At 38.4% G+C, this 144,179-nt stretch overlaps 2 protein-coding genes across 2 annotated transcripts; both read right to left on the bottom strand.

The window, feature by feature from the left end:
• Positions 1 to 13,420: 13,420 nt before the first annotated feature.
• LOC127526948 (trace amine-associated receptor 13c-like) lies at positions 13,421 to 101,239 on the bottom strand. The gene is made up of 2 exons (XM_051924189.1): positions 100,809 to 101,239; positions 13,421 to 14,248 (listed from the first exon to the last, which is right to left on the bottom strand). Exons 1-2 carry the CDS (start codon positions 101,119 to 101,121, stop codon positions 13,551 to 13,553), a joined length of 1,011 nt encoding a protein of 336 aa, XP_051780149.1. The 5' UTR covers positions 101,122 to 101,239; the 3' UTR covers positions 13,421 to 13,550.
• LOC127526947 (trace amine-associated receptor 13c-like) lies at positions 25,042 to 42,897 on the bottom strand. Its single transcript, XM_051924188.1, has 2 exons — positions 42,476 to 42,897; positions 25,042 to 26,283 (listed from the first exon to the last, which is right to left on the bottom strand). Exons 1-2 carry the CDS (start codon positions 42,786 to 42,788, stop codon positions 25,586 to 25,588), a joined length of 1,011 nt encoding a protein of 336 aa, XP_051780148.1. The 5' UTR covers positions 42,789 to 42,897; the 3' UTR covers positions 25,042 to 25,585.
• Positions 101,240 to 144,179: the final 42,940 nt, after the last annotated feature.

Genomic DNA, 144,179 nt, shown 5'->3' on the forward strand with positions numbered 1-144,179 from the left:
CTTTCCAAGGATATCATCCAAATGATTTGAAGCCTAAAACAGATCATTTTCAGTCTGTCACATTTTTCTATTAAGTGTTTTATTAAATCAAACCGTGCATGATGAACACACAGATGTAATTGGAAAAAAGCTAGCTGGAGAACTGCTGGCTGCTTTGTCTTTTACATCTTATTGCTAATAAGGAGCAATTAAAACACTGAATGCAAAAGTTTAAGATTGAAATAAGCAATTAAGGTTGGAGAACCTTAACAAGCGAGACCACTAAAATGAAGCATTAAAATGTCACTTAAGCAATATGTGCTTCATCAGCAATAATTGAGTTCTCGTTAAGGAACTGGGTTGGAACAAAAACCTGCACATACTGTGGCACTCCAGGACCGACGTTGCCTACCCCTGGCTTAAGCCATTTTACATTCTTGAGTTGTTCTTTTAAGAAACAAACTTAACCAAAATTGTCAATAAAAAACAAAGTCAGGTTATGCATTTTTCAGATGGCATGCTTACGCTTAACTAACCTGCTAATTCAATAATTCTCTGAAATATTAGTGTTTGCATATAACCTATGCACATCCTCACGTATACTTGAAATCAAATCAAGCAACATGTCACTTTTCTAAAAGTTGTAAGATTTTTACTTTCTCGTATAGAGATAGCACTTCTTAGCCTAAGAGGGATTGCTTTGACCACTTAATTTGACTTTGGCAGTCATATTTTTACAGAAACAAAGAGTGGACATGTAACCCCCTCTTTTACACAGTCCTTCAATTCCCTGCATCTTCTGCAGTAAGAGATGAGTGCAGTTATGTGTAAACTCTACATCATGTAACTATGTCTTATGTGGTCAAATAAAGTCAACCACTGATCACTGGTTCAAAAGCCCTTTAAACATTATTACCCATTTAAAGCTGCAATTAGACTCAAGGAGCTTAAAGGCAGAGTTGCCAGAATCAGCAGTGAGTAACAAATCATTTTACATTTCCTCCGCATCTATAGTGCTACTGCTTAAAACATCAAATAATTCCTTAACTGCTTTTCATTAAAGCACAAACAAATATAAAGCAACAAACAACACTTTTAGAAACATGGGTTAAGAGAACAAGAAAGGGTTTATCTCACCTAATAATCAAACAAAAACAAAATCAGAGGCATGTGGCAAACCATTTTGCATCTACAGTGCAACTACTTCCAGCATGAGAGTCAATCTCCCAATGCTTGAACATTAAATTAACCAGCCACACACACAATAAACGTATTGCATAATACGCTCAGATAACAAGTGCTGGACTGAAACTGAGGATCAGCGAAATACCACGAGGCTGCAGTAGTGTATGCCTACACATTTTATTCATGTGGATTTTGCGTGATACATGTTTTGCAAATTCATGTTTTGCTTTCTGAAACTTTCTGTAATTTGTTTTTTAATATTTTCAATATATGGTTAATTGCATCCATGGATACAGAGGGCTGACTCTGCATGATTTTTTAGGAGAAGTAGTTTAAATGGATTCAGTATTAAATTTCACAAAGTAACCATATCTATATATATAAAAATGGAATGGGTGGGTCGTCGGGTGGGTCTTTTTTTCATTCCGTCGTTTTTTCGACGTTTTGAAAATGTAGAATGATTATTTGATTTTTTTGTTTTTATTTGATCGTGTCTATGTAGCCGCCGTCGTAATAAAGTATCGCTAAAATCGTCATTTATCGTAATTTATTTTTGACGTATAACGTCGCCGTCGTCGAGGTCAGTGATACCAGTGCAAAAAATCTGCTTACGGTTGAAAGACACGCCCTACTCACTGGACAGTTAAAAACACCAATCAAACTAACGATGACATCAAGTATTACCCAATCAAAAAGTAGGAAAGGAGGCATCTTCATAAAATGCGTGTGGGATGATTTGCATGAGACGCTGCTTTAAAAAAAAAAATGATAAAAAAAATACGGGATAAATCCCGTCCAGTATTGATTCAAAACGGGACGCGCAATTTCATTCTCAAACGCGGCACGATTCCGTATTTTAAAGGACGGGTGGCAACCCTACAGTGCCAGGTAACCACCCATACAATCACATTGTGATTCAGACTAGGAATGCAATGAATGTAATTACCCCGATCTACATACAAGGCGAAAGTCTTGCAACATTCAAAGATGATGGTTTGGGATAAGTACACCATACAACATAAAAGAGCTTATGAAGCCTTGAACCGAAAAAAGCAACATCTCAGAGATCGTAAAAAAAAAAATAGGAGCTAATGTCGTTTTATTCGCTGTAGATTTTAGTCAAACATTACCAGTTATTTCACGAGGGAGACCAGCACATCAACTCAACAAGTGTTTAAAATCCATGCTTCTCCCACGCTCGGTTATATGTCGCGTGTTCTCGGGTAGGTGCACCAAAAAATTTATACATTTAAGCATGTAATGGGCAAATAAAAAATGAGGTATACCCGAAGGCACTGCAGTAGTACTTAATGTAACTTTACTTCTTAAATGTTAATGTTTTACTGTTTAATAATTTATACGCTTCTTATATGTTGTTCAAATTCTTTTATCAAAATACCACTGACAGCGCAATGCACGATAACATCGAGTGAATACACCATACGCATCCACCCACGGCTGCCCTGCTGTGCGCAGATAGGACTTGATTGTACAATAAAATAAAATAAAGATAAAAAGACTAAAACAATCATCACCCATAAAGCGGATAGTAGACGTGACGTACTATATGTGTACCACATTTCAAGTGTATAGGTGCAACGGTTTGCGAGCTACAGGTCATTTAAAATCCTGGACAGACACACAAATTGCCACGGTAGCAAATTACAGAAGAAGATTTTACTGTTTAATAATTTATATTTATATGAAATGAGCTGTATATACCCGGCGTTGCCCGGGGCAGAAGTAACGTAATCGGTCAAACACTTACATATATACCAAAGTAAACCTAATCGGTCAAACAGTTACATATATAAAAAAACCGAACCTAATCGGACAAACAGCTTCATATATACAGAAGCGAACCTAATCGGACAAACAGCTAATCTATATACATAAGCAAACCTAATTGGTCAAACAGTTACATAAATACAAAAGCAAACCTAATCGATGAAACAGCTTCATATATACAGAAGCGAACCTAATTGGTCAAACAGTTATGCATGTGCAGAATAATTTTACAAAGATTATGCGTGTTAACAATCATTAAAAAGAAAAGATTGAGGAACTCTTCTTCTATATGTGATGAAGCTGGATGAAGCTGACTTGACGAAGACGTAGGTGGCATAGATTGGTTTTTCTAAAACAGAAGAAAAAAATGAGTATCTATTATTATTTTAAATTACAATGAAAATGAGAACCTTGATTAGAGATAGATTATCCGTATTAAAATATGTGCATGAATAAACTTTTGCTAACTCTCTAGCAAAAGTTTATTCATACAAATTGGCATGGGATGGCTTTGTGAAAAAGTAAAAATTAGATAAAAATAAATTGAGAATGCGTACTTCGATTTGACTGAGATTATCTGTAATGATGAAAAAAAAGTTTAGTATGTTTTTTTTTCCATACGGGAAGGATGTAAAACCTTACATAGGCACCCTTCAGCCCGTACTGAAGGGTAGTGTCAGATTCTTACTGACTAAAAAACACCCTTTTTATTCCACAGCTACCCCCAAAAACCACTATTAGGCATTACTTTGGGGGTGGCAGTAGTTTAGTTATGAAACAGCTGGGTCCTGAAAAAAATCTGTCTTATTAGTGGCTTCATCACATATAGAAGAACAGTTCCTCAATCTTTTCTTTTTAATGATTGTTAACACGCATAATGTTTGTAAAATCATTCTGCACATGCATAACTGTTTGACCAATTAGGTTCACTTCTGTATATATGAAGCTGTTTGATCGATTAGGTTTGCTTTTGTATTTATGTAACTGTTTGACCAATTAGGTTTGCTTATGTATATAGATTAGCTGTTTGTCCGATTAGGTTCGCTTCTGTATATATGAAGCTGTTTGTCCGATTAGGTTCGGTTTTTTTATATATGTAACTGTTTGACCGATTAGGTTTACTTTGGTATATATGTAAGTGTTTGACCGATTACGTTACTTCTGCCCCGGGCAACGCCAGGTATATACAGCTCGTTGTTGAATACTTCTCTAGTAACGTACATTGAGCGGAATCCGAAATATTTACTTTCGTATTCTGAATACGTAACACTGGTAATTTGGATTCCAGTACAGCCCAACAGTTGGAATTATGTCACACTCCTACTTCCATATGCCATAGCCACTTTCCTTGCTCTTCAGCACCCAACAACTTCCAGAATAAAACGTTAAGCTACAATATTGCTCTTGTTGTGATTTCTTCATCAAACTTGTGTTTTTTTTCCTTGTAATTATATTTTGTTTGCATATGTCCATTATGTGCTTTTCTAAATGGTTTATCCTTTTTTTGTTTACTTCTGGCCCTTGCCAGTGTGTCACATTAGATATTTTGCATCTGTGGTTGCTAAAGAGAGCAGTCCTAGAGGTTGTGTAAATTACATCATTGGTGCAATGGACTACATGCGTTATTTTTTGGGTATAATGAGCTCTCTTTTAGTTTTCTAGTTGCTATCCCTTGCTAATCCTATAATTATGGGGTGCATTTCAATGTAAATCTTTAAATAAACTCGAATCATGAAAATGAGTAACCCTGGTATGAGGAGTAATGATAAAGAATTGAGACACCTTAAAGTGGGAGTGAAGATGTTTAAAACAAATGTAATTTGAGGTACAAATTTTGTTGCAGCAGACAGTGATTGAAATAATAAGGCCTCAAGTTCATCCTGTTGCCCACAATTGTAGAGATGTTAGCATCAGCCCAAAGGAACCCTCACTTCCACTCACTATATATCATGTGAGGGATCAAAATAATTGTTATGGTTTTCTTAATCACATCATAATTATGCTTCAGCCTCAAACATATCTCTCAGACAGAGCATAAATAGCATGCATAATGACCCTACTAACTGATAAACCTTTACAATCGGCCTTAGTGATGTTTGATATGAAACACACAAGCTGTTATTCAACTGATTTACTGATGAAAGAATTCCACAAGGTTTTAAATGTGCTGGTATACTCAGAAGTTGTTCAGTCATTTTAACATTCAGAATTTTGTCTGCGGAAGTAAGTTGAAATGAGGCTTTGTTGATTTTGTATTTAAAACAGGATCAACTCTGAAAATAAAAGATAAAATGGATACTCAAAGTGTTCATCACACCCTTTATGAAGTTATTGGAATGGTTTAAATAACAGACATGAAGGGGAATGCTTTTGCATTAATTTCAATCTCAAACTGGAAATCTTGAACTCCCATCTCATATCACGGTTACTGGACTGGGTATTTGTGGTCAAGCTCTTTTTAACAATTTGTTGTATGTTCCAGGTTGAATACAAGGGTATGATTTGATGGGATTGATTGATGCAGGTGCTGCAGAAAACTTTATCTGCTCTGGCGTACTGAAATCACTACAATTACCTCACATGCCTTTAAAATTTAAACTATCAGATACTCTCTATTGAAGGCAAGCACAATGTGTTGGTACAATAGAATTTATTACTCCACCCATTGAACTGATCACCAGATCATAAAAAAACCACTCACATTTGCATTATTCAATCTACTAAACAACACAACATGACTGGTCTAGAGAAAATTTAGATACATGGAGTTCGTTTAGTAAAAATAAGTGTATTCGTCCAGTTTCTCCTTCTGTTTTATACCATCATACATGTTAAACTTTCCCTGCCAGAGTATCTTGAATACACTGACATCTGTAATAAACAAGAAACCATAATTGTTTTGCTATCTGATACTCCTTTACCTAAAGGAAAGTTGTATGCATTATCTGTGTGCAGAAACTGAAGCAATAAAATTATGTACAAAGGAAATTTTGGAAATGGATTCATTAGACCATCTAACAGACCAATTGATAAAAAATGCCTGTGCCCTATGGATTGGCTAATACCTTGACATCATTTTCATTATTTATAAGCAATATCTTTAAGGACATATTGGAACATTACATCCTTGAGTACACTGATTTGCATTATGTTGCGTCTTTGTGGACCTGGAGAAAGAATATGACAGGGTGCCTCGAGAGGAGCTGTGGTATTATATGAGGAAGTCGGGAGTGGCAGAGAAGTATGTAAGAGTTGTACAGGATATGTACGAGGGAAGGTGTGACAGTGGTGAGGTCTGCGGTAGAAGTGACGGATGCATTCAAGTTGGAGGTGGGATTACATCAGGGATCGGCTCTGAGCCCTTTGTTATTTGCAGTGGTGATGGACAGGTTGACAGACGAGATTAGACAGGAGTCCCCATGGACTATGATGTTTGCTGATGACATTGTGATCTGTAGCGATAGTAGGGAGCAGGTTGAGGAGACAATGGAAAGGTGGAGATATGCTCTAGAGAGGAGAGGAGTGAAGGCTAGTAGGAACAAGACAGAATACGTGTGGTGTAAATGAGAGGAAGGTCAGTGGAATGGTGAGGATGCAGGGAGTAGAGCTGGCGAAGGTGGATGAGTTTAAATACTTGGGATCAACAATACAGAGTAATGGGGATTGTGGAAGAGAGGTGAAAAAGAGAGTGCAGGCAGGGTGGAATGGATGGAGAAGAGTGTCAGGAGTAATTTGTGAACAGCAAGAGTGAAAGGGAAGGTCTACAGTATGGTAGTGAGACCAGCTATGTTATATGGGTTGGAGAAGGGTGGCACTGACCAGAAAGCAGGAGACAGAGCTGGAGGTAAGAAGAGTTAAAGATGCTAAGATTTGCACTGGGTGTGACGAGGATGGATAGGATTAGAAATGAGTACATCAGAGGGTCAGCTCAAGTTGGACAGTTAGGAGACAAAGTCAGAGAGGCGAGATTGCTTTGGTTTGGACATGTACAGAGGAGAGATGCTGGGTATATTGGGAGAAGGATGCTAAGGATAGAGCTGCCAGGGAAGATGAAAAGGTTTATGGATGTGGTGAGAGAAACATGCAGGTGATGGGTGTAACAGAGCAAGATGCAGAGGACAGAAAGATATGGAAAAAGATGATCCACTGTGGCAACCCCTAACGGAAGCAGCCAAAAGAAGAAGGTACTTGAGTACACTGATGATATTTTGATCTTTTTCCAAAGACCTTGAAATGCACGTGTGACATTTGAAAGAAGTTCCACAGCACCTTTATTTTTAATAAATTAGAGAAAATTGAACACTATAAGGATCCAGTTTGTTTCTTGGTTGCAAAATCACTCATTCCAGGTTATCAATGAATCAGTCAGTCATTCTCCAACCCGCTATATCCTAACACAGGGTCTGCAGGGGTCTGCTGGAGCCAATCCCAGCCAGCACAGGGTGCAAGGCAGGAACAAATCCCCGGACAGGGCGCCAACCCACTACCGTACACACACACACACACACCAAGCACACACACTAGGGACAATTTAGGATCGCCAATGCACCTAACCTGCATGTCTTTGGACTGTGGGAGGAAACCGGAGCACCCAGAGAAAACCCATGCAGACACAGGGAGATCATACAAACTCCACACAGGGAGGACCCGGGAAGCGAACCCGGGTCTCCTTACTGCGAGGCAGCAGCATTACCACTGCGTCACTGTGCCGCCTATCAATGAATCGATTCAATGCAATTGCTCTGTCAATAAAAAAAAATAAATTTTTATACATAGGTTTATGGGTAATGCAACTAATTGCGCTAATATATAGGCAAACATTCAATTTAACTTGATTAACTAGCAAATGGCTCTTATGGGTAATGCTATTTACAATAAAACTCAGAGATCTGGACAACTCTAATGATATCCAGTGGTTTTGAAAATAAATAGAGATCAAATTGTGTGAATTTGTAACTAAAGATGATTCAGGAGTGGTAACAAATTTTTTGTGGGATTTTACATGGGGTGCTTTAACTATTCAGCCACCTTGGGTGCAGCTCCTGAAAGTATCTAATACATGTTTCTTTTCATGGCATTTTGTATGTAAAAACATATATTACATAAATATCCATCCATTATCTAACCTGCTATATCCTAACTACAGGTTCACAGGGGTCTGCTGGAGCCAATCCCAGCCAATACAAGGCACAAACCATGGGCGGGGTGCCAGCCCACCACAGGGCACACCCACACACCACACCAAGCACACGCTAGGGACAGTTTAGAATTGCCAATGCACCTAACCTGCATGTCTTTGGGAGGAAACCCATGCAGACATTGGGAGAACATGCAAACTCCACGCAGGGAGGACCCGGGAAGCGAACCCGGGTCTCCTAACTGCGAGGCAGCAGCGCTACCCACTGCGCCACCGTGCCGCCCTTTATTACATAAATAATAATAGCTAAAAGCATAAAGAAGTACTTAGCAAAGGAAGATTAATTAGAATTTATGTGTGAAATCACTTAACTCTTTATTAATTGCTTCAGCAGCACTTGAAAGGTCTTATATTATACAGCTTATTTATTCCATATACAGTACAATATGTTATTTCTATGCCTATTTCTATCTTCTTCACTTACCTGATGTCATGGATTTTAATCATTGTTTGGAATTATTTAAAATGTAATTATTAAATAATAAATAAACAAATAAATAATTTAACACTGAATATATTCAGGGTTCTGCTGTAACATCTTCTTGGCTATATTATTAAAATGTCCTTATATTGCTAAATTGCAACAATAAAGATCTTAGAATAGAGGACCAGAATGAGAGAAAATGGAAGTATACTACTACATAGCACATCCACAGTAATAAGTATGATTTTAGTCACAAACCGACAGCTTCCAACACAAACATTGCTATATAAAAAGCTACATTCTAAATACAAAAATCAAGGTAGCGTAACAGATTGAAATCCAACTGATTGCAGCAAATACCCAGGCTGTTGTAACTGTTATTTTTGTGAAAAAAAGTAGTTGGTAAGAAACAAACTAAGGTTTGCAAGTGAAATAGTAGTAATAGTTGTGTAACTAAATGACACTGCCATACATGTATGAACTCCCATGTCCCAGCATTTATCCATTGTTTGAATCAAAGTAACAGGCATAATGAAAAGTCCAATAAGAAAGTTTGCAACAGCCATTGAGAGTGTCAACACATTTGTTGGTGTGTGCAGCTGCTTATAGTGAAGAGTGTCCATGTATCATAACCCACCAGCAGCCAGAGATTACATGGGCTGATGCTCCATCTTGGAGCCCAACACAAACCACAATAAGAAACTCTTGGTTGTGGATCACTTGGCCAACTGTGAAAACTAACATGAATGTTAGGACTCATTGATCATTGATGCTTAGAATGCATCTGGTGGCCCCTGCTCCCTTCCAGGGCCACACCTGAGGGTTGCCTTCCAGTCAATCGCTCCATGTCCCTCTTGGGTCACATGGCAAAGCTGGGATGTTTGCAGGGACCCAGGCCCCTTTTCCCACTACACTCAGACCTGAGACACACCTTGGGGCGATGTTCTCCCTGGGCAGAGAGGGACAGTCAGTGGTCACCAGAGCATCAGACTGGGCCCCATCTCTGCCTGCTCCTGAATTGGAACATCAACCCTCCTGACAGGGTGGCTGGTGCCTGGCACCCACCCATGAAGACATGACTCTGTACAGTCTGGGCCACTTGCTCAACTGACAGGTGGCCCACCCAGTCCACTTGAGGGGGTTTAGCACCTCCCATCCAAATCAGACCTTAGCTCAGACATGACAGCTCACTGAATTTAACACTAGAATCCCTGGAGCCTATGAAAAAATTTGTAATGCCAGGCCACCTTCAATTCCTTTGGACCTCTTCATCAGTGTCTTTGTTTTGCAGATATGTCAATCAGCACAGGCAGCAAGCAGCTTGCTATCCCATTTCCCACCGAAGCAGCTGATGTTCTCCCAGCTCAACACTTTCACAAACTGTATAACAAAACAAGTGCACTTTTATTCAAGAATTTAACCAAGGAAAAGGAAATCATTCAATTTACATGTTGTTGTTAGAGTAAAAACCCAAACCCAAATGTTAAATAACAGAAAACCAATGTGTCGGCTTGGCTGGTGCAGAAGTAAGAACTTCTGCCTTGTAAACAAGAGCTTACAGGTTCGAGCCACGTTCTCCCCATTTTGAACAGTGAACTGCTATTATTACTATTATATAATAAAAACATACATTTGGTTTGAGTCTGTAACACCCAGTGTAACTTTTTGCTACCTGTAAAAGTTAACATTTTTTTTTATTCAGTTTTTTTCTCTCAATCACATTGACATGGTACAGCGAACTTGCTTCTCCCTCTCTAAGTTGATGGCGTTTAGCTCCATTGTTTTCACAAGAGCAGCAATGACCACAGTTGCTGCTGTGGTTGATGAATGGTCAGAACTATTTGTTGTATCGGCAATCAAAGATACGATGCCCCGTGACCGCTTTCAGAGTATCATGCTGCATTTGCGCTTTGACAACAAAGATACCCATGCAGAACATAAGAAAAATGACACATTTGCTGCAATCTCAGACATCTGGCAACATTTTGTTGAGAACTGTGTTTTGAGTTACAACCCAGGGCAACATATTACTGTTGATGAGCATCTGTTTCCAACCAAGGTCCGTTTCCCTTTCTTGCAATACATCTCAACCAAGCCTGACAAATTTTGGATTGCGGCAGATTTGGAGACGAAGTACATTTGCAATGCCACTCCTTATTTAGGAAAAAATCCTAGTCATCTCATGGGAGAAAGACACCTCTCCATCAGCATCTTTTGTTTTGTAAATGTGTTGATCAGCACAAGCAGTAAGCAGCCTACTATCCCATCCCCCACACCGCTGCAGAAAGGGCAAAAAGTTCTCCCAGCTCAAGTCTTGTTTATCTGTGTGTGAGGTGTCTGGAGTTGTATAGGATAAATAATAAGGTATATCTTTATTTGGAATACATGCATTTCATGTGTGTTCCATGTCTACAAAGATCTGGGTATGTGTAGGATGAAAGGAAATGCAAGGCAAGAAATGCTGAACACATACCTAAAGCTGAAACTTTTTCTATGTTATTCTAATAATGACATGAACTGTATAATGTGTGAAGATTTTAGTCTAAATATCAAATAAACATGTGCACTTTTATTCAAGAATATAACCAAAGTCAGTCAGTCATTCTCCAACCCACTATATCCTAACCCAGGGTCACGGGGGTCTGCTGGAGCCAATCCCAGCCAGCACAGGGCGCAAGGCAGGAACAAATCCCAGGCAGGACACCAACCCACTACAAGACACACATACACACACCAAGCACACACCCTAGGGACAATTTAGGATCGCCAATGAACCTAATCTGCATGTCTTTGCACTGTGGGAGGAAACCGGAGCACCCGGAGGAAACCCAATCAGACATGGGGAGAACCTGGGTCTCCTTACTGTGAGGCAGAAATGCTACCATTGCGCCACCGTGCCACCGTTGTCAATGAGATACAAACCTAAGCTCAAATGTCAATCGACAGAAAGCTAATATGTATTCTTGGATGGTGCAGAGGTAATAGAAAACAAATGAGGCCAAAAAGTTGTAAGAGATGAAAGGAGTTTAGGAGATGATAAGGAGAGTTCTTGGTGCTCATCACACTATATTTTAGGAGGTAAACAAGTGGGAAAGCTTTCCTGTCATATAGTTTAAGGCCAGAACCTGTTTAATCAGGCATAGTTGAACACACTGGGTTTGTCTTTTATTTGTTACTTTTGTTTTGTTTTGTTTGGAGCCCATTAAACAAATGCTCAAAAGCACAGTGACATTTGGATGAATAGATCAATAAGTTTTTCAACTGCCACACTGCCTTAGTTCTGTTCTTATTTTATAATTCACTTTGTTTTCCCTTCTGTCCTTTTCTTCTTTTATGATAACTACGTTTAAGTAAATGTACTTTCCTGGAACATTAGGGCCTTAAATCCAGGTCACCAATGGGTGTGCATGTTTGAACTTTTGTATCTTCACTAAGTGAATGTGGCATTAATTCAGGAATTTCACCATTAGGCCTCCAATGTGCCACGCTGCACTAATATTATCATGTGGCGTCCTCGGGTCTTACCAAAAAGTGTTTGGTCCTCCTTCTTGTAAAATGCAATCTTCAAATTTTAGATTTGAATGCAGGAGGCAGATTATATAGAGCAGGTGTGTTTATTCGCAAGCTGAGGTTGGTGGTTGTAAATTATTGTTTGTCTCTGCATATGGAATCATCCCCCTTGGCCCCTCATTTTTTTCTAATCTAGTTGGTTTCCTACTGAAATATTCAGACTGCAAACTTGTGTTTGGCACAAATGCTAATGCTGTGATGAATCTGGTTCTAGATAAATATGTAAACTGGCATCTGATTTTTGTTTATTATATTTTTTCATGGTTCTTTATCCCTGAGCCAGAGAATCTGTCATTTATTGCCCTGGAATAGTTTACAATTGCATATTGACTATATTTTTATTTCACATTCTCTTGACTCCTTGGACTTTAAGTTATCCTTGTCCAGGTCTGCCTTATCTGACCATAAATTTTATTTGTTGAAGCTGGTGCCCCAAGCTCCTAGGTGGAAATTTAATTCATTCCTTTTGAATAATTAGCGTTTTGTAAACAGTTTGCAGCAAAACGTGATGCATTTTCAAGTTAAATGTGGGTACTGTAGACAGGTATGTTGTCATTTGGGAAGCCACAAAAGATTTAATTCATAAAATTCCCACTTTTAATGTATGTATGAAATCAGTTTACTTAGCTCTTTATTTATTGATTTAGCACAATGTTTACCAAACTTTTCTATACCCTGAACATCTAAAAATGTTTGGTTTGTGTTCACACCCCCTAGTAAAGTATAAAGTAATATCACATTTGAGGATGAAGAAGTAATTTTTGAACCACAAACTGAACCACATACAGTACTACGGGTGAAAAAAATTAATTAAAAAAATTACCTTTTAAGTCAGAGCATAAAACTGAAATATTAAATTGAGCAATTCACCTTTATAAATCTCAATAATCTTGTAAAGGTGTCCCCTGTGAAGCTTAGACTCTTGATTGATGATCCTGGGGTTGGAGTATCCAGCAATGCATCAGGCATCAAAGGGTTTGGAGGGGGATTTGATTTCTGTTATCATTTTATTTACATTTTTGAATATGGGTCTTAATCCTGGCTTAAATTATTTAAAAAGCAATAGTTCAACACTGAGAATATGTATTTATGTTTCTCCAGTGACCTGTTTTTAGTAAAATGCACACATATTCTTCTTTTTTTTTCTGTAGTTCATCTAATTTGCTGCGTCTCTCAAGATTTACAGCTTATGAATGTTAAACTTCTTTAGTTATTACACACCCCATCACTTCAGTCACTATCAGCTGAGTGCAGGTCACTCCATTTTTTTCTTAAGCTTAAATTACAAGGCATGAAGTTGTATTGCTCTGTCCATCCTATCTTTTTGAGCAGCCCTTATAGTTCCAGTTAGGATATACTGTAAACATCGAACAAAGATGAGGGCAAAATATAGGGGCTTTAATTGTTTTATGAAAGTAAATTTAATAAGGAAGAATCTGGCTTGAATATTTTACATGTTATAATAAGTTTAAATCCTTTTCTAAACCAAGGGTAAAACAGCCCATAAATGAGCGGGTTCAAAGCAAAGTTGAACAAAACAAAAAATTCAGCTATATACAAAGCAAACTCAGACACGTTGATGACTATTAATAAAAACTGCAAAATGTAAAACTGACTGATCAATACAAAAAATGTGCCAATTACAATTCCTACTGTGATTGTAGCTTTATTTTCTCTTTCTGTAAATCCTTTGTGCTTCTTCTTTTGCCCAGTGTGAGCTTCATCTCTTATATTTCGTAATGCTTTTACATGCCGAATTGCAACAAACAAGATCTTAGAATAAAGGACCAGCATGACAGAAAATGGAAGCATACCATTAAACAGCATATCTACGATATAAAGTATGATAAAATAAATAGTTACATACAAACAGAATCCTCCACAAATTTTTTCGTAACTAAACAGATAAGTAAACTGTATATAAAAAATCAAAGCAGTGTAAGAAATTGCACAAATCCAACTGATTGCAGCAAATACCCAGGCTTTTCTAACTGTTATTTTTGTGGAATAATGTAGTGGGTAACAAACAGCATAATATCTGTCTATAGAAAGAAAAATAAGATGTGTAACAGAAATTGTAATAATAGTTGCGTAACAAAATAAACCTGCCATACACGTTTGAACTCCCAAGTCCCAGCATTTATCCATTCGAATCAGTCTAACAGGCATCACAAATACTGCAATAAGAAAGTCTGCAACAGCCATCGAGAGTGTCAACACATTTGTTGGTGTGTGCAGTTGCTTGAAATGCGCAATGGAAATGATCACCACCATGTTTCCAAATGTTGCTAAAATTATTCCAGTCATAAAGATGATGTAGAGAATGATACTGGCAGCAAGCGACGGATTCTGTATAGAACATGTTGTATTTTGTGGATGAGGACAATAAGCTTCTTCTGCTTCTTTTAATCCCATTTTGGTGGATAGGGAAAAAGTTAATGTTTATTGATTTGTCCAAATTTCATTCATTCAGGAAGTGCTGACACAGATGGCGTTAAGAAGTATTGAAACATAGAGCAAACTTGCCCTGTACTTAAACAGGAATGTTATGATCATAGGATTTTTATTTTATCACCTTTAATTTATACTCTATAGAACAAGGTGTTAGCACTTTCTGTTTACTTTAGAAATCATAAACATGCATCTTTATCTGTCCCTTTGGTATTTTTTTACAGCATTTTGATGCTTTACCCTGATTGTACTTTGGTACAGCCCTTGTGGAATAACAGCTATTCCTTGTCTGATGCGAGATCCCAAGGTAGACTTTTGCACTTAATGTGTTGACATATCTTTGCTGCAGCTCTTCTTTATACTGAAATGATTTATAACATTCAGTTAAGGTCACCTGAATGCATGGCTACTGGACTCCAGGTCTTTTTTAGAGACAGTCTCCGGGGAGTTCAGTGTGCAGGTGCCTATGCCATTCCTGAAGTGAAATCACAAACTGTCTGAAAAATATTTTACTGTCTTTATTAAAAAGATGAGCTGTGCCTTGTAGTAGTGTAAGCTGCTAATGGGAAAATAATGTGAAGAATGTGAACAAATTTGACTACACTGTTAACAAATATTATTAATTGAACGTTTTCCTTGCACTTTGAATATACATAATGTTTTTATAATAGTAATCAGTGACAGTAGTGAGCCTGTTTATTGATTTTTTTTTTCTCAGCTTTTGAAAGTATTTATATGGCCACTGTGAAGTCACTGACAACAGTGAAGCAATGCAACAGAACAGAAACACACCTCACATAGATAGCAAAAGGAAGAAAAATGTCCACAACCCTTTATCTACTGAGTGGGAACTCCTTCTCCATACCAAGTCACAATTCACTCAGCCCCCGATATCTGAACTATACTTCACGCGATGCAACGCATGCTCCAGCGGACGCTACTGCTATGCAAGCGTTTTACTGTTAATACTTGCGCCCGTAATTTATGTAACTCTGGAAGAATCCACCAGGTGGTAGTGCGAGATATTATCACTGTGAGAACAGGTTCAGCTTCACTGTGTTGTGAATTGCCTGAAACACCCATTAAATTCCTTTGACACCTTTCTGCAATATCCCTGAAAAGGATGTTTAATGATTAAATCCATCAATCCAGGGATGTGCCCATTCCAGCTAGCATTGGGCACAAGGCAGAAACAATCCCTGGACGGGACATCAACTAATCGCAAGGTGAATAAAAGCACACACAAACACTGGCGTTATTTTAGTGTCACCAAATCTGTATATCTTTGGAAGGAAACCGGAGCACACTGTGGAAACCCAGCGGGAAAACATGTAACCTCCAGGCAGGGAACACCAGCAATGTGACTCCCTGTGAGGCAGACCGTGCCATCACAACATGTGTAATTTTTATCAGTATTCGTTATTTAAATTAAGTTAACGACTTATCTGTAAAATGTAACATACATACTTTAATGCGTTTCATCGTGAAAGTGATATCAAGTGTAAATCTAAGGATTCTAAATGTGCAGAGAGCTGGAATATCATAAATGTAATGTGTGGTGAATGCTGCTGTCAGGTCAGGTGTAAGCCCCAGAAGCACTTAGCTATTAACAACTGGGTTGGTTTTAAGATGATGATTACGACGGTCTACTTTAATGATAAAGTAAAACAACAAGGTTAAAGTGGACATTTTGAGATTAAAGCCGAAACATCCACTTTACCCACAAAATACACCTTTTCCTTAATTTTTTTCTCTGTGGCTCAAATATGCTACCGTACATTCTGATACTGTTGTTAAGGTGCAAAAAAACAAAAAAGACGGCACAGTAGATGGTATGTGAGACCTTTAAAATGTATCGTGTCATTACAATGGGGTATATACGACGCTTGAATATAAAAGCACCACAAATGCATTTGTATGTCGGCATTTTGCTTCACCACATTGAACCATTTATCAAACATCAAAGCATGCACATCGATCCCAGAGGATCTGCATAGCTGCTTTCTGTCACATGTAGATAGTAAACAGAGACTCTGACGTCACATTCTGATTTTTATCACACTGCGCCCCCCGACTTTTTGCTGGTACTGCAACTCGCGCATGCATCGTGTTAATTTCTGAGAACGTGCTCAAAGGATGCGTCAAATGAATGCTGGGAACGCGTGGCAGCCATGATGTGAGCGAGTACATGTTTTGAGCGTGAAGTATAAACGAGCCCTAAGGTTATTCTGTCCACTGCTTCTCCTTAGCAGACATAAAAGCAGGTGCTGTAGCACTTAATGGATCATGGATTCAGTCAAATTGATTTGTATTTACTAAAAAATATATTTAAAAATGCTTTTATATGGTTTAAATGTGCCCCATGAGACTTTTCTTTGACTTCACTGTTTTTAATTAATGCAGCCAGGTTCTCAAATAGGTTCTACCTCACATCTTAGTTTTCTAGGTTAGAAATGTGTTTCCACTGCAAAATTTCTTTGTGAAAGCATGCTTTTTAAATGAAAATGTTTTTATTGCTGAACTTACTAGCAATCTTGTTGCAGATAACAGTGTGTATTTGCTGAGTGCTACATTAGAACATTAGGACAATCTAGATGAGTGCAAGCCATTCAGCCCAACAAAGCTCGCCAGTCCTATCCTCTTAATTCTTCTAAAAAAAATCAAGTTGAGTTTTGAAAGTCCCTAAAGTCTTACTGTCTACCACGCTACTTGGTAGCTTATTTGAAGTGTCTATGGTTCTCTGTGTAAAGAAAAACTTTATAATGTTTGTGCAAAATTTACCCTTAACAGATTTCCAACTGTGTCCACGTGTTCTTGAAGAACTCATTTTAAAATAACAGACTCGATCCACAGTACTAATTCCATTCATAATTTTAAACAATTTCTATCATGTCACCTCTTAATCTTCTTTTGCTTAAACTGAAAAGGCTCAGCTCTTTTAATCTTTCTTCATAATCCATCCTGGACCATTTTAAAGCTTGAACATAACCTCCTTGGACTTGTAGTCCACACATCGTGCTATATAACCTAACATTCTGTTTGCCTTCTTAATGGCTTTTGAACACTGTCTGGAAGTCGATAGCTTAGAGTCCACTGACTCCTAAATCCTTCTCATCTGCCACAAATCTGCCCAAGCAATTTCCAAATCCTTCAGTACCTCCTTACTAGTCCCATTTACTGCTGGGAGGTTATCCACTTTCTCACTTATGAAGACCTCAAAAAAATGTAAGTTTAGGGCGTCAGTTATTTCACTGTCTTTTAATTCCTCTTTACTATTCCTGATGCACTTCACCTCCTCCTTGACTGTTCTTTTACTAGTAAAATACTGAAAGAATCTCTTTGGGTCATCTTTCACCTTATGTGCTATATTTCTCTCCAACTGTCTTTTAATAATATCTTTCTTAATGGTGGCCCTCTTGTTCTCATACACCCTATGATTCATCCATCCATTATTAAACCCGCTATATCCTAACTACAGGGTCACAGGGGGTCTGCTGGAGCCAATCCCAGCTAACACAGGGTGCAAGGCAGGAAACAAACCCCGGGCAGGGAGCTACCCCACTGCAGGGCACACACACCCACACACCAAGCACACACTAGGGAGAGTTTAGAATCACCAATGCACCTAACCTGCATGTCTTTGGACTGTGGGAGGAAATTGGAGTACCCGGAGGAAACCCACGCAGACACGGAGAGAACATGCAAACTCCACGCAGGGAGGACCTGGGAAGCGAACCCAGGTCTCCTAACTGCAAGGCAGCAGCGCTACCCACTGCGCCACCGTGCCACCCCCTATGATTCACTTTGGAGTTAAGATAAGTGAGATGTTGATGACATGTGCTACTGCAAAAAATGTGGGAGAGAGATAGCCTGAAGGAGATGTGAGGGGATGGAGTCAAGAGGACCGGTAGTGGGGCTACAGGAGAGGATGTTGGAAACATTAGGTGAAGGGAAGGTGGAATAGGGCAACGTCTGTAAAGAATTCTGAATTGGGTGTGCTGATAGAGTGAATTTCTAAAGTAAAACCTTACATTGGAGAAAATAATGTACCTCGACAGTGGGGAAGAGATGGGACCAAAGAGTAATCAAGGGTAGAGGTTTATAAGATGCTTTGTAAAGTAAAGAGTAGAGGGTTGAGACAAGTGTTTTCTTGGGAGATAAACAACAAAATAAAGAATGCAATAAGTGATTTTTGTAGAGGGGTGATTAGAGAAATTCAACATGTTCGGAGCAGCTGTAAGTGGAAAAAGAATGTATAGCAAGCTTTTAAAAACTGGAATGTCCCCTAGCACACTGATTCTGTGCCAGTCACCTATTGAGAAAGCAGGGTTATAAAATATGGGAGTGAGAGGGTGCCATTTTCCAGAGGATGCTAGTAAATTTTCCTAGATATTGAAGGCATATAATAACATAGGTCCCAAGGAAAGCTTCGAAGCCCTGAAGAGAAAGTGGGAAAGCAAGGGTGTATTCTATAAGGAGCCACAGAGGATGTTGTGGAAGAGAAGAAAGCCATGGATAGAAGATGGAGGGTGAAAGCCCGGTGGCACAATTCTAGGTCAGGTAGCAACCCACTCACAGTTTGTCTCTGGCCAGAGTTGAACACTTAAGGTGTGGGGTCTCTTGCCATTCCGCAGGGACACTGAAATCAGTGACCTGACTTCAGATTGAGATTTAGTAATATTTAGTAGGAGGGAAAATTGACAGTATAGAATAAATGAAATAAAAATGGGAGACTGAAAATAAAGACAAGATTTGAACTAGTTATTAATGTTGGCCCTCACATCTTCAAAAATGTGATGATAGTTGATATTTGATGATATGTTAGATATTAAAACAGAAATATTAACTCCTAAATATGGAATACTAGATACAAGGATGACAGGTGGCAGTAAGACTTGAAGGCACATATCATTAAGAAGCAAGACAGAAGATTTAGAGCAATTAATTTAGCTTGCAGTTTGAAACAGCCACAGTATATAGAGAAAACTGTGGTAGGAGAGAAGCAGACAAGGATCATTTTGCATACAGTTTTACATCATACATACATCCATCCATCCATTTTCCAACCCGCTGAATCCGAACACAGGGTCACGGGGGTCTGCTGGAGCCAATCCCAGCCAACACAGGGCACAAGGCAGGAACCAATCCCGGGCAGGGTGCCAACCCACTGCAGTGTACATCATACATTTGTAATATATATTATTTTTTAAACAAGCCGCTAACACTAAACAGACTGAAATAAGCTTGGAAGGGGATGACAATTTTTATAATCTAAAAAAACATTAAAAAAACTATTATGGAAGAGAATAACATTTGTAAACTTGCATTACGTTTTCTATTCAAATTATTTGACTTTGGAAGTCTTGTTTGCATTGAGTTAAGCACCTGATTAAATGTATGTGTAACTGAACACTGAATAAAAGATGTCTACAGAATTGCACATTTGCATCAATTTAGTAGCCTACAGTGTAGTGTAGAGATTCTTTACTGCTTCTTGATGCTCTGTTTCAGCTCCAGTAAAGTGTTTTCCATTATCTGAGTGCATAATTTTAACTTGCCTTATTCAGCTTATGAATCGACATATTGCATTGTTACAAAAATCGGTGTCCAAGCTGTCTCAATGTGTTCAGGTTATTAATTATATGAGTATTGTGGAGTGTAGGTGCTTTGTGCACGTTAGATATAATAATAAATATTCATCTTTGGATTTTATCTGGTGTCTGACGTGTGGTCTGAGGGTTCAAGGGGTCACGGAGACCTTAATCTGTCACAATTGGCGTAGTTTCGGCAGGATTCTCTGGCCGTCGGTTTGGCAGAGGACCTGTATTTAAAAAATTTTACTGTGGACAGAACCCTAAGAGGACAACGTCCAGACACACAGCAACGTCTCCAGAACCTACCTTCACCACATCCGATATGGGGAAGAGGAAGGACAAGCAGAGCGGCATCGCCAGTGGGAAAGCCACGCTCGTAGTGGCCAACGCTCGGGAGGAGCTACGGAGCAGCTACACAAGTCGAGAGAAACCTCCGTGGACAGACGATCGCTCTGAGGTACGTGCCGGGAATTTAACAAATAATCTGTTTAAAATAACTCACTTTGTCCCATGCATGTACCTCGGAAAAGATCACTTGGAGGCTCCGCAGGAAAAAGGAGATATTCCCGAAGATAGTGGCACACTCCTGTTCGAGCTGACGAGTATCAAAGACAACTTCTGCATGTTGGCGTCCGGCGAGGGACATGTGATCGACCCCGGTGTGTTCTGGGAAGGAGGAGGTCCGCGTCCCGCTGTTTGCGCCTTCGTCTCCGAAGAGACGGACATGGACTTTTCGAAGGGAAAGGGGGAGGCGAGCAAAGCACCGCTCACCCCGCAAGAAGCTAAGGAGAGCCGGGAAATGGCTGATCGGTATGCCGACAAATTAATAAAGACAGACCGCAGTCCGACGAAGAAGGCAACCCGATCCTCAGACAATAAGAACTCCAAATCCCAGAAGCCTCCGCGAAGCCCATCAGAGCATGTGCCGACAGCGGACGTGCTCATTGGCTCCCAGCCGGCAGGTAAGGAGAATTCGGAACTGAACTTTACCTACGGCCGAATTAAATAACTTTCTAGACATGAGGGAGCTCGAAAAATTGATTGAGCCCGTAAGTGTTTTTCAGGTGCTGACAGAGATCAAGAAGATCGTTGGAGACTTGGGAGCGATGGCCGAAGCGCCGATAAGGAAGGTGGATGATTACCTGCGGCGGTTTGGTCAGGAGCGTCCCGTCTTATATAATTCGGCGGTACAGGTAGGTAATGCCGGTACCGTATATAATGATATAGGGACACAGTGTGAAATGGGCCCGCGTTTGATAAGTAGCGGGTGCCAAACCACTGCGAGCCCTACAAGAGAGCGTGGAATGATAACCGAGTTATCGGGGGAAGGACCGATCGAGCCGGGGCAGCTATACGAGACGGCTTCCTGGAGCGAGGCGGACCTCAAGACCCCGATCCACGCTATAAGGGAGGTGTCATTGGTAACAGAAGGGGTGGGGGAAGCTCCAATCAAACCGGAGCAGTTGGAAGGTACTGTCTCTCGGGGCGATATGGTGCTGAAGACGGCGCCTCTGAATAAAATAAGGTCCACGGGCGTACAAACAGCGAAGGGGCTCTCTTCTTCCAATAGAGAGACCCAAACTGTATACAAGCCCCAGAGTAAGCAGGAGATCCCCAAAACAAAACGCGGGTCTCCTAACAAATCAGAGAGAAGGGCTGAGTGCATTGAGGCGGCCGTAGATCCTTACTCGGTGGAGAAAAGGGCGGAGTTGACGGAGTTCCCGAGGTGTTTCCAGTCTCGTGGAGGAAGACAACCAGGAGGGCGACGACTTTGCTACGACTGTCGTCAACCAGGCCACGTATGGCGAAGTTGTTCTCTGAGGACGGGGGATCGGAGGGATAGCCGATACACCGTTTCCCCTAGGTTCTCTGGGGGGGTCTAGACAGCACAGCCAAGGCCCGACTGATGAGTCCTCCTGGAGGAAGACGTCCCTCGCGGGGCTGGTCGCTCCACCCCAGTGGTCTTCGCTAAGGGGAGGGAACTGTGAGGGATGGCTGGCCGAATATTCCAGTCCACACCTCCAGGCCGCTAGATGGAGTCCTCCCAGCAGCATGGAAGGTCCCCAAATTCCAGCAGGGCATTATGGACGGTGTAGTTTTTATAAACAACCCTGCTGAATACCATGGGGACCACCAGGAGCCGCTGTAGGGAGGCTTACAGAGTCCTACATGCCCTATAACCCGGAAGTGCATCATGATCACATGACTAGAAGAAATGACGTGCTTCCGGGTTGAAGAAAAGGACTTTTAATCTGACCCGGAAGTGATCAGGAATCATGGACTATAGGATTGGAACCACTTCCGGGTCAGGGAATATAAAAGGACGATGGGAAATCCCAGAAGTTGAGCTGAGCTGGGTGGAAGGGTGGCAACGCGTCTGGGAGTGTGGAGGATTGGTTATTGATTAGATTATTGTTTATTAATTATATGAGTATTGTGGAGTATAGGTGCTTTGTGCACGTTAGATATAATAATAAATATTCATCTTTAGATTTTGCCTGGTGTCTGACGTGTGGTCTGAGGGTTCACGGAGACCGTAATCTGTCACAGTGTATAGTGCTGAAAGGATGACCATGAGTACCAAGAATAACCAGATAATTGCTGAATTGCTTTATTTACTAATAAACACAATCAATCAATCAATCAATTAAAGACGATACAAAATGAATAACAGATTGAAGTGCCAAAGATGCTGTAGGTAGAGGTTCTGCAACAGGTGCACAGGCTTCTGAGTGACAAAAACTTTAAAGCTGTTCCGTCAGCACTTTTGTTGGGGGCACAGTCACAGAGTCGTAGTGGATTTCTGTCATTGGTGTGATGCCTGCACAATCAAGTAGGGCCTCCCGGAACAATCTATAGTGCCATCACAGCAGTACCCAGTGAGGATAAATGTTTTGCGTCTTTTCATTAAAATACCTTTGGAAATCAATTAGTGCTGTTGGCCATAGATTATTTTATAAAGTTGAAATAGGCATATGCTTTGCTGAATCAAAGGCAGAGGTATTAACTGAGGGCATCATCAGTTGGGTTGAAGTCTCTGTCATGGTACATTCAGATTAGGAGTGCAATTTTGAATGTAAAGTATTTCAGGCCATGTGTACCTAGCTACGGATCAAGAAAACCCACACCACATCCCTGTATCCACAAAGTGATGGGCAGACACGGTGGTTTCATTGCACCTTCACCATGCAGCCAGCGTTTTGAAACAAAATAATTAACAAAATATGCCAAAACACAAAAAATACAATTTAGTCAAAGGTCAAGGAACACATAAAGCTGACAAATACTATATATATTAAAACAATTATAAAGAAATAAAGAAAGAAGACAAAAACAAATATTATAATGAAGAAAATGACACAAAAAAGAAAAATTAATACAAATTCCAAGAGAAACAAAATGTCAATAAATAAGACAGGTCTAGCAATACAAACGTCCAACATTTAAAATGGACCAAGCAATATAAAAGGCCAAAACACAAAAGACCAAGTAATAAAATGGTGGCCAATGACAAATAGAACAAATTTAATGCCCCAGTTTGAGGTCTGTAAAATCTTTACAATGAGGCTCAGTGGCATCTCTATTAGTAGCCCTCCTACATAATCACCAGAGGGAATCTTAAGAGGAAAAGGTAAAAAGCAAAAAAAATAAAAACCATGACAATCAAATTCCATGAGAAAGATAATAACAGCATTTACAAGGAAAGCAATCAATGAAAATTAAAAAAAACTATTAAAGAAAAAATTATTCAAACATTTTTATTTATATAGACAATTAAACAACCTCCTTTGCCTTTTGACAGTTCTAACTAACCCAGAAGTGCTTTCCTGGTGCCATGCTGAAGTTAGGTTGGAAGAAGGATGACGTTCACCTGGAAGGATAATGAAGAGTAAAAATGAAATAAAGAAGGAGGAAAATTTTTCATTATAAAGAAGCCTGAAACAAATGTGTTTTGTTTGATAAAATAAGTGAGTTAAACCTGGGACTACCTTTGTAGTGTGTTACATCAGGCACTAGAGAAGAGACTTTCCTGCATCAGGAAGTATAGAAGAAGTTGTTCACCTATAAACAAGGCCAATGATTTCCCATCCTTCCTCTTGGACAAATTTAACTGGTTCCTTTTATATATGAGAGGGCATCAACAGTATAATATGATTCTTCCTTTATTTGTTTTTGCTCGCCATGTTCTGCTGTTTTTTTTTGCCAACAAAAACATTCTTTTAAATTACAAATCTTTTACAATCCTAGAAGAATACACAGTAGCTTACTTGAGAAGCAAATTAAGTATAAAGCAGATTACAATATATTAACTGCAATTGTTCTCTTTTGAAACAGTATTTCAATTTTACAGGTAGTGCAATTTTCAGCCAGCTTTATGGATCTGCACAACTTTCATGATATCCAGTAGTTCTGAAAATAATCAAAGATCAGTTTGTTAGCATTCATAACTACAGATGATTTAGAAGCATGTAACAGTTTTCTTGGGGCATTTTACAGGAGCTTTTCACTCACCTTTTTGCAGGGCACATTACAGAAAAACATGATTTTTTTTATGACACTGTGTAATAAAGATATAGTGCATAAATAATAATGGCTAAAAGCTTAAAGAAGTACTTAGCAAAAGAAGAATCGTTAAGAGTATATGTGTGAATTATGTGTGAACAGGCCCGGATTTGAGTTTTCATCACCCCTAGGCAATATTCTTCTAGTGCTCCTTTTTTATTATTTATTACTATAAAAATGAAATTTAAGCGAAATCACATTACTTAAAAAAAAAAAAAAAAATGTCTAAACTGCGGCGCCCTGAGGCAATGGCCTAGGTTGGCCTCTTTTTAAATCTGGCCCTGTGTGTGAAATCAGTTTACTTAGCTCTTTATGTATAACACTAGAAAGTTTGCAAATTATTAGTTTATTTATGTCATATCTATTATTTCTAGTGACATTTTCTTCATTGTTACATTTATATTTTCTTTTTAATTTACCAGAGATCAGGGACTTTAATCCTGGTTTTAATTATTTGTAATTAAAAAGTTTAATAGTGTGAATATTTTCAGTGTTCTCCTGTGACCCCTTCATGGTTAGGTATTTAATACAAATGTGCACATATATTACTAATGTTTTTTCTTTAAGTAGTTTAGCTAAGTTGCTTTTCCTGCTAAGATTCACAGCTTATGCAGGTTAAACTCCCTGTTTTATACACCCAGTGTCTTCAGTCGTCATCACTTGAGCGAAGGCAACTCAGTTTTTTTTCTTATAATGTAATAAGCTTAAACTACAAGGCACTAAGTTGTGCTGCTCTGCTTACCATCTTTATTGAGCAGCTCTTATCTGTCCTTATCGTTCCAGTTAGTATATACTGTAAACATCAAACAAACATGAGGGTAAACTGTAGGTGGTTTACTTGTTTTCTGAAAACAAATTTATTAAGGAAGAATCTGGTTTAAAAATTTTACATGTTATAATTAATTTAAATCCCTTTCTAAACCAAGGGTAAAACAGCCCATAAATTAGTGGGTTCAAGGCAAAGTTGAACAAAACTAAATATTCAGCTATATTCAAAGCCAAAGGAGACACTTTGATGAATACTGACAATAAGATAAATATGTAAAACTGACTAAGAAATAAAACAAATGTGCCAATTACAACACCTACTGTGACTGTAGCTTTATTCTGCCTCTCTGTAAATCCTTTCTTATTTTTTTGTACACAATGAGCTTCATCTCTTGTATTTCTTACTGCTTTTACATGCTGAATTGCAACAATACAGATCTTAGAATAAAGAACCAGCATGACAGAAAATGGAAGTACACCATTAAATAGCATATCCACAATATAAAATATGATAGTCAACACAAAATAACAGAATCCCACACATATATTTTTTTCATTAAATAGAAAAGTAAACTGTACATAAAAACTCAAAGCACTGTAACAGATTGAACAAATCCAACAGATTGCAGCAAATACCCAGGCCCTTCCAAGTGTTATTTTTGTGGAATAATGTAATGGGTAACAAACAGCGTAGTATCTGTCCACTGATAGAAAAATAAGATGTGTAACTGAAATTGTACTAATAGCTGTGTAACAAAATATTCCTGCCATACACATATGAACTCCCAAGTCCCAGCATTTATCCATTGTTTGAGTCAGTCTAACAGGCATCACAAATACTCCAATAAGAAAGTCTGCAACAGCCATTGAGAGTGTCAGCACATTTGTTGGTGTGTGCAGCTGCTTGAAATGAGCGATTGAAATAATCAGCACCAGGTTTCCAAAAGTTGCTAAAACGATTCCAGTCATAAAGACGATGTAGAGAATGATGCTGACAGCAACTGATGCTTTGTGTAGAGAACAGGTTGTATTTTCTGGAAGAGGACAAAAAATGCGTTCTGCTTCTTTTAATCCCATTTTGTTGGATATGGAAAAAGTTAATTTATTGGTTTGTCCAAATGTTTATTCATTCAAAGACTGCTGACATAGATGGAGTGAAGAAGTATTAAAAATCAGAGTAAACATGCCTTAGTTATAATCATAAGGGTTTTATTTTAACACCTTTAATTTATACACTAAAGAACAAAGTGACAGAACAGTCTTTATACTTTAGAAATCATAAACATGCATCATTAACTGTCCCTTTGGTATTTTTTATAGCAGTTTGGTGCTTTACCCTGATTGTACTTTGGTACAGCCCTTGTGGAATAACAGCTATTCCTTGTCTGATTCGAGATCCCAAGGTAGACTTTTGCACTTAATGTTTTGCAATATTTGTGCTGCAACCCTGCTTTGTACTTAAGATGCATTACATTATTCAGTGAAGGTCACTTGAATGCATGGCTGCTGGAGTCTGGGTCTTTATTATAGACAGGCTCGGAAGTTCTGTTTTGCAGTGCCTATGCCAAACCACAGTAATGCCGAGTGAAACCATATACTATGGCCAAAAAATGTTTTACTGGCTATTCTTAAAAAGATGAGCCGTGCCTCATAGTAGTTACAGTATGGCGCTAAAGGCAAAATATAAGAACATCAGTAAATTTGACTACACTGGTGTAAATGTATTAATGGTATTAATTGCAAATTTCATTCAGACTTTAATTATACAAAATGTTTCTCTTACAGTATTCCGTGTCTGTAGTGAGCCTGTTATTTCTCTACTCAGCTTTTTAAAGCATGGCTACAGTGTTGATATAACCACTCTGAAGAAACTCATAATGTTCGTCTATGACCTGTTTTTTGTCCTGTTTTTTTGTCAGTGGAGTAACAGTAGAGAAGCCCACCTCACATACAGTAGATAGGATGTAGCAAAATGAAAAACATGCCCACAGTGTTCTTCTTAAATAGTGGAAACTCCTTCTCCATACCAAGCCAATGTAGTTTGAGAAGGCATGACAATTTAAATAAAGAGCTTTCATTGCTAAATTTATTAGCAAGTTGGTTGCAAATGAAACAATCTGTTTGGAATGTACTATTTAAGGAAGTTGCCAACTGAGGACCTGTAAGGCACTTGTTTTCACAAACTACACACACTGAAGTACTTACCATCTCTCTGACACACTACCATTGAGTACTTTTAGCCAAGTCATTATTCAACAGAAGTGTCTCAAGAAAAGCCACTGGACTCCTTCATACCTGCGGCAATATAACTTTATAATGCCTTACTGTAACTGTAACTGCTCTTTTTATCTTTGGTCAAGTCAGAAGTTGTCTTTCTTTTTAGTAAATGGTGTGTGTATTTGTAGGGGGTTATTGTTGTTTGGTATAATGTTTATTTATTAATTGACATTCTGTAAAAAGCTAAATTTCCCCTTTGGGGCAAATAAAGTACTATGTCTCTATCTATTGTGATGGATGATGCACATCGGCAGGCATCGCAGCTTGGGAAAGGTATAATACCAAGGCCAGGAGGTCAGTGAGATGCACGAGCAGGGGGAAACAACCTATCAGGGATACATGCATCCCTGCTACTCTAGGTGGCAGCACCCTGGGCAATGCTACCTTATATGGACACCCACAAGACATGCTGGGAACTGTAGTGCAAGGATCCCTACTTAGTGGGATTTTTGTTTGACCCGGAAGTACTTCCAACAGGCTGTGCCCTAACACTGAGGGTACACCTGCGTCCAAGATAAAAGACCTCATCCATGCAAGTCAGAGTCAGGTGGAGGTGGACAAAGCTCACCTTGAGGAGCGGAGGGAGAAAAAAATAAATGTTGTTGTGATTTGCAATGCCTTTTGGGAGGTATTTTGTGACAATAAACCATTTAATTATACATATTTAATTGTACATCTATATAGTGTATTTGTTGAAACAATGCTGTTAGACAAAAGAATAGTTTTAGTATACTGATTGCTACCTTATTAATAATAGGTAAGTATAAACTGTTTGTTATCGTGTATGTTTTTTTTGCATCATGCCACATTGTAAGCACCTTGACAGCATACCATTAGAGCTTTGGTGTCCTCTTATGTGAATTTTACCATGTGTGTTTGCTGGACATTTTACAAGTAGTTTATCCACACGATTGAGATGTAAGGTCTCAATGAGACGTCTTGACTATCAAGGGAGACTTATATGCATTGAGAGGTATAGATTAAGTTGTCTATCAATCAGCAAAGCTAATGATTTTCCTTCCTTCCTCTTGCATGAATTTAATTATGTCATTGTAGCGTATGTATGAGAAAGGTATGAAGAGCAGAATGTATTAACTTAACTTGAATCAGTCTAGTTGGTATAATGAATATTCCAATAACAAAGTCTACAATAGCCATGGAAAGTGCCAGAACATTTGTTGGTGTGTGCATCTTCTTGAAATGTGCAATGGAAGTGGTCACCACCAGGTTTCCAAATATTGTTAGGACTATTCCAGTCATAAAGATGATGTAGAGAATGATATTGACAGCAAGTGACTCTTTGTGTAGAGAGCAGGTTTCATTTTCTGGATGAAGACAATAAGCTTGTTCTGCTGCTTTTAAATCCACACTGGAGGGTATGTAGAAAGCTACTGTTTATTGATTTGTCCGGATTTCATCAATTCAGAGACTACTTGGAATGAAAGTGTTAGAATGCAAGGCAAACTAGCCCTGTAGTTATGACTATTCAGGCTATGGATTTTTCAGATGGCATGCTGATGCTTAACCAACCTGCCAAGTAATAATTCACTAAAATATTAGTATTTGCATACAACCTATTCACATCCTCACATATCCTTGAAATCAAATCAAAAGAATGCATCATATGACTATGTCTTATTTGGTCAAATAAAGTCAACTACTGATCACCAGTTCAAATAACCCTTTGAACATTACTGTCTGTTTGAAGCTGTAATTATGCTCAAGGACCTTAAAAGTAGACAGAGTAGCCAGAATCAGCAGTGAATTGCAAACCATTTTACATGTCCTCGGGATCTATAATGCTACTGCTTAAATGTATTCAGTATTCAATTTCACAAAGTAACTGTATTGTTGAATACTTCTTTAGATAGATAGATAGATAGATAGATAGATAGATAGATAGATAGATAGATAGATAGATAGATAGATAGATAGATAGATAGATAGATAGATAGATAGATAGATAGATAGATAGATAGATAGATAGATAGATACTTTATTAATCCCAAGGGGAAATTCACATTCACATTCTTTAGAAACATACCATGAGCTGAGTCCAAAATGTCTACCTTTGTATTCCAAATACAAAACACCAGTATTTGTATTCTGGTACAGCCCAGTAGTGGGAAAAATGTCACACTCCTACTTCCATATGCCATAGTCATTCTCTTCGCTAAAGCAGCTATTCAGCACCCAACAACTTCCAGAATTAAATGTTAAAGTACAACATTGTTCTTGTTGTGATTCCTTCCCCATACTTGTGTTTTTTCTCTTTGTGTTTATATGTTATTTGTTTGCAAAGGTCCATTATTTGTTTTTTAAATGTGTTATCCTTATTGTTGTGTACTTCTGGTCTTTTTGTCACTTTAGTTATTTCCCGTCTGTAGTTGCCACAGAGAGCACTCCTAGAGGCTGTGTAAATTACAACATCATTGCGATGGACTACTTGGATTACTTTTTTGGGTATGATGATCTCTCTTTTAGTTTTATAGTTGCTATCCCTTGCTTGTTAAATGGATCTTCTACTTGTCATCCCATTAATATGGAGTGCACTTCAGTGTAAACCTTTAACTGAACCCGAATCCTAAAAATCAGTGACCTTGGCATGAAGCGTAATGATAAAGGATTGAGACACTTTAAAGTGAGAGTGAAGATTTAAGAATGCAAATGTGATTTGAAGTCCTCATTGAGTTGCATCAGATAGTGACTGAAATAACTAAAAGTTTCCAGCAGTTAGAAGTGGCTATGCCTCAAGTTCACTCTGTTGCCTCCAATCATAGAATTGTTAGCAGCAGCCCAAAGGAACCCTCATTTCCACTCACCGTATGTCATGAAAGGGAGCGAAATAATTGTTATGGTTTCCTTAATCAATGCGACATCATAATTAAGCAGCAACCTCAAACGTATCCACAGACAGAGCATGAATAGTATGCATCATGACCCTTCTAACTCATAAAACTTTACAATCTGCCTCAATGATGTTTGATATGAAGCACATAAGCTGTTATTCAATTGATTCATTGATGAAACAATTCCACAAGGTTTTCAATGTTCTGGTATGCTCAGAAATTGTAGCCAGTATTATTCCCTAATCTAAACAGGACTACGTCTGTCAGTAATTATATTTTAACATTCAGAATTTTGTCTGCAGAGGTAGGTTGAAATGAGGCTTTGTTGATTTTCTGAAAATTAAAGATTAAATGGGTACTCAAAGTGTTGATTATCTGTTGGAATCTTTTGAAGGTAAGCCCTTTGTGTTGGTATATTATAATTTATTACTCCACCCATTAAACTGATCACCAGACTTTTGCATGAAAAATCACTCACATTTTTGTTATTCAATCTACTATTCCTCAACTAATCTTAGGGATTAAACAACAAAAGACTGTGATTGATTGGTCTACAGACAATTTAGTTACATGCAGTTAGTTTTGTGAAACCAAGTGCATTCAACCAGTTTCTCCTTCTGTTTTGTCGAGTCATATATATTATAATGCCCCTGCCAGAATACCTTGAATACGTGAAAAGCATCTAAATTACCACTTCAAAGTGAGCATGATTGATTTGTTATCTGATGCTTCTTTATTTAAAGAAAAAGATTTATGCATTATCTGTGCCTGAAACTGAGGCAATGGAATTATGTACAAGGGAAATCTTGGGAAATGGATTCATTAGACCATCTAATTGTCCAATTGGTTGTAGATAAAAGAGACAAAGGATTGTGTAGTGATTATTACAAGCTTAATATAATTACCATAAAAAACAGGCATCCCCTCTGCTTTATTTTGCTGTTGCTGAATCCAGTCAAGGGATCCACTGTATTCACTAAGTTAGACCTGTGCAGTTCTTATAACCTTATTACATTAGGGAGGGCAATGAATGGAAAATGGCATTTAACACTAGTAAAGTGTCTGACTATTTAGTAGTTCCCTATGGATTATCTAATACCCTGGCGTTATTTTAATCACTTGTAAACAACATCTTTAGGGCCATATTGGGACATTTCATACTTTGAGTATATTGATGATAGTTTGATCTTTTCCAAAGACCTTGAAGTACATGTTGGACAGAAAGAAGTTTCACAGCACCTTAGGGATAATCATACTGTATCTTTATTAAATTAGAGGAAACTGAATACCATAAGGGTCCAGTTTTGTTTCTTGGTTACAAAATCACACTGTGAATATATTCTGTGTTCTGCTTTAAACTCTTCTTGGTTATATAACTAAATAAAATTTGCACATATTGCTGAATTGCAACAATAAAGATCTTAGAACAGAGGACCAGATTGACAGAACATGGAAGCATACTACTACATAGCACCATCCATAGTATCAAGTATGATATTAGTCACATGTCTAATATGTTCACTCTACCCTTCGTGGGCTACAAATTGATACTGATGGGATCAGAATTCTGCTGGTCGTTTACTTACACACACTAAAAAATCTACTCAAATCATTCCTGTCCTTTATGATTTGCATTGGTTACCAGTCTTTTCAAGAATCAAATATAAAATTATTTTTCTCACCTTTAAAGCCCTTCATGGTTTAGCCTCTTATTACTCTTGCTCGTGCATTAAAATCATCGGACACTAACTTACTCAGTTTACCTAAATACAGGTTAGTAACTATGGGTGGCAGAGCTTTCGTTGTGATAGCCCCTAAAATTTGGAATGCTTTCCTCTCAGCTTTCACGAGGAAAAATGTATTATTCATTTCAAAATCCTGTTAAAAACACATCTCTTCAAAGAGTATTATTCATTTTCTTGTATGTAATTTCTATTGTCTTGTTAATACAATACAATACAATACAGTTTATTTTTGTATAGCCCAAAATCACACAGGAAGTGCCACAATGGGCTTTAACAGGCCCTGCCTCTTGACAGCCCCCCAGCCTTGACTCTCTAAGAAGACAAGGAAAAACTCCCAAAAAAACCTTGTAGGGAAAAATGGAAGAAAACTTGGAAAAGGCAGTTCAAAGAGAGACCCCTTTCCAGGTAGGTTGGGCGTGCAGTGGGTGTCAAAAGAAGGGGGTCAATACAATACAACACAATACACAGAACAGAACAAATCCTCAATAAAAAATAAAAAATAACATTTTTTTAGAAGTACGGAGCAGAATTTAACAGTAGATGATATCACATAATAAGATTTGGATAATTTTAGACTCCTGGAGACCTCATCCATCAAGCTGCCTCCCCCATTTGGCCATTCCATGGCTGAAACAGTGTTGGGCCAGCCAATTTATTTACCACTTATTTACAATTTATTGAATTGTAAAGTGTCCTTGAGTGTATGAAAGGTGCTACATAAGTAAAATCCATCCATTATCCAACCCATAATATCCTAATTACAGGGTTACAGAGGTCTGCTGGAGCCAATCCCAATGAACACAGGGCGCAAGACTGGAAACAAACCCCGGGCAGGGTGCCAGCCCACCGCAGTGCACACACACACACACACCAGGGACAATTTTAGGATTGCCAATGCACCTAACCTGCATGTCTTTGGACTGTGGGAGGAAACCAGAGTACCTGGAGGAAACCCATGCAGACACAGGGAGAACATGCAAACTCCACGCAGGGAGGACCTGGGAAGTGAACCCGGGTCGCCTAACTGCGAGTCAGCAGTGCTACCACTGCGCCACCGTGCCTCCCCATCAATAAAATGAATTATTATTATTATCGGCACAAATCAGGGGTGAACTTTAGAAAGTAAAGTATTCCAGGTCATGTGTACCCAGCAATGTATCGAAAAAAGCCCACACCACAACTCTGCACCCACAGAGCAGTGGGCTGGCAAAGAAGTCTATTTTCACCTACACAATGCAGCTGGCTCTTGTCACCGATAAACATCTAAGTGACTGGAAATTGGTGTCTGCCATTGCTTTTAATTGCATGTCTCTGAATTACAAGAGTGCACTTACAGTACAATACAATTTATTTTTGTATAGCCCAAAATCACACAGGAAGTGCCGCAATGGGCTTTAACAGGCCCTGCCTCTTGACAGCCCCCCAGCCTTGACTCTCTATGAAGACAAAGAAAAACTCCCAAAAAAACCTTGTAGGGAAAAATTGGAAGAAACCTTGGGAAAGGCAGTTCAAAGAGAGACCCCTTTCCAGGTAGGTTGAGCATGCAGTGGGTGTCAAAAGAAGGGGGTCAATACAACACAATACGATACACAGAACAGAACAAATCCTCAATACAGTAAAAAAATAAAAATTTTAGAAGTACGGAGCAAAATTTAACAGTGGATGATATCACATAATAAGATTTGGATATGTTTAGAGTCCTGGAGACCTCATCCATCAACCTGCCTCCCCCATTTGGCCATTCCACGGTTGAAACAGCGCTGGGCCAGCCAATCCGATGAAAGGACCCCTCTTTCCCACGATTCCTGCGATCCTCCATCAGGGATGACTTTACCTTAGGCAGGCAAAACAACTTGGCAGGGGGGCCGTGGCACCAAGTGCCACATTTGAGTACCAAGAAGAGAAACAGAATAGGTGAAGGTTAGAATCCAATTATAACTATCATGTTACTTATGTTTTAGTGCTAACAACAGAGATGCAGTATGTACAGTTAATCAGCAGCTCTAGTCAGGATATGCTAAACTGAAGTAATGAGTCTTCAGCCGGGATTTAAAAGCTGAGACCGAAGGGGCATCTCTTATAGAAGCAGGCAGACCATTCCACAGTTTAGGGGCCCTGTAACTAAAAGCTCGACCTCCCACTGTTATTTTATTAATCCTTGGAATTATAAGTAGACTGGCATCTTGAGATCTTAATGTGCGCTCAGGTTTGTAAGTCATGATAAGTTCAGACAAGTAAGCCGGACCTTGGCCATTTAATGCTTTATATGTTAAAAGGAGGATTTTGAAATCTGCCCTAAACTTAACTGGGAACCAGTGTAAGGATTTAAGAACTGGAGTTATGTTTTCGTATTTTCTTGTTCTTGTAATAATTCTTGCAGCCGCATTTTGGATTAACTGGAGGCTGTATAAAGAACAGTTTGAACATCCAGTGAACACCGCATTGCAAAGGTCAATCCTACTAGAGATAAATGCATGAATTCATTTCTCAGAATCTTGTTTATTTAGAAAATGCCTTATTTATCTAAAATTTTTAAGATGGAAGAAACATGTTTTGGACAACTTTGTAATATGTGCTTTAAATGACATGCTAGAGTCAAAGATAACTCCTAGATTGCGGGCTGATTCAGTAAAATTAATTGGGATTCCAACTAAGTTAAATGATGAGAAAATATTGTTGTGATATCAGCGTCATTCCCTCCAACAATTAATATCTCTGTTTTATCTGTATTTAAAGACAAGTAGTTCTCATTCATCCACTCCTTTACTTCGCTAACACAACTAATTTTAGACAACATCGGAGAAACTTCATTTGATTTAAATGAAAGGTATAACTGGGTGTCATCTGGCATACGAGTGAAAATGAACATTATGTTTCCTAATGATAGATCCCAGTGGAAGCATGTAAAGTGAAAACAGTAAAGGTCCCAGTACTGAGCCCTGCGGGACACCATATTGAACTTCTGTGTATAATGATGGAGTACTGTCAGCACATTTCTGTACATATTGGAATCGATTTTTATAAATAAGAACTAAACCAAGCGAACACGGTGCCTGTAAGCCCAACATCATTTTCTAGCCTGTGCAGTAAAATAGAATGGTCTATGGTGCAAAGTGCTACACTTAAGTCTAACAACATAATTACAGTGGAGTTTCCTTCATCAGAGGATATCAGAATGTCATTTACAACTCGTGTTAGTGCTGTTTCTGTACTATGACCAGTGCGGAAACCAGACTAGAGTTTCTCAAATAAATTGTAATGCGTAAGGTGTGTCTGAAGCTGACTGGTGACTACTTTTTCTAGTATTTTAGAGAGAAATGGTAAATTTGAAATAGGCCTATAATTATTTAGTATGTGTGGGTCTAGGTCTCACTTTTTAAGTAATGGTTTAATGACTTACACTTTTAGTGTATCAGGTACTGTGCCATGCAATAATGAACTATTGATAATATTTAGAATATTCACTGCAAGAACATCCATTGCACTTTTTACTAGTTTTGTTGGCACTGGATCTAGGGAACAAGTAGTGGGCTTCATTTTAGAAATTAAAGTTAAGACTTCCTGCTCAGTTACAGGATTAAAATTATTAAAGTGCTGAATGCAATGTGAGACAGGGTCTCCTAAGCTAGTATTTGGTTTGTTCTATGATGCAGAGATCTGGGATCTTATATTTTTAATTTTCTCATTGAAGAAGTTCATAAAGTCTGTACTGCTAATATCTGTTGGTATTTTGCACTGATGGTCTGAATTTCCATTTGTTAATTTAGCCACTGTTCTAAACAGTACCCGAGGATTTTTATTATTGCTATCTATTAATACAGAACGTCTTGTATACCTTCATTGTTAATGCTGGGACCTGAGTTAGGAACGCTAAATTTTATGGAGTTGGTCCTGGCCCCAGACAATCTGTCAACACCACCCCACCCTGACTATGCCAGATAGTTGCTGAGAGATTGGGACTCACGCACAAATTTACCCGTAAGTATCTGCAAGAAGATGGATAGACACAAAAGAGATATTTTTGAGAATGGGGATCATATATGCTGAACGTTTATAGCCATAAAAGAATTAAATTTGATCCCCTAAACTGAACAGTTCATGGATGGGCCCCTGTGAGATTTTGGAGAGGCTAAATGAGGTTGTGTATTGGGTGCAACTGCTTCACCCAAGGAAGAGGACTTTATTCCATTTGGACCACTTAGCTCTTTACTGAGATGGAGACCCTCTGTCATGGCAATCAAGTGAAGAGATACCTACAGGTTTTCCAACATTTGATTCTGATTCTGTTCTGTTCAGAGTTTTCAGACATCAGCTGACCTTCCTGATGTTACAAAGTCCAGATCCGTGTCCGCATGTGTTTCAGTTCCCAGAAGGTCAACATAACAGACCTGCCTGCCTTGCCACTAAGACGATTTTGTTTTTAGTTCAGTGATGAGGAGCCTTAGTTGTCAGTGTAGCTATTGGTTGCCTGCTGAGAGGGGTACGCAGGGCAAGGGAATGGACTGACAGGTAAGACAGGCAAGCAAGCAATCTTTAAGAAAACTTAAATGCTATTGTTAAGTAAACACAAGATATATTCTAATCATTGCCTGTTCTTTTAAATACATCTCCAAATGAATCACAGATCATTTAAATCACATGCTTTTTATTCAAAGAAAATTTATGGATATTCCAAAGCAAAAGATACAGTATATGGATGCTCAGTTTTTGAATGGATAAAAATGTATGAGGCCTTGTGTTTGGGGAGTTGCTTACTTAATAAAATGTATTCTAAAATAACACTGTCGTTAAAGCAAAAAAAAAAAACCCTTGTAGTGTGCATGTTTTTCAGGAAATTGGATGCTTTAGAAGCAGTCCTCATGCTGAGTAATCATTAATGGGACAAATTCAACCAAAAACGGCAGTCTGCAAGCAGGATGGACCTAGATATTTATCTTTATTCAGAAAGCATTGGATGATACATTTACCTTAGCTCCAGGTACAGCACTGCTCAATTCTGCTCAAGTCCGTAATAGAAAGCATACTGCAAAGTGCTACTGTTATCATGGGGAAGGGCTGTGTTCATGGATTTAGCTTCAATACTGTTGTCAAAATTATAATTTCGGGCACAATGCGACTTTCTGAACTTGAACTTTTGAGCGCCACTCCAACAATTTAATTTTGCTGCTAATACCATTGCCTAAGCCACAAAATTGTATGTTTTTCTTTGCATCCACTTCACTGAGTAAGACTTCCACTTGCCATTCGGTGAAATTCTTCTTTTTTACACATGCTTTTGTCATTGCCTTTTAACAAAACACTGAATAGAAGGGGCTATTTATTTTGATTTGCATATTCAAATATGCAAAATTCTGGGAGGAGTCAGGGTAGGGCTGTAGGCGCATACGTGTGTATTAAAATTCATGATGATTGGGGAAGTGCGTGAAACTTTGCTTATGCACAGTTTTATTCATCTGAATTTTGTGTGCATACGCACATTTCTGTTTTGGTCTATACACCATGTTTTAGTATGCATTCTACGCACAGCATTATACATGAGGCCCCATATATATTGTTTTAAAAGAAAACATGTGTAATGCCCCATACTGGGGCCTGTAAAACACTTACAATGAGACTCAGCGGCATCCCTATTAGTAGCCCACCTACACAATTGGGAGGCCCTGTCCCTTTAGGTTAAATCTTAACAGGTAAAGACAAGAAGCAAGGAAAACCACAAAAATAAAATAACATGAGAAAGATGATAACATCATTTACAAGAATAGTAATCAATGAAAATTAATCAAAACACAATGAAGAAAAATGAATCCAAACAATTTTACTCATAAAAACAATAAATAATTTTTCAATTTTATTTGCTTTTTGACAGTTCCACCAAACCCAAAAGTGCTTCCCAGGTTCAATGTTCTAGTGATGGAAGCACTCCCGATTCTGCTCTATTTAGGTGAGTCGGAATTTGGAGAGGTGAAGGATGACACTTGCCTAACGCGACAGCAGGAGGAAAAGGAAATAAAGAAAAAGAAGAATTGTTTATTATAAAGAATCCTGTAACAAATGGATTTTGTATAATCAAATGAGTGATTTGAACCTGGGACTTTTGATATTGTAGATGTGTCAAGGGCTTTGGAGTTCTGTTACACCCCTTTGTAGCCACACACTGGAATAAGTGAATACAAAGAAGACTTTTCAGCAACCAGAGGTACAGTAAAGATGAAATTGTCCATCTATCACGATGCAAAGCTATTGATTTTCCTTCCTTGAATTAAATATTTTCAATATACTGTACTTATATGAGAGGGGCATGAAGAACAGAAAGTGACTTCTCCTCTTTTTATGTTTTCTCACCATTTGTCTCTGCCTTTATCCTCGACTATAAAAACTTCCTACTGAATTAAAAAATGTTTCAGAATTTTAGAAGAATACACAGTAGTTCACCTGGGAATCAAATTAATTATAAAATGGGACACAGCATATTGACTGCAATTGTTCTGTCAATAAACAAAACACTCTTTTGAAATATTATTTACATTTTACAGGTAATGCTATTTACAAATAAACTTAGGGATCTTTACAAGTTTGATGATATCCAGCGGTGCTCAGAATAATAATCAAAGATCAATTTTACATAACTAATAAGTACTTAGCAAAGGAAGAATGGTTATAGTGTATGTATGAAAGCAATTTACTTAGCTCTTTATTTATTGCTTCAGCAATGCCTGAAAGGTCTCAGATGATTCAGTTAATTTATTCTATGGCTATTATTTCTTTTGACATTTGCTTCATATTTACATTAAGTATGCACATTTCTATTTCTCAATCTACCGAATGTCATATGTTTTAAACCTGGTTTGAGTTATTTAAAATGTAACAGTTTAACACTGAATATATTCAGGATTCTCCTGTGACATCTTTATGGTTTTGAAATAATTTAAAATTTGCACATATATTACTATTATGAGTTTTTTTTTCAATAGTTCAGCTAATTTGCTCTTTATGTCATGATTCACACCTTATGTATGTTAGTCTTTTCTTATAACACACCAGGGGCCTCATGTATAACGCCGTGCGTAGAACTCACACTATAACATGGCGTAAGCACAAAAGCGGGATTGTGCGTACGCACAGAAAAATCCAGATGCAGGAATCTGTGCGCACGCATACTTTCACGTTCTTCTACTACATAAATCCCGATTTGCGTGAAAAGTAACGCACGTGCACGCGCCTTCTGTCCCGCCCCAACTCCTCCCAGAATTACGCCTCTTTGAATATGCAAATCAATATAAATAGCCTTCTGTGAAAAGACAATGGGAAAAGCACGGGAGAAAATATAAGAATTTCAGCGAATACCAAGTGGAGGCAAATGAAAAACGTACTATTTGTTGGTTTAAACAGTGGTATAATCAACAAAAGGAAGCTGATCGAGTGACATAGTGTCGGAGAAACTCGAAGGCTCAACTTCACAAAGTCGCACAGTGCCCGAAATAAAAAAGAAATCACATATCAAAGTCGCCGTGAAAAAGAGAGTCGTAGCCCACTGTCTGAGTGTCATATGAAAGCTTATTAGGGCACAGACAAAAAAAAAGGCACACAGTGGGGAAAAAAGCATGAAATGTCAACTTTAATCTCGAAATTTCCACTTTAATCACGTAGTTTATTTTGCCATTAAAGTAGAACATCTTAAACTTCATCTTAAAATCGTTTAATTTACTAGTTTCTCAAATCCTATTGTAACTAAAGTGGCATGTGAAATGCTTTGTTCTGTATTTGATCTTCTATGTGCTCTATGTGTATGAATCACTACCTGCTTTTTAAACGGGCTTTCTCTTTCTCCGACGGGACACATACTCCATTACATTCTTGATATTACAGCTCTCTGAATAATTAAAATACTGAGATGTATACGTGATATCTTTTTCATGATGATAGGAATGAAAGCATGTTATTAAACATGGGAACACGGTGGCGCAGTGCTTGTTCATGTCTCACGCAAGAGGCTTGCTGCGCCATGCGCAACCTTCAATTAAATAATTTATCACAGCAGTACTGTCTCTTTCAAACGTACTAACCTCCAATTCCTGTCCTTACTTTTCTTTCTCCAAAAACTCAATCGCCACACAATAAGCTATGTAATAGACGTGAAGCCATCTGTAAGCTTAGAACTTCGATTCTTCAAAACTTTTAAGGAACATTGAAATATCTTAGTAGTACGTGTTTAATTATTATATCCGTCTATCTTTCCAGTGTCGCGTCAGCACCAGCAATAATACAGCGCAAGGCAGGAACAATTACTGAACTAGCTAGCGCTGCGGCACCGTGTCCTCACATGTTTAATTATTAACAATACAGATTATTTAAATGAAGTTAAAGTTTTATCTGTATAATATAATCAACATGTTTTGCTGCATTTCGTCTTAGAAATGAATACCGTCATCACATGTAAATACGCGCTTTATAAAGTGGCGCAGGTTGTGCAATATTATAACTGTAGTGCAAGTTTACAGTGGGGTAATTGTACTTATAAGTCCAAATATTTCTACAAGGAGCACTTGATGGACTGATTTAGTGTGTTTAGAGTTCTTGGGATGAAACTGTTTCTAAACCGCGAAGTCCGTACAGGGACTAAAGCGTTTGCTGTGGCTCAGGCAGCATCTGCTTCATGCTGTGTACCGATAATTCTCTTTCCAATCAGCTGCTGCTGTGATTTCCCACTCAGATACAGTAATATAAATACTCTGAGTGGTGCAGTGAGAGTAATGTGGAAAAAGATGATCTGCTGTGGCAGCCCTTAACGGGATCAGCTGAAAGAACATGCAGTGAGAGTTACAACGCTAAAGCAGTTATGGTATTTGGAATACTATGGCTATTCCCTGGACCATTATATTGCTACAGGTTAATTACAATCAGATGCATTACACTAATAAACAATATGCAGTTAATTTCAGTGTATTTATAAAGCCGCGCCAGGAATGTGGATTTAAGAAAGAAAGAGTGATCACACAGGAACAGTAGCACTGCTTTGACACTGGGTGCCGCCAGTCTGCAAAACCAGGCGGATAAATTGCGTACGCCAAGGAATGAGTTACCGTGGAAATGTGCGTGGCTTTACGCCAAGTTTAGGTTTTATACATCGCGATTTGAGCGTGGAAAGGTTTGTACGCAACATTTCTGTGCGTACGCACCGTTTATACATGAGGCCCCAGGTGTCTGCAGTCACCATTAGTTGAGTGCGGATGACTCCATTTTTTGCTTACAGTGTAACAAGATTAAACAATGTGGTACTAAGCTGCACTGCTCTGCCAATCCTGCCTTTTTTCAGCAGTGTCTATTTGTCCTAATCATTCCAGTTACAACAAACTCTAAATATTGCGCAAAGATGAGGGTAGTTTAATTGTTTTCTGAGAACAAATTTATTAAGAAAGAATCTGGCTTGAAAATTTTACATGTTATAATAAATTTAAATCCTTTTCTAAACCAAGGGTAAAATAGTCCATAAATTAGTGGGTTCAAAGCAAAGTTGAGCAAAAGTAAATATCTAGGTATATTCAAAACCAACTCAGACACTGTGGTGAATAGTGACAAAAAGGCAAATATGTGAAACTGACTAATAAATAAAAGAAATGTGCCAATTACAATACCTATTGTGATTGTAGCTTTATTTTGTTTCTCCATAAATCCCTTCTTCTGTTTCTTCTTTTGCACAGTTTGAGCTTCATTTCTTATATTCCGTAATGCTTTTGCATGCTGAATTGCAACAATCAAGATCTTAGAATAGAAGACCAGCATGACAGAAAATGGAAGTATACTATTAAATAGCATATCTACAATAAGAAGTGTGAGTTTAGTCACAAAAAAACAGAATCCTAAACAATCATTTTTGTCACTAAATAGAAAAGTAAACACTACATAAAAAAGCAAAACATTGTAACAGATTGAACAAATCCAACAGATTGCAGCAAATACCCAGGCTCTTCCAACTGTTATTTTTGTGGAATAATGTAGTGGGTTACAAACAGCATAGTATCTGTCCACAGAAAGAAAAATAAGATGTGTAACAGAAATTGTAGTAATAGCTGAATAACAAAATACACCTGCCATACATGTATGAACTCCCAAGTCCCAGCATTTATCCATTGTTTGAATCAGTTTAATAGGCATAATGAATATGCCAATAAGAAAGTCTGCAACAGCCATTGAGAGTGTCAACACATTTGTTGGTGTGTGCAGCTGCTTGAAATGCGCAATGGAAATGATCACCACCAGGTTTCCAAATGTTGCTAAAATTATTCCAGTCATAAAGATGGTGTAGAGAATGATGCTGGCAGCAAGCGACGGATTCTGTAGAGAGCAGGTTGTGTTTTCTGGATGAGGACAATAAACTTGTTCTGCTTCTTTTAATCCCATTTTGGTGGATGTGAAAAAGCTACTGTCCAAATTGCATTAATTCAGAGACTAGTGACACATATGGAATACAGATGTATTAAAACTTAAGGCAAACATGCCCTGTTCTTAAACAGGGTACTTATAAATATAAGGGTTTTATTTTATCCCCCTTATACCATTTATACTCTGAAGAACAAGGTAATAAAATCAATTATGGAGAATCCACTACATCCATTAAACATTGTCATCTCCAGACAGAGGAGCAGTTTCAGCGACAGACTGCTGTCACTGTCCTGCTCCACTGACAGACTGAGAAGATCATTCCTCCCCCAAACTATGCGACTCTTCAATTCCACCAGAGGGGGTAAACGTTGAACATTATTCAAGTTATTGTCTGTTTTTTACCTGCATTTTTTATTACTCTTTAATTTAATATTTTTTGCTGCTGGAGTATGTGAATTTCCCCCTGGGATTAATAAAGTATCTATCTATCTATCTATCTATCTATCTATCTATCTATCTATCTATCTATCTATCTATCTATCTATCTATCTATCTATCTATCTATCTATCTATCTATCTATCTATCTATCTATCTATCTATCTATCTATCTATCTAAAAACACTCATTTCCCTTTGGTATTTTCTTTTACAGCAATTAGTGCTTCACCTTGTTTGTGCATTGGTATATTCCTTTGTGGAATAACAGTTATTCCTTTTCTGATGCAAGACCCGAAGGTAGACATTTGTACTTAATGACTTGTAGTATTTTTGTTGCAGTTTGTACTGAGAATGCCTTACATCATTCTATGAAGGTCACTTGAATTCATGGCTGCTAGATTTTTGGTTGTTGTTAGAGACAGGCTCGGGCATTCATTATGCAGTGCCTGTGCCGAACCACAATAATGCCATGGTAATGGGTTCCTCCAGTGAAGTAGAACACTGTGACAAAATAATATTTTACTGTCTTTAATCAAAAAGATGTCCTCTGCCTTCTAGTACTACATGATGCTAAATGAACAATAGAAGAACTTCAATAAACTTGATACATTTGAATGTATTAATATTAATTATATTTAAAGTTTAAAGAAAACAGGTAAACAATGTTTTTCAAATAGTAATCAGTAGCTGTAGTGACCATGCTTTATTCTCTTTTCAGCTTTTCAGAGTGAGGCTGCAGAATTAATATGACACAACTCAACTCACTGACAGTGTTCATCTACCATTTGTTTCTTGTTTTCAGTGAAGCCCACCATATGCAGATACAAGCAAATGGAAGGAAAATGCCCACAGCATAGTATCTACTGCTAGAATTCACTGATCATCTGAGATATGAACTGCAGTCTAAAGTTGGAGTTATCTTCATCCACTGCTTCCTCTCAGCAGAGCTAAAATCAACAGGTACTGTAGCACTGAATGGATCTTTCTCAGTCAAACTGATTGCTAATTACTGTGAAATATTTTTTACAATGCTTTTTTATGGCTAAAATGAGCTCCATGAGACAAGCAATTTCAGTGATTTATTTGACGTCACTACTTTTAATTATTGCAGTCATGTTCTGAAACAAGCCAGTGTTTCCTTGTTGACAATTCCAGCTGCATATCTTACTTTTATAGGCAAAGAGTTGATCTTGTCAGCCATATAGATAGATACTTTATTAATCCCAAGGGGAAATTCACATACTCCAGCAGCAGCAGCATACTGATAAGGAAACGATATTAAATTAAAAAGTGATAAAAAAAAATCAGATAAAACAGACAGTAACTTTGTATAATGTTAACATTTACCCCCCTGGGTGGAATTGAAGAGTCACATAGTTTGGGGGAGGAACGATCTCCTCAATCTGTCAGTGGAGCAGGACAGTGACAGCAGTCTGTCGCTGAAGCTGCTCCTTTGTCTGGAGATGACACTGTTTAGTAGATGCAGTGGATTCTCCATGATTGACAGGAGCCTGCTCAGTGCCTGTCGCTCTGCCACAGATGTCAAACTGTCCAGCTCCGTGGGGAGGGAGATAAATTTACACCCGATCTGTTCATTTTCAAATAATATTGCTTTAGTGCGATGATGTTTTCTGATTTGTACTATTCAGGTCATACAATGATTTCTTCAAAATGTCACATATATTTGTCTCTTTCTTTTTTTCCCTGGTGCTGCGATGACATCATGCACCAGAAGGCGTGAGCTTATACAGAGCAGGAGCACGCAGGTGGCTGGCTGCTTGTGCTATAACAAGCTTGACTTGGCGGCGATCAATGCGCATGTACTGTTCAAGGCATGTATGGGATCCACTGAGAAAAGAGGAGTGTCATGGCTCACCTTGCAGAGGAACTTTCTTTCCTCTGCATGTCCTGGAGTACAAAAGAAACACTACCTTGCACCAAAATGTGGAGACTGGGCAAGATCGAAAAAAAAAACCACGTGGTCACCGATTACAACCGCAAGATGGTATGCGAATGAATATGAATAATATGAATAATGTTGCATCCGTGCACAATGTGTTCTGAAATGTACTATACAGATCATAAAATGAATAATTCCAAATATCATATACACCAATGTCTCTGTTTTTTGTCAGTGTGGCTTTCACATCATGGACCATAAGGCGCATAACTAATTCAGCATAAGCAGGAACACTCAATAAAATTGAATAAAAAATAAATCAAGTGACAATGAGATATGAAGAAGGCAGATTCACCAGCGTTTGTGTGTCAGCTTTTATCCATCCAGATCATAGAATTTCTAGTGCCATTGTCTCAAAGCACCACTCACATCTACAGTTATTCCCAGTTTCAGATAAAAAGTAACCGTGTCAGATCCCTTTGGGGGTGGGGTAGTATGTATCGTGATCGTGACTAAGAGAATAAAAGTGAAAAAAAATGATAACTTTTGCAAGTACTATAAATTTACAGTGGCTGTTACAGATGCAAATCAAATGTATGTTTTTAATTGTATAATATTAACAATAAGATCAGCTCACTGCTCAAAACGGTAACTATACGAGACAGTCAGGATCGAACTGGGGACTCTTGATTACGAGTCAGCAATTCTTACCGCTACGCCATGGAAGCTGTCACATTACCGTTGCACCTTTTGTGAAAGTGTTTATTTCATCTTTGGACTTCAGGCTTTACACAGTATATAATTTATGTCTACATTTTGTCATTTATTACCAAAATATGAAAAACATTTCTGTTTTAATGATGTGTTTACAAAGATTATTGTAGAAACGGAACACACATGAAAGGCATATGTTCCAAATAACGATCTATTATTTCCATTCTAAAACTCCAACACTTTACTCCCAGATAATCAAGGTTGGAACTGGGAGAATTTTGTGCTCATTCTGCGACGGTGGGGGGATGGCATAGTAGGCTGCTTGTCTTAATCGGCATATTTACAAGACAAAAGATGCTGACGGAGAGGTGCGAAGGAATTTAAGGTGGGCCGAATTTATGAGTTTTTTTTGTAGGCCTTGGTAATTCTAATGTTAAGCAATATGTGTTTTGGCCTTAATTTTAGTTCTCTTGCCTGTTACCATTCAGAACCCTTAATTGCCTATTTTAGATTTTAGCAGCTGCATTTAAGTTTTAATTGTTGCATGTTTTCTTAATCAGACATTAGTTAATAACGAGATGCAGATAACCAATAAACCAGCAGTTCTCTAGCTAATGTGCTTACCATGAAGTGTCAGTTATAAAAAATATTTAGAAATGAATGAGAGGGGAATTGGAAGGACCATTAATTTTAAATCTATTCTGGTCCACAAAACACATGGATAATCTCACAGAAGGAAACTCTACAGTGCAATTAAAATTGCTCTTGGATGAATGCAAGCATTAACAAGCTAAATAGTTCAATTCCAAGTTTAATTATCAGCATGGACTGTTTTCTAATTAGATAAGTAGTTGGAATAAAAACCTGCAGCCACTGAGGCCCGCCAGAACTGTGATTGACGACCCCATATCTATTGTATGTATGTGCATTTTTTTTTTGCACCATGCCCCATTTGAGCTTTGGTTTTCACTTAGGTGACTTTTACTATGTAATTTTTCTATGCATAGTACTCCTTGAATTTCATCTGAAAAAAAAAGTGGCTTGTCTAACCATGAGATTATGTACTGTGTGGAAGACAGGGGGTGCCACAGAGCCCCAAACCACAGACTCAACTGATACACATGCAATCACAGATTCAAATAAAGGTTATTTATTCTTCTTAAATACCTTTCTCAACTACAAGTGCCATGATTCCTTGTGGGTATCGAAATGGGTTCAGAAGTTTAGGGATTTTGGCATGTAGTGGGTTGGGGAGGCCAGTGATATTTCAGTTCTTATACAGTATTAATTGTAGTTTTATTTTTTATTTTATTTTATAACATTTATTTTTATTTCGTTCTAGTTTTCAATGGAGTCAACAATTTTTATTTTTATTTATTTATGCGTTTAAAATTTTATTTTTTATTTTATTTAGTTCTGGCTTTTTGACATAATATTAGTACAATTTTAGTTTTTTTTTTTTTCTGTTGCAAGAACACAAATGCTGGCCTTCACATATTTCAATGCAAGTTATGTTTCAGTCAACAAAATATACTTGCAGTTCATAATGCTGTTAAACACAGCTTGACTGTCAATGATCAAACAGATGAAGTGGCCTAATGAGTATAGTCAGCAAGATCAAATGTTTTAAACCAAAAAACCAGCCTGTGCAAGCACGTTGCTGTTAAGCTTTAAACGAGCATGCATTTTGAGAGATTTGTTCATGTTGCAATGACGTCCACTGTGCAGAGAGCCACAAAGTGAAAATATTCGCTTGACGAACGAGATCCTCAGCCACTGGCACCAGCAGACAGTATGTTGATGATTTCTGCTGCCAGTACTGAAGCAGTGACATGCTGGGGAGGCACTGACTCCTTCAGAGTCATATTTACAAATATATGAACCCCAAAGAGTAGCTTATTCACTATTCAATTAGCAGCCAGCATGCACATTGACTACTGGTTACGCTTCATATCTCATTCTTTACACACACATACAGCAGCTAAGGCACATATTTGGCTAAGAAAGAACGTTACATTTATAGCAGCGAGAGAGAGTGGAGAGAGCGCATTTGTTCCTCATCCTCCATGTGTTCTAAATTTGCCGTTGCAATTCCACAATTCATACTCATTCAATATAAATGAAAGTATAGAGTGATGTACAAAAATGAATTTCAATTTTGATCTTAATTGAAATATTTAGTTGTTTTTAAAAGCTTTTAATTCTGATGCTTTAATCAATTTTAATACAGACTGTTCAACAGAACAACATTTATTTATATAGCACATTTTCATACAAATAATGTAGCTCAAAGTGCTTTACATGATGAAGAAAGAGAAAAAAGACAAAGTAAGAATTAAAATAAGAGAACACTAATTAACATAGAATAAAAGTAAGGTCCGATGGCCAGGGAGGATAGGAAAAACAAAAAAACTCCAGACGGCTGGAGAAAAAATAAAATCTGCAGGGGTTCCAGGCCATGAGACCGCCCAGCCCCCTCTAGGAATTCTACCTACCTTAAATGATCAGTCCTCATTGTATTCAGGGTTTTCATGGATGTACTCGATGATGATGGTCACATGGACTTCTGGCCTTTAATCCATCAATGTAGGGACATCATGGTGCTTTGATTAAGTGGTGGTGGTGCAGGTCACCACCACAGAAAACTGGAGAAGAATGGAAGAGAAAGTAGGGGTTAGTACGAATTTTGGAGCCACCATGAATAGTAATGATAATTAATTGAATATGCAGAGCATCAGGATTAAATTAAAATGAAGTTATGAGAAAGCCATGTTAAAATAATGTGTTTTTAGCAGTTTTTTAAAGTGCTCCACCATATCAGCCTGGCGAATTCCTATTGGCAGGCTATTCCAGATTTTAGGTGCATAACAGCAGAAGGCCGCCTCACCACTTGTTTTAAGTTTAGCTCTTGGAATTCTAAGCAGACACTCATTTGAAGATCTAAGGTTACGATTTGGAATATAAGATGTCAGACATTCCGATATATAAGACAGAACGAGATTATTTAAGGCTTTATAAACCATAAGCAGTATTTTAAAGTCAGTTCTGAATGACACGGGTAACCAGTGTAGTGACATCAAAACTGGAGAAATGTGCTCGGATTTTCTTCTCCTAGTTAGGATTCTAGCAGCTGCATTCTGCACTAGTTGCAATCGATTGATGTCTTTTTTGGGTAGTCCTGAGAGGAGTGCGTTACAGTAATCTAGTCGACTGAAAACAAAAGCGTGAACAAATTTCTCAGCATCTTTCAATGATATAAGAGGTCTAACTTTTGCTATATTTCTTAAGTGAAAAAATGCTGTCCTAGTGATCTGATTAATATGCAATTTAAAATTCAGGTCACAGTCAATAGTTACCCCTAAATTCTTTACCTCTGACTTGACTTTTAATCCTAATGCATCCAGTTTATTTCTAATAGCCTCATTATATCAATTTATTGCCTATCACTAAAATTTCAGTTTTCTCTTTATTTAGCTTGAGAAAATTACTACTCATCCACTCAGAAATACAAGTAAGACATTGTGTTAGTGAAACAACAGAGTTGGGGTCATCAGGTGCTACTGATAAATACAACTGCGTGTCATCAGCATAGCTGTGGTAGCTCACATCATGCCCCAAGATAATCTGAGATCGAAAAGAGCAGCGGACCCAGGATAGAGCCTTGTGGAACACCATATAAAATATCATGTATCTTTGAAGTATAATTACCACAACTAACAAAGAATTTTCTACCTGTCAGGTAGGATTCAAACCAATTTAAGACACTGCAAGAGAGGCCCACCCACTGACTACGGTGATTTCTAAGAATATTGTGATCAAACAGAAGGATAACAAGAAAAACAAAAGAATATTTTATTTAACGTCAGAATGTAGTTTTTAAATATTGGATTTTTTGTCTTAGTCTGATCCCATTTTTTATAAAATTGAAAACTGTTTATGGTCTTACTTTTATAAATGAAGTCCATGTGCCTATCCTTCTCCAAAAAAATCTCTGTCACTTTCTTGTAAAAGTCCTTCCTATTTTCCTTTAGTATTAAAAGTCTTAATCTTCCATTTTGGCATAAAATAAACGGACCGCTGCAGTGCATTTGACTTTCTGATGTCGCTAACTTATTGGCAACTCTGCGTAGAAGAACAGCAGCAATGAGCACCTGTTGGGCTCACATGCGCCCCCTTCAGGGCGGCACGGTACTGTCTGCCTGCCTCACCTTCAGTGCAGGATTTACGTATAAGCTACACAAGCTATAGCTTAGGGCCCACGCCTTCTTGGGGGCCCCCAAAACAAATTGTCCGAGTGAGCAATTGTCATATATACTTTAAATATACTACAGCATTATTTGTCCCAATCAGGCCCGGCCTTAGGCATAGGCGAAGTAGGCGACCGCCTAGGGCCCCGGATCGACTCCTTGGTCTAATTTTCACGCATTTCACAGAGCTTCCAGGGGGGCTCTGCCCCCCTCAGGGGGCCCCTGGACCCCCCTTTCGCCTAGGGCCCCATAATACCTAAGACCAGGCCTGCTCACCTTGTGTCTTTTCACTGCAGTTTTATGTCCGATCAGCAAGACTAAATAAGTCACACATGTTCATTAAAGATATTAGCCAGACTGTGGAAAATCAGCGTGTATAATAAACATGTCTGCAAACCTTATATTGGCGACATACAGAGAGACAGCAACAGGCACGTGCTAATTGTAGGCATCAACCCTGTGTGTGAGGAGAGCGCAGTCCAAGGTGAGATGAGGCACACAGGGGGAGGTATATAGTTTTGAAACGAAGCCTCCCGCCATTGTTCTGCCACATTGACCTATCGGACAGTTAATGGAAAGGAACCAATACTGGCTGGGATGCCCGTCCATGTGTGCGAACCTTTGCAACTGCTAACACAGCAAAACATCTATGTTATGGTAAATTACACTATATTACAGTGTGAGGTTTATAGTACGTGGTGAGTCCTACATTCAAAATGTCTAACTTTATTTTTATATACAGCAAGGATCAAATAGATTTCAACTGTGACCAAATTATCACACTGCATACCCTATCATAACCTACCCTTACCCCCTCAACCCTTCCACATTCATATACATATCTTACACCCATTGCTCATGGTTATGTGAGCAATGTCCTCTTTCTTCTGAGTTTGTGATAGGTTCTTATTAAAGCTTTAGAAAGTGCTGAGTAGATTTGTTTAGCAGACACACAGAAGGTGATTATAGATGGCCCAGTATAAACTTGGAGGTATATATTATCTGAAACTAACAAGTCTTTTCCATTTCTTTTTAGTACCATTGTCTCATTTAATATATATATGAGATATAGTACATGGTTGTAATACATTTAAATACGGACATAAATGAAGTATTAATAAGTAGTAGTAATAAAGTTGCTACAGAAAGCCGATATCAAATACAGCCTCTTGTATCCCGCCAAACTGAAAGTGGAAGTTCAAGACCAATATTATGCATTTCAAAGAAAGGAGGAAGCTGAAAAGGAACTAAAGAAGCTGTTTCCGACACTTTTTTGAAAGTTAATAAGGAGCCGTATTCTGTCAAGACATAGGAAGGACCTATCATCTGTTGTTGAATCCACTTTTAAAGAGACTGGTATTATAATTATACAGTGGAACCTCGAGATACGATCACCTCTGTATACGAGAAATTCAAAATACGAGGAAAGTATGAGCGAAAAATTCAGATCTAAATACGAGCATTGGCTCGCATAACGAGCCACGAGCCAGGCTGTGGGTATAGCTCGCGGCTTAGCAAGGGGGCGTGGTAGCAGTTGCGAGCCACGATCTGCGGTGTCTGCGTTTCTCACTTAAGTGCACAGGTGGGAAACTGCCCACATCCATGATTGTTCCTGTGGCTGATGGGCTGCAGCTGCCATGTCCTCCCCGCATATATAGAGAAGCGCGAGCCGGTTAAGGGGGAGAAAAAGTAAAAGAAAAGAGAGAGAGAGAGAGCGCGCGGGCAGGCAGGCAGGCAGGCAGGCAGGCAGGCAGGCAGGCAGGCAGGCAGGCAGGCAGACAGACAGACAGACAGACAGACAGACAGACAGACAGACAGACAGACAGACAGACAGACAGACAGACAGACAGGCGGGCGAGTGAATGAAGGCTCGCGTGTAGCTGAACAGGCGAGCCAAACAGCTGAAGCAGGACGGTGTAGAGAAGGTCAGCTGCATTAAGAGTGTCTCGCCTGTTGCAGAGCCCGCAGGTGAGACGCTAACAGAGAAGAAGCACCGGGGATTGTCATCTGTTTTTTAAAGACGGCATCCTTTTGACGTTTTAACCTCGTGTTAAAGGATTGTTATTCTTGTGTATTTTAAACCTCCACTTCACAACTGTTTTAAGGATTATTTATTTAAAGATTTATTGAATGCTCTACTGCACTTTGGACACCTGTTTTGATTGTTTTAATAATCAGTTATATTATTTACCAGTGTTATTTATTAAAGGTAGACTACAGTATATATAATTTATCAGTGTTATTTGTTAGGAAAATTGATTTTTATGTTAATATATTTGGGGTGCAGAACGGATTAACTGGATTTCCATTATTTTCAATGGGGAAGTTTGTTCTAGATACGAGAAATTTGCTATACAAGCTCAGTGCTGGAACGAATTAAACTCGTATCTAGAGGTTCCACTGTACATCCTTTTCTTTACTTGGACATTATGTGTTTATGTCTTAAGTACAGTTATAGATGTGAGTGTGGAAGTGTGGAAGTAATTAAAGTAGGGTTGTTTTTTTTTTTTTTAACTACCTTAAAGTAGACTGTTTAACATCATACTCTTGGTTTATTGCTATTTCTACTATTTCTACTATTACATTATACTATTACATTAGGATTTACTATGTTTATCCTAGACTACTTTTTAAAATCATTCCCAGGATTCTTTCTTTTATTATCTTAATATCTTAAAATTGCTGAAGATTATTTTAAGCTTAAAGACTGTTAATGATTATATTTTCGGCAGATAGTATTTAGAATTCAGCTGCAATAGATATCTCTTTGTTTTAATCCTCTAACGCCGCTGCGGGGTGGGGTTTGTTTAGTTTTGGACGTGTTCTGTCTCTTTGTATGTCAGAGGACCGGGACATCGCAAAGTGGGATCAAGCCTCATGTGGGGAGGCAAAATGGGGGTGGGGTGGGGGGATAAAGTGGGGAGAGAAGGAGAGCAGGCTATATCTAATCTATTCTTCTAATCCTTATAACTATAAATATCAATGCAACAATAGGCTAAAATGCAATAGCTCATGGGGAATTTTGAAATTAAGATTAAAACTGCCTCACTACCAGTTAAGTCTATAAAATGACATTAAAAACTCAGAATCAATGTCTCCATGATGGGACAGTTAACTTTGTGAGCTGGAATGTTAAAGGCCTGAATCACGAATTAAAGAGAAAGAAAGTATGCTCTCATCTAACAGGCTTAAACGCTAAAATAGTATTTTTTACAGGAGACCCACTTACTAAGCAAGGATCAGTTCAGACTACAAAAAGACTGGACTGGCCAAATGTTCCATTCTAGCTTTATAAAGAAAACTAGAGGGGCGGGAATTCTCATACACAGAATAGTTCCATTTGTAGCATCAGATGTAGTATCGGACCCTGAAGGGAGATATGTGATGGTTATGGGCAACTTATTTAACAGTAAAATGATTTTGATAAATGTTTATGCACCCAATGTCGATAATAAGGAATTCATGCAAAATCTATTTGCATCCATTCCCAATGTGATGATGATATGGTTTTGTTAAACAGAAACTTCCCGATTTTCCTCACCTCGTACCCTCCACCATGCTGGAAAAAATACTGCTCAATTTCAAGGAATTAAACACCATTTCCGCATTATATAAAATCTTATTAGAGTCCCTACCTTTCAAAGACCCAAGAGGACATTGGGAAGAAGATCTCTTAATCAATATATCAGAAACGGAGTGGAAGGTAGCAAAGCAGAGAATTCACTCGAGCTCCATATGCGCAAAGCATAGAATTATTCAACTAAAAATTATATATCGAGCTCATCTGTCTCGCTTAAAACTATCGAAAATGTTTCCAGGGCAAGATCCAACCTGCGAACGCTGCAACCAAGCTCCTGACTCACTGGGTCACATGTTTTGGGCCTGCACCAAACTAACATCATTTTGGACCAAAATTTTTAAGTGCCTTTCAGACAGCCTTGGGGTCACAATCCCTCCTAACCCATTAACAGCTGTGTTCGGTGTTCTTCCAGACGGACTTGAAGTGGAGAAGGACAAGTAAACAGTGATTGCATTCACTACACTTTTGGCACGCAGACTTATTTTGTTAAATTGGAAGAATCCTAACTCTCCTCTGATAAGTCAGAGGAAAATCGATGTTTTATATTATTTGAAATTGGAAAAAATCTAATTCTCAGTTAGAGGATCTGTACAGAATTTTTTCAAAACCTGGCAGGATCTAATCAATATTATTTTAGAATAAGAGAAATAACTATTACCACATTTATATTCCTTCTCCATTTTTTATTTGTTTATTGTTGCCTTATTAAAAAGCCCTATGCAATTCTCCTTTGGCTAAGCTCTCCTTCTCAGGGGTGGGGTTTGATTTGTCTTCAATTTCTTTTTGTTATAAATTGATCTATTTGTATGGAATGATTACAAAATAAAAAAAAATAATAAATGAAGTGTATATATATATATATATATATATATATATATATATATATATATATATATATATATATATATATTTTACAGTATATATATTTATTCATTTTTATTCATATTTATTCATATTTACTTCATAATTATGGAGCCACCACTTTCAGGAGGAACAGGGGCCAGGAACAATGTGACCTGGGCAACGGTCGAAGGCAGAGGCCATGGCAGATTAGAACCCAGACACATAAACTGAAACTTGGGAAGTGGAATGTTACCCCTCTTTGGGTGAAGAAGCTGGAGTTGAGGTGAAGAGATACCAACTAGATATTGTTGGGTTCATGCCCACTCGCTTGCTTGGTTTTGTAACCAAAACTCTCAAAGGTGGGAGTGGGCTTCTTATTGAGTCTCTGCCTGTTCTATGCCATGTTGGAGTTTGTCTCAGAGAAAGAGAGGGCTGCCTCTGTGCAGCTGAAGGTCATGGAAGGTAGGACTCTAACTGCCATATGTGCCTATGAACCAAATGTCAGTTTGGTGTACCAGGACTTCTTGGAGTCACTGGTATAGATTCTGGAAAGAGACACACATGGGGATTCCATAGTTTTGCTAGGAGACTTCAACACCCATGTGAGTAATGATGGAGACACCTGGAGAGGTGTGATTGTGAGAAACGGCCTCCCTGATCTAAACCCAAGTGGTGTTTTGTTATTGGACGTTTGTGCTAGGCATGGTTTGTCCATAACGAACACCATGTTTGAACATAAGTTGGTTCATAAGCTTACATGGTAGCAGAGCACCTTAGGCCAAAGATCTATGATCGATTTCAAAATCATATCACCAGACTTGTTACCGTATGTTCTGGACACTTGGGTGAAGAGAGGGGCAGAGTTGTCACCTGATTACTGTTTTGTAATGAGTTGGGTTAGATGGTGGAGGAGGCACCTGGACAGACCTGGAAAGTAGTGATGAAGGCCTGGGAACATTTGGGGAAGGACCCTCTCCAGAAGACTTTCAACACCAACTTCCAAAAGAGCTATTCCCGCATCCCATGGGAGGGTAGGACACAGACTCCAAATGGGCCTTGTTTACAGCTTCTGTTGTGGAAGAGGCTTTAAACAGAGTTGTGGCCTGAAGGCCATAGGTACCTCTCAATGTGGCAGCCCAAGTACCCAATGGTGGACAACAGAGGTGAGGAATGCCATCTGGCTGAAAAAGGAGTCCTTTTGTGTATGGCTAGCACAGACAGACAGACCAAAAGGGCTGCGGCCTTTGTGGTCAGGGAAGCAAAAACCAGGGTGTGGGAAGAGTTTGGAGAAACCATGGAACTCGACTATTGATTGGGCTCAAAGAGGTTCTGGCAAACCATTAGACGACTCAGAAATGGAAGGAAGGGATTCACCCAGGCTGTTCTTAGACTGAGGATGTTGCCTGGTGGTGGAAGGAATGCTCTGAAGAGCTCCTGAACCTGATGGACATGGCCTCTGTGGAGAAGGAAGAGCCAGAAGCTGATGGGGGATTAATGTCCATTTCCCTGATGGAGGTCACTGAGATAGTTAAGAAGCTCTACAGTGATTAGGGCCTCGTTCAGTGACCTTAGAATTGTGGTTCTGTTGGCTTCATCAGGCTGCAAACTCCAACACACACTGGGATGGTTTGCAACCGAGTATGAAGCGGCAGGGATGAGGATCAGCTACTCCAAAAATGAGGTTATGGTCCTCAGTAGGAAAAAGGTGGAGTCTCCAAGTGGGAGGTGAGTTACTGACTCAAGTGAAGGAATTTAAATACCTTAAGATCTTCTTCATAAATGAGGGGTAGAAGGGATGGTGAGATCAACAGACAGATTTGGGCGGCAAGAACAGTTATGTGGTCGCTGTATTGATCTGCAGTGGTGAAGAAGGAGCTGAGTCAGAAGGCAAAGCTCTCAATTTACCAGTCAATCTATGTCCCTATCCTCACCTATGGTCATTTGGGTAATGATTGAAAGAATGAGATTGCAGGAACAAATGGCTAAAATAAGCTTTTTCTGCAGATGGTTGTGCTCTCCCTTAGAGATAGGGTGAGAAGCGCCAACATTTGGGACAGGCTCGGAGTAAATTTTGCACTCAACCCACAGACACACTTCATCCTTCTCTGAATCTTCACTTTCTTCTTCCTCATCTCCACGTTCAAGTTCTCCTTAGCCAGCAGTTTTCTGAAGTGCCAATGACTACTGTGGCAGCAGGATCTCAGAACACTTAACTTAGTTCAACAGCTGCACAGATTATAGGTGTGTTAGTTAGGAAGATATACTATTTACATTGAAATAATAATATTTCATCAATTGATATTTATAGTAGAATAAAACTGACTAAAACACTAATTTTGTGGCACTAATTACTCTTTCATGACCTACAACAAGTATGTGTTAAGTATTAATACTAGGGCATTGTGCTGAAATGATGTGGATCAATACATTTAAAAATGCATCCACTTTATCCAAATGTTCCAAATGTTGGAACTTCTCCTATAAAGTGTATTAATCTATAGTTTATATTGTATGAATATTTATAATTTACAGCATGAATTTCATCCATTATATTACACTGAAAAGATGGGTGCTCTTACTTATTATTCAAGGAAATACAAAATAGATCATTACACAGAAACTGTCCCAAATCCTAGACCAAGAATTACACTAAATGATCAGACTCTGAAGTTAGAAATGATATGGTATAACTTGATAATTCACAGCAAACCTTTATTGTGCACAGAGTAAAAGTAATAAAATGCTGAAATAACTAAACCACGTATCAGCTCTCACCACAGAAGTTATTAAAAAATAATATTTAGCAGTTAAAATAACATTATGGTATTATTTTGCCTATTTCAAATCAAAGACGGAGGCTCCTTTGAGAACTGGAGGCTTAAGTGCATCTTTCTGCAACTGTCTATATCATATCAGTGTGTGTGTGAAATGGCAAAGTAAGTGTAACACAGATACAGTAAAGACTAGATACGAAATTCAGTTTTGGTCCATTCCTAAAAAGTTGTAATGTTGTTAAGTGTTTCACGTATTTTCTCTCATTAAAAACATCGATGCTGGATTTTCATCTGTCTGTCACAGCTTGGGATCGGTATATTGTCTTCACCATACAGAGTATTAAGGAGGAGATTGTCATTCTGATAAAGATAGTCATGAATTTAACCAAAACCAGCCATATTGGAATAATTGTTGCAGAGTTTGTCAGCCTACCTTTGAGGTCAATGGAAGATACTGACAACCTACAGAACCAGAGTAAGAACAGTAACAAAATGCAGGAACTTGTGAGTAATAAAAATATAATAAAATGAATATATTTGTGTTAATCTTTGCTTTGCACAGATTAACACTTTAAGCCATTGATTACAGTTTCTTTTATATTTCACATTTCATTGACAGCGATCTTTGGGTTCAAAGTGTAAAAGTGTTACAAAGTTCAGAGAATTTATAATACTAAATATTCACTTTTTTAATGGAAGTATGGAGGTCACATCTACAACAAGAAGTGTCATGTCCACTCTAATGACAAATGAACTAGCTTTGCTGCTTAACTGGATGTGCCACGGAGAAAGGCTTAGCTTTCAAAGCCTAAGAATCTTCCGACTTCTCTGTGGTAAGCAAGGCTTTCTTTGTGTTTTAGACCTAGGGTTCAAAATGGAAAGATTTTTTAAAATCTTAATAAAAGCCTACACTATGGAAGGCAAGGTAAGCATTTATCATTTGAAGAACAAGGAACTGTAGACATGTGACAAGAAATAAAGATGTTTAGCTTGCTGTATTTTGATTTTGGGTAGTATAAAACTTTCTTCAAAACAAGAGTTGAGTTTAAAAATCTCAGATTTCCAAAGTTTCGTATACTTAAGTTTTATTTTCAGTTTAACAGTTTAATCTGTTTACCTTAGCACCTACAGTGGCTGAAAATATGATGAACATTGCCTAGTGTCTACATATCTTTCTGTAAATTTGCTGACACACCTTTAAGGCATCAAGTCATTTTATTGTATTAAGAAAAATAATAATGGTGATATCAAAACTGTCCCTTGAGGGGTGTGTAACTGATTTATACAGTGCTTATGATTTTATTTTGCATTTTTTATGTTGTGTTTTGCATTATAAGTAAACATCTTTATTTCTGTCTTTATTTATTATATGTTCAAGTGGATGTCTTAGTGCTTATATTTCATCCCAATTTTAGATTCAGTCTTCTTAAAGTATTCAAGTACTTGTCAATATGATGGAAAAACATTCAGTAACACTTCATCTTGCTTGTTACTTTCTTGTCTAATTTGACAGGCTACATTTATTTCTTGATATGTTTAAGAACTAAGGAGAAATTATGGCAAGTTGGGAAAGGCAAATCCAAAATGTTCACATCCTGGTTCAGATTTAGTGTTTCTCTTGTATTATCTGCTCAGAAACTGTGAACACCTAAAGTATCTCTTTTTTATATAAAATGAAAGATTCTTGAGAAAGAATCAATAATTTATATAATATTCTTTGCTTACATCAAGCCCATGTGACTGAACATTTTTCTGATATTGTTATTTATTTACTTATTTTTTAAATTCTCATATGTATATTATTAGGTTTTCTTTTCTAAACAGAAAAGAGCAAAGAACAACCTAAAGTTAACTAACCTCACAATACATATCATGCTTGTCTCACTCCTTCTATCTGAACATTCAGATCATAGTCATTCCAATCATCTTTCAAGCGGTGCATAAAATTCAAGACTCATTCCTTTTTCTAGTATGCGCAGTCCCCTCATATTCCAACTTATGAGTCATATACTGTACATCCCTTAAAATCAAGAACCATTTATTTCAAAACATTGTGTTAACATAGCATTTGTAACAAGAAAGTTAAATAAAACTAAGCCCCCAAAATGCTTTATTAGTAAATAAATGGGTTCTATTTAAGAAACTAGTTAAATCGAAAGCCTGCAGCCACTGTGTACCTCCAGGACAATAATTGTGTACTCATGTTCTAGGCTCTGGATGTGATTCTAATGGTAAATTCTATTATCTGCACTCTAAACTTTGGACCCCCTTCAGTGGCAGCTTCTTGTAGAACTTGACGAGTCACATTCTTAAATATCATGATTATTAGATTGCTATTGGCACAGATTCCAATGTTGTCCTTGATCCAGTCCTGGAAAAATCTCCTTCACACCTGGGACTTCAGCTCCTTGCTTCAACTTGCAGCTTGTGTAAATTTGGTGCTGATCATAATCTGGTTGATTGACATTGATTAATTAAGTCATTTATATTTCTTAACTAATTCATTTTTAAGTCCTTGTCTTGCATCAATTACATTTTTGTTTCTTTCTGTCAAGCTTCTAATATTACTGATGCCAGCATGTAGGTTCCCATATACGTAGCTTATGGAGTTTAACTGTTTATAAAATAAGTATCACTTTGTAAATAGTTAAAGGTGCAGTTATCTTCAGATATGGAGAGGATGCAGGGAGTCATGCTCTGGTGATAACAGATCCATGGTGGCACGAAGAAACTCTTCAGCGGAGGTTGGACATAATCGTGTTTGCAGCTTGGAGGCTTATGTGTACCATGCATGACTTCTGGTAAAAAGAGACTGTTATCCCAGCAGAAATCTGCCACTATCTGCAAACAGCTTGCCAGAACATTTTGTGAAAAGGCCCGGAGAATAGTTGAAAGCCACTAGGTAGTTTAATGAAGAACCTCAAATGCATGCCAACCTTGCAGTCCTCACCCATGTAAGGGTGTCTAAATAGTTATAGTGATTTCCTAAAGGAATGAGACATGCCATGTGGCCAGAGCCATGATGTGGGATTTAGATGGGAGACTGTGAAGAGTGTCCATGGTGATTGGATGGCAAATTCTCAAGGCTTTATGAAGTGCTAGGGGTTATCTTTTGGCTATTCACCTGCTGAGCATTAGAGTAGCAGCGTGAAGAATGTGCTTAGGGTTAGACCTCTGACTTATTTGTAGGAGTGGAAGTGATTGTTGGGTGGAGAGGTGGTGAGCTTTGTGCTTATTTGGTCTTTTGATTATTTTTGCTTTCTTATTGGATTAACTTTCTTGATTTTGATACATTCTTATGGAGGAATAAAACATTTTTATTTTTGATTTTCTTTTCAATGCATAGCTCTTGAAAGGTATAGATGTAAATAGTGTAAATAGCTCTTCATTTTTCATTTTTGCATTTTCCTTTTTGTGTTTATGTTGTTTGACTTTGTTTGATAGAAGTGCATGACACCAAATTGTGATTATTATTTTATTGGATCTTACTGCAATAAATGGCAGCCTTGATTTTTCACCTTAGATCTTGTCTGTGTCTTTCACTCACTACTTGGTTTCTGTTTGGTCATCAACTACAAAATGCCCAGGCTTTAATCCATGCATGGATTAAGGGGCATGGGGCATCACCATGCTACACCTCATATGTTTTTGCTCTCTTTGGTTTCTCAAGCACAACAATGATGTAATGCATCAATACTTCAGAACCCTACATTCATTACTTATTTAGCTCCTAAGCCTGAATAGTTTATTTTTATCAATGTTTGGTTAGCTCAAGATCTTCCCTTTCATTTGATAGCAGTTAAGGTTTCCTTAGTGATGCTGCTATTGTCTTTACTAGTGGTACGTGCACTTCATCAAAAGACCTCTGATCCTGAAAATCATCTCTCACTTTTAGAGCACTCATGCTCCTATGTGCTGCACCAAGGGCACAATATCCTCATTGATAGCACTAGCGCTGAATGAAATACTGAAATGCTGTTGTGTCATGCTGAGTTTTTGGTTCAGTGCACCAGGGTACACCACTATGTTTCCAGATCCAGACCAAGAAAACTTCTGGATCTCAGGGTTCAGAAATGTGATGCGAGTCCTTTCTCAAATCCTTACTCCTCCTACATCTTTGAGTCAAGATCTCCTGCTCTGGATGTTCCTCTTTCGCTTAATGGACAATCAGAAGCTATGGGATTTCAGAAATCTGGGAAATAGGTTGCCCCCTTGTCTACATTTTGGAAGCAGCTCTCAGCCCTGCTCTTCCAGATGCTTAATTCTGCCTTTTCTTTCTCCCTCCTCAACCATTCATTTAATTCAGCTCTGATTACCCTTTTACTTAAACAAGCTAAGGGCCCCACTGATTGCTCCAGTTAATGCCCATTATCACAGATTAATTTTGATGTCAAGCTTTTTGTTTCTTGTACGTCATACAGCTGGTGATGTTTACCACTTGCTGCATGTCTTGCATGTTCCTCCTACCCTTTCCCTGTCTACTGCTATAATTTTCCTAGATGCAGAGAAGGCATTTGAGTGGATGAATTGTTCCTTAGTCGATGGTCTCCCTTTTCAATCCTTCTTGCTAATGCCAGCACTTCCCCCTTTTTGTGTATTTCAAGGATTCAGACAGGGTTATGCTCTTTCCATACTTTTCTATATTTTCTCATGAGAACTTCCATAATTAGCTCTCTGTAACTCAGACAAAATCATTTCCGTACTGTTTAAAGATATACCACAAAAAATGTCCTTGTATGCTGATGATGTTCTACTTTACCTCAATAATGCCCCTGCTGGTCCCCAAATGTTTAACTATGAAGCCCTGTCTGGCTATAAGATTAACTGGTCTAAATCGGTTCTTTTCCCACTGAGATCTTTCCTATAATCTCTCTACATTCCCCTCATTCACTGTTTGGATGGGTCTTTCAGATACCTGGGATTAGACATCTATGTCACAGTCCAGGACCTTACAGTTAATAACTTTTGTTGCATTCTGAAGGGTGTCAGAGACATTTCCTCTCAGTCCCACCTCCTTCTCTCATTTCATTTCTGACTGGCAATCACTAAAATGAATTTGCTCAGTAGAATTAATTTTGTAAGCTCTTTCTCCCCCATCTACATACGAACAAGCTCTTAAATCTGTGATGTCTTCATTCCTTTTGAATCACAATATACTATTTATTAAACACTCCACTCTGATTAGCAAAAGGTCGGATGGGTGTGTCTCCTTTCCTGATTTTGAATTATACCACCTTGTCTTTACTCTAAGGCATCTATGGAGCTGGGTCTACCTTCTCAGTATTCTCCTTATTGGTTTCCACTAGAAACAAAACATATTTTTCCCCATTGCTCAACTTCATTTCTTATTCCCTCCAATAAATGTACTTACTTTTCGTATATTTCAGGCCCCTTTGTATCTTTTACCATTCAGACGTGTGTTGAACAACTGATGGGCCCCCTGCCAAGATGACACCTCCACATTCCTTTCTTCCACAATTCTCCCATGAATATCAGAGGGCAATGTACAGTACAGTATATTGATTTAAATTGTGTGTGCTGGCGATAAAGATTTTTAAAAACATTTGTAATATTTTGAAAGACAGTTTGCAGGCACAACATGCAACCACTGCTTACTGATTAAAGAACTGACTGTCTTGAATTAAAATTATTTTTTTAACTTGATATATATTGAAAAAGAAATACATATACTGACTCAACTATAAAATGATGGTGATAATAATGTTTATTAACCATTCCATTAAAAACGGCAACATTGGTTCACACATTTTCTTTAAACATTTAGATTACAATTTAACTGAATGGAAGTTAATTATTCTTTCAGAAAATGTACAGTTCAGCAAATTAACATAGAGGATAGAGTTTGCTACAGACAATTGCACATTATATAAAGTAATACAGAATACAAAATCCCATCTGCAGAAAGAAAATTGCATACTGAAAATGTAGTATTTCTGAACATGTTAAATTTTCTTCAGGCTGTATTAACAGAACACATGATTGTGTTTGTCATGATGTCCAACTAAGAAGAATATATTGATACTGTATATAAACTTTATGCCTCCCAACCATTAAAATATTAAAATATGCACAGTAAAGAAATTGGCATGCATATTGTGCAGCAGTGAGATGCTGTTATACACATGATCATCTGCATGTTCCTCCTTTTAATTTTCCATATTTTCCTTCCCCATTTTATTTTTTATAATAATATGTACTCTGCCAGTCAGATAGCCCATCACAGTAGTGGGGGTGCAAACATCCATAATACATGCAATAAAACATGTTAACAGTCCATTATGAAATATATTTGTTCTCCTATTTTAAAACAGATATGTGGGATGTTCAAAAAGTTTCCACACTTTTTTTTAAACTCTGTTTATTGAGAATTTCAAAAACAAATCACATCACTTTTCTACATAGTCACCTTAGTTTGCGATGCAATTTTCCCAGCATCATACCAACTTTTTAATGCCCAATTGCTACTTCTCCCGCACCGTTTCCAACAAAAATATAAAAGTGTGAAACTTTTTGAATGTTGCTTGTATATTAATTGCAATAAGCTGTATTATTTTTATTTGTTATTTAAAATATGAAGTTCAGAAACCAATATGAGGAGCTCATTAAAATGTATTTGTAGACAAAGCTGGAATAATATTTGTGATATTATTTTTCATACAGTTTTATGATCTAACCAAAGTCATTATGGCTACTTTTAAAAAGATAGGTATTCCTAAAATCTCTTATAATCATGATATATGCATGATAAACTTGGTCTGGTATAATTCAACAACACTATAAAGACTTTTTACAATACTACACAAGGAAAAAAAACATGAATAACAAAGTGATAAAGTGTAATCTGTCATTAAATTAAATACACACTTTTTTCTTCAAATCATCAAATATTATGTATTATTGTCTTTGATATATTACATGCCTATTTCAGAAATGTTAAGAAACCCAAACAATAATAATTTTCTACAAAATAATATTACAAAGAAAATACCTCAGGCAGCATCATTGAAAACTGTCAGATTTCTTAACAAACTGCAACTTTGGGGTTTTAAACATGCTTCCAAATATTAGCTTGTATATCTGAATTCATTCTCTTCCACATAAATGTTATTTTTCTGTAAAACAATTAGAGAGTGAAGATGCTGGAGAAGTTATTTTAAATGTAAGAATCATTTTCACGGCTCGCCTGAACCAGGAGTAAAAGAATGCATAAATGTATGGATTCACACCGGAGTTCAGATTGCTTAACACAAAAAATGAATCAGTCAGCTCCATAAGTAATTTGTCTGAAGCTGACAAACTCATGGCAAGGAAATTCTGCAAATAGGATGGAGACACAAAGAAAATAAAGACAGCCACTACTATGCCTAATGTTTTAGCAGCTTTTCTCTCTGATGATTTAGACAAAGTTCTTTTTTGGCATTCTGCCTCTGCCATCTTCTGTTCTACTGACCTAACTGACCTAATATTTTACAGTATATAAAAATATCATGACTGAAACAGGTAAAGCAAAGTTTGCAATAAAATGTATACTCCACCATTCTTGGGAATGAAAAAGTCTGCACATTCCTGCACAATCATCTGTTACCATATCACCACCAGTGAAGTTAATAAATATAACTGAGTAAAAAAGTGCTGAAAGCCAGATGAGTACAATACACAGCCCTATCCTTGCATTTGTTATTTCAGAGCTGTAGAAGAATGGATATCACACAGCGATGTAGCGATCCACAGATAGGGTCATTAAATTTAAAACAGAACCTAAAACTAAAATTGTACCATAATTGATATAAAAAGGGCAAAGTGTTCCCCCAAAATTCCAGCAATACTCTATAGTAGAAGAGAACTCAAAAGGCATCACAAATAAGCCAATTAGAAAATCCATCACAGCCAGTGAAAGTACAAGAAGGTTAGTGGGTGTGTGAAGCTGCTTGAAATGAGAGACTGAAATGATCACCAAGAGGTTTCCAAATGCAGTTAGTATAATCATGAGTGCTGCAAAAAAAGTAAAGAAACAAATAAATTCCCTTTTTCCTGATTATTTTTAGGCATGATGCATTATTATTAGGATAACAATAATTTATTTGCATGTCCACTGAAGCCATTTCTTGAAAGGTATTGTATTTGTATTCACTTCTGCTTTTTGATTTAAATTAATCTGTGAAAAGTGGTAGAAGTATTTATTAGAAAGCAAAGATGTAAAACTCTTATGTTTAACCTACCTAGTAAACATAATCCTCTTGTGGCAAAATATGTGTGTAGTGACTAATTGCTTACTCAAGTGATATAAGTTATTGTACAGCACAGAAATGCCAGTAAACATGAATATGTTAGCATGGAATATATGGTATACATACACAAACACAAAATAATGGTAAGTAAGCATAAAGAAACACAAATTACACCTGAAGACATATAAATGGCTCACAGCCAGTCTATACACTACAATGACACTTGCAGTACCACGAGATGATTCACTTATCGCTATAACATTACAGGACATAATGCTTACTCCATTATACATATACATCTTGGAAGCTTTTCCTACCTTTGAGTGCATCTCTGCTTTACAATTAGTGAAAACTGCTAGGAGAAGACATTTAATATAAAGAAACAACTACACAATAAAGACAGAAAAATGAAAATAGGAGTTAATGATACTTTAATCTCAAATGACAACAACATTGTCTTTGAAAATACAAATATGTACACCAAATCAAAGATTTTATAATTTGCAGAAGAAAAAGTCTTTTGCGATGAGGCAATATATAGAAAACCCAGAAAGGAAAAGTAAAATCTTGAAATCCATATTACTAACCGAGAATGGTAAACCGGAAGGCATGGACCCAGGTACACGGCGATGGATGCAGGAGACATAGTGCGCAGTAGTGATGGGTCGTTCTTGAACGATTCGTTCATTTTGAACGAATCTTTAATGTGACTCGGGAAGAACGTGCCGTCTCGTGGGAGTGAGTCGTTTAGTCGCGCATACACATTTGCGCAACTTTTTATAGTTTTTTCGAGTCTTCGGGTTTTTCGAGTCGTTCGTTCATCACGTGACAGCCCCATAAGCTTAACCAACTCAGTCTGAGCCGGAAAGAGAATTGATTAGTTCATCTCTCGAGTCTTCGGGTTTGAGTCGTTCGTTCATCACGTGACAGCCCCATAAGCTTAACCAACTCAGTCTGAGCCGGAAAGAGAATTGATTAGTTCATCTCTCGAGTCTTCGGGTTTGAGTCGTTCGTTCATCACGTGACAGCCCCACAAGCTTAACCAACTCAGTCTGAGCCGGAAAGAGAATTGATTAGTTCATCTCTCGAGTCTTCGGGTTTGAGTCGTTCGTTCATCACGTGACAGCCCCATAAGCTTAACCTATACAGTCTGAGCCGGAAAGAGAATTGATTAGTTCATTCCTCGAGTCTTTTGAGTCGTTCACGTGACCACTTACCGGCTCAGTAGTAGGAATCATAGACTAAAGACCCAGGTAAACAATGAATTAATATTTTCTGTTTCTTATAGCATTATAGTTTTGTCTTGTTTGTAGTGTGATCAACATTTGTGTAAGCAGTAGATGTGGTAGGGAGGTAACAGGTAACATTTTAATTATATTTTGCTAAAATGAACGAAATGAACGAAATGACTCGAAAAAAGATTTGTTCATTTTGCTGAACGAGACTCAAAGGTCCGAGTCGGTAAAATGATCCGAATTTCCCATCACTAGTGCGCAGGCGTCTCATAAATCGCAACCAAGTCTGATCCACCGCGAACGAAGGACCGCTCAAAAACGAAAGAGCTCAACTAACGAAGGAGTCACCGCTCAAAAGCGAAAGAGCTCAACTAACGCCACACAGAAAAGAGGATTCTGCACTGCAGCCCAGAGTCAAATGGAAGACACTACGGGGTCCACAAAGGTCCACAAAGATTGTACGGAAGGCACGAGAAAATACGAAAGGCACATGCGCCTACAACGCGCTTCTGAACTAAACGTCCACACTACACAGCATGGTTCGGGTAATAAGAATAAACGAACTCTCCGTATTAAACGTACGGCATCCTCACACGTCCAAACCATATAGCATATGTGAATCACATTACAGTGATGCACTGTTAACAGTACAACCACAGAAAAAGCTCCGTATTAACAGTGAGTGCAATTATCCATATTACTAACGCGCCTACAACGCGCTTCTGAACTAAACGTCCACACTACACAGCATGGTCCGGGTAATAAGAATAAACGAACTCTGCGTATTAAACATACGGCATCCTCACACGTCCAAACCATATAGCATATGTGAATCACATTACAGTCATGCATTATTAACAGTACAACCACAGAAAACGCTCCGTATTAACAGTAAGTGCAATTATGCATATTACTAACGGTAGACAACGGATAACTAATGGAGTCACGGTCACGGCTCCAAAACGATCCAGCTCAACTAACGGAGCTACAAAAGCGAGCCCGCATGGATAAAAACAATAGACGTCGGCGCCTACAATGCGCATCTGAAACCGCGGAAGCAAAACTGTCTCGGCTCCAAAACCAAACAGCTCGACTAACGGAGCTACAAAAACGAGCCTGCATGGACAAATACAATGCACATAGATGCCTACAACGCGCGTTTGAAACTGCGGAAGCAAAGTAGGCACGGGTTCAAAACGAAAGACCACAACTGATATCTCATACATACATCAATATATCTCGGATTACCCAACACCAGGGGTTGGCGAGCGAAGCGAGCAGGGGGCAGAGCCCCCTAGTATTTTCTGATCCAGGTTCAAAACAAGCATATTTCAAAAGCCAATAAAGCTAAAAAAAAAAAACTAAAGAAATGGTCAAAATTGATAAATAAGGACATCATTAAAAATGTAAGGCTGTAAAGATAACTGTACAAGAAAATTAAAAAATAATCAACTACAAGGTAGAATAGATACCAGCTACTGAAAATAAATGCTCAGATTCTATACAGTCGCGTCCTTGGGTTACTTTAATAATTTCACATTTGTGTCTGAATTGAACAAATACAAACATCTAGTGAGATTTCCTATTAGAGAAGAAAACACTGGATTACAGTTTTATCAGTTGGTACGAGACAGTCGGCCAATTATGCATTGCCTTGCCGGCAAATGTAGACCGTCTGATTGTGTCATTATCAGCCCAGGGCCACAATCAAGCAATCACACCAGCAACCGCTCCCCAGCATATAAAAGGGGGCTGCAGGAACAGGGAGGAAAGGAAATGGGCACGGAGGTTAATTAAGGTGAGGGATAGGGAGCAGCGGAGCAGGGCTCAGTGGTTACACACAGACACTGTAGGATTTTCAACAGGGACATGGGCCAAAAGAAGAAGGGGAACCTCTCCACGGGCTGCAAGGTTCACAGAGGGCAAACCGAAGTGAAGTCAGATTTTTAAAGGGGCACCGAGGCTCACTGGACAAAAAGACAGTTTTAACCTCGTTTTTAAGGGATTTTCTATTCATTCAATTTTAACATCCACTTGCACTTTGTTTTTATGGATTATTTATTTATTATAGAAGGTGCACTGAACTTTTTGAAGACCGTTTGTTTATAGTAAAAGCACTCGAGCACTTTTCACCATCCCCTTGCTTGCTGTGTTTGCCCTCATCTGCTCAGTTCATCCCGGTCATGACTACTGGTGGGTTGGCAGGTTGAAGAGGCTCCTGGTGGGACCTGGTAGCATGGGGCTGACCCACACCATCACAACATCCATCTTCTTAACCTGCAGTGTGGCAGAGCAGCTAGAGCCTATCCCAGCAATCACTGAGTACCCAGAGATCCATCCCATCACAGTAATTGTCATTTTTGTTATAGCAATTCTGAGCTTCCACAGTTGATGAGTTTGCAATCCATTTAACAATTACAGATTTACCTTTTAGTTTCATTAGATTGTTTAAGTGCACTTATGTACTTAATACATGTTTGAATTCAAAAGAATACAGTTTCCTCTGAAATTGTTTTGTAATGACTAATAACAAAAGCCAAGTCACTAGCAAAAGCAGGAATGTATCCATGACAGGAATGTTTTACTCATGTTGAATTGTATGGACCATGTCCATGAGTAAAAAACTTTACTGAACCATTAATATTATCCCCAGCGGGGGAAAAAAAAATCATTGGCCACATTATAAAAAGAAGAACGTCATGTTGGGGAAGATTGAAGGGAAAACGAGAAGAGGAAGACAGAGGCTAAGATTGATAGATAGCATTACTGAAACTATGTCTATGACCCTGAAGGAACTCAAAGAAGCAGCTACTGATAGAAAGGTCTATCGTGTTAAAGTCCATCAGGTCATGGAGTGTCTGATTTGACTAAATGATTAAACAAACAAAATGACTCTATTAATGCTGGTCAACCAGGCAAAGTGAAGACATACTATTTAATATCTTGTTATATTTGGTGGCTGACTATAATAAAAGAAATTAAATAATACGTTCAGGCTTGTGATATATGTAATGGAAATAAAAATAGTCCTGGCAGCTGACCTAGCTTATAACCATTAGATTCTCGCCTGATGTACCATTCTCTAAGGGTTTCACTACTATTCTGCTTATCGTAGATAGGTTTTCCAAAGCTGCGCATTATTTTCCAAAAATTCCTTCAGTTCCACAATTTCTGAAACATTTTTTATTCAGATCCTTTTTCAGATTAAATGGTTTCCCCAAAAATATACTGTCAAAATGAGGTCTACCATTTGTTGCATTTTTGGTAAAAGTTGAATATACAAGTTAAACCTTAAGGCAATGGACAAACGAAAAGAATAAATCAATAACTGGAAAAATACCTGTGGTGATTTGTGGAAAATGATAAGACCAGCCAGGTTAATTATGTGACTCTTGCAGAATTTTCAGGAAACATTGCAGTCACCACATTCATGTGGTTTTCCCCATTTCACTTGGTTTATGGGAATAACAATTTTTTTTTTCTCTCCTTCCAGTAAGCTCTTCAGTACCCAGTGTAGGTAGCCATGTCTCTACAAAAATTCTAGTTAATATGGTAAGTCTCCAAGGAGATATTGCTCAGGGCATAAACTACTGCTAAAAACTTTTCTAATAGGAGGATAACGACTCCTCCTGGCTATACTCCAGGGCAGATGGTATGGCTTGTGATACAGGATATCCACCTAAGAGTTCCTTGATCCTACTTATATGGGTACCAAAAAATGATCAAGAAAATTGGAATTGTATCTACCAGTTGGCTTTTTAAGCTCTTTTCAAAATCCATCCTACTTTGCATGTTTCCAGCCTGTATTCATTCAAGCATATTTCACCACCCCCACCTGGGAAATTTGATGGTGACTTAGAATTTGAGATCCAGAAGTGTACCGATTCTAAACAGCATGGTATCGAAGCATAGTATCTCATGCATTAGAAATTCTATGGTTTGGAGTATAATTTTTGGATTCCTGATTCTCCTCAGATGTTATGTTTACTTCATAATTCTCATGGTAATGCAGTAGGTGTGAATTGCCATTGTCTTATACCGCAAAGCCACTCAGTTCACAATTTTGCACTGTGGTAAACTGCCAGCCATGAACCTGTGATTGTCTGGATTCTAATGGCCCTCAATATCAGTCTCCTTATTAGTGTTTTGAGACAGATGAGTAACTTCTTTATTTCTAGGCCCAAGGAGAGGCTATAAGTGTAACAGATCACTTCCTGATGAAGTCAGCTAGGCTCCCTCTCTCACCCAGCCTCCACTGTGCTGCTTTACACTGACACCACACTCCAACGGTGCACAGTGCAAATCCTGTCCTCGTCACCAAGTGTACTACTATGGACACACACCACGAAGCATCTCAGATCACAGATTTGTACTATGATGAATTGTCGTTACAAGCACCAACACCACTTGATGCCTGCACCTTAATTGGAGGGCACTGTTGTGAACCTTTATTGTTCTTTCTTTTTATATTTTACTTAGGTTTTTGGGGGGAATCTTATTATTGTGGTTTATTAATAACTTCTCAGTCATTATTTTTCAATTACAATCAGTTTTCCTGCTTATTTTCATCATTATAAGAGTAACATAAATGTATCAAGATGTTGCATTTCTGTTACTGTACAGCAAAAAGTATCTTTGACAGTAAACTCACTTTCATTAAATTTTGAAGTGTATCTCTTTGTGTTTACTAACTTTAGTTTCAATTGCATTATTATGAAGATGGTTAATTTATTATCCTCTCTCAATATTATTCCCTGGTGTTCTCTTCAAATCAGGCTCCTAAGGCTGTCCACCTGATCATATTTTTACATATAATGCCTTTTCCTGGTATATTTAATAACATAAATGCACATTCTGCTGAAAAATATAACCTTGGCATTTGCAATGGCAAGAACAACTGACAAAAGGAAAGAGAGGAAATTTTAATCTGGCAAATTCAGTTTACATAAAGCATGATTGAAAGGCTAGAAAATGAAACCTTGATTTGATGTTATCTTTAGTCAAGTTTCTGACCTCCTATTATGTATTCAAATCTAACAATTATATTTCTTATATGTAATACTTTACATTTACTTACATTAAATTTTATCTGCTAGAAATCTGTATGCTGTCCTAATCCCTCTGTGACAATTTAGATGATTGTCCATTATCTACCTTTCAACATAATTTGGTATCATCTGAAAAACTTAAACATCTTATTTATTATATTCTTGTCCGGATCATTTATGTATTTTAAAAAGATCAGTGACCCTAGCACTAATCTTTGAGATACATCACTTTTAATAATTCTAATTCTGAAAATGGTTCCCTCATCATTACTTTTTGCTTCCCGTGTTTCATCCACTTATGTACCTACCTATAGACAATGCTCAAAGACAAGGCTTTGTTTCTAAGATATTAATGATCCTGTCTGACTTTATACAGCTTATTTCTTTAGTAGACCTTTCCAAGTCCAGTTTTTCTGAATTTATAAATCTAAAACCTTATTGACTAAGCTTTCTTCCTTTTCAGAATTCACAACCAGTCAGTGGTGGAATAATGGTGTACTTGTGTCTTTTCACATTCGGAAGCAGGTTGGAAGTCTTGTAAAACCATAAAGTGCAACAGTAATGCATAACACTTAAAATACACACTCCTAATAAAATTACATTCCCTCCACTTTTGTGTTCAAAGTTAATTCATCAAACCTCTGGGAGCTATATTAACACTGTGGAGGTGTTAAAATCACACCAGCTGAAGTGTTTAAACTTACCTAGGAACAACACAGAGAATGTTAGAACACTAATACAGTGATACTTTAACCTTTGTTCAACTCTATTTTGAGTGTTAATTGGTGTGTTAAAATGCAGTAATAGATTACACAAAGTAATACAGTGAAACCTGTTATTCAAACCTCAAAAGCCACACAGCACGCAAGCCGGTTCACAAAATGCAACCGTCTATAACAACATAAAAATGCATCCTTACCATAAGCCAAACGCTTGAAATAAAATGAAGTCTACATTGTTGTATCAAATATGGAAACAAGAGCAACACATCTCTGTAGTCAAAACAGATCAGTTGAGACTACAGAGATGTGTTACTCTTGTTCAGTTATATAAAATGTATGAAGGTCCTCAACAAATTGTGCTTCCACATTTGATACAAGAAAGTAGACTCCATTTTTCAGAAGTATGCCAATGATTTTACTGAACACTGGCATCTTATTAACAACATCAGTACACACAACAAGACCAGTGTGAAACTCCATAATACTGCATTTTACTCAACTTGTCTTATTTCCCTGGATAAATCAAGCTGAAAATTGTCTGTAATTAATTCACCATTTGCAATTTCATTCAGTGTCTCAGTTTTGACAGGCGCAGATTCAATCCTTTTGACGATCAAAGATTCCCAGTGATAAGCAATAGCTATTTCGCGTTTAGTGAAGGGACTGTGAGATTCTTCATATTTTTTATACTGGATTTGAAAAACTAGTGCTTTGCTACGTACCTCATGGTCCAAACATGCACTAAAGGACTAATTTGCTATATACATTCAGGGTAGTGAATCATCAAGTGATGTTTTGGGATCAAATTACTTTGTGGGTACACTTTAGTGAATAAATGATGGTGCTTTGATATAATATACACAGTCATGCCTTCTGCAATGCTAGGAGAGAGCAGAATATTGATTATGTCCTGCAGCAACAGTAACAGTAAATACCAATGTTCACTTCCTTCTGGAAAAAATCACCAAATATGAGAGGGATGTTTCTAATAAAACACAGTGTTTGACTGGCATTGAGACCAATACTATTTCCTTGAATGTTTATTTTAGCCGATCTGTTTTTTTGTTTTTTTCATATAACCATAGTTGAAGGTGTACACTTGCAAAAGAATGTTTTCAGCAGAAATGATGTTTGAACCCAAGTATTCAAAGAGCAGCTGGATTTCATACTGTGCTAACCCCTCCATAATATCATGCATAATATCAAAAACACAGTTATCTGACACACTAAAATAAGTCAAACTATTGAGAATACTTTCCCGTTTAATTCCGTAGCTTGACGTTTCACCAGAATTCTGAACAAGCATGCTGTAATGCTTGTCATTTGACACTTTGGTATGCAAAAAGACCTGTGGATCATCTGCAGTAAACACTGTCTGTGTTGTGGCTTTATCAGTAAGACATATCATATGATAATAGTTAGCACTGAAGGATTCCACATAACCAAGAATACCATTCAGCCCTAGATTATACCCTGTCATTTGTGAAATGGTACTTTGAATAGGTTACTCAGAAAATGACACTTTCATTCCATCATGTTCCAACACTTTTGTATCTTTAAGAAAAGGACTTAATATGGTGTCAATGCTGTATTTATTGCAATCCTGAGAGTGAAACAAAGCAATGAGATGGATATTCATTAGAGAAGAGTGTAGGTGTGGTGGGATGTTTCTCAGAGTAAAATACAAACATAAAAGTTTCCATCCAAACATCCAAAACACCGGTGGCCAAGGATTCTCCGAAGAGACACAGTACCAAAGGAGTCCAGTTTTCGTCTCAGGTCACTGGACAGCGTCCATGTCTCGCAACCAAATAGCAAAACAGGAAGCACCAGGACTCTAAAGACTTGGACCTTTGTCCTTTTGCAAACATATTGGGAGTACCACAAACCTCTTTCCAGTGACTTCATGATCCCACATGCTCTCCCAATCCATATACTGACTTCATAGAAAGAGTTGTGAGAGACATGAATGTCACTGCTGAGGTAAAGTAAACCTCTTGACAAGGTTGACATTCTCTCCGCAGACAGTGACACTGCCGATGGCTGTGCCCAAGAGATCATTAAAGGCCTAGATCTTGTTTTTTATGCAGGACACTTGCAAGCCCAAACACTCCTTGTTCAGTCTCTCAAGAGCTCCGATCAGAGCCTCCATTGAATCCACAAAGATCACAGCAACGTTGGCAAAGTCAATATCAATGAAACTTCAACAACAGATGCCCCACAGTCACTGAACCACATGTCCCTGCCCAACACCCAGTCCATGCAAGCACTGGACAAAATAGGAGCAAGAATATATCCTTGACAAACCTCAGAATCAACTGTGAAAAAATGCAGAGGTTCTGCCTCCACTCTGCACAGCACTCACAGTACCAGTGTACAGGCCGGCCTGATATCCAGGTAACTTTGGGAGGATCCCAAAAGTCTCAGGATGTCCCTCAGGGCAGCTTAATCAGCTGAGTTGACCGCTTTATGAAATCTCCCAGATGGAAGCAAAAATTGCTTGCAATGCAAGGAGGACAGCCTTACCACTCGCCTGGAGAAGATCAATCTGGATACCACAGATCCCTACAGCCTTCCCTTCCCTCAGCTGGTTCACCACTTGTGCAATCTCAGTGAGATTTGGGTGGTTCACAGCCAAATCCAGAAGATCAGCCTCAAGAAATGTGGACCCAGAGATGTCCAATATCCTAGCCAGAGGATCAGCTTTAAACAGCTGCTGAAAATAGCCATCCCAGCGGATGACAATTGCTCACAGATTCTTCTAACAAATGCCTAGATCCCATGCAGCCATCCTTCTCAGTTCCCGGTACAGACCGGAGTTGCAATCAGGCTGTGTGCTGAGACTCCTCTCAATAATATCCAGGATGCCCTGTGAGATGAAACACCTCCTTCTGGGAACATTGGCAATACCAACACAACCCTCAGCAACCTTCAGGGTCATGTCACGGAAGGTCTCCCACATCACATTAGGATCAGCAGTTGCACCCAAGTCTGTAAGTTCCTCACACAAACTGCTTGCAAACTCATTAGAAACAGCCTGATCTTGGAGTCTGGGCAAGGTCCAGCCTCATTCTCCTAGTAGGTGGTACCTACTGGACCTAAGCTGGATCTTCAGAGTAGCAGCAAAAAATATGTGCTCAGAATTCACAATCAGGACACTTCTGTAGACCATGCAGCTCTGTAGGAGCCTCCAGCATCTGCCCACAAGGATAGCATTGGAGCACCATGTCCAACAATGCAGCTCACGGTGCTGGAACCAGGATCCAGTGATCCACAGCCCCTGGCCTTTCACAAAGTCAAGGAGCCACTTTCACTACCGTCACCAGACCCATGGGGACCAATACAATCCTCATAGCCAGCCCTGTCAGTGCCAGTGGTCGCATTGAAGTCACCCATGACTAGAGGAGTGTTGCCTCGCAGGTAGCCATCAACTACTGAGCGAAGTTGCAAATAAAATGTCTTCCTCACCACGACATCACTCACCGCAGTCAGAGCATATGCTGAGACAACAGACTAGGCCCCCAGAGAGTGCCTTAATCCAAGTTTTATAATCCACACATTGAAAGGTGCCAAGTCCCCTCTCTCCAGTCAACTGTTATACAGGATATTTGGCAGATTTTTTTTCTCCAAAGAGAAGCACACAGCTTTGTTTTGTTTAAGACCACTGATTATCCCAGTGCAATGCACCTATGAAAAGAGAACACCAATGTCACTTTTCAGTTTGTTTATTACTAAACACCTAGGAAACTCATTACGTAGAAGTTATTATTCTACTCAATTTACTGAGTAAAATTTTTTCAGTTTGTTGATGTTTTTTATTCTTATTTATTCAAAGACAAAGAAAGCTGGTATGGGAAAGCCCATTTGTCCAAATAGTAAATTTCATTTTTTGTATTAAAAAACTGCAATACTGTATTATTGTGTCGTTAAACATGTTATTTAAAAAATTCTTAAAACAGTATACTACTTATGTCAGTATCCACATTTAGTAGCTAAAAAATACATGCATATGTGTGTCTGATGAACTTAAAAAGCAATGTCAAGTACATTCACAGACACCCGGCTATGGCAATGAAACTATACTGGTAAAGCTACAAGCCGAGACACCTGACAAATTTATATTTGAAAATTTTGAGTTAAATTAACTTAAAGCAGCTCCGTGAAGAAAGCAAACATGTAGTTGCATTTAAAAGTCAGCCTTAAAAATAAAAGTATGCTTGACATTTTAACTCCTGCCTAATTCAAACAACATAACGACTACACTTCTGTTATTAAACAGGAACCAGTCATATACAATAACTTGAGCATTCACTTTTTCACAGTCAGTATGACTCCAAAAATATAATATTGCCTCCTTTTAAAAATGCATCTAACGACATGGAATAATAAAAGAAAAATAACCTTTTCTCGGACAGTTAATGATAATCTTTCAGCAAATTATCAGTGCAGGAAAACATGTTAGCATTTGCAGTCTCACATTACGGCAATATATGATAACTTTAGTTGCTTTTGTGCACTTTCTTAGGAAGATGACACTAAACATCATTGTTAATAAACTAGGTATTAAAATGCCAAGTATAGCATATTACATAAACATAGACTCATCAAGTTTGCTTTGCTTTGCAGCCGTGGGGTTGAGAGAAATTTATAGCACAGCACTTGATGGCCCAGATGAAGAGAATAACAAAACACTGTGGTATACAATGTTGCAAAATTACAACACATACAATGTATATCATCATCTGATTGTGTCAGTCCAATGAATTTTAACTCCAAAACATTAACAATTTGACTCTAAAATCCCTAACACCAAGATTTTAATACTGTGTAAAAAGTGTATGACTAGTATTATGTTTAAGCTGTCCTTATTATTTGTCATTTACCTGATTTAGGAGTGAGCATTTAGCAGAATTGACCCATTTCCAGAGCAGTCTTTAGTAGAACTCTCAGATTTGTACCTGCAATTTTATAATTATAATGCATGAAGCACGTATTGCAATATCTCGTGTCTGTCTGTCCATACGTTTGTCCGCACGTGGACCAATTTTTTGAAAGGTGGCACATTTCTTCAGGGAAATATGTCAAGATGGCTCAGTTTGCTTTGAGATATCTCAAACAGTTCAAAGTGAAATTTTAAAATCTCCTTTTGAAATGCGAATCTGCAAACATACCTGTCTTAAAACAGAGAAACATTCTGTGAATTAGTCTACAAATTAACTTATTGTTTCAATTTTACCTTGACAATGGTTACATCAACTTGTATATTTTGCAAATTTCTTTTTTTTATCTCCAGTAGGTGCTGCTGATGGCAAACAGATCCCCAATGCAACTTAATGAAATAGCAGCAGACAGCATGCACAAGTAAAATGTTTACACTGTCAATGCGTGGTTGTGTGGGTGACATCAGTATGTTGTTTCTGCTTTACACAGCCTTCCCAGCAGCTTGAGCACAAATGGAAGAGAACTAGTGAACCAGCATTTCACACCTCTCAATGTTTTAAGCAAGTGTTTCCCATAGATTGGCACTGGTACATAAAAATTTTGCGCTGGTCTGTTAAAAAGCTGGCTATGAATTGTCACCTGTTCACAGAGCACCACTGCAGGTAAAGCACCCTGATCTTCTAGCTATTGTTAATTGATCAAGTCATTCAAAATTTCATGGGGGACCCTCGCTCACACTTCAATCAAACATTAATCAGTCAAGGAACTCAAAACTCCACTGAGAATCCCCCAGTCCACAAAGACATTAAATAACTAAAAACAGTCCACTTGTCAAAGAGGTTGAGAACCACTGTAAATTAAAGGATCTTCCTAACCGTAAAAGATTAAGAAATAAAAAAGGAAAACTAAAGGATATCTAGATATGAATGAAGTACCCTGTGGCATGACTATTTCACTGACACTATAATTTACTAGGGTGACCACACATCCCAGTGACAGGGACAGTCCCAATTTCAGGCTATGCACTCCCAAAAATAACGGAAGTATATCAGAATATTCCAGGTTTTAATAGACTGCCTATCTAATAAATTCTGTTACGTGGCACAAAGACTGCTTCACCAAAACAAACACAGTATATTTAGAACAGCGGGCACAAAAACAGGGTGAGGAAAACCGGAGTACCCAAAGCAAAGTCCATACAGACACAGGGAGAACAAGCAAACTCCTCTTGGACAACATCCAGGCTGGAGATTCAAACCCAGGATATGGTATTTGTAAGATAGCTGCACTAAACACTGCCCGATCATGCTGCCTAGAGTGTTGTCAAACAGTGTAAATAACGTATATATGTTCAGTTAACAAAAGTAAAACAAATTTAGTTGGTTGCACTACTGAATTTAAACTCATTCATGCCTTGAAAAGAGAGAAGTAGAAAGTAGAGAAATGTAGAATGTACTGCAACAATTCTACAGGACCTAAACAAATAAGAAAAAAGCTTTATAACATTTATTATGTTTTGTTGCTTTTGGGGGATGTCAAAATAAGGGTTTCATTGAAGGGTAAAGCAGGGTCAGTAAAAAAAAAAACAATTCAATGCCCAACATTAGGCACTGGGCCCAGACATCTGACACTGTGAGGTGCACTTTAAAAGCCCTCCAGTCATGATTGCCTTATTTTACCATATCATGCCCTCATTAGAGTTATTGATTGCATTTTCAATATTTTTGCTAAGTTTGAGAAGATAAAGACAGCCCAGGTGAGTATTCTCAAACTAATTTTCACTTTATTCCAAATGGCATATTAGATGTGCACATAGCAACTGTTAATAGAGTAAATTCCTCTGGGTCTCTGGGTCTTTTTTGTTTTTCTGTGTATTTATCTTTATAAACCCATGATATAAAACTATTGGAAAAATATTACTAACAAAGTCAACAGCTGTAATATTCTTTTAGTAAAAGGAAATGGAAGGAGCTATAGAATTGTATTGTCCTATACTTAAAAATATAACTTGCTCCAAAATCTACAATTCATTTGCAGATAATGTGACTCTACATTTGATCTTTATTACAGGAATAATTTTTGCTGTATGTGGAAACCTGGCTCTGATCATCTCCATTTTACATTTTACACAGCTGCACACTCCATCAAATGTTCTTATACTTTCCATGGCATTTTGTGATTTCCTTATTGGAGTATTCAACATGCCTGTTCACTTCCTTGAAACAACAGAGGTGTGTTGGTATAAAAGCAGCTTGTTCTGTTTCTCTCATCAGTTTACGTACGTATCTTTAACAAATATTTCTGTTTATCATCTTTTACTTCTTGCTGGTGATCGCTATTACGCAGTTTGCTATCCATTGTTTTACTCTATGAAGGTAACATTTAAAGTCATTTGGATATTAGTGGCTATTGTGTGGTCTTTCTCAATACTGTATGTTTTTTTTTCAATGTATTTTGTTGCTTCTTTGCTTTCAAATGTATATGGCACAGAATACAGAGTAAATGTTCTCTTTATTTTTTCATTATATGATTATTTAGTTTCATTCTTTCTCCCATTTGTAATTATATTTGGCCTTTATGCTAAAATTTTTACTGTTGCAAGAAGACATGTAAAGGCAATACAGGGTTTAGCAGCTGAACGGGAGTCTGGAGAGCAGACAAAAAACAATAGATTCCTAAGAAAACAACATAAAGCTGCAAAAACTATAAGCATTGTCATTTTTATTTTTATTTTAAGCTGGTTCCCTGCGTATCTTTATTCATTCCTTGGCTCATTTAATTTAATTTTTTTTTTTAAGAAAACATACAATATTTTGATAGAAATTGGCTTATTAAATTCTGCTTTGAACCCAGTAATATATGGCTTTTTTTACCCCTGGTTTTGGAAAGCATTTAAAATACTTGTAACTTGTAGAATATTCTGGCCAGAATCTTCCACAAGCAATTTATTTTCTAAGCAGTGAAGATACTGGTAGGAATGAAATAAAAATTAATTTAATATCAATTAAATCCAAGTTTTTAACTCTTACATGAAAACCATATTGTGGGTAACAGAAAGTAATGTACTATGTATGCAAGTGCATATATAGAGTGGTATTTCTAAAAAAAATTTTCATGAAATAACGCTCATGGATATGTTACATATGTTTTAAATTGTTTTTAAAAATGTTTTATTTTAAAATATTCAGTGCTGCGTATGTTGAAAAAATAGATCTCTTTATCATGATAGCATTACTTTTAAAATATATTTTTTTTTTATCTCAGCTATTGGTGCAATACATAAGAATAAAGTGTCTTCAGACAAAATTAAGGACTCTTTTTAGAAAGATTGGTTAAAAATAGAAAGATGGTTAGCAAATATTTTAAATATTATTGCTGAAAACTGTATTTAATGCTAAAAGTAAACACCATTCATCTATTTTGTTTTTTCTAAATTATCCCCTTTGCAGCAAAGGGAGTCTGATTTTTATTACAGAAGCAACATGGCAAGTGTTGTAGCCTCCTCTGTTTAAAATGCTGGTTTGTTACGAAGCACCGAAAAGAACAGTGAAACCAGAGCAGTGAACAGTTGCTAAAAATCTGGCAACTAATCTCTGGAGTTAAGGGTATGTGGTCTTCTTAGGGAAAGTTTGCATGATTAAAGGGATAGGTTTAAGTGCATATTTCAACCTTGTATTACAGTGTCACCTAGCCACAACTCTTAGTGATAACATAAGAAAATAAAATGTACTAGAAATATGAAGAAACCATTTTGCTCATTAAAATAGTTTGGTTAGCTAATAGCAAATTTCTCTTAGCATTTCATCCGGCTCTCAGATATTAGATTTTCAACTTCAGTTACGCACCTTGATCAAGACTCCTACATGCTGTTTAGCAGAAGAGCTTTAGTATTTTCAGATGTGACATACTTATGATATGTGCAATAAGTGAAATTGCTTTTTCCTAGTTAGTGGTTATTTCAAAATGTACTTTCTTATGAAGTTTCCCTTTGTTTTAAAGCATTCAGTGTGCTACTAAAACCAGATTTGTTATAAGGAAAAGTGCATGTTTATTGCATAATGTTGCTTTTTTTTAAGGTCTCTGCGTATTAGTAAAACATATGTCAGTATTAGTTTTCTATTAAAGGGCATACATAACTAGACTGCACTTAAGTATATCTCATGTTAAATTATTTTATTTACTTTTTATATGTTTTACTTTAGTTTTGTAAGAAACATGCAATTATTTTTTGAAGGTTTGTTATATATATAATACATTTTTTTCTGATCGCTTTGACTTATTATCATTATCCTGGTGACAACACTGTGTTTCAGTTTTGTGCTCCTGTTTTCTGTTGTCTGAGAAAATGGGAAAGACCTTCACATGAAACATACTGCTTAAGAAACAAAAAAATAACTTAATAAAAGGGTAAAGCATCCCTAGCTCTTAATAGGTTTTACTTTGATTTCAAGATTAATTCTATGGAAATATTGCTGCGAAAAAAAACAACAAACTTTTCTTGTCTAATCCTAAAATATCAGTTTTCTTGTACTGTTTAACATACATTATTTGTCCTAAAATAGAAAAATTTCTTAATTAAAAAATCAAATTCCACCTCATATGTTTTAGAGGTGATTTTTGCTATTAAATATGATTTTCACTATTTGATTAATATACTGATTAGTATGTACTTTTTACAGTTAGCTTTTTCCCTCAGCATTCTTAGAAAGTGTTTTAAATAAAGCCTCAAAATAGAGAACCAAAGATGGGAATGTGGAGCCTAAATATTTTTGCTAATTTGATTTTTCCAAAATCTGCATAGAAATCAACTGGTCCGACTCTTCTTTAACCCCTGTTTGCTAAATAAGAGGTGATCTCTGGAGGACGCTGGTGGTACATTAACTTTCTTAATTGTTTTGATTCCATGCTGCCAGAGAGCCTGTGTGCACTGGCTGCTCCCCATCTTTAAAGAGTACAGTAATAATAGAGGAAATACATAAACAGATACCCCATAAAACACGGGTCTCTGACTAACAACCTTCATGCTAGTCTGCCTTCTTTTCTTTTGATTTGACTTCACGAGCTGGATCATTTGAGTCATCTACTTGTTGAGTTGAAACATTTGAATTAAAATGATCATCTGCTCTAATTGCCAGCATTAATGACTGTAAGGGGTACACCAAACAAAACCAAACTTTAGACCTGATACCTTATTAATTACTAATGGGATGTCTGATGCAAGAACTGGTACCTTTGCTCATCTCCTGTAGAATACAGAAGAAGTATTGCAAAATTGTTTACTGATGAGAAAACTATTAAGTCTTTTATCAGCAGAGGATTTACCTTCCGCACAATGCAGAAACAATAACAGATACCATCCTACTGCTGGAAAAAGTCTGAACAGGGGTATAATCAAGCTGTTAATTTAGTAACAACTAAACCTCCACGTATAACAATGGCTTCAAGTTCCAGCATCGAGTTGTAGCAGCCTCCCAGGAAGAGATGGAAGAATGGTGACTGACCTTCCACTAACAACCAAAGCCAAGGGATAAACCTTGACAGAAAGTCCTAAGGGCATTGCCAATAGCCTTAACAGCAGGATGAGGCATGGTGTGTGCCCTACTTTAACATTAGAGCAATATTATTATTGTGAAGCATTCAAAATAACCTCAGTAATCATATTAGCAAATAAAATGGAAGGAGACACGTACACACCTATAAATAGTATAGAAATAGACTCCAGAAGACCACTTGCATGAGTGTGTGATACATGGCATTAACATCTTTCATGCCTTCTCCTGTCTGAGGGCCTTTAATCTGAATGCCCCACACTGCTTTCTCTGCTTTCCATATCCTCAAAACATACTACAGCCAGAGACACTCATGGGTCTGCTGATTCTGTTCAATTTTAATGGCACCATCCATTATAATGTCAATTTGCCAATTTGTGTCACCACCACCTGATGAAGGCTTCATGCAGCCACTTGTGATGTTGGAATGAAGGCGGGTGACTCAGCTGTCCACGAGACTGACTTAATCGAATCCTCTCATATGAATCTTGGAAACAAAGAGGAATGAATAAAAAACATGTATGTTAGGTAGAATGCCCAGAATGAGACCGGGCAGTCTTTTGACCTTGGCACCCCTGCATATTTTGTCCTCCTGTCCATTTGACCTTATTACCTTTACTTGTAACTTTCTCTTTGACATCTTATAAGGCACTTTGGGCTGCATTGTTTGTATGAAAATGTGCTATAAAAATAAATATTGTTGTTGTTGTGAATTAGTCATTAGACATCGACAAAGATAGTGAAACTGATGCATATGGCACCATAGGATCAAACCACCATGATATGCCTGGTGGTATTTTACATTTGTATTAACACAAGGGGCACATTGATTGTGCAGGTCAGGCACTGGCATTCTACCCTCTCATGCGCAAGCAACAGAAAAAATATTATAAAAGAAGTGTGCAAAGAATCAGGCTTCTACTGTCCTGACTGCAACCCCAGGCTGTGTGTTGGTGACTGTTTCAAAATATATCACACAAAGGACAAAAATCTACGTCTGTAAAACAAAGGAAACTAGATATACCTTTCTACTGTATTTATGGTGACATTTTGGTATTTACATATTTCTGTGAATATGATAACACTTTCACAGGGGCAAGCATAACACTAATTTAGGCCTTAGAATTGTTTATAATTTAACCTGGGTATATCACAGAATAAAAGGCAGCCTTCAATAATTCAATAGAACATATAAGTTCCTGGACCGCACGGTGGCACAGTGGGTAGCACTACTGCCTTGCAGTTGGGGGACCTGGGTTCGCTTCCCAGGTCCTCCCTGCGTGGAGTTTGTATGTTCTACCTGTGTCTGCGTAGGTTTCCTCCGGGCGCTCTGGTTTCCTCCCATAGTCCAAAGACATTCAGGTTAGGTGGATTGGTGATTCTAAATTGGCCTTGGTTTGTGTGTGTCCTGCGGTGGGTTGGCACCCTGCCCGGGATTGGTTCCTGCCTTGTGCCCTGGATTGGCTTGAGCAGACCACTGTGACCCTGTGTTCAGATTCAGTGGGTTGGAAAATGGATGGATATGAGCTCGTAGTAATGTCTTATGGATTGGTAAATGCACCATTGGTTTTTCATCTTTAAAGCTGTTTTGAGAATTTTTTGTTGATGTGTGCAATTTGTGAAATGGAAGGCCAAGATGCAAACCAAAGATCCCAGCTGGTGGCAGAAGATTTTTAAAATCAGTAAGAAGCTTGGGTACAACTCTTGCAATTCAAACATACCCCTTTAAAGGTCCAGAGACTTACATTAATGAAAGTAATGATGAAGTCTTCAGAAGGGAGGACTGACGCCTACTGTCAGCATGGATAGTACCTGCCTTTAGTGGGGAACAATGGTGGAAACCTCGTATAGACCACAGATGGATAAAATCAAAGCAACTGTGTTGACGTGAGTATGGTTCCACTACAGCTGTCTGTATTACTACCAGCGGTACGACTGAATGGTCTGATCACAGACAAAATACAGGACTAGGTACATTTTTGTAAACTAATAGAGCTTATGTTTATTGTATAAAAAGGAAGTCAAATAGTTAGTCTAACACAGGAAAAAATGACAGTTGGTTTAATCATCATATTTAGAACTTCCTAAGTTACAGGACACATTTCTGAGATTTATAGAAGAGAAAAATAGAATTAATACAACCATCACACAAATAATTATACAATTAGACAGCAAAAAAGTTAAAAGTAGAAAATTATGGAAGAAGGTCACTTTTAAAAATAAGCCAATTTAAGTCAAATTTACATTTCGGATGTCTCAATCACACCTGCGCTTCTGAAAATTATGAGTACAATTCTCTAGCATGAAGAAACTGTCAAAAATATGCACTGGATGCACAAGGCATTCGCTATCAAGGAAGAAACAATCGATTTTTTGTTTCTATGCATGTGCCACAAAGGTAGAAAAAGGCATTTATTTTTGACAGCGAACATACTTCATTCTTAGCCCCCTTACCATGGCTCCAAAGGGAAAAATGCAAAAAACAAAACTGACACAATTAAATGAATTAAACAATTACAACATGCAATTAACAATTAAAACTGAGCGCATGAAATTAACACATTAATGGCGGTGCATTTTAAACCTTACATAACATCTTAATCGAGGGTCCAGATGTTTATTATACATGTATAGGAGAGCAAGATGTTGAGGAAGGCTCCCAACCTTGAAGAATATGAATATATGCAAAGCAGAAAGATTGGGGGCTTTGCACTTCTGAAGCAGCCCCCTCATGACGGCAATACTTTTAAGTGAGTTTTTTTAATGCTTGCGATTCTTCTGTGTAAGCAATGAGTTAGATTAATGACTGAGTGTGGAATATGTTACACCATTATAATGGAGAAATATTTAGGACAAAAGTAAATAAGCAAAATAAATCAAACTGTGAAATATGGCAATAAATACTGCGGCATGCGGCCGGGGTCCATGCCCAGCCGGGACGCCCCTGCACACTATATTCAGGGGGAGCAGCCCTGAACAGTGCAATACCTCCCCCTGGATGCTAGATGGCCGCCCCCCTGGGTTGGAGCGGTGCCTCGGTTTCCCACAGGGCTCCATGGGAATGGGAGTTGGGTGCAGCCCTGTTGGGTCCCACAGGCACCGCCAGCGGGTGCTGTGTTTGGGACTCCTGAGCCTGTGTGGGCAGCATATTCATCACACCCGGAAGTGCATCCGGAACTCAGTGACCAAGCACCTGGACCACTTCAGGGTGAACTATAAAAGGAGCCAGCGACCACCACTCAGCGGCCAGAGTCAGGTGGGAGGAGGACGAAGCTTGCTGAGGAAGAGTGGTGCTGCCAAGAAGAGAAAGAAAAGTGTGTGATTTGTTTGTGTCTGTGATATGGGACTGTGTATTGCCTGTGGGACACGGGGAAGATGTGCGCCCACAGGGGAAGAAAATAAATAGTTTTATGTATTTTACATGTGCCTCCCGTGTCCAATCTGTGTCGGGTCGGGCGCTATATAGCATCCATCTTATAATACATAATTACATTATAGGAGTTTGCATGTTCTGTCCGTGTCTGTGGGGGTTTACTCCCACAGTCCAAAGACATGCAGGTTAGGTGCTTTGGCGGTTCTAAATTGTGTGTGTATGTGTGTGCGTGTGCCTGTGTGTGTGTGTGTGTGCGTGTGTGATGCTCCGGTAGATCCCTGCAAACATGTTCAGGACTAAGTGGGTTTGAAATTTGAAAATGACTGACTGACATAAAGGAATAAGGAACAAAAGACATATTTTGTGACCCATTTAACTATTTATACTTGCATTTCATATTGTTATTATTTATTTACTGTCACATTTCACAATACTTTTATCTATTTTCATTTTATGTATTTATTTGCGTATTTATCCATTCATCCTTACATAATGCTTAATGACATAAGGGGTGTTTCTAGAATATGACATTTATCTGTATGCTGATTGGTAAATATTAAAATATATTTATTCAGTTTTATCTAAATGCACCTAATTGAAAAGGCAGTGCTCTCTTAGATTTTTTCAGTCTGCCGTGTTGCAATAATCAAAGCACATGGAGGATCCTGTAGTTGGTGTAAATAAACCATGTTGGAGTTCTTTTGTAACAATGGCTCAAGACTCTGCTTTATCTACCAAGTATTTTCTGCAACAGTTCCATATAGCATACCTTTTTCTTGTGTAGCACATATTACATATTGTAATAGTTTTTGTTACTCACTTACTTACAATGTAATAATAATGAATCTTCAATCCATCCATTCATCCATTTTTCAACCTCAAAAGTTTGTTTGCAAGGAATTGTAATCATTTGTTTTAAGAAACTATTAAAGTGAAACATAAACTGTTGAAATATATAGTGCACTATATTTTTATGAGACTATTTTGCATTATGTACATTGTTGCAACATATCTCATAATTCAGTCAGTAAGGGGTATAGTTGGGAAGAGTGGTGCTAAGAGCATTGCATTATCCTCAACTAGAGGGCACAGCACCTGAAGCTTGAGATCACTAAGGTTATGAAAATTATTCAAAATCATTTTAAGGTGATTTAAACCAATAGCCAGGTAATATTTGTTGAAACATCAGTGACAGATAAATGTGACTTGTTTTGACATCAAAGTGTAAACACAAAGTTGGTCTCATCTCATCACATTCTGGACCTGTAAGATTTGCTACTGGCCATAAATGTATTTATTTACTGGTATTATTGTCTGTCTATCTATTCTTAAACTAATTCAATTAGCTTCAGAGAGTTTCTGTAACAATATAGAGGCTGCATACCTGTTTAGGTTGTGTAAGTTTTGCAAACTTTATTTATTGTCTGCTGCCAATAGTCATTGTGAACACATACACGTACAAGACAAATTACATCTTTGTTTTGACAAATGTCTCATTGAGTATGGTTAATCTGCTGCTGGAGAGAAAATCTGATTCGTGATGAACTAATAAAGCAAAACACTTTGTGAGCTGATACTTTTTAGTTTGATATTAATCTGCAAGTTAGAAAATTAACATTTTTTGAGTAGAGTTGGAGCTCTGACTGAATTCAAGATGAAATAATTCTAGGGTACTCAACTTGTGTCCTAAGCACTTACAGTATATTGCCAGGCACTTGGCTGGCATAACACACTTGAGATGTGCCCTAATAGTTTTGAGACAGTTAGTGACCTACAAATTTATGTTTCTGTATAATTAATTTAAAGTAGGTATGCTGGATTTAAAAGGATGTGTGATTTCTCATTCTTCTGCAAAATATTAGTAAGAGGGAAATCAAATATTTTTGGAGTTCTGTAAAGGAATTCCTGGTTGGGTGATCTGTAGCTAACACAAATAAAAATACCAGCTTGTCAGGTCTAATTTGAACAAATTAGCACATATTGTTTTATGTTTTCAGAATGGTAATATAGTGGTTAATGTCTAACAATTCTGATACCTTTTCATTGTCTGTGTTTCATTTGCATATTCTTTCTGTATCTGCCTGAGTTTATGTCAGTTACCATGTACTCCATGTTTTGCGAAAATGGTGAAAGATGACCCAAGGAGATTCCTTCATTGTTTTAGTAGTAAAAAAGAGTCACAGAGGTTATGAAGAGTATTTGGAATGCTTAGGGTGAACTAAAATGTACAAATAGTGAAATAGCAAATGTTCTAAACTTGCATTTTGTTGTGGTTTTTATGCATAATATAGTGGTTAACCTCTCAAAAGTAACAGAGACTACCAAGGAGGTACTTGGTGTGCTGTAAATTCTAGAGAGAGAAGTTCTGCTTGTGTTACAAATAATAAAATAAAAAAAATCTCCAGGGTCAGATAACATTTATTCTGGTGTGCTTAAGTCAGATAGATAGATAGATAGATAGATAGATAGATAGATAGATAGATAGATAGATAGATAGATAGATAGATAGATAGATAGATAGATAGATAGATAGATAGATAGATAGATAGATAGATAGATAGATAGATAGATAGATAGATAGATAGATAGATAGATAGATACTTTATTAATCCCAAGGGGAAAATCACATGTATATTTTTCAAATGTCACTCTGCAAGAGGGAGATTCCTAAGGACTGGAAGATAGCAAAAATTTCCAGTTAGAAAAAAAAAGTTGATTGGCCTGATCCAAGTAATTATAGGCTGGTAAGCTCTTCATGCATCAAGGGTACATAGTGTAAATAGAAGGAATTATTAAAGAAAAGACTGAGCATCACATGGCAAGAACAGGTGTTGTTGACCGAGGGAATACACTAGTCATGGAGGAAGTGTTGGGGTATCAACCAGGTCACCTCTTTTAATATTTACAAAGTCCTTGAACTGAAACAGGCACTCAATGGTACGTCAAATAAGGCAAAATGAAAATCAGGTTAACTAAAGAAATAAACAAGAGGAACTTTCAGTCTTCTCTCAGATGCATCAAGTTCAGGTAGGAGCTCCAGTCATCGTTCTGCTCTCTCCAGAATGAGATGTGTCATGTTGAGAGCATCTCACTTTTATAGCAGAGGAACTACAGGGTACGGAGTCAGTTTCCCCACGTGGACAGTTTTTCAGGACTGTGGGTGAAAAGGGAGATGTTACCATCAGTGACCGCACACTCTCACGTCCTAGAGCGGAAGTGCTTATCTCAGATGAGCCTGGAAGGCAAACTTCTGATGCACATGTGTGATGACTAATATGCTGGAATTCTATGAGGAAGAAATAAAAAGATATGATCAGAGGGGTGTATATAATATTATTTATCTTGATGTTCAGAATGCTTTTAATAAGGTCCCACATGAGAGGCTAGGCATCTAATTAAAAGAAGTGGGAATTCAGTGGACTGTGTGCAGATGAGGCAAAATTCACTCAAGCACAGGAAGCAAAGGATTATGGTGTGTGCAGTGGCAGAGCAACGCTATTGAACTGGGGGCGCAAGCACCTTAGTGGGGCCCCCACAAACAGTAACCCATACACCCACCACACCAACAATCTTGATTAACACAAATTCCAAAGAATTGAGATATGCAGTAGTCATTAAGAGCTGTTTTGATGTAGGAGCAAAGCATCGAATTTTAGAATCTGCACGGACAGGTGGAGTTTCTTGAGTGTTAAGCCTGAATGAGTCTGCTAAGTTAACATTGTCAGCACTGGTTAATTATGGGCCACCGACACTGTCATTTTCATTACTTGCTACTGTATATGTTCATGTCTATCGTTATTATAGGCTTCATTTCCATCCACTGAATTGCTTTCTGTGTTTTTTGCATGGTCTTCATTCGATAATCTGTCTCTTATAGTGTCGTTGTTCTTCTTTTTGAACTTTGTCATTTTAGCTTTGACCAGGTGTAGTGTTGTCAGTGGGCTTGAAGTAACTACATGTGTAAATGGTATCAAAGTCACTTTTTGTGCTTTTCAATGCACCTGATGTGAGCTTACCCATTTTCTAGCAAGATAGCATATAGGAAATTGGTGTTGTTGTGATGTGATGTGTTTACACAACTAATATGTACCCTTTTTAACTTCAAAACTGCATTCTGTAATATATATAAAGGTGGAATCCCGTTGTAAAAAAACTCATGGGACAATAAAAATATTTTGTTAAAACAGATATTTTGTTATAATGAATATGGGGAAAATATATGTTCTGTTGTCACCTGGGTCAGCGGTGATTCACCATCTCTAACAGCACTGGCACAAGGAGAGCTCCATAGCTGCTCTGCTGTATCTAACTGTTAACAAAGGGCATAAAGTCTTGAAACTGTACCTGCCTTCTCGATACACTAATAAAGTACCTGCATTTTCCTTGGAAACCTGGACTCACCTTCCTGTCTCTCGTGCCACTCTGTGACCCAAGCTTAACAATACCTGTGTGACAGTGTGGGTCAGTTCCACACTCCCACTTCCATTTTGGGAACCTCTTGAACCCGACACTGTCAATAACGTAACTGGATGAGCCAGGTAGATGAGGACAAAAAACACACATAACAATTTGTAGATGCATAAGGTGCTCAGTGCGTTTATTAAAACAAACAAATCCAAATGGTGTCCAAAGTGCAGTGCATCAAAAGTGATAAATAATCCAATAAAAGATGGTGGAGATTAAAAATCCCATAAATAAATCCATTTAAAAGCATGTCAGGAAACTGTCCTTTAAAACATGAGCCCAAGTGCACTCTTTAAAAAGCTGACATCTCCTTTGCTTAATCCTAACTGGTCCTTGAGGCCAAGGAGGCGCCTAATCTGCAGTACAGCCATGCTTACATGCTGCTCCTCACAACTATTCTTTGTTTTATGTTTTAAAAAAAATTAACTAGGTTCACTAGTATCTAACTGAGTAGAAATCAATGTGTGTCTATATAGTAGCTTTTTTGACTAAATTACCATCAGTTTTACTATTTTAATCATACAAATGACTTTGCAAGAGTTAGGGGGGAGTCGTTTCATCTTAACTTCCATCAAATTAATGTGTTAGGGAAGTGTTCCATTTCATATGAGTGTCTAGCTGTCCATACATGTATTTATAAATATTGCACAGGCATTCTGCTAATGCAAATTTCATGTGAAATGTTGCAGAAAATACTAAATAAAGAAGTCTTGAATCATAGTTGTACTTGAAATTCAAATATGGCCATTCTTTATTTACACCTATAGGTGGAGGCCCCATGTACTTTTGTAACAGAAAAGCTTCCTTTATTAGTGGGGTTCATTTATATAACATATTTTACTATATTTTAATTTTCACCAATCAGCCTTAGATAAATGGAATACTCCAGAAACACACCTCTAAATTAAGTATTATGTAATGCCCAAAACTAGTTAAACATATTAAGTCCTAGGTACACGAAATAAGACTTCATATATATAAACTGTTACCACAGTACAAGCACAAATTTAAATGTTATATATGATCTCACATTTTTAATATAATGTGTGCTGGAACAAAATAATTCCGGATGCCCTAGTTCAGGGGTGGCAAACTCCAGTCCTGGAATGCCGGAGTGGCTGCAGGTTTTCATTCTAACCATCTTCTTCATTAGTTTTTGCTGCTAATTAACTTCTTTTGCCTTAATTTTAATTAACTTGATTCAGGCCCCTTAGTTGTTTCTTTTTCTTTAATTAACTGCCAAACAATAATGAGACACAAAACAAGGTGCCACATGACCTGCTCACCCCTGCCCATCACACAATATCTGAAAATAAAGAAAGATGAAGGTCTCAGTAAGATTGATCTCTCAGGTCCCCAAAAGATTTTGACAATGTTCTTAGAAAAAACAGAAAATCAACAGTTATGGAAATGTCTGCTGTCTCAGAATGAGAGCAGCAACAAGCCATAGAATCAAATAATGAGTTTAATTAACAGCAAGAATTGGCTTCTCATTAAGAAACTGGTTGGAGTGAAATTAGTTGGAGTTTGAAGCCCCAATTTAGCTGGTCAACTGTTGACTTGTTTCACATTTGATTTCTGTTTGGCTGTCATTTAATGAAGAAAATAATTAATTCAGAGCACTGAATCCTTAAAAACAGGGCTATTAAAATGAAGGGAAAAAGAAGTTAATTAGCAGTGAAAACTGGTCACTGATTAGGAAAAAGGTTAGAATGAAAACCTGCAGCTACTGCGGCACTCCAGGACTGGAGTTTGCCACCCCTGCCCTAGTTTAACAGGCAGGCAGTTTCAAGCACTATATTTTTTCTTTTCCCTTACAGAAGTCACTTTCTCTGTCAATAGGGAACATCTAAATTTCAGTATTAATCCAATTCCCCAGCAGCAACGGGAGCTGGAATCAACCATCCTGTCTGTCCCCAAAGTGGTGGACGAAAACCCTGGACAGACCTCTCTGATTGCTCATGACATTGTCAGAGAATGACTGCATGTACCGCAAGAGACAAAACAAGTAAAATTTACTTTTACTTAAGTAAATTATTTGAGTATTTTCTCCACCACTGGAAAAGTGCAATGGTGACCACCAGGGGCTCTCCAGTTCCACAACATCCGACACAGACAGACACTAGCACAAGCCAGCACAACGCATGTTTATTTGAGACGTAGGAAAAGCTTCCCTTTCACTTCCCCCTTGCACAGTACAGTATAAAGCACCAGTACAGTCAATAAAACAGAACACAGCACTTTTTTTTTCTTCTCTACTCACTGTCCTTCCACCCCCACTGTTCCTCTGGCAAGCTTTGTCCCTTTCCACCCAACTCTGGCCCGTGAATGAAGGCCCGAGGCACAGCTGCAGTCCAGAGATTCTGCCATCTAGCACTCCGGAGGAGATAATGTCCTATGCTTATTCTCTCCCCCGGTCCTTCCGCCCTTCCAGTATCCTGCAATGATTGACTTTAATGTTTAGTACTAGTATTTCTCATGTAAATGGCTTTCACAAAATAAATTTGTAAAATGAAAGGCAAAATTATGCTAAAAGGTGAGTGTGAGACACAAGAGGACTGCTGTTATATGACTTTTGAAAAGGGATCCTCTGTACAAATCTCTCAGTGATCATGAACAATATAACAGCGTTTGCTGATAAAGTGATATCAAGAAGCATAAGCTAGTCACATAGTTGTTCCCAGTTCTTATCAGTTTAGAAGCGTCGTTTGGTATACCTAAAAATGGGAAAGTGTTAAAACTGCTGAAAGTGAACTTCTATTCCCAGCTGTCAGCAGGAGTGCACAAAAGCTGATGTCTGTGAGCTCAGTCACAGAAAGTGCATCATGGTTCTCTATCCCTACTATGTCTTCTGAATCATTGGCTCACTGCCAAAGCCCTTATAAGATCAAAGGGAGGAAAAGCTTGGTTAGCAGTGTGGGTCAGCTCCATGCTTCCACTCTTGTTTAGGAGCCCTTTGAACCTGACACCGTTGATAGTCATGACGAGGATGAGTGCTAATTTGGGTCACTGGCGATCCTGTACATGTGCACAAAGTACAAGACTGTCTGCTCCCACACTGGAGCCGGTCCTGACACACTACCATGACCCACACAAAGATGCGATGCGAGTGTCATTATTATTTATTTATTTAAAATTCAGCCCTGCTTCACAGACCATTCATCACACTGTATGCTGAAACAACCAAACTGTCGACTGCTTGAGCAAATTTACAATGTCAATCAGCTAAAACCATGGATGGGAAGGGAGCCCGATCCCTTCTCCGGCCAGCTCCAGTCGAGAACTCAAATTGGCTGCACCCAAGCAGTGGGAGCTGTCTGCAGCCATCCTGTCTGTAGCACAGGTAGTGGATGAGAAGCCCTGAAGGACCTCTCTGGTTGCTCAGAATATATTCACAGAACATGGGGTCATTCTCCAAAAATGTCTCTATTGGCTCCTGGAAGCAAAAAGAACAGAAGTTGAGCTTGAGATCAAGCGGATGCTAGAACTAGATGTGATTGAGGAAATTTTTAGTCCCTGGTCTAGCCCTATTGTGTCGATCCAAAAGCCAGACAACATCTGGCTTTTACAATGACTTCCTTCTGCTTAATAAAGTCTCTCGCTTTGATGCATACCAGATTGCTAGGTGTAGATGAGCTACTCAAGTGGCTTGGAAAGGTGCAGTATTTGATCACACTTAACATTACAAAAGGGTACTGCCAAATTCCTTTAACGGAGTCTGCGAAGGGGAATACTGCATTTGGAACCCCCCTAGTGAACACTGGCATTATTGTGTCATCCCATTTGGATTGCATGGGGCACCAGCCACCTTCCAGCATCTAATGGATAAACTGCTATGGCCTCAAAACACTTACAGTGCCAACTATCTAGATGATATTGCCTTCTATTCCAGCATCTGGGAGGAGCACATAACCACATCCAGGGTGTACTGCTAACACTGTGTGTGGACTTTGTTCAAATAAATCTGAAAAAATGTTTTTTCGGGCTTATGGAGGCGAAATGTTCAGGCTACGTGGTGGATGGCAGTACAGAGCAGCCACAAAGTTTCAGAATTAGTGCCATTCTGAATTGGCCCTTTCCGCGAACCAAGCAGCAGATAAAAGCATTTTTGGGTTAGCGGGGTACTACCACTGGTTTGTACCTCACTTCTCTGAGACAGCTATGCCCGTGACTAACCTAAGAAAAAAGTGTGCTTCTAATATTGTGGCATGGAATAAAAATGTGGATGCTACATTTCGTAACCTAAAGCAGGTTCTTATGGCAGCACCTGTGTTGTTGTCCCCAGACTTTTTTCTACCTTTCATTCTTCAGACTGACACATTAGACACAGGTCCAGGTGCCATGCTAAGCCAATGTGTCAATAGTGCTGAACACACTGAGATATACTTGAACCGGAAAACCACTGGACCGTAAGACCACATATACTAATATCACTAAAAAGATGTGCATTGAAATTACTGTCCACATTGGGGGTACTATAGCACACTACTAAAATACTTTCTAGACAAATCCAGATGTTCTCACTAAGATGTGGCTAATCATCCAAGTGAAGAACTTGCATTTAAATTCTTTTCTGTTCTATCTTTCCTAAAAAATGTACAACCATTATACAATCCTCAATAAACCTACTCATATGCCTCCCCAATGTATTGGTGTCCTTTCTGTTCAAATGCAACCTGTCATGGTGGAACAGATCCCATTTGTTCCGAAAGGAGTCCTAACAAGCAGTATTAATAAATGAGTAGATTAAAGAACTACTGCAGTTATTTAACACCTTCTGGCCCCTTAAGCTCCTGTGATACTCTCCCCCTTGACTGCCTGCTCTGTCTATTTCTTTGAAGTCATTAAACTTTACTTTTTCCCTGTCTGTTTTGTTTTCCTAACTTTTTGCCCAACTTATTACTTCTTTACTTTGAAGCTCTCCATGGTTTCCACTCACCCATGCCACAGTCTATTTGAAGTTCTCCCATCCAGCAAATGCTTCAGAGCCTTTCCTACACAGATCTTGAGGCTCAGAAACAGTTTCATCACAAGAACTGTAAACATACTCAATCACTCTATCAGATGCTCCTGGTGGAACTGTTTGTACTTAGAATCACAATTACCTCACTGTAAACTTGCACTACAACTGTAATATTGCAGTACCTGAGCCAATTTATGAACCATTTGCACTATCTACACTATATGTACACGTATATTGTAATTATGCTTTCATATTGTATATTTTACATTGTTTTTTTCCTGTTTTTTATCATTTTATAGGAAAATAAGTTTATGGAGGAGTTATATATTGAATCTCATTGTACCATACAATAACAATAAAGGAATTCAATTCAATTCAATAGAAGACAGCACATATTTACAGATGATTATAACTGGCTTCTAAGTCAATTTAGATTTCCAAGAGCTGTGTGCTATTAGAATACTAGGATGTATACTTGATATCATTTTTATGATAAAAGCATTAAAGTGTGTATATTACATTTTACAGATAAATTGTTAACTTCTTTTAATGTATACTGTAAATAATTAAACATGTGGAGGCACAGTGGCACAGCGGTTGCAATGAGCTGGTGTCTCATCCAGAGATTGTTCCTACTTTGCACTCTATGCTTACTGGGACTGGCGCGATCCTGAATGGATAGATGGATGGATGGTATAGTTAAACATGTATAACAAAGATTTTTCTGTGTTCCTCAAAAAATTTTGAACAATTGGTGTTCTAAGCTTAGAGCTGGTTTTACATTTATTACAGAAGGTTATCATGTGGCGAGTTGGTTACGTGGAGAAAGAAAATGGAAGGACAGAAATCAGGGTTTGGTACATTTGAAAGAGACAGTACTGCTGTAATAAATTATTCCATCCAGGGTCATATCCATCCCAGCAGGCATCTTGCGTAAGGCAGGAACAATGCCAGCTTTCATCATGAAAATGATATCAAGTATACATCTTAGTATTCTAAAATGTTCAGAGAGCTGTAATATCATGAATGTAATGTATTCTGTGTGGCGATCACTGCCTGCACGCTCCTGTTGGTGTAAGAGAAAGCCCATTTAAAAAGCACGTAGCGATTAACGACTGGGTTGGGGAACACATAGAATAGGAAACATTTAATATGTAGTAAACTAGTAAACATCAATTTTAAGATGTAGTTTATGATATTCTACTTTAATAACAAAATAAACTATGAAATTGAAGTGGAAATTTTTGAGATTAAAACCAATATTTTGACTTTAATCTCGACATAGACCTTTTTTCTTCACTTTGTCCCTATTTTGTTTTCATCTCTGTGGCCCTAATACGCTTCCATGTGACACTCAGACACCTTTTCACGTCAATTTTGACATCTGGCCACTTCTTTTTTATTTTAGGCACAATGCAACTTTCTGAACTTGAACTTTTGAGTGCCACTCCAACAATTTAATTTTGCTGCTCATACCTTTGCCTTTTCTTTGCATCCACTTCACTGAGTAAGATTCCACTTGGCATTCAGTAAAATTCTTCTTTTTTACACATGCTTTTATCATTGTTTTTTAACAAAACACTGAATAGAAGTGGGCTGTTTATATTGATTTGCATATTCAAATATGCAAAATTCATTAAAATGTGCATTAAAATTCATGATGATTGGGATTCATAAAGGAGAAGTGTGTAAAATTTTGCTTATGCACAGTTTTATTCATCTGAATTTTTTGTGCATACACACATTTCTGTATTTGTCCATACATCATGTTTTAGTATGAATTCTACGCACAGCATTATAATGAGGCCCCTCATATCTAAGTTTTTACTTTAAATTGAAAATGAGTGTAATGCCCCAGTATGGGGCATGTAAAACACTTACAATGAGACTCAGCGGCATCCCTATTAGTAGCCCACCTACACAATTGGGAGGCCCTGTTCCTTTAGGTTGAATCTTAACAGGTAAAGACAAGAAGCAAAAAAAAACATAAAAATCAAATAACATGAGAAAGATGATAACATCATTTACAAGAATAGAAATCAATGAAAATTGATCAAAACACAATGAAGAAAAATCTGTGGTGGGCTGGTGCCCTGCCTGGGCTTTGTTTCCTGCCTTGCACCCTGCGTTGGCTGGGATTGGCTCCAACAGACTCCATGACCCTGTAGCTAGGATATAGCGGGTTGGATAATGGATGGATGGATGAAGAAAAATTAATCCAAACAATTTTACTCATAAAAACAATAAATAATTTATCGATTTTGTTTGCTTTTTGACAGTTCCACCAAACCCAGAAGTGCTTCCCAGGTGCAATGTTCTAGTGATGGAAGTACTCCTAGTTCTGCTCTGTTTAGGTGAGTTGGAATTTGGGGAGGTGAAGGATGACACTTGCCTAACACAATAGGAGGAGGAAATGGAAATAAAGAAAGAATTCTGTAACAAATGGATTTCTATAATCAAATGAGTAATTTGAACCTGGGACTTTGTAGATGTGTCAAGGGCTTAGGAGTTCTGTTACACCCCCTTGTAGTCACACATTGCAATAAGTGAATGGTCCAGTAACAGATGTCATGTGTTTTATTAAGGAAAACAAAGAAGACTTTTCAACAATCAGAGGTACAGTATAGATGAAGTTGTCCATCTATCACGCTGCAAAGCTATTGATTTTCCTTCCTTCTTCTTGCATGATTTAAATATTTTCAATATACTGTATATATGAGAGGAGCATGAAGAACAGAAAGTGTCTTCTCCTCTTTTTATGTTTTCTCACCATTTGTCTCTGCCTTTTTCCTCAACTACAAAAACTTCCTGCTGAATTAAAAAATGCTTCAGAATGTTAGAAGAATACACAGTAGTTCACCTGGGAATCAAATTAAGTATAAAATGAGACACAGTATATTGACTGCAATTGTTCTGTCAAAAATCTCCTCAATCTGTCAGTGGAGCAGGACAGTGACAGCAGTCTGTTGCTGAAGCTGCTCTTCTGTCTGGAGATGATACTATTAAGTGGATGCAGTGGATTCTCCACAATTGATAGGAGCCTGCTGAGCGCCCTTCGCTCTGCCACAGATGTTAAACTGTCCAGCTCCATGCCAACAATAGAGCTTGCCTTCCTCACCAGTTTGTCCAGGTGTGAGGCGTCTTTCCTCTTAATGCTGCCTCCCCAGCACACCACTGCGTAGAAGAGGGCGCTCGACACAACTGTCTGATAGAACATCTGCAGCATCTTATTGCAGATGTTGAAGGACGCCAGCCTTCTAAGGTAGTATAAATCGGCTCTGTCCTTTCTTGCACAGCGTATCAGTATTGGCAGTCCAGTCTAATTTATCATCCAGCTGCACTCCCAGATATTTATAGGTCGCACCATCTGCACACAGTCACCTTTGATGATCACAGGGTCTATGAGGGGTCTGGGTGAAATATTATTTACATTTCACAAGTAATGCTATTTACAAATAAACTTAGGGATCTTTACAAGTTTGATGATATCCAGCGGTGCTCAGAAAAATCAAAGAACAGTTTGTTAGAATTCATAACTACAGAAGATTCATGAATGGTAAGATTTGGGGCATTTTACAATAGGTGCTTCGAGCCCATCTTGGGTGCAGCCCCTAAAAGTGTGTAGGGGACCTGACATAACGCATCTTTCTTTTAATGAGACTTTGTAATAAAGTAATGTTTTACATAACTAATAACAGATAAATACATGCAAAAGTGCTTAGCAAAGGAAGAATGGTTATAGTGTATGTATGAAAGCAATTTACTTAGCTCTTTATTTATTGCTTCAGCAATGCCTGAAAGGTCTCAGATGATTCAGCTAATTTTTCCTATGGCTATTATTTCTTTTGACATTTTCTTCATATTTACATTAAGTATGCACATTTCTATTTCTTAATTTACCTAATGTCATATGTTTTAAACCTGGTTTGAGTTATTTAAAATGTAACAGTTTAACACTGAATATATTCAGGGTTCTCCCGTGACATCTTTATGGTTTTGAAATTTAAAATTTGCACATATATTACTATTATGAGTTTTTTTTTCCATTAGTTCAGATAATTTGCTCTTTATGTCATGATTCACAGCTTATGTATGTTAGTCTTTTCTTATAACACACCAGGTGTTTTCAGTCACCATTAGTTGAGTTCAGATGACTCCATTTTCTTCTTAAAGTGTAACAAGATTAAACAATGTGGTACTAAGCTGCACTGCTCTGCCCACCCTGCCTTTTTTCAGCAGTGCCTATTTGTCCAGTTACAACAAACTCTAAATATTGCGCAAAGATGAGGGTAGTTTAATTGTTTTCTGAGAGCAAATTTATTAAGGAAGAATCTGGCTTGAAAATTCTACATGTTATAATACATTTAAATCCCTTTCTAAACCAAGGGTAAAATAGTCCATAAATTAGTGGGTTCAAAGCAAAGTTGAGCAAAAGTAAATATTCACTTATACTCAAAGCCAACTTAGACACTGTGATGAATAATGACAAAAAGGCAAATATTTGAAACTGACTAATAAATAGAAAAAATGTGCCAATTACAATACCTATTGTGATTGTAGCTTTATTTTGTTTCTTCCTAAATCCCTTCTTCTGTTTCTTCTTTTGCACAGTTTGTGCTTCATTTCTTATATTCCGTAATGCTTTTGCATGCTGAATTGCAACAATCAAGATCTTAGAATAGAAGACCAGCATGACAGAAAATGGAAGAATACTGTTAAATAGCATATCTACAATAAGAAGTGTGAGAAGAGTCACAAATAAACAGAATCCTAAACAAACATTTTTGTCACTTAATAGAAAAGTAAATTCTACATAAAAAAACAAAACATTGTAACAGATTGAACAAATCCAACAGATTGCAGCAAATACCCAGGCTCTTCCAACTGTTATTTTTGTGGAATAATGTAGTGGGTAACAAACAGCGTAGTATCTGTCCACAGAAAGAAAAATAAGATGTGTAACAGAAATTGTAGTAACAACTGTAAAACAAAATATACCTGCCATACATGTATGAACGTCCAAGTCCCAGCATTTATCCATTATTTGAATCAGTCTAACAGGCATCACGAATACTCCAATAATAAAGTCTGCAACAGCCATCGAGAGTGTCAGCACATTTGTTGGTGTGTGCAGCTGCTTGAAATGAGCAATGGAAATGATCACCACCAGGTTTCCAAATGTTGCTAAAAGTATTGCAGTTATAAAGATGATGTAGAGAATGATGCTGACTGCAAGTGACGGATTCTGTAGAGAGCAGGTTGTGTTTTCTGGATGAGGACAAAAAACTCGTTCTGCTTCTTTTAATCCCATTTTGGTGGATATGGAAAAGCTACTGTTTATTGATTTATCCAAATTGAATTAATTCAGAGACTAGCGACGCATATGGAGTACAGATGTATTAAAACTTAAAGCAAACATGCCCTGTATTTAAACAGGGTAGTTATAATCATAAGGATTTTATTTTATCACCTTTATACCATTTATACTCTGAAGAACAAGGTAACAAAAACATTCATTTCCCTTTGGTATTTTCTTTTACAGCAATTAGTGCTTCACCTTGTTTGTGCATTGGTATATTCCTTTGTGGAATAACAGTTATTACTTTTCTGATGCAAGACCCCAAGGTAGACATTTGTACTTAATGACTTGTAGTATTTTTGCTGCAGTTCTGCTTTGTACTGAGAATGCCTTACATCATACTATGAAGGTCACTTGAATTCATGGCTGCTAGATTTTTGGTTGTTATTAGAGACCGGCACGGGCATTAATTATGCAGTGCCTGTGCCGAGCCACAATAATGCCATGGTAATGGGTTCCTCAAGTGAAGTAGAACACTGTGACCAAATAATCTTTTACTGTCTTTATTCAAAAAGATATCCTCTGCCTTCTAGTACTGCATGATGCTAAATGAACAATGGAAGAACTTCAATAAACTCGATTACACTTATTTGAATGTATTAATATTCATTATATTTAAAGTTTAAAGAAATTAGGTAAACAATGTTTTTCAAATAGTAATCAGTAGCTGTAGTGACCATGCTTTATTCTCTTTTCAGAGTGAGGCTGCAGAATTAATATGACACCACTCAACTCACTCACAATGTTCAACTACCATTTGTTTTTTGTTTTCAGTGAAGCCCACCACATGCTGATAGAATGTAGCAAACGGAAGGAAAATGCCCACAGCATAGTATCTGCTGAGAGGGAATCTCTTCTACACACCAAGCCAGAATTCACTCATCATCTGAGATATGAACTGCAGTCTAAAGTTGGAGTTATCTTCATCCACTGCTTCTTCCCAGCAGAGCTAAAATCAGCAGGTGCTGTAGCACTGAATGGATCTTTGTTTCAGTCAAACTGATCACTGATTACTGTGAAATATTTTTAAAATGCTTTTTTATGGTTGAAATGAGCTCCACGAGACAAGCAATTTCAGTGATGTATTTGACGTCACTACTTTTAATTATTGCAGCCATGTTCTCAAACAAGCCAGTGTTTCATTGCTGACAATTCCAGCTGCATATCTTAGTTTTATAGGCAAAGAGTTGATCTTGTCAGCTATATGTGATAGATACTTGTCTTTGTCCTTCAAATTTACTTTTAGAAGGCATGCCAGTGAAATTAGAAGGTTTTCATCACCAAACTTTGTAGTAAAATTGTTGAAGATGATACTGCATATTTAGCATGTACTATTATTGGAAACAGCCAACTGAAGGACCCATAAGGCATTTATTTCTCAAACTACATACTCTTATGTACCAGTGTATCCTCTTGTGTAGTTGTGCATCTGTGCTGTTTCTTTTTCTATCCTGATACGATTTAGTTTGTCTCTGTCTGCCAAGACAGTGATGGACACTTTTGTATTACATTTTTAATTTCCCAGCACACTGTTGCATGGAATAACCTTCAGTTTGCAAAACAGAAACAGAAGTATATGTTTCTTAGCCATCTTTTAACCAGAATTGAACTTTAGGAGTGACAGTACCTTGAAACCCAAGGAAAGACAGTTTACTTGCCTAAATGAGTATAATAGCAAATAACACCTGTACAGCTGAAAAGGGGTCTTTGAAGCCATATATAATAAATTATAAATCATTTATTTTAGCATTAATAGTTATTTACAACATTTGCAATGTTTTAATATGTTTTTAAATAAATTATATTTAGATAATTCTATCCATCCATCCATTATCCAACCCACTATATCCCAACTACAGGGTCACGGGGGTCTGCTGGAGCCAATCCCAGGGTGCAAGGCAGGAAACAAACCCCAGGCACGGCGCCAGCCCACCGCAGAGCACATGCACACACACACTTGGGACCATTTAGAATCGCCAATGCACCTAACCTGCATGTCTTTGGACTGTGGGAGGAAACCCACGCAGACACGAGGAGAACATGCAAACTCCACGCAGGGAGGACCTGGGAGGCAAACCCAGGTCCCTAGGTCTCCCAACTGCAAGGCAGCAGCACTACCCACTGCGCCACCGTGCCGTCCATAGATAAAATCTATCTTCATAAAAAAAGTGTTGATTTCTATCAAAAGTTATAAACATTTCTGTGTGATTCCAAACTTTAGAATGATGAAGGTAGTAGTAGAGGAGCGAATGAAGACAAATGCCATTATGAGCAATGTTGCACATAACTCTCTTACACACTGTGAGTACTTTTAGCTAATTGATTTCTCAACAGAAGTGTTTCAAGATATGCCATTGGCGCTCCTCTACACCCCTTCATAATGCCTCACTCTGACTATGAATGTTTCTTTTATCTTTAAACAAGTCAGACCTTTTTTTCTTTTTAGAAATTCTGATGTTCATTTCAGGGTTATTTTTTGTTTCTGTACTGTTTATTTATTTATTATGTAAAACGCTAAATTTCTTATTTGGCACAAATAAAGTACTCTATTTATCTACTATCTTTCTATCTATTACAGGGGTCCTCAATTACAGTCCTGGAGGACCGCAATGGCTACGGGTTTTCATTCCAGTCAGTGTCCTAATTAGAATTCAGTTCTTGCTGATAATGAAAGTTGATGTTTAACTCTATGCCTTGTTAGTGCCTTTATTCATCAAAGACAAATTTTAGTTGCTTTGTAGATCAGAGGTTCTCAATTACAGTCCTGGAGGTCTGCTACAGTATGCCTGCAGGTTTTCACTTTAACCAATTTCTTAATTAGAACCCTTTTATTTACTACTGAGAGAATAAAAGTGAAAAAAAAGGTAACTTTTACAAGTCCTATGAATGTACACTGTCTGTTACAGACACAAACCAAATGTATGTGTGTACTGTATAATATTAACAATATAAGAGCAGCTCACTACTGAAAACAGCAAATATAGGAGGCAGTCGGGATCAAACCGGGAACTCTTGATTACAAATCAGCAAATCTTACCGCTACGCCATGGAAGCTGTTGCATCTTCCTTGAACCTTTTGTGAAAGTGTTTATTTGATCTTTGTACTTCAGGCTTCACACATTATATAGTTTATGCCAACATTTTGTCATTTTCTACTAAATATGAAAAACGTTTCTGTTTTAATGATGTGTTTACACAGATTATTGTAGAAACGGAACACGCATGAAATGAATGTGTTCCAAATAACAATCTATTTTTCCACTCTAAAACTCCAGCAGTTCACTCCCAGATAATCAAGCAAGGCATGAGCTGGGAGAACTTTGTGCTTGTGTCTGTGGCGGTGGGGGATGGAATAGCAGGCTGCTTGCTGCTTCTCTTAATCGGAACATTTACAGGACAAAAGACGCTGAGGGAGAGTTGCAAACGGATTTAAGGTGGGCCGGATCTACAAGATTTTTCATAGGCTCTGGTAATTCTAATGTTAACAAGCTAAATAGTTCAATACCAAGTTTTACTATCAGCATGGACTGCTTTCTAATTAGGAAACTAGTTGTAATAAAAACCTGCAGCCACTGTGGCCTTCCAGGACTGTGGTTGAGGACCCCTGATCTATTGTATGTATTTGCATTTTTTTTCTTGCATCATGCCCCGTGGTAAGCATGTTGACAGGATACCATTTGAGCTTTGGTTTTCACTTAGGTGACTTTTACTATGTACGTTTTCAATGCAAAGTACTCCTCGAATTTCATCTGAAAAAAAAAGTTGCTTGTCTAACCATGAGATTATGTACTGTGTGGAAGACAGGGGGTGCCACAGAGCCCCAAACCACAGACACAACTGATACACACGCAATCACAGATTCAAATAAAGGTTATTTATTCTTCTTAAATACCTTTCTCAACTACAAGTGCCCCGATTCCTTGTGGGTATCGAAATCGGTTCTGAAGGTCAGGGATATTGGCTTGTAGTGGATTGGGGAGGCATATAGTTTTGAAACAAAGCCTCCCTCCATCATTCTGTCACATTGACCTATCGGACAGTTAATTGAAAGACACCAATTCTGGCTGGGATGCCCGTCCATGTGTTTTGCAACTGCTATCACAGCAAAACGTCTTTGTTATGTTAAATTACACTACATTACAGTTTGAGGTTTACATTACGTAGTGGGTCCTACACACAAAATGTCTAGTCATATTTTTATATAGAGCAGGGTTCAAATAGATTTCAATTGTGACCAAATTCTCACACTGCATACACCATCATAACTCATCCTTACCCCCACCCCCTCCACATACGTATACATATCTTACACCCATTCCTCATGGTTATATGAGCAATGTCCTCTTTCTTCTGAGTTTGTGATACAGGGTAGGTTCTTATTAAAGCTTTAGAAAGTGTTGAGCAGATTGGTTTAGCAGAGACAGAGAAGGTGATTATGGATGGCCCAGTATAAACTTGGAGGTATATATTATCTGAAACTAACTTCCATTTCTTTTTATCTCATTCAATATAATATCCTTTGGTTGTAGTACATTTAAATAAGGACATAAATGAAACATTAACTATACATATATTTATTAATTTTTTATTCATATTTACTTCATAATTATGGAGCCACCACTTTTAGGAGGAAAAGGGGCCAGGTGCAATGTGACCTGGGCAACGGTCGAAGGCAGAGGCCATGGCGGACTAGAACCCAGACACATAATATGACTCTTGGGACGTGGAATGTCACCCCTCTTCGGGGGAAGAAGCAGGAGTTGATGGGTGAGATGGATGGATACCAACTAAATATCATTGGGTTCATGCCCACTTGCTTGCTTGGTTTTGGAACCAAAACTTTCGAAGGAGACTAGATTGTCATTTACTCTGGAGTTGCTCGAGGAGTAAGGCGTTGGGTGGGAGTGGGCTTCTTATTGAGTCTCTGCCTGTTCAATGCCATGTTGGAGTTTGTCTCAGAGAAAGAGAGGGCTGCCTCTGTGCAGCTGAAGGTCACGGAGGGTAGGACTCTAACTGCCATATGTGCCTATGAACCAAATGTCAGTTCGGAGTACCAGGACTTCTTGGAGTCACTGGTAGGGATCCTGGAAAGAGACCCACATGGGGATTCCATAGTTTTGCTAGGAGACTTCAACACCCATGTGAGTAATGATGGAGACACCTGGAGAGGCATGATTGTGAGAAATGGCCTCCCTGATCTAAACCCAAGTGGTGTTTTGTTATTGGACTTCTGTGCTAGGCATGGTTTGTCCATAATGAACACAATGTTCGAACATAAGTTGGTTCATAAGCTTACCTGGTAGCAGAGCACCTTAGGCCAAAGATCTATGTTTGGTTTCAAAATCATATCATCAGATATGTGGCCATATGTTCTGGACACTCGGGTGAAGAGAGGGGCAGAGTTGTCACCTGATCACCGTTTGGTAATGAGTTGGGTCAGATGGTGGAGGAGGCACCTGGACAGACCTGGAAAGCAGTGATGGAGGCCTGGGAACGTTTGGGGAAGGCCCCTGCCCAGAAGACTTTCAACTCCAACTTCCGAAAGAGCTTTTCCCGCATCCCAGAGGAGGGTAGGAGACAGAGTCCAAATGGGCCTTGTTCAAAGCTTCTATTGTGGAAGAGGCTTTAGACAAAGAGCTGTTGCCTGAAGGCCATAGGTACCTCTCTATGTGGCAACGCAAGTACCCAATGGTGGACGCCACAGGTGAGGAATGTCATCAGGCTGAAAAAGGAGGCCTTTTGTGTATGGCTAGCACAGGAGACAGGCCAAAACAGCTGTGTCCTTGATGGTCGGGGAAGCAAAAACCAGGGTGTGGGAGAAGTTTGGAGAAACCATGGAACTCGACTATTGATTGGGATTAAAGTGGTTCTGGCAAACTATTAGGCGACTCAGAAAGGGAAGGCAGGGATTTGCCCAGGCTGTTCTTAGACTGAGGATGTTCTCTTATGGTGGAAGGAACACTTTGAGCAGCTTCTGAACCTGATGGACATGCCCTCTGTGGAGAAGGCAGAGCCAGAAGCTGATGGGGGATTAATGTCCATTTCCCTGATGGAGGACACTGAGGTAGTTAAGCAACTTTGCAGTGCCAAGGCCCTGGTTCAGTGACCTTAGAATCATGGTTCTGTTGGCAGATGGTTGGGCTCACCCTTAGAGATAGGGTGAGAAGCGCCAACATTTGGGAGAGGCTCAAAGAGGAGCTGCTGACCCTCCACACAAAGAAGAGTCTATTGAGGTGGGTCAGGCATCTGATAACAATGTCTCCTTGACACCCTCCTGTGGGGGTTTTACAGACATGACCAGCTGGGGGGAAAACCTGGATTGCCTGGAAACATCATGGGATCTCACAATATTAGTTGGCAAGTGTTACTGGGGAAAAGGACGTTTGGGCATCACTGCTAAGACTGCTGCCCTTCCTAGCCAGCTTCAGCAGTGCACAGGGAAGCTGAAGGGCTCTAGTGACTGTAATTCTACCGCCGCACCAGCGTAAGGCACTGTATCCTAATGGTTTTCTTTCTCACTCCTTCTACAGCCCTGATAATTAATGGCTATAACACCACTTCACTTCTGGTGTCCTACAGAAAGGACTGAAAACTGGAAGCTCCATCATCTCTGTCAGTTCTGTCCTGAATTCATGTCTGCAAAGACCTCTCTACAATTTTGCATGTTTTTTTTCATTCTGCTTGCCATTCAATTATACTGGGTAACCAGTCTGATAACCCTACTCTTTGACTTGTCATTCTTGTCATCTCTATCTGTCATCTCGGTTATTTTTTTAGTAGGTGCCAGGAAGGACAGGCATTCTGTATGGGTTAAAGTAAGGATTGTTACCCGGCTGGATTGCCATAATGGACAGAATGGGCTTACCAGGAGCAGTTCCATACACAACATGACAAGTGGCAGTGTTCCATATGGTTCAACTCGTTTAGGACACCCACAAGGTGGCATGAGAAATGGAGTCCAGAAACACAACCTTCTGAGAGGATCAATCCAGAGCAGGGTTACGGAGTGTGGGTTTGTTCATGAGCCTAACTCAGCAACCATAAAGTGTAAGGCAGGAACAATCCCCTGGACAGGGTGCCAGTCCAACAAAGGGTGAACACACTCACACACACAGACACACACACTACCCGCACACAGCCCCAGGGCCCTACTCGAGACAATGATGATAATGGAACCTGGCTGTTTCAGCAACATAGCAACATAGGCGGGGGTTCAAGGCTATATCACGTCCATTGTCTGAGGAAAGTGTCACCATCCATAATCGCTTCGACTGTCTCCACTTCTTCACTGTGCTTGTTGACATTGATGATGTACTTGTTATTGGGGATTCAGTTTTACACCACCTCAGTATTTCATGCCCTAAATGTAAAACATTTATTTCTTGTTTTTTTCTCAATGCAGAAGTACAAGATATTATGAAAAGAGCCCAGGCAATTATCAAGAAGCACAAACAGGGCTGTTAGGACCATCGTACTCCACTGAGGTGTAAACTACAGAGATATTAACACTCTGAGCTTCTAAAGGCAGACTATGCTACACTAATTCAAGCCACAAAGGTGACTACAGCGGCGAGAATCATCATTTCAGGTCATTTACCCTTGGCTAGAAGGTTGGATGAATCCTGTAGTTGACTATTGGCCTTGACTAACTGGTTTAGAGGATTCTGTAAGAGAGAAAACATCAGTTTCATGGATAACTCGGATATTTTCTGGGAGAAACAGCATTTCTTCAGATGAGATGGTCTCCATCCAAAAAATTTGTTACCTGGGCCCTATCTGAAATAATCTCAAAAGCAATCAGCCTTTCTTGACTATGTAATTTTAGAGCTAATGTTTTTTATAATGTTGTGTCAGGATGTGATAATTCTGTATTGAGTTCACCTTTAGTTGTGCACTGTATTAGCACTATAATAATGAACCATAGTCCAATAAAAAACCTGGACAAAGTGATATAAATGTAAATAATTTAATTACCATTTCACCTATAGAAGTGCACTGTATTAGACCTTTGACAACAGATTAAAGTAAATTTAAAAAGTGGCATAAACACAACTTAATTACCAATTCAAACTGCCATAACACTCTGATTCAGCTCTGCTTTTCTGAGACCTTAAATGTGGCTTTACTAAATATTAGAATATTAACCAGCAAGACTTTTTACAGTAATGACCTTATCAGTGATAGGAAAATCATCTTTCTTACAGAAAGCTGTGACTCAGCTCTGATGGTGCAGCAGTGTTAATTGAAGCAGCACCTTTGAGTTATTATTTTGCTCATTTGGTTCACCAAGGAAGCAGTTTAGTATTTAAGAATGTTTAATTTTAAAGATGGCAGTTTTGGTACTTTACATCTTTCGAGTATCTTGCCGTGGTTATTCAAGGAGTGTTGAAATAACTTGTATTGGGCATTTATAGACCTCCAAAATATAATGTCTTTTTTGAGGTATCTTTAAAAATAACTAACTATGACAGGTTCTTAACTGTAGGCAATTTAATATACATGTGGATAACCAATGTGACCGAGAAGAATGAGAATTCATGAACTTACTGCTCTCTTTTGATCTTGGTCAACACGTTAGACAGCCCACACATAAGGGAGGACACATACTGGAATTAGTGATTTCAAAAGGATTAAATAATCAGTTGGATTGTAGTGCTTACCTTAATAATGCTAGTAGTGTAACCAGTAAGGTAGAAAATTTTAATGCTAGGTTTAGAGCTATACCTGACATAATGGCCCCTGAAAAGAGTGTTAAGAAATCCTCCAGCACTATGATACCTTGGAATACCCAAAGGGAGTTTGGTTTAAAGAGAACATGGTGAAAAGAGCTAAATCTAAATGGAGAAAAACTAAACTGATAGTCCACTATGAAATAATGAAGGCAAAAATAACTGAATATAACAATGCAGTCTGTCTTGAGAGGCAGTCCTGTTTCTCTCAAATTATAAATTATAATGTTGGTAATGGGGCGGCACGGTGGTGCAGTGGGTAGCGCTGCTGCCTCGCAGTTGGGAGACCTGGGGACCCGGGTTCGCTTCCCGGGTCCTCCCTGCGTGGAGTTTGCATGTTCTCCCCGTGTCTGCGTGGGTTTCCTCCGGGCACTCCGGTTTCCTCCCACAGTCCAAAGACATGCTGGTTAGGTGGATTGGCGATTCTAAATTGGCCCTAGTGTGTGCTTGGTGTGTGGGTGTGTTTGTGTGTGTGTTGGGTTGGCACCCTGCCCGGGATTGGTTCCTGCCTTGTGCCCTGTGTTGGCTGGGATTGGCTCCAGCAGACCCCCGTGACCCTGTGTTCGGATTCAGCGGGTTGGAAAATGGATGGATGGATGTTGGTAATGAAAGAGTTTTATTCTCAACTATTAATCATCATCTAAACCCATCTCACTCAGTGAAATTCCTCCTAAGAACTACTATTGAAATTTGTGAGGCTCTTACTATATTTTTCAAACACAAAATAAACGATGTTAGAAATAATATGGTACATCCCCATAAAGTTAATCCCGTTGAACCACAGGATGCTCTTTTAAACAAGTTACATTTTTTCACTAGAATAGATCCACCCGAATTACATAGAATAATTTCTCAGCTAAAACCCTCCACCTGCATCCTTAACCCAGTATCAACAGGCTTTTTCAAAGGATACTCTGATGTCCTAATTGATATTGTACTTGACATAGTGAACACATCATTAGATAGGGAGATCTTTACAGACTGAGAAAGACTGAAGTTGTTAAACCCCTGCTTAAGAAAAATAATCTTAATTCACTGTCTTCAGCAATTTTAGACCTGTCTTTCTTAAGTAAAATTCTAGGAAAGGCAGTTTTTAAGCAGCTAAATTAATATTTGAATAAATATTCTATTATTGACAACATTGCACTGGTTTAAAGTAGTAAACAATTAACAGGTTAATGCAGACAGAGGCCGTATATCTGTACTTGTTCTCTTATACCTGACTGCAGCATTTGACACCACAGACCACTGTATTCTTAGAAATTGCCTTAGACAATGGGTGTGGCTCTCTGGCAGCATCTTAAGATTAGTTTCAGTCTTACTTAACAGGTACAAAAAAAGTAGAACTAGTTGTGATGAAATTACTTTGGAGATCCATGATATTTTACATGGTGTACCACAAGAATCTAATCTATGCCCACTGCTTTTTTTAATCTACATGCTTCCATTAGGTAAGATTATCTCAAAGCACAAGGTGAGTTACACACAGCTATAACTAATGAAAACTATTTTTTTATTTTGTAATACAATGGTGTGAAGCTCTCATACAAATTTGTTCAATGCAAAGTTAATATTATATAAAAGGAAAAATGACAAACCGTGATATTTACATTGCAGTGAGCAGACACAATATATAGACACTGTTTATTTATTTAATATTTAAGAAGGTCTTGCATTCAAATGAAATTATTTTGTGCTTATCAGATATTGAGGACAAGAAGAAGTATGAGTATATTCTAAATCAATAATAAAATGGTGCTGATTCATTTTACATAACATTTTATATAAAAAATGGAAATAATTACTTTAAATATTTAGAGTACAATTTTGCTAAACAAAAAAGCCTACTTTCAGAAAAGTTTAGTAAGCATGTATCTTCTTTACAACACATTGTGGCAAATTAGCAAAATACATAAATACTGTAAATTGTCGCAGATAAGCCCTTTGTCCACCTCTCGGATTCTCAGGTACCACTTCAGACACGTTGTAAAAACACAAGACTTCTTTATTTTCTTGTACAGTGCACAAAGCACCCTCCACTCCACACTACTCATATACTCAATAATCACCAATACAAAACTCTTTCCTCCTCGCCCAGACACTTCGCCACCCTACCTCCCAGCTCAGCTCAATGTACTGGGCTTCCCAGAGTCCTTTTATACACCCTGACCCGGAGGTGTTCCTGTCCAATCAGTCCACAGTTCCTTATTCCTTCCGGGTCAGGGTAAACAGTCCTTTTCTTCAACCCGGGAGCACGTCGTTTCTTCCTGTCACGTGACCATGACATACTCCCGGGTTATAGGGCACATAAGAGCCTCCGTGTCCTCCTACAGCGACTCCCAGTGGCCCCCAAGGTATCCAGCAGGGCTGCGTATAAAAACTACATAGTCCATGAGTCCCTGCTGGAACTCGGGGCACGTCCACGCTGTCCGGAGAGCTCCTCCTGGCGGCCTGGGGGTGATGGCTGGAGTAAGAAACCGGCAATCCACCACAATTCCCCACATTAGCGACGACAACTGGGGCGGAGCATCCAGCCCCGCGAGGGACGTCCTCCTCCAGGAAGACCCGTCAGTCAGACTTTGGCCATGTTGTCTAGGCCCCCCAGAGAACCTTGGGGGAACAGTGTATCTTCTGTCCCACCGCTCTCCTGTCCTCCGGGGACAACTTCGCCACAAGTGGCCTGGCGGACGGCAGTTGTAGCACCGACGCTGCCCTCCTGGTACCTCTCTACGAGACCGGAAACATCTTGGGAATTCCGTTAGCTCCACCCTTTCCTCCGCCAAGGAGGGGTTTATGGCCGCTTTGCTGCTCTCAGCCCTTTTTTCCACGTTGTCAGGAGACCCGCGTTTCACCTTGTGGATCTCCTGCTTACTCTGGGGCTTGTGCACAGTGTGAGGCTCTCTCTGGAGAAGAGAGAGCCTCTTTGCCGTTTGCACGCCCATTGTCCTATGTATTTTAGGAGGCGGCGTCATTGGCACCACATCGCTCCGGGTAACAGCACTTTCCAGCTGCCCCAGTTTGATTGGCACTTCCTCCGCCCCTCCAGTAACGAGTGACAACTCCCTCATCACGTGGGTCGGGGTCTTGAGGTCCGTATCGCTCCGGGAAGCCGTCTCGTACCGCTGTCCCAGTTCAATCGGACCTTCGCCCGACCACTCAGTCACCATGCCACACTCAACTGTCGGGTTCACAGCGCTTTGACACCCGCTACTTATTAATTGCGGTGCTGGCTCGCACTGTGTCCCCTTATTATATACGGTACAGAATTCACTCACCTGCACCGTTGAATCAATCGAGACTGGGGCTTCTTGGCCTAATCGCCGCAGGTATTCGACTAGTCCTTTTAGTGGCGCCTCGGCTGTAGCTCCCAGCTCCTCCACACGAGCTTTCACTTCCTTCAGTCCCTGAAAGAAAGTATACACGGGCTCGAGGTATTTCTCGAGCTCCCGTAAGTCCATAAAGTTAGTTACTTCGGCCGGAGGTAATTTCGCTTCCGCATTCGTCTCACCTGCCAGCCGGGAGCCAATGAGCACGTCCACTCCTGGCATGTGCTCTGCTGGGCTTCGCGGAGGCTTCTGGGAATTTGAGTCCCGCATTTTAGACGGCCTGGGCGCTGCTACCGGCCGAGAGCCAATGGGCACGTCCGTTGTCAGCACGTGCTCAGTGTCAAAGAGGATCGGGTAGCCTCCAGCGGCTGACTGTGATCTGCCTCTTTTAATTTGTCGGCAGACCGTTCAGTCACCTCCCGCTCCTCTTTTTCTTTATTTAATTGCGGCGCTGCTCCGCTCGCCTCCCCCTTCCTTTTCAGGGAGTTCAGAACCGTCAGGGAATAATTGACCTCACCGAAGGATCCAAATTGACCTCCTCCGTCCCGGCATTCATCGCACGAGGTCACGTGTCCGCTGACCTCGAATGGGCTGACCGCTTCCCGACTCTTCGCCTGGATTGCCTTCTGGGTATCGTGGCCATCTTGCCGAGGTATGAGGCAGGCATCCGACTCACTGCTTGTTTTCTGGAAGCAGGCCTCTGCAAAATAGGAATAATAAATCCCCGTCCCTTCGGGCGTTTTCCCGGCACATACCTCCAGATTTGTCAGCGGTGTCCCCAATTCATTTAGGGCTTTCGGCGCGGCCCATGGCTGGCAGCGTTCTTGCTGTTGCGCCCTTCGGGCTTGTTCAGCCTTTATCGGCTCTCGGTCCTCCTCACACCCAGTCAGGTAAGTCCAGGTCAACTCGGCGTCTGTCATGGTCTTCACCCAGTCGGTATTGCCCTTCTTTTTTCCTGTTTTCTTTCCCATTTGCGGTCTGTAGTTCACAGCTTACTAATGCAGCGCTCTCTATAGTGGGTGGTGTTTTCACCTTCATGCTTTTGAGCGGAACCTTCTTAGGGTCGTCTGCACACACAAAATTTCTTTGTAATTCAGGTCCCCTGCCAACAGACGGCCAGAGACTCCTGCTGACTACGCCAGTGTCGCAGATAAGCCCTTTGTCCACCTCTCGGATCCTCAGGTACCACTTCAGACACGTTGTAAAAACACAAGACTTCTTTATTTTCTTGTACAGTGCACAAAGCACCCTCCACTCCACACTACTCATATATTCAATAATCACCAATACAAAACTCTTTCCTCCTCGCCCAGACACTTCGCCACCCAACCTCCCAGCTCAGCTCAATGTACTGGGCTTCCCAGAGTCCTTTTATACACCCTGACCCGGAGGTATTCCTGCCCAATCAGTCCACAGTTCCTTATTCCTTCCGGGTCAGGTAAACAGTCCTTTTCTTCAACCCGGGAGCACGTCGTTTCTTCCTGTCACGTGCCCATGACGTACTCCCGGGTTATAGGGCACATAAGAGCCTCCGAGTCCTCATACAGCGACTCCTGGTGGCCCCCAAGGTATCCAGCAGGGCTGCGTATAAAAACTACATAGTCCATGAGTCCCTGCTGGAACTCGGGGCACGTCCACACTGTCCAGAGAGCTCCTCCTGGCGGCCTGGGGGTGATGGCCGTAGTAAGAAGCCGCAATCCACCACAAAATAAAATAACAGTCTGCAATGAAAGCTTCAAAATTCTAAAGATTTATTAGTTATGAAAAATTTTGGTCTTTTCTGTTTCCATTTGAAATATGAAGTACATAAAACAATATTATGCTTATAAATAAAATTTTGTGAAACACCTTTTGTGGTATTCTATTTTATACAGTTTTATAATCTACCTAAAATCATTGTGTCTGGATTTATAAACATACATATTTCTACTATCTTTCATAATCATGAGATATGTATAATAAATCTGATATGGAATAAAGCAAGCACATTTTGTATAATAGCACAAAAAGAAAAGACCATGCATTACAAAGTGTGGTAACTATAATCTAAACAGAAGTTAAATAAACAATTTTCTCTTGAAAACAGCAGATATTTTCCATCCATCCATTTTCCAACCCGCTGAATCCAAACACAGGGTCACGGGGGTCTGCTGGAGCCAATCCCAGCCAACACAGGGCACAAGGCAGGAACCAATCCCAGGCAGGGTGCCAACCCACTGGAGGACACACACAAACACACACACACACCAAGCACACACTAGGGCCAATTTAGAATCGCCAATCCACCTAACCTGCATGTCTTTGGACTGTGGGAGGAAACCGGAGCACCTGGAGGAAACCCACGCAGACACGGGGAGAACATGCAAACTCCACGCAGGGAGGACCCGGGAAGCGAACCCAGGTCTCCTAACTGCAAGGCAGCAGCGCCACCGTGCTGCCCCAGCAGATATTTTATAAGTCTTTAATACATTAGTGCTTGAATTGTAATGTTGTTTTATAACTGAGAAATTGTGGTTTCATTTTACTTTCAGTTTTCATAAAATTTTTTATTCATTAACTTCCAAACTGAAACTTTTATCCTCCTTTTATTGCCTTTGATGTGTTATAATAATAATGAATGAAATGCTGAAAGAAATAGAAATCTAATCTGCAAAAAAAAAGGATATCAGTATAACGTTTCACAAAAAAAAGAAAAAGAAAAATACCTCAGGTGGCATTTGTGAATCAGCCAGAACATTTAGGCAAGAAATAATTCCTCAAATTGTGTTCTAACAGTAGATTTTCTATTTGAATCAATTTTCCCATAATAAAATATTATTTTTCTGTGAAAAAAGAAGAAAGTGAAGACGATGGACTAAATATTTTAAATGTAAGAATCATTTTCACAGCTTGCCTAAACCAGGAGTAAAGGAGTGCATAAATATACAGATTCATACCTCAGTTCATATTACTCAGCAAAACAAAATGCATCACTCAGTTCTATAAGTAACAGTTTAGAAGTTGACAGACTCATAGGTAATGAACCCAACAGATAGGATGGTGATACAAAGATAATAAAGACGGCCACTATTATCCCTATTGTTTTAGCAGCTTTTCTCTCTGATGATTTAATTAAAGTTTTTTTTGGCATTCTGACTGTGCCACTTTCTGTGCTACTGACCTGATGGCTCTTGCATGACTCCTTGCCACTATAAATATTATTGTATATAAAATAATCATGACTGAAACAGGTAAAGCAAAATTTGCAATAAAATGTACAACCCACCACTCTTCATAATGCCACATTCTGCAGATTCCTGCACAAGTATCTGTTATTATCACACCACCAGTGAAATAAATATAATAGTATAAAAAAGAGCCAAAAGCTAATTGAATATAATAGATAGCCCCATTCTTGGATTTGTTATTTCAGTGCTGTAGAAGAATGGATGACAGATGGCGATATAGCGATCCACAGATATGGTTGTTAAATTTAAAACAGCTGACATAGAATGGGCAAAATATTTTCCCAAAATACCAGCAGTATTCAATAGTATATGAGAACTCAAAAGGCATCACAAATAAACAAATTAAAAAATCCACCACAGCCAGAAAAAGAACAAGAAGGTTAGTCAGTGTATGAAGCTGCTTGAAATGAGCAACAGAAATGATCACCAAGAGATTTCCCAAGATTGTAAGTATAATGACAACTGCTGCAAAAACATAAAGACATAAAAAGTTTTCCTTTTTTCTGATTACTTTAAAGCATGACTCATTATTATTAGGATAACAATAACCTATTTGGATCTCCACTAATCCCATTTCTTGAATTGTATTATATTTTCATTCACATCTACTTGTTGACAAATTTAAGGCAGTCTGTCTTGCAATGAAGAGGGTTGGGGAATTTATAAGTAAGCTAAGGTTTGAAACTCTTACGTATTCCTTCCTAATTTGCACAATGCTCTTGTGGTAGAAGAGCAAAATATATGCATAGTGTCCATTTGTCAACAGAAGTGCAATTTATTAGACCTCAGAAATCATTAATAAATCTCCCTAAGGTAATATGCAAAATATGATACACAAGAATAAAAGACGAACTGAAAGATACACAAAATATCTCAAGACAAATGAAAGCTAGTAACTATTTATGGCTTTTCTTTACACAATAATCATACACACTATGCCACCAATGGCTACGTACCTATCAGGGCTCCCCTGCAACATTATAGCACATAATATATACTCAGCCATATAAATATTTTATACAATATATGCATTAATTTCTGACAGGCTTTTCCTCCTAAAAATATGTTTCTTATTTTTCTTTTAGTGAAACTGGAGAAGCCACTTGCCTTCTTAGTGACTACATAGAGCATTTCCAATAAAAAAGCTCTGTGGGCAATCTGTATCTACTGGCCACACAAGCTTATATTGCAGAAGTAAAAGCTGGGGGGTATTTTTCGTACGTGGATTACTCGTTTAGCCGGATGTAATTGTTAATGATTTGGCATGATCCTGGATCTATTAGTTTTTCGAAACTCTTGCAGGATGTGTTGTCATAGCAGCACATCCAAATCCTTAAACCTGCTCGGAGCAGGTTTGTTCTATGTAAAAAAGGATTAGCTCACACACTTAATCAGTGTCCATGCATGGAATTCATTTAGTTATGGCTTCACTGTTCATGAATGAGCGACCAATTGATATCGGTGCGCAAATTATAAGAAGAGAATTTCATATTGTAGAAGGGTACAGCCCGGACACAGACAGGCAGACACGTTCCAGTTCATCACCGCTCGTTTATTAACACTATTATATACAACGTCCTTAATGTGCACCTCACCAAACACCCCCACAGTCTCTCACAAGTCCTGGCTTCTCTCCAAGCCGTCTCTTCACTGCACACACAATATTCAGGGCCTCTCCTTGCCGCCTCCTCTGACCTCGTCCACCTCCTCACCCGACTCCAGCCTTGATTGCAGGGCGGCGGCTCGTTATATAGGCGGCTGATTGAGGGCCGCACCCGGCCACCTGCCACAATATAGAGAGGGTTTTGCGCGATCGGCAAGATCCTTTATTGCTCCCGGAGGAAATTCTTTTTGAAAGATACCGCTTTGGCCAAGGGGGAATATTGTACCTCAAAGATTTATTAGCACCTTATATTCAAAGTCAAACTAGGTGAAGTTGGGCTCTCACAACCACACAGACAGTATGCATTTCTTTGAGGATTTTTGCAAGCGGCACTTTTTTTATATACTGTAGGCGATGTGGAAAATCTATCTAAAAGAGCAGTTTGCCAGGTAATTCGTAAAGTCTGTTTGGCTCTGAAATATTTCCTTCGGGTTTTCATAGTGTTTCCTGGACACTTGCGTGTGCAGACAATAAAAGAGGTGTTTCATTGCATTGCAGGTAGGTAATACACAGGCAAAAACACCCACAATTCCATAAAGAATCTCACAATCAGCCTAACATTCTCATTACCCAGGATTTCCAAATGTGATTGGGGCACATGGGACTGATCAGAGTGGAGTTTGATCAAACATTATTTGGAAAATGTACCTCTCCTCCTGATGAATAATCAGACACAGTGTCTTCGTCAAATATTTGACCTTGGTCAGTATATCGTTGGTCAGACACAAGTTCTAGGAATATGACATTCCCTGCAACTGACCCAACACAAAAAACAGGGCTATATGGAACATACCTATGGCACACATTGAGGACAAATATATGCAATGACCATCCTTTTCCTGAAATGATGTGACCACTGCATCCTGCCACTGGTTCTGAGGAGGAGCTTCCCCCTGGAATACCCTCAGAAACAGGGCGATGGGCATTTTTCTGGAAAGCCAACTCGTCTGAAGGGGTTAGGTCTGGACCACGTGGACCTCCACCTGTTTTTTGCTTGTCTGCCTTCTTATTAGCTCTAAAATGAATGTGTTTTATATTATATATGATTCTTTATGTCAACAATTCTTTAAATAGTTATATACCAATATTTACCAGTTTGAAGTATATTCTTGTACTTCACTTTAACCTGTTCCCATGTTCTCCTTGTGCTCACGTTTGATCTGGAATTATGACATACTAAATAATAATTAATCTGACACATAGGAAATGAAACGCTGCATTCAGTAAGTACAATGCACACTACTTAGCATTTAATTTGTCGGCCACTTTTTGCCAGCCGTCTTTTCTGGTTTGGGCTGCTTTTGCAGTGTTACCCCTTGTGCATATTAACTCTTGAAATTGTTCATATCCTTCGAGTAAAAGGTCCTGCTCCGCTTGTGTGAAAGAATGCGCCCGTTCTTTCGTCATTTTGTTACAGCCTATCAAAGACTTGCCTATCATGCTTTCTGGACTCAATATATATGGGCTTTTCAATCAGCGCGGGCGCGCGCAATCATCTCGGAGGATTAGATCCAGCTAGACTAATCTACTACACGGCAGCATTTGAAAAACCGACTTATCCCAGATGAGTTTCGCCGGCATTAACTCATCCAAGATGAGGCATCTGATCTCGGATGATTTAAGCAACGTACGGAAAATACCCTCCTGGAGTCCACTGACTCAAAATGTGTTAAGTGACCTTTTCTAAGGTTCCAAAATTTGCCAAACAGCTAAAATCTAATTAAAATTAACGTTTATATTATAGTGTCCTTTTCAGCACAAGGCTTCAAATCTGTTCTCTGTGTCAATCTGTAGAAATCAAGATTTTAGCTCAATATTATGTGCACACACTGTTGTTTTATTCCCAGGATAATTTCCAGATCTCACTGATTAAACTAAATAGCATCCAGTCTCCCTTTAGAAGAAATGTCAATTACTGTTTTTTTATGTTATGTGTAATATAAGCATTCAAAAGTTTTAATAGTATAACAATTTCATTTGCTTCAATGATTTTATTTCTTGAGTTATTGTCAGGGGTTAATGTCCTTGTGACAAAGATGTAATTGAACCATCCACATGACCCCCTAGTAGTTCATAACTGAGATGGGCACAGCAGTAAGTAAAAGACAAAAAATAAGTTTGAATAGCCAAAGTGCACAGTGCAAGTTTGTTAAAACAAAGTCAAAACAATAAAGTGAGATATGAAATAATCTAGCTAAACATCAGTGCTTACTTGGAGATTAAACATGAAAAATAAATATGTTAAAATCCCAAAATGAAATACTCCCAGGAATCAGTTAAAACTTCTTAGCAAGACAGACACAGATCTCTCTCTGCCTGTCTGTCTCTCCAGCTCACCCTGATGGGTCCGCTCAGCTGGAGGTGATGCTGACACCTTCAGTCACCATCATCTGACTCCCAGCTTGCCTGTCCCCTTTGGTTTCGGCCGAGACACACCTAATCAACCCTCCCATCATTCCATAAGCTGCACTGCAATACCGGAATCTTGATAAAGTCAATCCAAGTCTCTTCACTTATACTAAAGCTCAATGGGGGACAACTTTCGGAAAGCCATTGCTTTCACTCCCTCCCAGGAGCTTGACTGCCCTGCCTCTTCTCCACGTCTAAATTTACTTACTCTTTCTTTACTCTCCAACCTCCATTCCATAATGCTTTGCCTCTTCTTTTAAATGTTGGCGCGTATAGGTGCTAAATTGTGCACCTCAGAGTGCTAATGAGAAAACTGGCCAGACCATGCATCTCTGCACATGAAGGCAAGTGTGCCAATTCCCCAGGACTGCTCTGCCATGCTACTACACTCCTGTACTCGAGCTAAACTGCACTATTTCTTTTCAAAATCCAGAACTGCCACAGAGCTCACTTCGGAACAATGATTTTTACTTGTTTTTTATTATAGAAGTTTTTGTATTTCAACTGAAGGTTTTATTTTACTTTATTTAATGCTCTTCTGTTATCAATTGTCGTTTTGAACTCTTGCACTTAGAAAGAGAAATACTATATGATTGTCGAAATATATTTTACCTGTTTCATCAAATATCACTTTCTGTGTGATCTTGTGATTTATTAGTGGTCTATTTTGCACACAGGAGCAAACAACCGATCTTTAGCAATCATTATTTGCCTTGTGTGGACACTGCTCTGTATGTACAATTATATAAAGTGTCCCCTTTGGTTTTGCCATTGCAGTTTTTAAGTGAGGTGCAGTATGTAAAGAAAGATGTGCAGTAATATAGTAATTTTTAAATTGGGAGCAGTAATGGGTATTTTGTTTTGAAGACAGGAGCTGGAGCATCTTACAATGAGGTCTCAGTTAGCAGCTAAGCCACTCAAAAGGCTTAGAGACTGTGTACGGTTATGCCATATTCCCTGGAGTTTTAGTGTACTTACATACAGTACTTAAATTTTCCATAAAAAAAATGCTTAACTGTTTAAAATAGATGTGGATTTACATGAATTTTAGGGATAAATTAGAACTCTGGCAGCTTTAGAAAAAATGTATTGTCAACCAATTATGATTGTTTTTTGTTCTTTTTGTTACAACCTTATTCATTACGTTTTCCTGACGTATTCATTCTGTGACATGCATACTAAGCAGCCATGTCTGCACTGTGTTGAGTAAAGTATTCAGTAAATAAAGTAATGTCTAGAATAATCATTAAAGAATTTTAATCAAAGCAGACATCCAATTATTACAACTGAATAGCTTTCTTTATCAGTTAGGTTCATTTACATATAATAGCTAGAAAGCATTTAATTACACCATTCAATGGTATATTCTAGTAACATCCTTCAGCTCTCTGCCATTAAGTAGCATCCAAGGGTCTCAAAATAGATAATCATTGAAAGTCTTAAGTATGGTTCATAAAAATAAGATTACATACACAAAAACTGTTATCAGAGAGCAAAATATACAGTTAAAATGTTAAGTATTTTTAATTTAAATGGGTCAGTATGGGGCGGCACGGTGGTGCAGTGGTAGCACTGCTGCCTCGCAGTTAGGAGACCCGGGTTCGCTTCCCGGGTCCTCCCTGCGTGGAGTTTGCATGTTCTCCCCGTGTCTGCGTGGGTTTCCTCACACAGTCCAAGACATGCAGGTTAGGTGGATTGGTGACTCTAAAATTGGCCCTAGTGTGTGCTTGGTGTGTGGGTGTGTTTGTGTGTGTCCTGCGGTGGGTTGGCACCCTGCCCAGGATTGTTTCCTGCCTTGTGCCCTGTGTTGGCTGGGATTGGCTCCAGCAGACCCCCGTGACCCTGTGTTCGGATTCAGCGGGTTGGAAAATGGATGGATGGATGGATGGGTCAGTATGTCCTTGTTAAATAGGCAGGCAGCTTCTTGCATATTTTATCTTACAATTCCTCACAAAAACCAACTAATCCAAGTTTTGAAAATTATCACAAAAGTCAAAAGATTTATCCAAAGTCTTGGTTTGAAAAGAGATTTCAGTAAGTATAGTTCAGTTGCCTTGATGTAAAGACAACCATAATAAGAATACCAACAATTATAAGCAAGTCATGCTGCCATCTTTATATATACTGTATAAAGTCCAACGTCTGTCTGTATGTCTGTCTGCTTTTCACAAGAGAACTACTTAACGGATTTAAATTGAGATTTTTTCTATAATTTGCTTGAACGTTTCGGTTGATTTTGTGACTTCTCTCATCGCACTAAGTACCATAGTTCAGTTGCAGCGCCAAGTTATTCGCGTAAATCTGAGAGCGAGGCTACGGGACATGCACCAGCCTTCGTTTGAGTCACTCTACCTCTCGCCACGTGTTGGAGCGCACCTTGCCTCCGCTTAGCTAGCAATACTTGTTTGTTTAGCAGACATTATCATCTAGAGATTGTTTAAGAGTAACGTTTGACGTTTTGAGAGAGAGATCTCAGATACATGTTTTAGAGGGTACCTGCTCATTGGCAGGCATATCACGGCCACATGCTCTTCTCCCCATGCGGGGGACACTCTCCTGTCAGAGCTGAACAGGATCAGATACAGTGGCAACATTTGACGTTGGAGTGTTCCTACCTTCTGCTTAGCCAGATATACCTTACCAACTTTTTACATTTTTGGCAAAGAGATCACAGCTACATTCTCGCCCTAAATAGCAAAATCAAAAATATCGTATATCAAAAATATTGGCTATGCAGAATTTAATGTGTCATGTTCAGTAATTTATTGCATTTGGGACAGATCTATTTTCTAGGTTTCTTTTCTTTGTTTTTTTTGGTTTAGACTTCCAACACATTGATCACATATTTTTTTCCCTTTATTCTTTTTTATCAATCCATTGACTTTTCAGTGTTAGAACTTTGTTTAGTATGTTCGTTCTTTTTTCAATCTCCCTTAAATATTCTCTGTCATTCACTACTTTTAATCCATACAGATTGCTTTACTCTTTCATGGACAGTGGTAAGCAGTGTTTGCAAATGTTATGGTTTGTTGTGGGTCTTACCCTGCAGTTTTGTTTTCAGATTTTTTTGTACATTGTTTTCTTTGCCTTATTTGTATGTTGTTTATCACATCAATTACAAAGTGTCTATTTCATCACTTATTTTAAAACTTCGATACTTCTCTTATTAGGAAAATTCCTTGCTTTGTTTTATATAGGTCAACCATGAGATTTGAGGACCTGGATCAATGCTGCAGTGATGTATCTGCTAAAAAAATGTGTCCATCTTTCCACAAAACACCTTCTTGTGCAAATTTTGCACTCAACCCACAGACACACTTCATACCTCTCTGAATCTCCACTTCCTTTTTCCTCATCTCCACATTCAAGTTCTCCTTAGCCAACAGTTTTCTGAAGTGCCAATGACTACTGTGGCAGCAGGATCTCAGAACACTTAACTTAGTTCAACAGCTGTGCAGATTACAGGTGTGTTAGTTAGGAAGATGTACTATTTACATTGAAATAATATTTCATCAATTGATATTTATAGTAGAATAAAGCTGACTAAAACACTAATTTTGTGGCTGTGTCACAAAGGTGGAGAGATGGAATTTTTTTTGACAGCGATCCTACTCTATATATACGGGCTAAAGCTTTGGAAGACAGTTCAGTTGACGCCCTGGTGTTGCGTATTTGTGATCTAATTGGAGGCCTCAGGGACCAGAGTTTTTCCTAGCAGCATTTAATTAACATCCGTGGGCAATCAGCCCTGGCTGTGACGCTAATCCATCATGGGGGTGCGCCATTGGACCCTTTTATTTACTTCACCTCAAAGTTTTTGAGAGGTCTGGCATAAAGCGCGGAGTTATTGGGAGAACGTGACTGTTTCACATGAGCCTGAAGTTATTCTCTTCCAGACAGTTTCTTTTTTACACTACTTGTGCAAAACAGCTACTTATTCAATGTTAAGAGCCATTCAAAATATTCTGCAGCATAAAGATATTAACGTGCGTCATTAAAATTGGCCCTTTATTTTAAAAAAAGAAATCAGTTTCCCACATTTTCTACCTGATCAGATACAAAGACAACTTAATTTTCAAAATTTTGTAACAAGACAGGTGCCTTTGTTAAATGGCAGGTCAGTTTTTCCCAGCTCAATGACAAACTTGGCACACTGTCATATCTTATGAGTAAGATGTACTCTGATGTTTAATGGGCATAGTAAAGCATTAGGTGATGTTGGGCAGCCCTCATTTTCACGGCTTTGTAATAAGACAGATGCCTTTGTTATATCCGAGTTGGGTACATGGATCATACTAACTGGAAAAGTTGGCACACTGTAATCTGATGAATGAGATTTATGTGATATTTAATTGCCACAGACAAAAGAAAAGGAAAGAAAAGAGCTTTATACTTCCTGGTATAGGCTGCAGCTTCCATGTGCCTCTGCTTCTGCTCAGGATAAAGTGGGTTTAGAAATTGGATGGATGCATGGAGAAATACACAAATAGATAAATAAAGTGAAAATAAATACAAGTTTTGCGAAATTTTACACTAAATAAATAATAACAACATGAAATGCAGGTATAAATGATTAAATGGGTCATGAAATATGACTTTTGTTCCTTATTCCTTTATGTCAGTTAGTCATTTTCAAACCAGCTTAATCCTGAACAGGATCGTGGGAATCTGCCAGAGCCTATCCCAGCCAACATAGGGCACCAGTCCATCTCAGGGTGAATATACACACACACACAATTTAGTACCACCAAAGCATCTAATCTGCATGTCTTTGGACCGTGGTAGGAAACCTCCAAATCTAACTCAGTGCTTCCATAGGAAAATCATGATCATTAAAAAGCTCACTTAAAAGCAGTGCCATCAGGAGGGAGCTGCTTCATTTATATTGTGCAAAGCCCCTGATATTTACATCTGTTTTGTAGTTTTGTATATATTCATGTCCTTTGGGGGGATGAGGGTCATAATTCCATGCCTCCCACTTCAATCCCAACCACAACCCCAAATATATAACCAAGAGTGCCGAATTGTGAAGGTTGTGAGTCTTCTGCAACATCTCGATCACCTATACACATATAACAAACATCTGGACATTTGGCTAAGAAGTTATGTAAAGTTCAAAAAGCACTGCCGTTAATTTCATGTCCTCACTTTTTATTGCATGTTGTCATTGTTTAATTAATTTCATTGTGTTAGTTTTACTTTGTTTGGAGCCACTGTAAGGAGGCTAAGCATGAAGTACAATCGCCGTCAAAAATAACTCCTTCTACCTTTTTGGCACATGCGTAGTAACAAAAATTGATTGTTTCTTGCTCGATAGCGAATGTGTTGTGCATCCAATGAGGTATTTTTGACAGTCAGTTCACACTTGAGAATTGTACTCATTATTTTCAGAAGCAAGTGTAACTTTCAGAAGCACAAGCGGATTCTTACAAGCAAGCTTAATTTTCAGGAATGTAACCATGATTTTCAGAAGCAAGCATAACTTTCAGAAGTGCAAGCGTAACTGACACGTGTGAAATGTAAATTTGACTTAAATTATTATGACTTATTTTGACAGTGATCTTACTCCATAGATCCCTTTAGTCTGTGCAGTCTCTGTTCAAAAGGACAGCACTTTGGAATTAGTGGTGTAATACTTTGAGAATGAGATTCTTCAACATCAGAGATGGCATGGCTTGTGGTTATTTCTATTGGTTTTGACTGATAGATATTTAAGAACACAAAATTTGAAACTGCTGAGTACAAATACATTTATATAAAGATTTTACCATTTTACAGTATAATTTTCTAAAACACAATGTACAAATGAAAGAAAGAAATAGGGTAGTACTGTTTTCAAAAAATGCAAATTTTTTTCTTTTTTGTTAAAATGGAAAATTTTGTTCAAGATATTAAACGTTCTTAAGAAACTGATTACAATGTGCTTTTGAGTTTGTAAAAAATAAATATATAAATTTATTGAATGAGCACCTTAATGTTTGCCTAAATTTGCTTATGTTTATTCAACAGGTTTATTTAGAGATGACATTGACACAAGTTTAAAATTTATGTTGCACAGGCGTAATACTGTTTTACATAGTACATTTTTACATGAGATAATGTCATTTTTTTTATTTGGTATAATGGAGCTTGTATCCTGTGAAATAAATAAATAAATAAATAAATAAATAAATAAATAAATTTTAAATGCAAATAAATCCAGCATTTTGACACGATTAGCATCAGAACACTTGTGCACCCTGATTTCAGTGTGTGTTTCAGGATTAGTTTCTGTGCTTTGTCTAATAGGAAAAAAACAGTATCATTATCTTAACAATACAATTTAAAACACATAGTTTTAGAAAACATTTTTATTATTGAAAATACTAAAAACTTACTTGGTCTTAATTGAACCAGAGCCGAAGAACTCAACATTACAGATGTGTGAAATAGCATTCCCTTCTACTTATAAGTATGGATTAAGACAGATACATTTATTTTACATTTATTTGTTTAAAACTACTAAAATATATAGCTGATATAAAAAATCTACATATCTACACTAAAGGTAATTTTAAACTCAATTTTGTAAAACCTCATTTGACCTTTCATAAGATCACACAACCAACAATATTTAAGTGAAAAATAACTAGATAAATAAAGTGAAGTATTGGTTTGATAAATGTGCTGAACTTTTTTAGAGTGTGGAATCTTTATTCAGATGTAACTAATTATATTCAAAATCATGTACAAATGCAATTTGCCAACATGCAACTCTAGATAGTCTATAATAAAGTCAACACTTTCTGAAAGATTTTTAGTACTAGGGTGTTGTACCGTGTTAGCCATTATGAATGTAGAGAAAAGCCAAGCAAAATGACACCTTTTATTGGCTAACTAGAAAGATTACAATATGCAAGCTTTCGAGGCAACTCAGGCCCCTTCTTCAGGCAAGATGTAATACAGAAACTGAAGTTTCCTATGTTTATATACACACTCTAGGACAAGAAACAACATTGGGAAATCTTTAAATGAGAGATTTTGTATGTAAAAAATTAATAGATTCATTCAGGCTAGGGTTAATTTAGCAAGAGAGAAAAGAACAATGTATTGTCAAGATCTCTGGATAAGATAACTGTCCAACAAAGTCTTTTGAAGTTTGTAATGAGTTTTTCAAAACAATGTGGGTCTGTAGACAGGTTGTCTGTCATTCTGAGAGATGTAAACAATCCTCATATCTGGCCATAAAACTCTTGTCTTTATTCAATCCATGTTGTAAAGTATTAAATTTTAGCATGAGTTTAACTTCCCATTCTTTTCTCTCTTGCTGTGTTTTGAAGTTGCCCATAAGCACTGTGACCTTAAAGTCCTTCTCACAGTGTCCATGGCTGTTGAAGTGGGCCGCCACAGGAACATCTGTGTTGCCATGTTTAATGTGGAACCTGTGTAAGTTCATTCTCTGGCGGAGTGTTTGTCCAGTTTCTCCCACATAGAGTGCAGTGTCAGGACATTTCATGCAGAAAATTAGGTAGACTACATTAGATGATCTGCAGGAAAATGATCCCTTGATGCGATGTTCGAGTCGGCAGTGTGGTATAACTATACGGTCTGTATCATAGATGTGGGCGCATGTTTTGCATCTTTTCTGTAGGCATGGAGATGTGCCATTTTCTGTTGGTTCACTTAGGGAGCCTCGGACAATTAATTGTTGAAGGTTTGGTGGTTGTCTGTATGCCAGGAGGGGAGGTTCAGAAAATACATTTTTCAGTGTTTGGTCATTGTTTAGTATTGGCTGAAGTTCTTTTATAATTTTTCGAAGTGTTTCAAGATGTGGGTTGTAGGTGACAACAAGGGAGATGCGATCCTTGTTGTCTTTGTTTTTATATTCCAGAAGGTTGTCTCTGGGTATGGCAGTAGCTCTTCTTATTTGAGTGTCTGTTGTTTTCGGGGTGTAACCTTGTTTGATGAAATCTTGTCTGAGCTCCTGCAGTTGTTGATCCCGGTCTGTTGGGTCTGAGCAAATACGATTGTACCGTATTGCTTGGCTGAAAATAATGGAGCGCCTTATATGCTTGGGGTGGAAGCTATCATTTTTCAGGTAGGTCCGTCTGTCTGTCGGTTTGTGAAAAATAGAAGTTACAAGGGTGTTGTCTTTCAGTTGAACGGTGGTGTCAAGGAAGCTGACTTCTGTTTTTGAGTAATTCAGCTTCAGCTTTATGTTGGGGTGAAAACAATTATATTCATTATGAAAATGGAGGAGGTCCTTTTCACTGGCAGTCCAGATTATGAAGATGTCATCTATGTAACGGAGATACAACATTGGTTTTACGATGCACATTGACATGAAATCTTCCTCCAATTTTGCCATAAAAAGATTTGCATAGTGAGGTGCAAACCGACATCCCATTGCAGTCCCCATTTGTTGTAAGTAGCAATCCTGTCCAAAAGAGAATAGATTATGTGTCAGAGTGAATTTTATCATTTCTATTACTGACTTTGTGGGTAAATCATGTTGTTTGAGGTACATTTCACATGCCAATATGCCATCATCATGGGGGATGTTAGTGTAAAGTGCCTCAACATCCATTGTGGCCAGTAAGGTTCCCTCAGGTAAGGGGCCTAAAGCAGACAGTTTTTTTAAGAAGTCAGTGGTGTCCTGGATGTAGCTGGTTGTGTTACGGGTGAGGGGTTTAAGGATCTGCTCCACCCAACCTGAAACATTTTCTGTAAGGGAGCCAATTCCTGAGATTATAGGTCTTCCTGGGTTCCCTTCTTTGTGGATTTTAGGAAGCATGTAGAAGTAACCCATTTTGGGGTTCTCAGGAATTAAACTGTTTACATGATCCCTGATGTCAAGAGGAAAGCTACTTACTATTTTTTTTAGTTCCTTTTTGTAGAGATCTGTTGGGTCTTCTTGCAGTTTGTGATAATGCATAGTATTGGACAATTGTCTTTGTGCCTCCTGTATGTAATCTGACGTGTTCATGATGACTAAAGCACCCACTTTGTCTGCTGGTTTGATAATGATTTCTGTATTTTCCCTTAGTGAATGTATGGCTCTCCGCTCATCCCTAGTAATGTTTTCTATCCGATTTTGTTGCCTGTTTAAGATTCCTGTTTTCACTCTCTGTCGGAAGCAGTCTATATAATTATCCAGGGTAGAGTTTCTGCCAGCTTCTGGTGTCCATGTGGATTTATTGGTGGGGTTGTTGTAACTGCTTGTTGTTGGTTCCTGTGTGTTACTGTTTTCTTTCTTGTGGAAAAATTCTTTTAGTCTGAGTTTTCTGAAGAATTCTTCCATATCACTGCAGAGTCTGATGTTGTCAATGGGCTTTGCAGGACAATATGAGAGTCCCTTTGTAAGTACCGACATCTCTGCTTCATTTGGTGTGTATGAGGAGAGATTAACAATGCAGGTCTGTTGCTCTTTGTTTTTTGCTATTAAGTGTCCAGCTTTTTTTTGAAAGTGTTTTGTAGTTTTTTGGAATGAAATTGCAGAGATAACTGTGGTTCACAAATAGCTAATAAAATATCTAAGGAGCCACTGTAAGGGGGCTAAGTATGAAGTATGATTGCTGTCAAAAGTAACTCCAGCATTCTACCTTTGTGGCACATGTGTACTAACAAAAATCGATTGTTTCTTCCTTGGGGTGGTGCCCAGCCGGGATGCCCAGGAGGGCAGGAGGAGGGCTCATGCCTCCTCCGGACCACAAGGGGGCAGCCGCCCTGGTTCCTTTGAGGGCCACTGGTGCAGGGCTTGGAAGCCCAACCCTGTAGGGGCCCGTGGTCTCCGCCAGGGGGTGCCCCCATGTCTGAAAGACCCGGAACCCCAACACTTCTGCCACACCAGGAAGTGCTGGGGGAAAGAAGACAGGGAACACCCGGAGGGCTTCCGGGAGTATAGCCGGCACTTCCGCCACACAGGGGAGTGTCTTATGAGTGTCGGGAATCACCTGGAGCCCATCCGGGTAATTATAAAAGGGGCCGCCTCCCTGCAGAGAAGGACTGGAGTCAGGTGAGGAGCGGACAAGGTCGAGTGCAGGAGAGTGGAGGCGGCTTGAAGGAAGAGGCCTGGACTTTGGGAGAGTTTGGTGCGAGAAGCACTGGGTTGTGCACTTTATTGGACTGTATTATAGTGTAAATAAACGTGTGGTGGACTGTACGATGGTATCCGTCTGTCTGTGTCTTGGCAGCTCATCACATGTGTCTAATGACATATTTTTGACAGTTTATTCACGCTTGAGAATTGTACTCATAATTTTCAGAAGCAAGCGTATCTTTTAAGAGTGCAAGCTTATTTTTTAAGAGCAAGCGTAATTTTCAGAAGCAAGCATAAACTTCAGAAGCACAAGCGTAATTGACACAAGTGAAATGTTATTTCTGACAGCAGTTTTACTCCATTCTCTGAGCTTTGAATGCATTGAAAGACTGATTTAAATCAAAGTATTAGCATCTCTCAAATGGATTTACATTAAAATGTGTTAAAACATCCATGATATTGTTCTCTGTTGTTCATTATTATCTATGACTTGTCTGATGACACACTCACATTTGCTCCTGGTGTAATAAAATGGTGTTTCATAGTTGGTTTCTCAATTGAAATATGTTCTTTAAAATACTGTACATTGAACAAGATTTGGTGATCATGAATTATGTGCAAATATTTAATGGTAATCCTTATACCTTGTTTCCATTGAGTTTTCTGATTATATTAGGATATCAGGGACCTTTCAGGTCCTGATTTCAGGGATCTTAATTAAAATGTTTACAACAACAACAGCAAAAAGGCAAACCTAACACAATAAGTCAATCTAAATTCCAAAAATTGTATTCCTTAAGCAAATCAAAATCCACAAACATCAATAAGAAAAAGAACTTATATTAAGAAAATCCAAAAAAAGAACCAAACAAGGATTTTATCACAATGCTGAAGCAAAGAATAATATTCTGCCAGCCAAATATGAAGCTAATACTTTAGTTGCAATGTCAGAGGGCTTCTTTCCCCAAACATCAAAACATAAATCACTAGGAACATAAGATACCAAACTGGAAACTACATAATTATATAATATATCAACAATACAATAGTCACCAAATATAATAAAGTAGAAACAAAGAGAAGTCACAAAATAGTATTTACAAGAAACTAAATGATTAAATGAAAATAAAAGTAAATTCAGCCAGTAATTAAACTGTAGCTATCCCATAATAATTTGTGTCTGACCTTTGTAGTCCTCTTTTTCTTTCAACTGAACAGTGTCCTTTACATTTTTACAAAGCAGGATGCGGGTAGGACTAATATTTCTTTGGTGTGGAAGCAAGTGGGAGAAATCAAATCCATTCCATTTAGCCTATTCCAAACAGGTTTTTTGTGCTGCTGAATGTTTTCTTGATGATACCATCTGTACTGTACAATAACGTCTTTGAGGTTATCTACAGTATTTTTACATTTTTCATTCACACAATCATGAGAACAAATATGAATTATAAAGTAATATACTTGGTGGTGCAATGGTCTGCCAAACCATGTCACCCCCAGCTGGTGTTACGAATTCATTATGATTTTAATTGTTTTCTGGAGAAAATCTGTGTTTCGTTAATAATGTAAAACTATCAATACCAGGAATCTTCTGGTGAGCTTAAAATGCAATTAAGAAACATATTTCAAAAGGTGAAAATTTCATCAACATTATTTTTGTTTTTCCTACAGCATATATGTAAACATTCTGGTGCCACCATTTTGTGAGTTCATAGGGGCATGCCTTTTAAATTAAGCTGCAATTATAATACTGATGTTTCTTTCATTAATTATATGCACATTTATGCCACTTATGGCAACATTTTGGTTATTTGGTTACCAAAACGTTAAAAGTTATTGTTGAAGCTTCAGTTATTATATTGAAATTTCTTTCATTAATTATATGCACACTTTGGCTATCACAAAGTATCAAGCTGGCATTTCCTATCATCCTACATTTACCCAGATCATTGCAGACGCGGAATACACATGAAATGTATGAATTCCAAATAACAATATATTATTTACCCAATACAACTCCAGGCACCTCAAAGCCAGATAAAAAGACTCGAGCTGGGAGAATTTCAGCTGTGTCGGGGGTGGGGGGTTGTATGGAATAGCAGGCTGTTTGCTGGTTGTGCTGATCAACACATTTGAAAAACAAAAGACACTGATAGAGAGGTGCAAAGGAATTTAAGGTGGTCCAGCATGGTCACATTTGCCCAACAGAGGGAGAGACTGGGCTTTATAGCATTCTTTATACTGAGTGTAATAGTGATTTTAATTTTTCTTGAATCAGGGGACATGTTTTAGAGAGGCTTTCTGGGAATGTTGTTGTAAATACAGGATATCTGTACTACATGACAAGATGCCTTCACGTCCGATGTGAACAACCTTTGTGCTTATGAATTCACCTAAACGTAATTCATGGCAGAAGATTCACAGACCTTTAATCAATGGGAGGGAACATGTAGAGAGCTAGCTAGCAGAAAAAGATTAGCCTAAAGGAAAATGACACCAGAGAGAGAGATAGAGGCAAATAAAGAGAAAAAGAGACACAGCAGAATCCATGCTGGTGTGCAGAGGTACTCTGACTTCCAGTCCAGCAAAACTGTGTTTTTCAGGGAATGCCCTACAATTGTAAGAGATGTCAAGAAAGTAAATGTTTTAAGGGAACTGAAACAGGAGAGTGATGTTTCTTTAATTATAATGCTTGGTGTTTTCAATATATGATATTTATTGTACTTCCAATATATATTTATATTAGTAATTGCACCATTTACTATAATTATGAGGTACCTTGGAATAGAGAGATGGGAATTTTAATTCAGTAAAATTGACTTAATTCAGTGAAATATGTCATTTGACATATGAGAGTGTGACAGGCTTAAAGGAGGTTCCCTAAAACATGGGCGCTAGTAGAATGAAACAGAGCACCGCTATGTCCAACAGGAGACAGAAATACAAGAAAATCAGAAAATTCTTGAAAATAAAGGTGTTGTAAAACAAGAGCTGCTCTGCATGGTACATCCTGTATGTGTGCTTCAAGCCCTAAAGGGTATAAGGTGGGACACCAGTGAGCATCAATCAGAGAGATGGTTTGTTTGTTAGCATGGAATAATTAGCAGGATGCTAGTGAGCAATAAACTGAGAAGTTGGAAGTATTGCCAAATAGGGTGCAGCCCAGAGGAAAAAATGCTTGAGATGGCAATACCTTCTATCTTTTAGATAGCATACAATTATAGAAGATCACACATGTCACTATGCTGTCCCTCCAATAGATTTATTGGGGTAGCTTCATTGGAGACCTGACCCTTTAATTATACTTCAAGGCAAAACACTCCAGTATGTCTTGAGGAAATATAGTTCAAGCCATGCCAATGCAGGATTTAAACCCCTAACAGCCATAGGCTCACTGAGTGCACCGGCAACAGAAGAATGGAGTAAACACTCTATAGTGCGAAAGAGATAAGAGAAAGAAAAAGAGTACTTTGGTGTGGAAAACAGACAATTCACCACAGTGATGGACATAGGCACAAATGCAGAGACAGCAAGATTTTGCTTACCTTTTGTAATTCTAAGGGTATACACACACTTTCCACAGAGAACAAAGCCCACTTGAGAATTTAACTTTGATCCAAGAAATATCACAGAGCAATAATTCAAACAACACTGTTGCCTGAGTCCATGCAATACTTTATTGTTAAATATTAATATAATTTGACACGTAGAGAAATGTATCCATTTCTTATAAATAATGGCTAATAATTACACAACATTTATATCAGTAAAAATTAAACAAGCCAGCAACAAAAACATTTAAAAACAATAGTTTTTGTAAGAAACAAAGGTTTATTTTATGTATGCATTTTTTGCATTATATTAAGAATCATTCAGTTTCAAGCTCATGGCTATAGTAACTGAAGCACAAAAAGATTAAGGGACTTGCCCAGGTCAAACACAGAATAAGGATGGGCACTAAATTAACAACTCTGTAGTTTGAAGTCCATTGACTGCAAGTCTGAATATTCTTTATACTTACAAACTAATAACACAGAATAATTCATATCATTTCTTCAATTTCTTTATATCCTCTTTCCGATTTGACTCTCAAAGATTTAATGGTTTACTGCAAGTAAACTAATTACTGACGATTCAGGATTAAATATTTTTAATGTTACAATGAGTTTTACTGACTTTTGAAACCACGGATAAAACAAAGCATAAATTATTGGATTCATGCCAGAGTTTAAATAAACTAGCCATGTCAAAATACTAAATACTATATTAGGTATGGCTATGTTGGTATAAGCATCAACAATTGCACATATATAATATGGTATCCAGCAAAAGAGAAATACTGATATTGCAATTCCTAATGTTTTTGCAGCTTTTCTTTCAGATTTTTTTGGTGCCTTCTTTTGCTGAATATATTTTGTATATTTTTGCTGATGTGCAAAATTAATTCTCTTCAAATGTCTCTTTGCAACAATAAATATTTTTGAGTATAGACTTACTATTATAGTACAAGGAATAAGAAAAGTTATAATAAAGTCCACCAAACCCCAAAATTCAGCATAGAATCCTTCACATTCTCCTACACAAATGCTGGCATTCCCCGAAGTAACATAAAAACCCTTGAAAAACATAATCACCCACGTGTAGAATATTGACGAGAACCAGCTAGTTGTAATACTTAACTGTGCAACAGGAACTGTAACTTTAGCAGAATAAAGTAAAGGATCACACACAGCAATATAGCGATCAATAGCTATAAATACCAAATTACTCATAGAAACAGAGGTGAGCATGTAGTCAATCACAAAATTTAAATAACAAAATTTGTCTCCAAAATACCAGCAGTTGTCAATGATTTTTATTATCCTGAAAGGCATCAAACTAATGCCCACCAAAAAATCTGTTACAGCAAGTGAAAGTACGAGGAGATTACTTGGTGTGTGAAGCTGCTTAAAATGCGAGACAGAAATGACCACCAGCAGGTTTCCAAAGATTGAAAGCATCACAGAAACTGTTGAGAAAATATATAACATCACATATACTTCTGGTGATCGTGTTTCTCTTAGGCAAGATGCATTATCCAGTGGAAAACAATGCTTTATAAGCTGCTGAGAATTATTGTTATCCATTCATTTCCCTTTCATTATTATTATACCACTTCTTTGAGTTAACAACAAGGATTGAATGTCTTAAGAGCACAAGCAACAAGCATTTATAGTGACATCAGAAAAGGTTTCTAGAATTCTCATGAGATTGCATAATGAAGCTAGAGAAATTACATGCTTGGATGCATAGATGATGTAAATTTTTCAATGATTTATGTAAGACAGTGTTTCACAGCCTTATCACTGGAGTACCACTGTGACTGTTGTATTTTGTTTGGAATAGTTTTGTAAAGAGAAATTTTCTTGCACAGTCAATATGTTTCTCAGTTAGATCTGATTATAGATTAAAGCATTAGAATGTCTCCAGCAAATTATACTGTATATAAAACTAGTACAGAATTATGGAAATGGTTGATCTAAACCTGCACTCACCCTTAGACAGTATTCATTAAGGAGACAGCGCTATAAAAATACAGATCTTAGCTTCATAACTGTCCATTTAAAAGCAAGGGCCTCTTGTTTTAACATCGCATACATAGTTTCTCAGTCCAACGGTTTCTGGCTTAGGTACAATATGGGGTGTTCAGCACAACTGACATTCTAACTTAATACAGCCTCAAGCAAGTCTCAAAATTGTCCATCTGTAAAAGAAAGAGAACTGAAAAGTTATCTGCCACTAGTAAAGGCGCTGACATCAGAGCCTGCTTTAGGACACAAAATGTGATTTCTGTGGAGGAATTCCAGACCACATGTGTAGGGTAGGCAGACTTTCTTATCAAGCACATTAAAGATGCAGCCCTTCTGGAAGATCTGGGTATGAACTTTCGATAGGACACAGGAAGTCCTAGAAAATCTTGAACCTGCCTTTTTGTTTTGGATGAAGCCAGTGTTGTATGGAAGCTATATTGGTCCATTGTGGTTTGATTTGTCTTTGTCCAAATACATATCACAACTAATTAGGCTGAACTCACATTTTTTTTTATTGATTTGAAGGCCTGTATCTAAAAAATACAGCCAAGATATTCTGTACACAGTAAAAAATGTAACTAAGTGATAGCTGACCCAGTGTACCTGTAAACATATTTGTTAGTTATGGATGATTTTATGGAATATAAAAATGTAAGTAAGTGATAGTTGACCCAATGTAAAATATTCAGGCATTTCTGTGTTAAATGTTTAGCTTGACAATCTTATCTTCATTGTGTGGAGCAGATTTGAGTTCTGTTTTTCTTTTGGGTTCAAATGCAAAAGTCTGCATTATGAGAATAAATAATCTTGTTTTTTATGTCTGTGTTTTTTTCTTCTTTTTTCTTGAATTCTGAGATTAGGATGCATGGCTGACTCCAATCACACTCTGTAATTACTCACAGTTTGAAAGCCCTGACCTCGACCAACATGAATACATGCATTTACAAGTATAAAACCTTCCTTTCCTGAAAACTATATAGTTATAAATTCAGGGTACAATTTATTAACGTCAATTATCAAATTTGACAACCATCAACGATAATTTACTATTGAACCTAAATTAGTTTTTATGTGCTTAATGTGGCGCATATGCATAGAAATTTGTAAAGACAGACACACAGTTACTGGTTAGAGTGCTCATTTCTTTCTCTTGTACATTCCAATGCATGTGGCAATGGGAGATGGATCCAATTTTAGCGCACTGAGCAGACCTCAACAATAATCCATCTCCCCTTTGGGGGGTAAAAACAAATAAAATATACACTGTTACACACAAGTGCATGGGGAGCAGTTTAAGGACCCGACACGCATCGCAACAAGTTGTGCCAGGGGACAACAGCAGCATACTAACCTCTCTCTCTTTATTTCCTTAGAAACAATGATGCACCGCCGCCGTAATACCACCTGGATGATTCAAAGAGCCGCAGCACTTTCAGGTTCCTTTCTTCCCTTTGGGCCCCAGTTGATGACGTCAGCCACCCACCCTGCACCACGGTTTTCCCAGCATCCCACAGTTTAATTTCCGGTCCGACCCTATAAAATGTCCATCTACCTATCCTTCTGTGACTTTGAGTTGTGGAAACTGTTGACCTTGAATTTTCTGTTACAGTATACGGGGCTAACAACCCAAATCTTTATAAGTACTTGTGTCTTTTATTACAGTTGGCATAGTTGGCAGGATAAAGCCCAACGATGTCGGAAGGGCAGGACTTGAACACAGTCCTTACTACTTTGGCGAACGAGCTCCAGGCGGTCAAGATGGACCAGGCCACCACCAAGACGGAGTTCACCGAAACTAAGAGGCGGCTGGCGGCAGCGGAAGCGGTAAAACCGGAGCTTGCACAGCCACCACCACCTCCAATCGTCCCTCTCACAGAAGCAGACGATCTTGAGTTATATCTGACCGTCTTTGAGAGGACGGCAACTCGTAATCACTGGCCATGGACGGAGTGGGCGTCCATCTTGGCTCCGTACCTGAAGGGCCATGCACACCGGGCCTATCACAATCTTCCCGAAGAGGAAGCCGCCCAATATGACCTCCTGAGGGCCGAGTTTTACAAACACTACGGCGTAACCTCCGGCCAGCAGGCGAGGGTATGGCAGCAGTGGAAATTCAACCCCGATCTCCTGTCTAGAGCCCAGGCGTTCGAGTTCTGGGGCAAACTCGGGCGCTGGCTACAGCCAGATATTAACCAGGCCTGCCAGGTGGTAAAATTATTTAAATTTATATAAAATTATTGACCATTAAAGTATAACTTACACATTGAGAGAGTACTATAAGTCTTTATATTCTATTCAGTTTAAAGAAGATAAGACATAATCTAATGAGGTTCTTGATTCGTTAGAGATACTACAACTAGATACTTTTAATGCTGCAGAACTGGATAAACCTCTGACACTTTCAGAATTACTAGATGCTGTAAACTCACTTCAAAGTGGGAAAGAAGGTGGCCCTGATGGCTACCCAGTGGAATTTTATAAACAATTCTCAAATAAGATAGCCCCACTATTATTAACAATGTTTATAGATGCTAAAGACAAACAATTCTACAACAAACTTTTTGCCAAGCATTAATTACCATCCTAAGAAGAACAAGAACCTACTGCAATTTGCATCATACAGACCAATCATACCTTCTGAATAGCAATGTTAAGATACACTCCAAAGTTCTAGCCAGGATTGAGAAAGTGCTTGCTTCTGTAATATCTCAAGATGAAACAGTAGTACTAGGGTGTTGTACCATGTTAGCCATTATGAATGTAGAGAAAAGCCAAGCAAAATGACACCTTTTATTGGCTAACTAAAAAGATTACAATATGCAAGCTCTCGAGGCAACTCAGGCCCCTTCTTCAGGCAAGATGTAATCAAGAAGGGGCCTGAGTTGCCTCGAAAGCTTGCATATTGTAATCTTTTTAGTTAGCCAATAAAAGATGAAACAGGATTAATTAAAGGCAGACACTTAACTTCTAACCTTCAATGTTTGTTTAATATAATATATTCCCCTATTATATATAACACCCCAGAAATCCTATTATTTTTAGATGTAGAAAAAGCATCTGATATAGTTGAATGGGGCTACCTATTCACCACATTGAACAAATTTATACTAGTCCAGAAGCCTCAGTTCATATTTATAACATTATTTTGAATAACTTCAAACTAAAACGTAATACTTGAGAAGGATGCCCCTTGTCACCTTTGCTCTTTGCAATTGCCAGTTGGCGGTATACTTTCGAAACACATCAGAGATAAAGGGAATTCTCAGAGAAGACTTAAACAGAAAAAATAATTATATGCAGATGATATGGTACTTTATATATTGGTCCCACAAAATTTTGTGCATTCTCTAGCATATAATATCATACCTTCTCATTTATCTTAGCAAATCAGTTTAAATATCTAGTGGTAAATATTACAAGTAAATATAAAGTTCTTTTTCAACTCAATGTTGTTGTCTGCATGGAAAAAATTAAACAAGATGTGACTAGATGCTCTACCCTCCACCTTACATTAGCAGGGAGAGTCAACATTGTTAAGATGACCAACCTTCCCAATCTGCTCTTCCTATTTTAAAGCATCCCCATATACATTAACAAATCATTTTTTAAGAAATTGGACTCAAACATGACTTCATTTATTTGGAATTCCACGAGTCCAAAGGGTGCCTCTACAATGACCTAAAGCAGAAGGGGGCATGGCACTACCAAACTTTCAATGTTTAATTTTTAATTTACTAGAGTTTCTCAGATCCCATCGCAACTAATGTAGCATGTTAAATGTTTCATATTCAGTGTGTTCTTCTATGTGCTCTATGTTTGTGAATCACAACATGCTTCTTACACTGGCTTTCTCTTATGCCAACAGGACACTGAATACATTACATTCTTGATATTACAGCTCTCAGAACAATTTAAATACTAAGATGTATACTTGATATCATTTTCATGATAATAGGAATTAAAAATTAAATGTATTAAACATGAGGGCACAGTGGCTCAGTGTTAGCGATGAGCTGGTACCCCATCCAGAGATTGTTCCTGCCTTCCGCAAGATGCTGGCTGTGCCGTGCATGACCCTTGATGAAATAATTTATTGCAGCAGTACTGTCTCTTTCAAACGTACTAACTCCCAATTCCTGTCCTTACTTCTCTTTCTCCAAGTAACCGATTATTTAAATGTAGTTAAAATTTATCTGTATAATGTAATATACATACTTTACTGCATTTCATCTTAAAAATGATATCAAGAGCTCCAAGAAGACAGCACTTGGAAATCTAAATTGACTTAGAAGCAAGTCGTCATCATATGTAAATACACTCTTTGTTCTATTAAATTGAATTGAATTCCTTTATTATTTTATGGTACAATGAGATTTAATATGCAGATCCTCCATAAACTTTTTTTCCTATAAAATGATAAAATAACAACAACAACAATAATAATAATAATAATATGATAAAAAAAACAATGAAAAATATACAATATGTAAGCAAAGAAAAGCCAAGTAAAATGACACCTTTTATTGGTACAACACCTTAGTACTACAATATGTAAGCATAAATGGCTCAGGTTGTGCAAAATTACATCAGTGGTGCAATTTTAAGTTTAAAGGTTATTGTACTTGTAAGTACAAACAGTTCTACCGGAAGCACTTGTTGGACTGATTGAGTGCGTTTATAGCTCTTGAGATGAAACTACTTCTTAACTGCCAGGTCCCAACAGGAAAGGTTCTGAAGCGTTTGCCAAATGGGAGATGTTCAAATAGACTGTTTGCATGGCTGAGGCAGTGTGTGCTAGATGCTATATCCCGATAATCCTCTTTTCAATCAGCTGCTGTACAGCTGTGATTCCACACTCAGATACAATGGGTTACAATACTCTGAGTGGTGCACTGAGAGTAATAATGCTGAAGCAGCTATGGTATTTGGAATAGTTTTGCCATTCCGTAGACCATTATATTGCAACAGGTTAATTACAATCATATGCCTTAAACTAATAAATGATATGCACTTAATTTCAGTGTATTTGATGAAACCGCGACAGGAATGTGAATCTAAAAAATAAAGGGAAACCACACAGGACCAGTAGCACTGCTTTGACGCTGGGTGCCGCCAATTTGCAAAACCCAGCCAAAAACATGTGTACGCGATGCATTGAGCTGGCATGTGAATGCGTGTGGTATTACGCCAAGTTCAGTTTTTATACATCGCTAAGTGAGCGTGGAAATGGGCATACGCACTGTTTATACATTAGGCCCCTGGACATCAACAGAAAGTGATGAGTATCCACAAGCCTGTCCTACAATAGAGTAATCTTTATATTTCCTGCTGTGTGCCCCAGTTCATATAAACTACCGTCATTACACTAAAATTCCAATTACCCTTCATTCTCAGAATATGGAACCAATGTAGGAAACACTTTAAAACAGAAATGCTTCTATTAGTTGCACCTTTACATAACAACCACCTTTTTCCACCTTCTCAAACATATAAACTGTTCAATGTTTGGAAAATGTGCCGGATTAAAACACTTAGAGACTTAGTGTACATAGATAATGTCTTTGCATCCTACAAACAATTACGCTTCAAATGCAACTTCTCATCAAAACAATTCCTCCACTACTTTCAAGCTAGAAACTTTGTTAAACAGAACCTACCTAATTTTCCTCTCCTTCATCCTTATTCTGTTCCAGAAGAATTATTGATCAGCCTTGAAGACTCAGATGGCATCTCTGCAATTTATAAAAATATTTTAAAGTCTGTCCCTTTCAAAGACCCCAGAGTACATTAGAGAAAGGATCTGTCACTTAATATTTCAGAAAAGAAGTGGAGGGCAGCCATGCACAGAATATACTCGAGCTCCATATGTGCAAATGATTCAGTCACTCAACTTGAAACCTTTTATCGAGTGGATTTATCTCATTTAAAATTGTCCAAAATGTTTCCAGGGCAAAATTCAACCTGTGAACGTTGCAATCTAGCTGCAGCCTCACTGGGCCACATGTTCTGGGTGTGCACCAAATTAAAAACATTTTGGATAAAAATCTTTGCATGCCTGCGGTGGGTTGGCACCCTGCCCGGGATTGGTTCCCTGCCTTGTGCCCTGTGTTGGCTGGGATTGGCTCCAGCAGACCCCCGTGACCCTGTGTTCGGATTCAGCGGGTTGGAAAATGGATGGATGGATGGATCTTTGCATGCCTATCAGACAACTTTGGTGTCACAATCACTTCTAACCCATTAACATCTATGTTTGGTGTAATTCCACTTAAAGTGGCGAAGAACAAAAAAATAATTTCCTTTACTGCACTACTAGCATGTAGACTTATCTTGCTCAACTGGAAGAATTCTACCCCACAGCTCTTAAGTCAGTGGGTAACTGATGTTCTATACTACTTGAAATTGGAAAAAAATCAAATTCTCACTTAGAGGATCTGTTCAAAACTTTTTTAAAACCTGGCAGGAACTAATCAATAATATTTTAGAATAAGCATTTATATTGAGGGAAAAGGTTGAGTTTAGGGAGGAGGTGAGACAGGCACTGGGTGGCAGTGAAGAGTTACCAGACAGCTGGGAAACTACAGCAGATGTAGTAAGGGTGACAGCAAGAAGGGTGCTTGGTGTGACATCTGGAAAGAGGAAGGAGGTAAAGGAAAACTGGTGGTGGAATGAGGAAATACAGGAGAGTATACAGAGGAAGAGGATGGCAAAGAAGAAGTGGGATAGTCAGAGAGATGCAGAAAGTAGACAAGAGTACAAGGACTTAAGGCGCAAGGTGAAGAGAGAGGTGGCGAAAGCTAAAGAAAAAGCATATGACGAGTTATATGAGAGGTTGGACACTAAGGAGGGAGAAAAGGACACGTACCAATTGGCTAGACAGAGAGAACGAGCTGGGTAAGATGTGCAGCAGGTTAGGGTGATAAAGGATAAAGATGGAAACGTACTCACAACTTTGAAAGGCTGATGAATGAAGAGAACGAGAGAGAGAAGAGGTTGGATGATGTGGAGATAGTGAATCAGGACGTGCAACGTATTAGGAAGGAGGAAATAAGGACAGCTATGAAGAGGATGAAGAATGGAAAGGCCGTTGGTCCAGATGACATACCTATGGAAGCATGGAGGTGCTTAGGAGAGATGGCAGTGGAGTTTTTAACCAGATTGATTAATGGAATCTTGGAAAGTGAGAGGATGCCTGAGGAGTGGAGAAGAACTGTACTGGTGCCGATATTGAAGAATAAGGGGGATGTGCAGGACTGCAGTAACTACAGGGGAATAAAATTGATGAGCCACAGCATCAAGTTATGGGAAAGAGTAGTAGAAGCTAGGTTAAGAAGTGAGGTGATGATTAGTGAGCAGCAGTATGGTTTCATGCCAAGAAAGAGCACCACAGATGCAATGTTTGCTCTGAGCATGTTGATGGAGAAGTTTAGAGAAGGCCAGAAGGAGTTGCATTGCGTTTTTGTGGACCTGGAGAAAGCATATGACAGGGTGCCACGAGGGGAGCTGTGGTATTGTATGAGGAAGTCAGGAGTGGCAGAGAAGTACGTAAGAGTTGTACAGGATATGTACGAGGAAAGTGTGACTGTGGTGAGGTCTGTGGTAGGAGTGATGGATGCATTCAAGTTGGAGGTGGAATTACATCAGGGATCGGCTCTGAGCCCTTTCTTATATGCAATGGTGATGGACAGGTTGACAGACAAGATTAGACAGGAGTCCCCGTGGACTATGATGTTTGCTGATGACATTGTGATCTGTAGTGATAGTAGGGAGCAGGTTGAGGAGACTCTGGAGAGGTGGAGATATGCTCTAGAGATGAGAGGAATGAAGGTCAGTAGGAACAAGACAGAATAAATGTGTGTAAATGAGAGGGAGGTCAGTGGAATGGTGAGGATGCAGGGAGTAGAGTTGGCGAAGGTGGATGAGTTTAAATACTTGGAATCAACAGTACAGAGTAATGGGGATTGTGGAAGAGGTGAAAAAGAGAGTGCAGGCAGGGTGGAATGGATGGAGAAGAGTGTCAGGAGAAATTTGTGACAGACGGGTATCAGCAAGAGTGAAAGGGAAGGTCTAC

The sequence above is a fragment of the Erpetoichthys calabaricus genome, chromosome 3 (genome assembly GCF_900747795.2).
Source record: "Erpetoichthys calabaricus chromosome 3, fErpCal1.3, whole genome shotgun sequence".
Classification (NCBI taxonomy): domain Eukaryota; kingdom Metazoa; phylum Chordata; class Cladistia; order Polypteriformes; family Polypteridae; genus Erpetoichthys; species Erpetoichthys calabaricus.

Coding starts and splice junctions, on each gene's coding strand:
- LOC127526947 (XM_051924188.1), bottom strand. CDS start 42,788: ATGGGATTAAAAGAAGCAGAACAAGTTTATTGTCCTCATCCAGAAAAC. Junction 26,284..42,475: donor AGTTCATACATGTATGGCAG/GTGTATTTTGTT, acceptor TGTGTATGGCAG/GAATATTTTGTTACACAGCT.
- LOC127526948 (XM_051924189.1), bottom strand. CDS start 101,121: ATGGGATTAAAAGAAGCAGAACGAGTTTTTTGTCCTCATCCAGAAAAC. Junction 14,249..100,808: donor CGTTCATACATGTATGGCAG/GTATATTTTGTT, acceptor CGTGTATGGCAG/GTTTATTTTGTTACGCAACT.